The sequence below is a fragment of the Zalophus californianus genome, chromosome 5 (assembly GCF_009762305.2).
Source record: "Zalophus californianus isolate mZalCal1 chromosome 5, mZalCal1.pri.v2, whole genome shotgun sequence".
Lineage (NCBI taxonomy): Eukaryota > Metazoa > Chordata > Mammalia > Carnivora > Otariidae > Zalophus > Zalophus californianus.
In genome coordinates, this window is record NC_045599.1 from 115,127,626 (window position 1) to 115,271,804 (window position 144,179).

The following is a 144,179-nucleotide window of genomic DNA, read 5'->3' on the forward strand; positions in this document are numbered from 1 at the left end:
CTATTTTCAACTTTTTGAGGAGCCTCCATACTGTTTTCCAGAGTGGCTGCACCAGCTTGCATTCCCACCAACAGTGTAGGAGGGTTCCCCTTTCTCCATATCCTCACCAACATCTGTCGTTTCTTGACTTGTTAATTGTAGCCATTCTGACTGGTGTGAGGTAGTATCTCATTAAAGTTTTGATTTGGATTTCCCTGATGCCGAGCGATGCTGAGCACTTTTTCATGTGTCTGTTGGCCATTTGGATGTCTTCTTTGCAGAAATGTCTGTTCATGTCTTCTGCCCATTTCTTGATTGGATTATTTGTAATTTGGGTGTTGAGTTTGGTAAGTTCTTTATAGATTTTGGATACTAGCCCTTTATCTGTCATTTACAAATACCTTCTCCCATTCTGTCAGTTGTCTTTTGGTTTTGTTGACTGTTTCCTTTGCTGAGCAAAAGCGTTTTATCTTGATGAAGTCCCAATAGTTCATTTTTGCCCTTACTTCCCTTGCCTTTCGCGATGTTTCTAGAAAGAAGTTGCTGCGGCTGAGGTCACAGATGTTGCTGCCTGTGTTCCCCTCTAGGATTTTGATGGACTCCTGTCTCACATTTAGGTCTTTCATCCATTTTGAGTCTATTTTTGTGTGTGGTGTAAGGAAATGGTCCAGTTTCATTCTTCTGCATGTGGCTGTCCAATTTTCCCAACACCATTTGTTGAAGAGACTTTTTTCCATTGGACCTTCTTTCCTGCTTTGTCGAAGATGAGTTGACCATAGAGTTGAGGGTCCATTTCTGGGCTCTCTATTCTGTTCCATTGATCTATGTGTCTGTTTTTGTGCCAGTACCATACTGTCTTGATGATGACAGTTTTGTAATTAAGAGCTTCAAGTCAGGAATTGTAATGCCTCCAGCTTTGCTTTTCAACATTCCTCTGGCTATTCGGGGTCTTTTCTGGTTCCATACAAATTTTAGGATTATCTGTTCCATTTCTTTGAAAAAAGTTGATGGTATTTTGATAGGGATTGCACTGAATATGTAGATTGCTCTACGTAGCTTAGACATTTTCACAATATTTGTTCTTCCGATCCATGAGCATGGAACGTTTTTCCATTTCTTTGTGTCTTCCTCAATTTCTCTCATAAGTATTCTATAGTTTTCTGAGTACAGATTCTTTGCCTTTTTGGTTAGATTCATTCCTAGGTAGCTTATGGTTTGGGGTGCAATTATAAATGGGATCTACTCCTTAATTTCTCTTTCATCTGTCTTCTCATTGGTGTATAGAAATGCAACTGATTTCTGTGCATTGATTTTATATCCTGCCACTTTAGTGAATTCCTGGATGAGTGCTAGCAGTTTTGGGGTGGAGTCTTTTGGGTTTTCCACATAAAGTATCCTATCATCGGCAAAGAATGAGAGTTTGACTTCTTTGCCGATTCAGATGCCTTTTTTGTTGTCTGATTGCTGTGGCTAGGACTTCTAGTATTATGTTGAATAGCAGTGGTGATAGTGGACATTCCTGCTGTGTTCCTACCTTAGGGGAAAAGCTCTTAGTTTTTCCCCACTGAGAATGTTATTCGCTGTGGGTTTTTCATAGATGGCTTTTATGATATTGAGGTATGTACACTCTATCCCTACAGTGTGAAGAGTTTTAATCAGGAAAGGATGCTGTACTTTGCCAAATGCTTTTTCTGCATCTATTGAGAGGATCACATGGTTCTTGTTCTTTCCTTTAATAATGTATTGTATGACATTGATTGATTTGTGGATGTTGAACCAAACTTGCAGCCCAGGGATAAATCCCACTTGGTCGTGGTGAATGTATCTTTTAATGTACTGTTGGATCCTACTGGCTAGTATTTTGGTGAGAATTTTTGCATCTGTGTTCATCAGGTATATTGGTCTGTAATTCTCCTTTTTGATGGGGTCGTTTGGGGATTAAGGTAATGCTGGCCTCATAAAATGAGTTTGGAAGTTTTCCTTCCATTTTTATTCTTTGAAACAGCTTCAGAATAGGTATTAATTCTTCTTGAAATGTTTGGTAGAATTCCCCAGGGAAGCCGTCTGGCCCGGGGCTCTTGTTTGTTGGGAGATTTTTTATTACTGCTTCAGTTTCCTTACTGGTTATGGGTAGGTTCAGGTTTTTTATTTCTTCCTGGTTCAGTTTTGGTAGCTGATACATCTCTAGGAATGCATCCATTTCTTCCAGATTATCTAATTTGCTGGCATATAGTTGCTCATAGTATGTTCTTATAATTGTTTGTATTTCTTTGGTGTTGGTTGTGATCTCTCCTCTTTCATTCATGATTTTATTTGGGTCCTTTCTCTTTTCTTTTTGATGAGTCTGGCCGGGGTTTATCAATCTCATTCTTTCAAAGAACCAGCTCCTAGTTTCGTTGATCTGTTCTACTCTTCTTTTGGTTTCTAGTTCATTGATTTCTGCTCTGTCCTTTATTACTTCTCTTCTCCTGCTGGGTTTAGGCTTTATTTGTTGTTCTTTCTCCAGTTCCTTTAGGTGTACGGTTAGGTTGTGTATTTGAGACCTTTCTTGTTTCTTGAGAAAGGCTTGTATTGCTATATACTTTCCTCTTAGGACCACCTTTGCTGCATCCCAAAGGTTTTGAACAGTTGTGTTTTCATTTTCATTGGTCTCCATGAATTTTTTTAGTTCTTTAATTTCCTGGTTGACCCATTCATTCTTTAGTAGGATGCTCTTTAGCCTCCATGTATTTGAGTTCTTTCCAAATTTCCTCTTGTGATTGAGTTCTAGTTTCAAAGCATTGTGGTCTGAAAACATGCAGGGAATGATCCCAATCTTTTGGTAACGGTTGAGACCTGATTTGTGACCTAGGATGTGATCTATTCTGGAGAATGTTCCATGGGCACTAGAGAAGAATGTGTATTCTGTTGCTTTGGGATGGAATGTTCTGAATATATCTGTGAAGTCCATCTGGTACAGTGTGTCATTTAAAGCCTTTATTTCCTTGTTGATCTTTTGCTTAGATGATCTGTCCATTTCAGTGAGGGGGGGTGTTAAAGTCCCCTACTATTATTGTAGTCAATGCGTTTCTTTGCTTTTGTTATTAATTGGCTTATATAATTGGCTGCTCCCATATTAGGGGCATAGATATTTAAAATTGCTAAGTCTTCTTGTTGGAATAGACCCTTTAAGTAGGATGTAGTGTCCTTCCTCATCTCTTATTACAGTCTTTGGTTTAAAATCTAATTTGTCTGATATAAGGATTGCCAGCCCAGCTTTCTTTTGATGTCCATTAGCATGGTAAATGGTTTTCCACCCCCTCACTTTCAATCTGGAGGTGTCTTTGGGTCTAAAATGAGCCTCTTGCAGACAGCTATCGATGGGTCTTCTTTTTTTTATCCAATCTGATACCCTTGCCTTTTGACTGGGGCATTTAGCCCATTTACATTCAGGGTAACTATTGAAAGCTATGTATTTAGTGCCATTGTATTGCCTGTAAGGTGACTGTTACTGTATATTGTCTCTATTCCTTTCCGGTCTATGTTGCTTTTAGGCTCTTTGTTTAGAGGACCTCTTTCAATTTTTCTTGTAGGCTTGGGTGTTTGCAAATTCTTTTAGTTTGTTTGTCCTGGAAGCTTTTTTAGATCAAGTATTTTTGCAACACTTCTGTAATCACAGTACAAATATTTTATTAGAATTTATTTATTTATTTGAAAGAGAGAGAGAGAGGGAGAGCTGGGGGAGGAGCAGAGGGAGAGGAAGAATCTCAAGCAGACTCCACGCTGTACGTGGAGCCTCACTTGGGGCTTGATCTCACCACCCTGAGATCATAACCTGAGCCAAAACCAAGAGTTCGACACTCAACCAAATGAGCCATCCAGATGCCCCCAGAGTACAAATATTTTAAAGAATTCTAAAACATAGTTTAAAATACAATACAATATATGCTAAGCACCAAACTGTCCTGTCAGTGAGTTCTTTTAAGACATACAGAACTGGAGTACTCAAAGATGTCTTCCTACAAGAGGCAGAATTCCCACACAATGTGTTGCAGTTTCCTGGACATAACACAGTAAGTGCTCAGCAAGCAGTTACTCTGATTATATCATTTGATGTTCACTTATCCCATTAGGTAAATACCTCTGTTTGGGAGATGAGCAAACAGAGATTTAGAGAAATTTACTTTATAAGGATCACTGAGTTAGTAAGTGGTTGAACCAGAATTCAAGCCCAAGTAGCCTCAATCAATCTTTACTCATACAAAATGACTAGCAATTGCTGAACATAAGCTCCCACTTTAGGTCTAGAAGTAACATGAAAGTAGGGACCCTGTCAGTCTTGTTCCACTGTGACCCGAGGGTGTAATGTAGTATATAATGTAGTATATAGCACATAGTAGTTATCAAGTAAAAACTTACGTTAATGAACAGATCACCTTTTTGTCACTACAAAAGTTTTTGGTTGTTTTTACAACCAAAAACTAGGTAACTCAGGGGTTCAGATTCAGTCAATAAAGGCAATAGCTTGATATCCACAATCAAAATGACAGCACCAAAACTTTTAAGTTAAAATAGTGGGAAAAAGTAAGACAAATCTGTGTTGATAGTACACTTTAGGACTATTGATAGACTGTTTTTTGTAAATTTTCTTTTACATACAGGATCCCTAAGCATAAGACATAGACTATAAAAATGAGAGATGTCTAGGTTATTCTTTCTTTTCAGATTTGTCATACTTATCCCAAAAGGAAAAAAATCTCAAAAACAACAAATGGGGGGCCCTTTGATGCCAGTCTTACAGAAATAAAACAAATTACAAATTATACTAAATATGAACATAAAAGTCAATGCATCGACAGCACCTATGGAGTAATGAGGAAGATGGAAACAACCCAGAAACAAGGGTGCACTGATTTATTATGCAAATAAGGACCAGATATTATAAAAGAAAAGAACAATACTGAATTTTTTCAGCCAATGCACAAGGCTACCTAGAGGAAGCTCTACCAGAGTAACAGAAATAGAGTGCTATGTTATATTAAAAGCCAAAGTGAAGGTGGAATGCTAAATCTCTTGAAAGAAAACTTTCTTGTATTGCCTTACTGTGTGGGATACATACAGGTTTCTTTTAACTGAAATTTAAACTTACACTATTGAAGTATCTGTGGAATTTATTTTTTTTAAGATTTTATTTATTCGACAGAGAGCACAAGTAGGCAGAGTGGCAGGCAGAGGGAGAGGGGGAAGCAGGCTCTCCACTGGGCAGGGAGCCTGACATGGGGCTCAATCCCAGGACCCCAGGATCATGACCTGAGCCAAAGGCAGCCACTTAACCGACTGAGCCACCCAGGCACCCCCTCTGGAATTTCTTAATAGCTATATTTTAATATTTTTGCAGAGTTTACTTGAACTAAAAGTCTTTTTATTTTTCTTAAAGATTTTATTTATTTTTTTATAAAGAGCACAAGCAGGCAGAGAGGCAGGTAGAGGGAGAGAGAAAGAGAAGCAGGCTCCCTGCCAAGCAGGGAGCCCAATGTGGGGCTCGATCCCAGGACCTTGGAATCATGACCTGAGCCGAAGGCAGCCACTTAACTGAGCCACCCAGGCGCCCCTTGAACTAAAATTCTAATTAAAGTAGTAATTAAAGTAGTATGTATAATTTTCAAGCTTAAGATGGCAAGATATGAACTGTAGTGTATATTTATAGTTATGTATATTTGATTATATAAATAATACATCCTTTTAGTAATACATTCAAACACTGTATTAAAAGCTGAAAGACCCAGGGTGCCTGGGTGGCTTAGTTGGTTAAATGTCTGCTTTCCACTCGGGTCCTGATCCCAGGGTCCTGCGGTCCAGACCCACGTCAGACTCCCTGCTCAGTGGGGAGTCTGCTTCTTCCTCTCCCTCTGCCCCTCCCCCCTTCCCACCCACCCACTCCCATCCCCACGCACTCTCAAATAAATAAAATCTTAAAAAAAAAAAAAAAGGTTGAAAGGAGCACCTAGGTGGCTTAGGTAGTTGAGCATCTGCCTTCAACTCGGGTCATGATCCCAGGGTCCTAGGTTTGAGCCCCACATTGGGCTCCCTGCTGGTCGGGGAGCCTGCTTCTCCATCTTCCTGCCACCCCCCACCCCAAGCTTGTGTTCTCTGTGTCAAATGAATATTTAAAAATAAAAAATTAAAGTTGAAAGACCAAAGACTCTCCTCCCCCAGAATCAATGGTAAAATCATGTTACTAGTTTCTTACGTTATCTTGCCCAAAGTATTCTAGGTGCATATATCTGCAAGCACCTGCTGCTGTACCTCACCCCCAGATGTTATCTATTGCTATATTTTTCTAGTTAGCAATATATCTTGAACATCATTCCAAACTGCTTCTAGATATTTCTTGTTCTTTATAATAGCTGTGTAATACTCCATTTAATTAAAAAGATTTTATTTATTTGACAGAGCGAGAGCACAAGTAGGCAGAGCAGCAGGCAGAGGGAGAGGGAGAAGCAGACCCCCCACTGAGCAGGGAGCCCGGTGTGGGCCTTGATCCCAGGACCCCAGGATCAGGACCTGAGCCGAAGGCAGTTGCTTAACCAGCTGAGCCACCCAGGAGCCCCTACATTCCTCTTTTAATAAACATTTAGATTGTTTCAACTTATTAGCTATTAGAAACTATTCTGTAATACCTTTGTACATTCGCCTCTGTGTGTATCTATGGACTATTTGTCAGGATGAGGATTTCTAGAATTAAATGGAATACATAATGTTTTTGAAAAGAGATTGCTCTTCAAAACAATATACAAATTTACACTTTGATGGGTTTTTTTTGCTGGGCTAAGTCAATGTGCTATTAGTGTTTTTATGAAATGTAATTGTGAGGAAGTACATAATTAGTATATAACTTTTGTAACAAATAATTTATTAGTAATCCAAAGAAATAATCTGCCATTAATCCTACTTTTCTATAACTAAAGTAATTAAAAGTATGGGATGTTAAGACAGACATGGGTTCAAGTCCCAGCTTTGACACTTAGGATCTGTGTGATTTTGAGCAGGTTATTTAGTCCTTTTTAAGCCTTGATTTATGTCTTTGCAAAATGGGGGAAATAATAGTGCTCACCTAAGAGAATTATGATGAAGATTAGTGTACAGAATGATTACTGAAGAGACTGACAGGAGTATGTGCTTCATACCTCATACTGGATGACTGAAGTGATTAGAGACATAACAAGAACATGTATCCTATGTCTATTTTACAAAAACAACAGTGAATACAAAAAGTTCTCTAATAATGAACGGATTATTTTCTTGGAATCTTTCAATTCATAAGAATGTAAAAATCTTCATCTGAACCCTTCACAGTCATGAATTTGAATTTCTGAGCAGAGTTTAGTACAGAACAGTTCATTCAGATTCAGACTCAATCTTAGAGAATATAAAATTCTAATTAGAGAAGAGAACCTCAGAGGCACTTGGGTGGTTCAGTCAGTTAAATGTCTGACTCTTGCTTTCAGCTCAGGTCGTGATCTTAGGGTTGTGAGATCAAGCCCCACATTGGGCTGGGTGTGAAGCCTGCTTAGGATTCTCTCTCTCTTCCTCTCCTTCCCAACCCCAAAAAATTAAAAAGAAGAGAACCTCAATAATGAGATTTGGGTTGATTAGAATGCAATGTAATCTTGAATTTCTCTAACGTCAGATAACAAGAGAATTTCTAAGACAGCGTTATAATAATGATGGCTGGTAATTTATAAACACTATTAATTTGAGAATGGCTATAAAGAATCAAGTGTAAAACTTCAATGTTGCAGCTGATTTCAAGCATTTCTTTTAACAGATTTTAAGTACTGAAATTTCCTAGAGGTATGATCACCTCAAATCTCCTCTGTAAATAGGAAACTGAAACAATGAAACATGTTCACTTTGAGACATCAAAAAACATTTAAAACAGGCACCACAAAATGTATTTGTGGTTAAAGGTCAAATTTATTAGGAGATTAAGAGATGTATTATACATGGACTATAAATACCGCACAGCTGACTTTATTCACCGTCAAGCACAGAGATATAGTCAGTGCCAACCTATTTTGTGGATACTCTTGTTCTTTTGTTCCAAGAAAAATTTGCACCATAAGACTTGGACTTGGGTTTTGGAACCTTCCTCTCTTCAATGTCATAGCTCCACCCTAGAAAACAAAAACCCACAGAAACAGAATTAGGATACCTCAAGAGCACAGAAAGCAGAAGCTTTCATAAATTTAATGTTCATTTATCATTAAGGAGTAGTCAGCACATCTGAAATATACTAATATTTTCCCTTATAATCCTGTGTGACAAGGGGGTCCAAAATATTGCCTGAAGATGATTTACTATATCTCAAAAGCGTAACCCATAATGTGATTTCTCCTTGCTCAATATTCCTTATTCAATTACTGATGTTTACATATTCGTGTAAAATTTTCTATTTCTCTATGTGGTTTAATATGCATCTTCTTTGATAACTGCAGTGGGAACACTGAGCAATATAATCTGTCTCACTGTTTTCTAAAGGCTCATGCTAAAAGCAATACAGAAAAGCATACATGGTTATGTGTACATAGCTAGGTACAGTTACCTATATAAATGACAGAGTCAGAGTAGACCTAAAAGATTATTTGGTTCTGCTCTCTGGGCTTTGACAGGCTACTGATTAAATTCAAAAACTTTTTTCAGCAAGGCTATCTATTTAGAATCCCATGGAAGTACTTGATAACAATGCAAATTCTTTGGCCTGACCAAAGGCTCATTTGGTCTAACTTCTGGCAGGGGCTTGGGAATCTGTACGTTAACTATTGATCCTGAGAGATTTTTATGCATAGAAGCTTGAGACTACTGGCCTAAACTGTCTGCTTCTGGGAGTTTTTGTATCTTCTTTCCAAAGCCCTTCTCAGTGTTTTATAATTTTGAAAACTAGATTTATTCATGTCCATGTCTTCTGCTTTAAGTCCAGTTCCTCAGTTCTTCTAAGGTATGGAGAACAGTCCTTCAACATCCTCCTTCCTGAAGATATAATTAAGTCATCGTTCTATTCCCTAGTCCAAGCAACCTCTGTAACTTTTACTTTTCTTCATAAGATACATTTTCCATCCCTATAATTTATCATTCTATCTGAGGACTTTCTTCAAATAACTCATCTTGAAACATTTGATCCATGGCTGCTGAATCATGTAGTCATGTATAAAATGTCCGAACTATTACATGTCTCATTAAGTAAACTTCTTGATCTTGTGAATTGTTATGAGTTCTAATGCCTCTTGGTGGATATAGTATTTGCTGCCACAAAAGCTTATACTTCAATAGCCCCTTAGAATGCAATTTTGCCACAAAAGTGAAGCCTATAAAAATCAAGTCATCAAAGTATACTGCTACTACTGCTTATTTTAGTGTCCAAAAAGAGGAAATAATTCCATTGCTAGAACTCCATCTTCAAAGAAAGTCCATGTGCTATAAGGAAATTGAGAAGCAGGAAAGCAAATGAAACAAATGGTTTAAAAATACAAATGAAACATCAGAATCCAGGAGAGAAAATATTGATTCAATTTACTTGCTTAAACATAACCTTTAACAGAGTAAAGTTTTGAGTACTTTCTAATCCATTAAAACAGAAAAAAAAATCAGAAAGTTATGTCTTACTTAAAGGAGGACCTGAACCTATAAAATAACTACATTAACAAGTGGCTATTTGCATTTCAAAAACTTTACTAACAGGCCTAAGAATAGTACCTACTTCATAGGTTGTCATGAGGATTAAACAAGCTTATTCATGTGAATTGCTTAGAAAATACCTGGCACTTAACAATCACTTATTGAGTTCTATGAAAAAGGTACTTTTCTAAAACCTTTATATGAATTAATATTTCCTTTAACTGAGGAAACTGAGGCACAGAGTGGTTAGGTAACTAGCACAAGCTCACTCGGCTAGAAAGGGACAGAATCAGGATTTAAACAAAGAATCTGATTCTGGAGCTTTTGCCTTAATACTGTCTCTTGTGGTTTATAGCAAGCACTTGATAAATAAGCTATTCTTTCTGTCTCAAATTTGATTTGTAACTTTCTGGTAACACATCTTCTATATGAAGTGAAGCATTAAAGTAAATAAAATTTCCATCACACTGAAACCCCTAATTTTGAAATTAACTACAGAAAGGAATTTTGGTAAGCAAATTAATACTGTGACCTGAACATGATAACTTTAACATTATAGACTTCTCAAGCACTTCCTATATTGACCAGCAAATGCTGTTAATTATAAAAAATAATTCAATAAAGCAGGTATAGCAATATTTACTGAACATTTGCTATTCATTTAATAAATATTATTGAGAGGCACCTGGGTGGCTCAGTTGGTTAAGCGACTGCCTTCAGCTCAGGTCATGATCTCAGGGTCCTGGGATCAAGCCCCTCATCGGGCTCCCTGCTAGGCAGGAAGCCTGCTTCTCCCTCTCCCATTCCCCCTGCTTGTGTTCCCTCTCTCGTTGTCTCTCTGCCAAATAAATAAATAAAATCTTTAAAATAAATAAATAAATAAATATTATTGATTGCATACTCTGTGTCAAGGACTGTTGAGACACCAGAGGTAAAGCAGTGAATAAATTCCCAAACTTCTTCAAGTTAGCAGAAAAGAAATTGATAAGTAAATGCATGTTATACTAGGTGCTAATACGGCAATACCTATGATTAAAAATACATATTTTATGCTAATGAGCCCTAAAAAAAAATTCTAGAGAGGGTACACAAGGAAGCTCTCCCTCCTTGAGAAGGTCACACTTGACTGAAGATCTGAAGGAGATCAGAGTTAGCCATGTGGATGTCTGGGAAAAGAGCCTGAGGCATGTTCTAAGCCCTCTGCTAAGTGCTTTAAATGTATTTTTATAGAATTTTAAAACTGAGATCATAGGTTGCTTGGCTTATGAAAGTAGGCATTATATATGCCCCAATTTTATATTTAATTATTTAGGAAAAATAAAGCACAGAGAAGGTAAATAAGCAGCCTAAAGCCTCATGGCTAAGTGGCAAAGTCAGGGTTTTAACCAAGCTGACTTTAAAGCTATGTACCTAACCACCTCATAAATAAAACTGCATTTCTTTAAAAGCATCTTGTAATTTCAATTTTTATCTATTTCACCCATTTCTTTTCAATCTTTGTGATTTTGTAACTCCCCCCACCCCTAATTTTTATAAATGTGTTGAAAGGAACTGTTTCAAGAATGCCTAGAAAGTAAGTCTATGTCTGCCATTATGTCCATCCACCCCCACCCCGGTTGTGGAGAAAGGAAAAGGTTTCTAGTGTAGACTCTGTGTCTGGTTATAATGATTGTTGGTAAATTATCCAAGGCCTCCATGATCTCTTCTTGCCAAGTGATGGGTGAAAGAACCTATGCTCCCTCACCCCTGCTTCCCAACACACTCTCCAGCCCAATAAAAGACATTATAAGAGGAACAGAAGAAATGATAAAGTACTTGGACATATTTAGGAATTGGTATTATACATGAGCATATACCTGATAATCACTCTCTCATTTACATGGTTAATCTGTCTTTCAATCACCAGGGAGAAGAAAATTTTTTTACTGCATCAGAACGCAGACATAGCTCTATTATCTGTTTTGCTCATGGAGTCTCAAAATGCTGTCAGGGTCACTGCAATGTGAGAAGACTGGGATTTTGTACACATAATAAAAGAACAATGGTTTGGGTTTTCTCCTGGTAACAAAGGAGTGACCTGGCTCTTGGGAACTGTGAGCCAGATTACAGTTGCTGTTGATGGTGATAACAACAATAAATAGAATTATCATTATAGGGACTGGAATGTGGATGGGCAAAGCTTCTTGGGAAAACAAAAACATACATGGAAGAAACTAGCATTTGCTAACAGTATCCATCTCTACATTATTGCTCTACCACAGCCACCCATGATTATTAGGATATATGGGGGGGGGGATCTCTTTTCCTCACATTTTTCTGTGGGAAACAACTTTGCTCCCAAAGCTGCACAAGCAACTAATAACTTCTCTGATTAAGTAAAAGGAAAGAGGGGCATGAGGAGTTCTAATGAGAACTCACGAGAGACTGAAACTCAACTCAGAGTCTATATAATCTCCTTTTGGATTTTCTATCCATCACTGAGAAAACTTTTCTAGGTAGGACTGATGCTGGGATGAAAATTTGTTCTTTTGGGGGGAACTCTGTTAAGAATCTGACCACATTTCTAAGCATCCTTCTCCAAAGTGTTTACCTTACAATGTGTGGATAAACGATTTTATTGGTCCTAGTATACTTCATACGACAATCTTTCCCAAGTTATTTTTTGTAATATCGTGGCAATATAAAGGCTACTGGAGCAAGCAGTGAGCTTTAGCTAAAAAGACAAAATAACCATAAAAATAACAACACTTGAAAGGACATTAAACATTTGTACTTAATGGATGAGTTACATGAACTGTGCTCATCTTTTCTACTTCCTATGTGAAGGTTGCTCTTAAAAAGAAAGAACATAATGTAACTTGCAAGAAATAGAATGTAAAAATTTAAGAATGGAATTTTGTGAAATGTTAAGTTTCTGTAAGAATTTTCAACACTAAGCTTTTTTAAAAACTCAAACTCAAGTTTCTGAATGAGATCATGGAAGTGAAAACACTTGCATTCTCTGAAGAATGCTTATACAAAATCAAGGTGTAGTCTATGACAGTGGTCCCAATATGTTGTTCTATTAGGACACTGAAAACCAGCCTTCAGTCTTCCCAGCTGTGCACCAGGAGAAGATCAAAGCAACTGAGTCCAAAGCAGCTGCCCCAGGGATGGGGTAAGCTCCTAGGGCTGCCGTCACTTCCCACTGAGGAGAGCAGCCATATGGCACGGATTAACCACAAATCCAACCACCAGCACCTAAATGATGAGAAGCTGACTCCCTTTGCTGTTTCACACACTGGAATGCTTTCACAAAGATATTTTGATCTTTAAGCCCTAGTATCAGAGAAGTACCTCTGGCAAATACTGTAGTAAACTTAAAATGTGACCTGTAATATCTCGTGCTCAATTTTTTTGGAAAGACGCCCATTTATTTTGTTGATCTCCAGACTGTGGTTGAGATACTCTACTTCCTATGATATAAATGTTTGGTGTAATCTTTCAAATGCGCCCAAAAAAGCCTAAGGCCCAAAACCCAAAATTAAAGACCAAATACATCCACAAAAGGCCTCTGAACAAAACCAGATCATGACAATTAACTTGTGAATTCTATGTATGAGACAGAAAATTAATTCCATTCACTTTTATTTACAGAACCATTTTATTTATGGTTCAGTAAGGCAAAATACAGAGAAATGTTCATCAGTGCTTTTATTGCTTGTGAAATGTTACCTCTAGTAACCTTGGTCCAAGTCCTATAAAATGTCTTTCTCCTGTAATAATCTAATCTCAAACCCTGACATTAGTTCAGAAGTGAATAGTTTAATGGTTTTTCCTACTATCCATCTGTGTACAAATCGAGAAGCACTGTAATTTGGCACAAAATGGCATAACTGGCAGTCGCTGCTAACAGAGGCATGGGATCAGAATAGAAAAGGCTTTGGGAAGCCACAGCAAGGTATGTGGATACTTGGAAGGTTTCAAGGGTTTCCACCAGGCTATGTACCCAGATTATGCCTTGGTAAAAGCAAAGCATAAACTTTTAAAATATAATTTAAAGGGGGTTGAGGGCTGTGTTAGTCTTTGAGGAATTTCATTTTAGAAGTCCCTCTACTTTGAAATTCCCAAGTACCTAGTATTTGGCAGGGGGAGGAGGTTCAGATTAATTTGAAAGTATCTTAGATCTTCTTTTAGAAAATATTATGGAGACATAACAGGGGTTGGGATACATTGGCAAAGCAATTCTTTCCATGAAAATTATATAAAATTATTTAAAGAAGCAAATAAGGTGAAAATGTGAGGCACCTGAAAGATTAGTAACACCCTACACCTGCCACAGCTGCCAACACCTCAAAAAAAAAAAAAAAATCCCACCTTTGATGTGATAGTCAATGGCCTCCTTAAGTTTTATCTTTTCAAATAATATAGTTGCTATACAGTATTATTTTGATTTCCAAGGCAGTAATTGGAACCACATTATTCAGAATTTGCCACAAAATAAACTGGTTTGTGTTCCAAAAGTACATGTGAAAATCAGTCATTAGAAATTGAGAACACATTTTTTTCTAGAGAAAGAGACTATACAACAGTGGTAAAGTTCCAAAAATCACTCTCAGAGATTTTGATGTAATTGGTTTGGGTGTGGTCTGTGCATAGGGATTTCCAAATCCCATTTAACCCATAATACACTAGGAACCTCACTAAGCCACCATGTATAAGTTAATTTCAGACCTTCAACAGGGAATCTAAATTTCTCTCCCCACCCAGCATGTCTATCTGTCTCTCAGGAGTCTCAGCAGTTCAGGAGTCAGGCTGAACATTTCCCTGGCCACAAGACAGCCAGTACCTTGGACTGGGGATTGAGAAGAAAGAATGACGAAGAAAAAAATTGGGGCTCCAACAGAAAATTATGGTGTCTACGGCAAACCAGATCTCAGCCCTGACTATGGTCTTTGAGTTATTCTGAAACCCTGTAAGATGTAGGTGTGGATTCTGTATTTGTGAATTTGCCTGTTCACTAAAATTTACCTGTAACCCCCAAATCAATATTCACAATGCTTCCATGGTCATTAGTGACATGCACAGAGCAATGAAAATTTGAGTCACTCAACGTACATGTTCCCAGCTGAGGTCAAGCAAGGTAATGCTCTGTGCCTTCTTGTTTCAGATCGCATACTGTAAACAAGTGTCCTTTTCGTGATCTATTTACAGGGGCATTTTTGTGCTTCCTGTTGATGATTTTGCTGTTTAAAATGGCCCCACAAGTGTAGTGCTCTAGCACTTTCTAGTGTTCCTAAGGAAAAGAAGGCTCCAATGTACCAATGTATGTTAGATATGCTTCATTCAGGTGTAAGTTACAGTGCTGCTGGCTATGAGTTCAATGTTCATGAATCAACAATACACATTAAATAAGGTGTTTTTAAACATTTGAACAGAATCACATTTAGAAAAGGTTATGTATGTATTGATTGGTTGACAAAATTTTGTGATCAGAGTCTCAAAACAATCTAACTTTGTGTTTTTCTTAGGAGCAGTATTTCAGTACTCATTAATTTAAGTGTTTTTTGTGACTTTAGAGATCATAACTACCATGAGTAACAAGAACCAACCGTAACAGATATATAAATTCTGTCCTGCCTGGTGACTCTTCCCCACCCCCTTTGGAAAAACCAGTTTTGTCTCCACTTGTAATTCATCTCAACATTCCTTTACTCCATATAAATTTGTGCCTTACTGATTTTTCCTTTGAACTGGTTATAACATCCGCCTAGCTCCCTCATTTCATGGGTAAACTAAATTCTTAAAAATGTATTTATCTATATCTATATTAGAGTCATGATTTTATCTTTTTCAGGAAATATTCTTTTCACAATTTTGGAAGTCCCACTGAGACACCTAATAGATCCACCAGCCAAAGCCTGGCAAACTTCTTCACCAGAAGTGGTATACCTTATTTTAAGCTCAGGTATGTATTTTCTTGGCCCCAAGAGGCAAATACAAGAGAATTTTGCTGATTCAATGTTTTTCTATTTTTAACTTTGCTCTCTACTAAGTTTGGGAATTGGTTTTAGAGAGCTATTCTCTAAATAGGATAAAAAAAAAAAACAGAAAATCTGGTCTAGTTGGTCTTTGCAGTCTATCTGAGCTTAACCAAATGAAGAATTTGTACTCACTGAGAAGAGAACAGCTCTTTAGTATGGACATAATTCTGTGTTAACTGTTAACCCATGACTGAAATTTTAGAACTGAAGTTATAAACTGTGTGACTACTGGTCTTGTCTACATGTCTGTTAATTCAGAAGGGTCTTTACTTCTCATTATATATGTATGGGTAATGTTTTTCTACCTCTACATGTCATTAATGAATTAAAATTGTAAAATCTCTTAAAGAGGCTCTGTTTTGATTAGCTTATAGGGAAAAATAAGTGCTTGTATAAGAATTCCTACAGTTCTTAGAAAACAAGTAAATTCAACTTCTAAATAGTCTTAATGTGCCAGATTTAAAAGTATTCTTGGGGTGCCTGGGTGGCTCAGTCAGTTAGGCATCCGACTCTTGATTTCAGCTCAGGTCATGATCTCAGGGTCGTGAGACTGAGCCCCAGTGGGCTCTAGGCCCAGCGGGGAGTCTGCTTGAGATACTCTCCCTCTCCTTCTGCCTGCTCCCACCCCTACCCCTGCTGGGACTCCCACTCTTTCAAAAAAAAAAAAAAATTCTTAAAGACCTAAGGAACATTTAAGAATTCAAGTACAAATAACACAGGTGAATCTTGGAGCACCTGGCTGGCTTAGAAGAGCATGCAACTTTTGATCTCAGGGTGGTTGAGTTCGAGCCCCACATTGGGTATATAGATTACTTAAATGAATAAATAAAAACTTAAAATATATATATATGTATATATATATATATATAGGCAACCTATGGGGGTGCCTGGATGGCTCAGTCAGTTGAGCATCCAATTCTCGGTTTCGCCTCAGGTCGTAATCTCAGGGTTGTAGGATTGAGCCCTGCATCAGGATCTGTGCTCAGCACCACCCCCTCTGCTGGCATGTGCACGTGCATGCACACATGCACGCACACACACTCTCTCTCTCTCACATACATAAATCTTTAAAAAAATATATATAGGTGATCTTTGGCAAACAAATTTAATCATTTTTGTTTAATAAAAGCAGCTATATTTTCTTTAGTTTATTAGTGTTAAATATGCCAAGCACAGATCTTTATTCTATTTCAATATGTTCTTTCTAAACTTATGTAAGTTTACTGATCAAATAAGCTAGCATTACTTCTGTTTGTTTATAATCCTAAAAAATATAAATTTGTATTTATCCAAAATGATTCTTCATTCTGGTAATTTTAATAGTAACTAAGTTTTGTAGTATGTCACTTTGGAAATTAAATTCCAAGATCTTAGGTTAACTTAAAACCTTAGACGATGGGGGCGCCTGGGTGGCTCAGTCGTTAAGCGTCTGCCTTCTGCTCAGGTCATGATCCCAGGATCCTGGGATCAAGCCCCACGTCGGGCTCCCTGCTCTGTGGAAAGCCTGCTTCTCCCTCTCCCCCTGCCTCTCCCACTACATGTGCTCTCTCTATCTCAAATGAATAAACAAAAATCTTTAAAAACAAAAAACTTAGATGATGTTAATGGATATTTATTAGATATTTAGATCATTTCTAAGAGTACTGAACTGCTTACTAAGCAAAAATTTAAGTTTATATATTTTTCCTTCTTGTTTTTATATGGTACGGAGAGGTTGTATCTTTGGGTTTGTTAATGGACACATTTTTTTGCCACTTGGAGAAGTCCGACTATAAAGAGTCTTGCACGTGGTTGTAGAAAGTTGTTAGGTGAATTTTTAAGTTTTGCTAGTTTACTTAAATATCAGTGTGTAACAGTTTTCAACGATCTAGTTCTCTGTTTTCTCTATGAAATCAGAGCTAACTTTGATTAAAAGATATAATTAATATATATGAAATTCTCCTAGGAGCAATAGTGGCAAAGAGGTATAACTTCGTATGGAAGATAATGAGATATGTTTCTGTTTACCAAGGAAAAAGAGAATAGTTAGTATAGAGGCCTCTTTTAGGCAACCAACTTGAACAACAGAAACTTGATCAAGGCAAAGGGGCCCACAGTGACCACCAAGCTGAATGCAAACAGGCTCACTAAGCGACCTACCAGGAAATAGCCACAGGCCCTAACTGACCAATTACAACCAGGCACAGTTCCAAAGATGACCAAAAAAGGGAAAATTCCATACTCCCTTCACTCTACCCAATAACTGGTCCCTCACTAAGACCCTTGTCCCAGTCTCTCCTTTGCGATCTTGCCCACCGTTTGTTCTGCTTTGGGTGCATTCTTCACACCTCCCGCACTGCAGCGGCCACCCTATTGGGTCGGGGCACTCCACAGTTAGGTCCTAAAGTAAATGTCCAAAATGAGAAAGAGAATGATGAAAGACAAAACCTGAATGGATACTGAAAGTTATATAAGCTTTGCAAAAACAAATCTTTATTTGCCTTACAGTATGTCCAAAAAATCTGAAAAGCTCTGAAATGTATAAAATCTTACAAAGTTTGCTCAGTTTAGGTGGGCTTATTTCATTAGTTCACTATTTACTGCCTCTACTTACAACATGAAAGGTTATTCTTTTTGTCTAATCTGCCTAGATTTCAAAGTTTCTGCGGCTTACCAGAATAACCTTATATGCCGACTTTAAGTCCTTAATGACTTCCATAAGAGCTCAGGATCTTTACAGTCGTGTTACCTTTTATGTTGGTAAGTTTTATCATCCCTTTGAAATGAACAGTCAAGTACTGTTTGTCTAGTACCTACGATCCTATTCCTATCCTAAGTGTGCAAATCTACTGACATTTTTAAATTTTTGCCTCCCCAAAATAGCAGCCTAAATGTAAAATAAAAGATTCAGATTATCTTTGTACCTAAAACTATTTTCAAGATTCCCCAGAAGGCCTCTGGACTATCACAAGTATGTATTCTTTTAACCTCATGAAAAGAGAGATACTGAAAATAATTAGGTTTACTTGACACGATACTATTGATGAGTGGTACTATAAGAGCTATCAAGTCAGAAGAGATGCTTAGCCCTCCTGAGGTTAAATCTATATGGGTAAAATGTTACTAATATAATTATGCTATGTACTAAGTATACATTCTCAATGCCCTCACTGTCCATGTTTTATTTATCAGAGCCCCGGTACTGCTTTGTCCGATATTAGTATAGGTTATCAGACACAACTTCAGTTATCTTTAAAAACATCAACTTGGCTGCATCTTCTGTAGTTTGGATCTCGTATCTTCTAGGCCAGTATATGTAAACTGGGAATACATATCACTAATCAATGAAATTTTATTAATATACAAATGTTTAGGACCGTCCCCAGACTTACTGAATCTCTTTGATTTTCTTGACATATTTCTGGTATATTCTTACTATATATTTGGCACATTCAGGGTATATTACATCTCAGGATTATTATTATTTCTCTGTAAATATTATGTTCATCCATTTTTATAAGTTAGATGCACATTCACTGTCTTCTTTGAAACCAGGTTTTAATACTGATTACATGTATTTTGTATGTAACATTTTTGGTATAACTTTAAGTTGCATTATTCCTGTTATGACCGTTTATATTTCATTTCTGAAATTTACCAGTAATGTTAATTACAGCCATCTTAAATCTTTTATCACTTAGGGATAGATTTTTTTGTTTTACTCTGATGCTACCCTGAAAGCTCCTGAAAGCTCCTGAAATCAGTTACAGGCCAGAGTGCTTTGTCTTCAACAAAGACAGCCTGAGAGCTCTATGGAGAAGGACTGTTAGGTATTCTTGGGTATAGGCTTATGATGGCATAATAATTCTAAGACCATACCAGTGGACTGAGTCAGGACTTCCAGAACTCTAGTTGAGCTGCAGATAAATTTATGATCCAGTGAAACAAGAATTAATTATATAGGACTGAATGCACTAACGAGGGCTGAATGTAGTTTCTGTTTGGAGTATTTCTGATATTGTTTCAATGTTCTATTTTCTGGGCATTTAAGGACGTCCTTTCCCTTTTCTCCTAAGGTATCTACAATTTAGTAGACAGTGTTTTGTAAACTAAAATTTGTTATCATTTGTAAATGATTAGTCTCCCTGCATGACCCCTACAGAATTAGGAAACCCTTGTTGAATATTCTTTTTTTTTTTTTTTGAAGTTTATTTATTTTTTTTTTTTTAAAGATTTTATTTATTTATTAGAGAGAGAGAATGAGAGATAGAGAGCATGAGAGGGAAGAGGGTCAGAGGGAGAAGCAGACTCCCCGCCAAGCAGGGAGCCCGATGTGGGACTCGATCCCGGGACTCCAGGATCATGACCTGAGCCGAAGGCAGTCGCTTAACCAACTGAGCCACCCAGGCGCCCCCCTTGTTGAATATTCTTATATTCATGGCAATATAGTTATTTGTACATGTTCAGTATGTCCTCCTTTTTATTAGAAAATAAGTGTAAACAATGGTTATGCAGTGAGGGCCATACCTAGATTGACAGATTTGACAATGATACTCATTTAATCAGATATGACCAGACACTTTTAAGGAACTAAAGTTTACAAAATCTTTCCAGGAAAGTGGCATGGCTCCAGGCTAACAAATTACAAAGTTCCCCAAGGTGGTAAGGAACTTTTCTTTGAGGATCTTAGGATATTTTAGGCACCTTAAGAAGGGAGGAAAAATTTGCCCAATAGGCATCACATAAGAAATCTGGTGGCCAGTTATTTGTTGTGAAAAGTCTAATCTGAGATTCCTTATGAAAAATTTCAGCAAAGCAAACTTAAGAAAGCTTATGTGGTAAAGAGCAGAACTTCCGTCCCCCAAAAAACACGTTTTAGGCATAAGGATTTTGAGCTGGTTAGTTTCAAAAAGCAGTAAACACAGGGAAACCTCCGAAAATGAAGAAACTGCCCTTTTGTGAGGGAAATTAACATTTATAAGAGAAATCTCCATTTGTAAAGGTGTCTCCCACTCAGTACAAGGAAGAGGAGGATGACTAAAACTCTGGAAATTCAACCAATGGAAAAGCCTCGGAATTAAGTCTGCATAACAAACTATACCCTCGTTTATGGTGCTTTGCCTGATAACCTCCCAAGGCCGTCCCCAGCGCCCGCTCCCCAAATCTTTTATCTGGAGATGGTATTTAAGGTGGTGGCAAGGTCCATTTTGGAGTTATCAGTTTTCCCGGGTATATAGGAGGTATACATGTTATTAAACTTCTGTTGGTTTTTCTTGGTTACATCTTTTAATTATAGGGGGCAAGGGGTCTCAGTCAAGACCTATAAAGTTAAAGGGAAAATTATTTATCCTCTCCTACAGTTGCAAATTATTGATTCTTGCTATACCTAACTAAATACTCAGGCCAAATATTAGCCCAGTATTTTGTGATCATAAATAATCTGAGATTTTTTTTTTAATCATAAAAGGAGAAGAGTAGAAACGAATTCTGTTTCAGCAGAAAACTGCATTATCTATAGTATGCCCTTTCCCTTCCAGGTTATCAGATTTCAGTGTAATTCCTTGTCTTTCGGCTATTTTATCTCTTTTTAAGTTGTATGACTGATAGATATGCAAATTCTGTCCTGTGTCCTACTGGTAGTGATTTAATTAACTGCCCCTCCCCCACAAAACCTCCATCTGTCTCCATTTGCATTCCTTTTTTCCACATACATTTGTGCTGTTTTGACTTTTACTTTGAACTGGTTATAGCATCTACCTAGTTCTTTTCTATCACATGAATAAAATAAATCCTTTAACACAAATTTTTATATCTTAGGAGTCCTGATTCTTAGCTTTCGAAACAAAGGTGTCTTTTTAACAGATGATTGAATGTGAGGTTGAGGCCCTCATTAGAAGGTTTAAGTTAGGTGGAAATCCAGACTTTGCTGCTGGGTCTACTTCTGGAATAATTCTAAATCCTGGGCTGCAAACTCCAATTACCTCCTTACTTTCCTGAATCCAGGGCTCGACGAGTCGGCTTCCTCCCCTGCTTCTACCTTCTATTACCTCAGAGGCACACTCACTCCGGACAGAATGCAGTCCCACAGTCCACCCTGTCCTCCTACTCCTGAAAGAAACCCTCCCGTTTTGAGAATTTCAAAGAGTTTTTACAGCTAACAACAATGAGAAAAACAGAGGGGGTACAATGACCTACCAAAGGAAAGTCACAAAGTTTCAAATCAGATCAAACGGGGGAAGGCTATTTCTGGTTTTCATTAGCATGTAAATGGTAGTAGAGCCGAGCCTTCTACCATCGACATTTTTCCACAACTGTCTTACTCCTCCTCTCTCCGTGATGCAGCTTCCTTCTCCTCCCCGCCCTCAACCCTATCATGAAACACTAAGAAAGACAAAAGCCACAATGGGTGAGAAAGGTGGGTCTTTTCAGTACACAAAGAACTAAAGTGAGGTTCATCTACATTTCAGAAGAAACCTCAGATACTCTTTTCTCTTTTTACAAAGAAAGGTTATCTTTGAAGAGTTCCTCTGCAATATTTGCTGAGCTCAAACAGAGACCTTCAGGATGAGGCCCTGGGGTTAAAGCCAAAAGACACAGAGGTATTTATATTTTCTTTACTTCGTGTGTATGTTGCGGGAGGTTGAGAACTAAGACTTGGGGGAGTGGAAGGTAGGGAGCAGGCGGAAAAGCCATAGGGAGGGCATCCAATCTTCTTTCCCACTCCCTAGTTTCACAGAATCAGCCCTCTGAAGAACTGAGATATGGTGAGAAGAGAGACCTAAGCAAAACAGAAGCAGGGGGTAGTTACAGGAGTTATTAATAGCAGGAAGAACTTCTTTTAGTCTCAGAAATTATATATTCTTACATAAAATTCTTATATAAAGAGATGAACCTGCACAATACCTTATATGGTTAAGAAATGAAAAATGGGTGATTAATGGGATCTTGTGGTATAATATAGGTCTCTTTTAGCTATTTTATTTCAATATTATATTACATGTAACATAAGAGTTTCCACTTATCCTTGATTCATACCGGGTAAGAATAAAGAATAGAACTATGTTTCTCAAAAATATAAAATGTGAAGTTTTCAAAGATGGATAAGGTTTTCATATTTCTTTTTTTATGTTAATAACCATACATCATTAGTTTTTGATGTAGTGTTCCATGATTCATTGTTTGTGCATAACACCCAGTGCTCCACGCAGAATGTGCCCTCTTTAATACCCATCACCAGGCTAACCCATCCCCCCACCCCCCTCCCCTCTAGAACCCTCTGTTTTTCAAAGTCCACAGTCTCTCATGGTTCATCTCCCCCTCCGATTTCCCCCCCTTCATTCTTCCCCTCCTGCTATCATATTTCTTATATTCACTATACAATATATGTTAGTGAAATATTTAGAATATGTATAGAATGTATATTCTGTGCATTGCTAAGTACTATATAGATCAGTGCTGTCCAACAAAAACAATGTGAATCCCATATAACTTAACTTCTGTAAAGTTTTTTTTATCTATCTAAGTAATCTCTACACCCAACGTGGGGCTCAAACTCACAAGCCCAAGATCAAGAACTGCACACTCTTCTGACTGAACCAGCCAGGTGCCCCAGTATAATTTTAAATTTTCTAGTAGCTACTTTAAAAAATGACTAAAGAAGTATGTAACATCTATTTTAATCATATTTTCCTAGCCCAATATATATCCAAAATATTATCACTTAAATATGTAATCAATATAGAAACTTTAGATAATTTTTATACCAAGTCTTTGACATACAGTGTATATTTTACACTTACAGCACATTTCAATTTGAACTAGACACATTTCAAGTGCTATACAGTCACATGTGGGTACCATATTGGACAGTGCTGACCTAACTGATGTGGGAAACAAAGGCAAAAGAAAAAAATTAAATTTCCTTACTGCCTACAGTCCATTGACAAGTCCTTGAAACAGTGACCTTCCTTGCAGAGCTTAGCTGCCTCATGTTGACACTTTGCTAAAGGCAAATGGCACTCTTATCCCGACCCCCCAGGATCCTGTAAGTCTTCTTTAACATATAAAAATTCCCTTGAAAACTTCCTTTCCCTCTACCCCCCAAGATACTCAGCAATCACCCTCCAAGCATATGGCCCACTGATACACATCTGAAGGGTCTCAGGACTGAGTTTTTACCAAATAGTAATAAATGACCTTTTCCTACAATAGCTAGCCCCTCAGGATCCTGGAAACCTTGTTTCCAAAATTCCTTAGAGGCTTGCGCTGTCCCTAACCCCCTCCCAACTTGAAAGTATATAACAGTCACCCATCACAACCCCAGTGCAGCTCTTTCTGCCCAAGGGTCCCGTCCACATGCTTTAATAAAACCACCTTTTTACACCAAAGATGTCTCAAGAATTCTTTCTTGGCCATGGCTCTGAACCCCAACCATTTCCTACATCATAATGGTCATTTTTTAAGATCTACTAGCAGCACAGTATCATATAAAAAAATACTGAACTTAGAATCTAGGAACTTGGGCCTTATCAGTTAAGAGCTATGTGAGTGATCTTGGTCTTATTAATTTCTAGGCCTCTGTATCCTTAAAAAAGAGTTTAGAACAAATAACTTACACCTTGGAAAACAGCCCTAATGTTATGAAATAATCATCTTAAGTACACTGGAATATACTTAAGTTTATCTGTTAATAAACTTAGGATAAGCGCCACATTAGACAGAGAAGCATTGGTTGTATTTTACAAACACACTAAAATATAAGAAACTGCTAATCATTCTATAATTTTCTTTCTCCAGATTTCCAGTTAGAGGGAAGTAACAGTTCTTCTGAAAGACAGAACAAGTAACCAAAATAATTTGTGATTTTTAAAAAGTTTAAAACATGATTTGGAAAATAATTTATAACATCACTAAATGTACAGTTCAAACTCACCAAATATTTATTGAGCACATTAAAAGATGAGTGGGACTGGGTGTTTTTTTCAGTGTAGCTGCTTATAATCCAGTAGGAGGAATAAAATATTACAGTTTGAGTACAAGGACACGCCTTATTTAACTACTGATCCCCACCCAGTGCCAGCAACAATAGTATCTGATGGAATGCAATACAAAAAATACAAAACTGTACTATAAAAGCTGTAAGAAAGGAAAAAATTGTGTAAGTTAAAAGAAAGAGAAAGTACATCCAGTAAGGGGTGGGAGATGGAGGTGGGAAAGGGGAATAAGAAAAGGGAGCAGGAAAGAGTTAATGTTTAAACTGTATTCTAAAGGCTAGGTTGTAGTTCTTGGCAGGAATAAGGATGAGAAAGGGAACAACAGCATGAGTAAGGTTGTAGATGGAAAAAAATATACAAACCTGGGGATAAGAGCAGGACAAAGAGTTAGGACATAGTAAAATAAAGCTAGGTCAGTGCTTCAGTGATGTGTTTATACTGTGAAGAACTTTGTTTGTTGTTGTTTGTTTAGACTTTATTTTTAAGTAATCTCCACACTCAGCATGGGGCTTGAACTCACAACCCCAAGATCAAGAGTTGCATGCTCTACCAACTGAGCCACAACCAGGTGCCCCTGTGAAGAACTCTGAATATCAGTTGAGAAGTGTATCTCTTAAGCAGAGGCCCTTCAAGATGTTTGAATAAAGAGTATTTTGGATTTAGAAAAATGTCACAGAACAAAGGGTCTTGGTATTAAGACTGTGCATATGTATATTTCTATACAATGGTTTAGACCATGCGTTAATAAATATTTTCTGTAAATGGCCAAATAGAAAATAGACTCTGGGGGCCTTATGGTCTCCATTACAAATATTTAATTTTACTATTGCAGCTGAAGAGCAGTTACAGACGATACATAAATGAATGAATACAACTGTGTTCAAATAAAACGTGTTCATTCACTTACAGGTTTAATGACCTTGTAAGCTAATGTTACTTAATGTCTCTAAAACCTCAGTTTCTTTGATCTACAAAATGGGGATAATAATTGTTTCTGCTTCACAGAGTTTCAGTGAAGATTAAATGGGATGAATGAAAAGCACTTAGTAGAGTGACAAACTCATGCCTTAGTACTTATGAATGTTAACATTGTGATGATGATATGCATTACCTAAGTCTGGTAATAGAAGGCATTAAAAATTTCTAGGAAGCAAATGAATCTGAAAATCTTGTTCTTCATTGTACTGATTCTCTATAATACAATCTTTTATGTCAAGGGAAAGGATGGTCATGACTTTTTTTTTTTTTTTTTTTTTTAAATAATGGGTGCCTGGGTGGCTCAGCTGGTTAAGCAACTGCCTTCTGCTCAGGTCATGATTCTGGAGTCCCGGGATCGAGTCCCCACCATCCCACCAGGCTCCCTGCTCAGCGGGGAGTCTGCTTCTCCCTCTAACCCTACCCCTCTCTCATGCTCTCTCTCTCATCCTGTCTCCCAAATAAATAAATAAAAATAAATCATAAAAAGATAAAAATAAAACCATTTAAAAGTAAGGAAAACAAGAAACCTAAGGAGGGGATGAAAGGTTAAGTTGTTCCTTTTCAGAACAGTCCCTGAGTATACGAACTATCTTTTTTTTTGAGGCGGCTTTACCCTAACCTCCTGTTTCTTGACACTACCGAGAGGCAAACATTTAATACTCCCTAAATGGATAACTTTTGCCAGATTTTTTGTTTATTATCAACACAGAATCATCTATATCAACAAAAACATATTTTCCCTCTAGAGCATATAATAAATAAGTTACTGGGCTAGAAAGTAAAGAAGTAAAAATATACACGGGCCCATGAGCTTAATATCCTTAAGTCTATATTAACCAATCCAATTTCTCATTTCAAAGAGGAAGAAACATGTTTATCAAAGGTTAAGTATAGTGAAACGTGACTTGCTCAAGATCTATAAAGCAGACAGTTATGGAATGAGAATCCTAGTTACTAGTCTCTGAATCCAATAGCGGTTACATATTAGTAACAACTTCTAAACCATTTCTTTCTAATGCTTTCACTAACCAGAACATTGGTTCACCCAACCTTCAACAGCATTAGCTCACAACAAAATGTTAGGTGACGGGGGGAGAGGGAAACCTTTTGAATGTCCCCATCCTATCCACCTACCCAAAAGAGGCAAATCAGAATGGATAAGATGTGGGTAATCTGGAAAAGATCCTCCACCCCATGATTCTGTACCATTTCAATGATATGCTTAGCCTCACTGCCTCAGTAACTAAAGAAACAGGACTTTATACATGAAGTCTCTTTACATATAATGATCTATAATGCTGAATGTTAAATAAATGAGGCAGATCACAAGTATTATGTGAATTCAAGGGTGGAATAATCAGTGAGAACTCTCCCAGGAATGGGACTGGCTTCAAATTCTTGAGTAGAGGAATGTATTTTAGAAAGTAATTTTTACCACGTATCCCATGTCCATTATGTAGGTATTATGCTAGGTGCTGGGGACAAGGCAGTGACTAAGATGTAGGTTAAAATTCCTGATCCACTGTTAGCCTACAATATTGTAAGATACTATCCATTAAGCTTTTTCAAGTTATACTGTCTACTGACTTTGATAATGCTCCTCAGTTTTCTTTCCCAGGGAGGCAGAAATTTCAACAGCAGCAGTGGCTAGTTCACACCTGCAATTCACATAGCAACTGTAGTCATGCAGTCCTGGTGACCACTTAGACATTAACCAGAGATTTAACAATTTAATTAGATTTCCTGTTATTAAACTCTCATTGCAGACCTCAAATGAATAATTTTCAAGGTGTCAGACATGAAATATGGTAGGCTGCAAAGATGGAAAACATTAATAGAACTGTTTTTGATAAGCTATATTACAGTTTAATTAAAAAGCAATTTAATTTAAATCAAAATAATATTTTAAAGACTATGACCACTTTGAGAATAATTATGTAATTAAGAAATTTCGAAACTGCCAAGAACATGTTTTAATAAGGAGCTTCACTTACAAAATTTTTTTTTAGATTTTAAAGTCTAAAAAGAACAGGATAAACTTATCTACAATTATACTTAACTATGTTCTAAACACTTCTATTAACTAATTCAATCCTCATAACAATGCCCATTGTACATAGGAGAAAATGGAAGTACAAAGACATACAAATAGTAAGAGACCGACACGGATCCAAGCCCAGGCAGTTTGGCTTCACACTCTTAATCATAAGCTATAAAAAGTAAAATATTTAAAAAGCAAATATCTTAGATAATAACCTTTATGGATGTCAAATATGTTATATAACACTAATAATCTTTTACATATTGCCTTAAAGTAAAAATATACTTAAATAGACATTATCTCAAATAATTTAGATTCAAATTCAACTGACCATTTAGAACAGAAGAATGCATTAGGTACAAACATACAGCAATGCTTGTAAATCCATGAGGGAAAAATAGCAGAAGTATCAGACGGAGAGAGTAAAGGGTCAGAACAAACAGTTACTAAGTATCTATTCTGTATCAGGTACTAGACTAGGTACACTATGAGTTAAGTATCATGACTTCAACAATGAGAAAACATTAAGTCCATTATGAAATTAATCCAAAATCACATAGCTTCCAAGTGGCATAATAAGGATCAGAATTCAGACTGGACTGACTCCAAAGCCTCTCTTCACTACCATGTTGCATGGCTTAATAGAAAATGAGAAAAAAAAATTTGTAGTTTTGTTGATAGGAATATCAATATAAACAATAGTTTTAGGTGGCTATCTCAAAAACTAATACTCTCTTAGGCTGCATTAATCTAATTATAGTTTGGTACTATACCCACCATATCTAGAAAAGTGGCCCACAGACATTTAGGCTTACATGAATATTTTTTTTTAAGATTTTATTTATTTATTTGAGAGAGAGAGAGAATGAGAGATAGAAAGCACGAGAGGGAAGAGGATCAGAGGGAGAAGCAGACTCCCTGCTGAGCAGGAAGTCCGATGTGGGACTCGATCCCGGGACTCCAGGATCATGACCTGAGCCGAAGGCAGTCGCTTAACCAACTGAACCACCCAGGCACCCTAGGCTTACATGAAATTTTAAGGTACTTTAAGGAACTGTAAGGTAATTTAAGGAAAATTTAAGAATAAGGTAATGGTAATTATTTTCCAAATAAAGAGCTATTATGTAGAATTATAGATTCGAGATTTTGGATCAAAGTAAAAAGAATAAACAGAGGTCTCAAAACTGGAATAGGCTGCTTTATGAGATATTCAACTAGAGTTTAAAAACCAAATTTAGTGATTTTGCAGAGGGAGCCATGAACAAGGTAGGAGCAGAAGTAGTTTTACTCCCTGCCTCTACTTCTAATTAGAGCATTTTGGTTTTTACATGTTATGTGGGCATTCCATTTTAGATTTTTTTGGAGGGGGGAGGTGTTCTGATGGTATAAAAAAAAAAATCTAAAACCCACTGGATTAGACACACTACAAGATTTCTTTCAACTCAAATTCTATATTCCTGACTGGTTTTGATTAAGGTCAAGAATATAAAATCCTATCTTGATTTCATTTGTCAAAGCAAAACAAAAACAGACCAAACATACCATTTTTTTCTGCAAAGGCAGCTGCATCTTCTTTAGTACTGAAGGTTAGAACCATGTTGGACAAGGGATCAGCCCTGTAAGAAACGATTTTTTTCCAGGATTTAACATTAAGCTTTGGGTAAAAAAAAATAAAAGCATATTTAAATAAAGTAAAATGTTTAGAAAATAAGTAGCTGCTATAATATCAGATAAGTATACTACTGATGAAATACCTTATTTTAAAACTGTTAAATTTTTGAATATCTTTTCCTGTGTTAAACTGAGATCATTCTAACCTGTACTGTCAAATTAAAAAATTTGTAACTGCAAAGACATTCAGCAATTTTTAGTCCTTAATAAAATCATTTATTCAACTCTTAAAAAAAAAAAAGAAAAATTGAATTAAAAAAAAATCCCAACAGAATTCTCAAATGGACCTTACAAATTCAATATCAAGAAATTTACTGGTGAGTGCAATTGTCAGTACCATCATTACCCCAAAAAATAGATGGCAGTAACATCTAAATGAACCTTCCATCATTACAGACAGTAATTAAGCATAATGGCCCCATGAAAAAATTAAGCTCCAAGAATTAACATCTAATTGAGTTTTTCAATCTAGGATAGTGATAATGTTTACAAGTCTACACAGAACCTTCACAAAATGCACAAAATATCACATAATTTCAGAAACATCACTTTTACTAGTACATTTATAAAAAGGTAGAACACTGCTTGCTACATAGGTACATTCTGTGAAACATCGTTTAGAAATGTGGAAGTAAAAAAGTAAAGAAGATTTAGGAAGTAATATGGATAATGGAAAGATAGGAGATATACACAGGAGAGAATATACAGAAGTAGCCCTCACTGAAATGAAGATCCACAAATTACTGCTACTGAAGTTTTAGTCCTCTACTATGGTTACTGTTCTGGGGCTGCTATGAGATCCCTATAATGATATGTATTCTTACCATACTCCCTCCCCCACCTTGCAAGAAAAAGAGCTTCACATTGGTTAGCTGCATTAGTACCAATAACAAATAATTTTATATTGATCCCTCCTTTTCAAAGCACACATGATTTCTCAATTGATAGTTTATACTGAGAACAGAAATGTCAACATAAATACAATCCAGTAATTTTTTTTCATTTTTTTAAAATTTTATTTATTTGACAGCACAAGCAGGGAGAGCGGCAGGCAGAGGAAGAGGGAAAAGCAGGCTCCCCGCTGAGCAAGGAGCCTAAAGTGGGGCTCAGTCCCAGGACCCCGGGATCATGACCCAAGCCAAAGGTAGAGGCTTAACTGACTAAGCCACCCAGGTGCCCCCAGTATTCTTTTTTTAAAGATTTATTTATTTGAGAGAGGGAATGAACAGAAGGATCAGAGGGAGAGGGAGAGAGAATCTCTAGCAGACTCCCCACTGAACACAGAGCCCGACATAGGGCTGGATCCCACAACCCTGAGATCAGGAGGGAGCTGAAACTCAGAGTCAGATGATTAACTGTGCCACCCAGGAGCCCCTGATCGCGTAATTTGATGAGTGTTGATATTCATGTTAGCTTAGTTGAGAACAGGAAACAAAACAGAAAAACTGTAGGAAAAACTCAGGAGCCAAGAGCTCTATAATCTGCAAAGGTGGTACAGCCTTTATTATTCTCACTTTATTTAGGAAGAATTACATAGGTTGAACAGTAACAACCTGCATCAATAAGCCACCATTTTCCCAGCCACTTCATTTCTATCCTTATCATTCTTCATCTCCTATATTTTGAAGTTCTTTTCTAAGTATGTTGCCACAACCAGCTTTCACCCTTTCTTATCCTTCCCCCAAACTCTACTATACTTTCCTAACTAATCTTTCCTCCTCCTCGACTCCAATCTACCCTTCACCATGTTGCCAGATTAATTTTCCTAAAGTTCAACTCTCAAACTCACTGTCCAACTTTAAAACTTAAAATAGTTTCCATTGTCTACCAAATGAATTTCAAAATCTACACTTTAGCATTCAAGCACTTCTACAATATGATCAGAACCCACTTTCCAGTCTTCTTTTTAATTTTCCCCCTTGGAGGTAACCAACTAGTCAAAGAGATTGCTAAATGTTCCTCTAAATGTAGCCTATACGTTCCCACCAGCTCAATCTGTTCCTTCCACTAGGAATATAGAGAGAGGCCACTATATCAGCATATAGAAGTCCACCCCAACCATCTCTCATGGTTTACAATGAATACCAATCTTTGCCATGAAGTCTTTTACATCTTAACCTCCTCCAACTATAAATAATCTCTTTTCAAACTTTACTAAATATAATTCATACTTATATTTTTAAACTTTATTTGCTCAATTCCCAATTACTGAGGTTCCAATTTGGGTAATGGCAGATTTACCTACCATTAAAATCAGATTTATCGGGGCACCTGGGTGGCTCAGTCGTTAAGCGGCTGCCTTCGGCTCAGGTCATGATCTCAGGGTCCTGGGATTGAGCCCCGCATCGGGCTCCCTGCTCTGTGGGAAGCCTGCTTCTCCCTCTCCCACTCTCCCTGCTTGTGTTCCCTCTCTCGCTGTGTCTCTCTCTGTCAAATAAATAAATGAAATCTTTAAAAAAAAAAAAATCAGATTTATCTAACAACTATAGATAATAAAAAACAACTGTCTGAAGGGAACAGAGTGACCAAAAGCAGGAATGAAAATGGAGAGGAATCAACTTTTCAAAGAAGGGAACCACAATGGATTAGATCCAGTTGATAGTTTTTCCCCTAAAGGTAAGTTCTGGTCCAGACATTAGGACCATCAAGAACTCAAGCAGAAAGCCACAGTCTCATCAGCACAAGGAATCTGGAGATGGGAGTCTAGGATTGCCAGAGCAGCTGGGAAGTTAGGGGAGGAAACAGTGAAAAGGAGGAATCTGCAGAGGAGGGAACTTCTGAACTGCACACAAATGTGCAAAGGCTCTAAAACAATAGCTGAGAAGGCTGAAAGAACTAAGCAGAGATTTCAGCAGCTGTTTCCTTGCTACCGGGGAGACTGAGTTTGGAGTCCCACAGAATTAGAAGGACTTGGTAAGAACCTTGTGCTTTCCACTGAAACTTCGAAAGACCATGCCTTTTATTATTTTTTTTCTATTTTAAGTAGGCTCCACGCCCAGCATGGAGCCCAACCTGGGACTTGAACTCATGACCCTGAGATCAAGACCTGAGCTGATATCACAAGTGAGACACTCAAATGAGTCACCCAGGCGCCCCCATGCCTTGTTATCTTTTAACACTATGTTCTAGGACTAAAACCAGGGTAAAACTGAAACAGACCCACCCCAACAAAGCATAAAATAAATCCTCCACAAATTCAAGGTAATCTATTCATAATTTAACTGTCTTCTAGAACAAAACTCCTCACATTACCAGTGTCATTAAGTGGATAGGCAGAAGGATAGAGAATTAATGGAGTGATACTTTGTTCCTTCTCCTTTTTTTCAGAATGAAACTTCTTAATAGAAATTGGCTTGATCAGGGGTTAATTAGCATATTAATATGAAGTCATAGGTTCACCAGAAGATATGTACAAGAGTCTTCATTTTAGGGCGCCTGGGTGGCTCAGTCGTTGAGCATCTGCCTTCGGCTCAGGTCATGGTCCCTGGGTCCTGGTATCGAGCCCCACATCGGGCTCCCTGCTCAGCAGGAAGCCTGCTTCTCCCTCTCCCACTCCCCCTGCTTGTGTTCCCTCTCTCGCTGTGTCTGTCAAATAAAATCTTAAAAAAAAAAAAGAAAAGAAAAGAAAAGAAAAAGCTTCACTTCGGTATTATGCATAATAACCCCAACTGAAAACTGTTACAAAAGGACAACAGGCCCAAAATAGAGTCACTTGTACTTAGCCACACATCAGCAAATCAAGAGTTCACAAGACTTCACTTTAACCTAACTGCAATTTCAATTTCTCTCAGGAATGTAACCTTAAACTAGTCAATCTGGAACACCAGTCACAGAGGTGAGATAATCTGCTCTTTCTTTGTCCTTGCCCCCTTTTGCCTTTCATTTTGCACAGCATGTAGAAGCTTCTTTTTGTTTGCTAGATGGACTGCAGCCGGATTCATGAATCACTGAACGAAGCCAATTTGATCTTTAAATTTCTCAGGTGAATTTTGTTTTTAACCAATTTAGTGGCAGCAGTGGGATCTGAAGCAACTTTCTGATGGCATTCAGAGACAGTGAGCAACAGGTGTGGTACCCACAAACCCTTCTGAGTTCTTGGTCTTTTTCACCATTTCCAAGAGCCACGGATAAGTTCCTCTTGATTCTGAACCCACTCTTTGCAGCAATCCCAGTCTAATCGGCAGACCAGTCAGTCCCACATAGGGAGCTGCTGGTAGTTCACACCACAATTCTGGAATTCTGGTTTAACTGGTGGAAACCCCCAGTCCTTGATTCTGTCCCAAGACCCATGTGGGAACTGTTAGTGGCCGTTGCAGTTTCCCGCTGATGTGGAGCGTCCAGTCCCCGTCTGTTGGTGTTTGCTAGTTCAATCCTTTCCCCACTCCAAGGTACCATGATGGAAACTAGTGGTGGTCCACATAGGACTATCTCATGGCCAGGACACAGTAACATCTCTAGGTTATTGCCAATATATTAAGGTATACATGTTTGTCTTGTGTTGTGTAAAGGTTAATGCTAATGGGGATCCTGGAAGCCAAAAAGCTGCAAAAATTGGTGGGGATATGTTGAGCACTCAAAAGCTGCCAGAGCATTCACCACCTAACTCAAAGATTCCCATGTTAGTATAAGTTGGTTGCAGAATGGGTTAGATTGACACTATATCACTGCCAACCTCAAGAAAATTTCTATGCAATGAGGTACACTGCAAAATCCCCAATGTGGCAGCACATCCCTTTTAGGTATTAGTTTGGCTCTGAGAGACCCAAAGGCTTAGCTTGGGGGAAAAAAAAAAAAGAGATCCTTAAAGTCTAAAAAGTTAAGCATGCCACCTTCTGGCACACCTGCATATTTTGTCTAAGAACTATAGTCTCAGAAGCTATAAATAGCTACAAAAATGTCAAAATTTTATTAGAGATAACCTAGAATTACAATGTCCATTATGGGAAACATTCCAATTAGATGAGATCATTCATTTAAGAAATGCACTTGAAAACAAGGGTTCCTGAACTGAACAAACAGAATGGGATACGTGTTTTAACTGGTATTCAGAAGCTTGCAAAACGCACCAAATTGCTTCATTAAAAAATGAAGGAAAAGGCTAATGAAAAATTAAAGACACAAGAGGTACTTAAAAAAAGACAATAAAACTGACATGATTCCTATTGCTCCACTCTAATCTTCCTTCACCTGAGTATTCAACATTCTACTAATCCTATATCTGAACTGCCTTTCCACTCTGAAGAGACTATTAAAAGGTTACCTTTTATGATAAAATCACCCGAAGCTGTAGGATAACTCACTCCTTGGTCAAACACCAAGCTAAAAACCATAGTTAAAGAATTTCCTAAACCCAAGGAGGATCCCCAAAGTTTTCTGAAGAATTTATTAGAGTCATTATGAGGGCCTGTGCCCCCAGGCTGCCAGATCTTGTCAGTCTGTGCACATGCTGGTGAGACTTGGTGAAGCCCAAAAATGGATGCAGGAAGCAGGACTGTGTAACTCCAAGGACCATATCCAAGATCCTTAACCTTCAACCTCGACCCTTTGTGGACTAGAAAAGGTCTACAGAACAGCCAACTGATCTTTAAAGCCATTCCTAGAATCTTCCCTGTTCACACTGATTGGTAAATTATTCAAAGATGAATCTGCCACAGACTTTAAGCCCACTTGGAAGTTCTCTTCCTATAGCATTCCGGGACTCCATATAATAAACGAGGTCACACAATTTGGTCTAGCTGCCCTATTTGTAAATGGATTATTTCCTGAGATTAGTGGATTGATAAACAAGCAGAAAACAGGATGGGAGACCACTGACTGAATTTGTGGTCATAGCTGAGCACTTTGAAAGGACTTGGGAACACCACCACAAACAAAAGTCCGCCAAGCTACTGACCTTACAGCTACAATAGCTCCAAGGACAGGCACCTAAAATAATATCTTGGTCCCCCACATCACATCCTCCTAGGGGTACACAATCAAAACGTTGGCCCAAGGTTGATTCTTCATTTGTAATCATCAGCTTCACTGGAAAAAAAGTATCCTCAAAGGTCCTATGCAAATCTGTCAACATCAGTTTCCTCCAGAAATATTAGTAAAAAGCTTTAGCCAACTGAGCAGGTAACCTTAACTTATTCCATCTACTAGAAAAACAACTTAGATCCAACTTCTTTTATAACTAGTGGTTTGTGTATTACTGTGCCTGACTCATGGCAGTAACTTTAAAATAGAAGTTAGAAGTTCTCCGTTACATCTGTCTGTATGTCTACGTGTGTGTCTAAATATGTGTTGCAGATAGATTATTTTTTATCTCTAGATGGTATTGGTAAAATTAATTTGTAAAAGAGCTCTATTTAATTGGTTTAAAGAAAATTAAGCGCTTTTTTGCATCAAGGTATTCCTAAAATTCTCAGATATAAATAGAAACCCAAATGTTTTCATATTCATGTGATCTGGGAAAATATTCAACGTCAAAGCTAATCTAAGTTTGTTGGTTTAATTAAAATAGGTCTTTAGAGTTATCAATAGTGAATATAATGCAGACAACCAACTTTTATTCTACTTGGGTTTAGCAGTCAAATATGTTCACATTATCTCTGTTACAGAACTTGTCAGCAAGAAAAATAACCTAATATGATGAATTTTCATAAGTTATCTAAACATAATTATTGAGAATGAGTGAATTAAAGATTTATTTCAGAGCATGCACATGCACAAGGGGGGGAGGGGCAGAGGGAGAGACAAAAATCCCAAGCACACCCCTCACTGATTGTGAAGCCCTACTTGGGGCTCAATCTCATGATCCTAGGATCATGAATGGAGCCAAAACCAACAGTTGGACCTTTAACTTACTGAGTCACCCAGGTATCCCGAGAACAAATGAATTAAACAGATGTAAGCAGGATAAAAGTTTTTAGATGAATTTTGAAAATAGTTTCCCCAAATCTTTTTGTTAACCTGAATTTTTAAAGTTGTGCTAAATTAAGTGATGGAGGATCATTAAATATATAGATCATTAACAAATAAGATAAAAACTGAAACATTAATTACTGAATATAGGTTTATCTGCTTTTGGCTTCCTTTTACAGAGGAACTAAAAGTATTTGGATCTATTAGTAAACATGTTTTGTGCCTGAAAAATTTTAATTTACTATGAGAAAACATGCATTTCCAGAAATAGTAAAAAGTATTTATGAGTCTGCCAATCCACAGAGTGCTAGAGTAAAACACAATTTATAACTGTTCCACAGAGTGCTAGAGTAAAACACAATTTATAACTGTTTACTTCTTTATTTTCATTAAAAATTAAGATTTTTAGGGGCACTTGTCTGGCTCACTCGGTAGAGCATGCAACATCTTGATCATGACACGTTGGGCATGGAGCCTACTTTATTTTAAGGTTTCTAGAGTTAAAAATTCTAATATATGTAATTAAAGCCACTAAAGTTTGTGGAAAAGGAATCTTTGGACAGGAATATTAGGCATGGTCAAGACTGGCTAAGATCAGAATGAATTTAGGTGAACGTGTTTTATAGTAAGCTAGTATAGGGGCACGTGGGTGGCTCAGTTCATTATTAAGCATCTGACTCTTGATTCTGGCTCAGGTCATGATCTCAGAATCGTGAGATCTAGCCCTGTGTCAGGTTCCACGCTGAGGGTGAAGCCTGCTTAAGATTCTCTGCCTCTGCCCCTCCCCTACTCACACGCACGAAAGAAAAAGGGAGGGAGGGAGGGAGGAAGGAAGGAAGGAAGGAAAGAAAGAAGAAAGGAAGAAAGAGAAAGAAAAAGAGAAGGAAGGAAGGAAAAAAGAAAGAAATTAAGAAAGAAAAGAACGAGAAGGAAGGAAGGAAAGAGAGAGAGAAGAGAGAGGAGAAAGAAAGAAAGAAAGAAAGAAAGAAGAAAGAAAGAAAGAAAGAAAGAAAGAAAGAAAGAAAGAAAGAAAGAAAGAAAGAAAGAAGAAAGAAAGAAAGAAAGAAAGAAAGAAATAAAGAAAGAAAGAAAGAAAGAAGAAAGAAAGAAAGAAAGAAAGAAAGAAAGAAAGAAAGAAAGTAGTGCTAAATTAGAACGTGGTTTTCTCTCTGTTAAAAGGCCAAAGTTTTCTATACTATTGGTCTGCTTTTGATAAGACTAAAAAATTCTTTTTCCTTTACCTTTTACAGTAACCTGCCTAGAAAACAAAGATTTTATCTTCTCAAAATAATTTCCTATGTCTCATGTTGTTTTTATCAGGTCTCTGATTACTTAAGAACACTGAATCTTCCCTATTAAAACAGCTAAGGTTATTTTTTACAATGATTTAACTTTTTGTATTTGCCTTCCAAGTCTTTAATTGTCACTATGGTTAACTGGATAACGATTGTTTCACAGTAACCTATGATCCTACTTGACCCAGTGTTTTTTAACCTATGATATTTTTGATCAACTTCCCACAAATCAAACTCCAAATAAGTATTTTTGACCTTGAATTAAATTTAGGATTTTCTAGAGGGTCCCTGGAAAATTGGAAAAGATTTATACCCTCTCCTTATAAAAAGAGAGATGTTAAACTAATTAGGCTTATCTGGTATGTTAAATGACAGGAGAAGCATTGTCAAATAAAATAATATTAAGCCTTCTTTATGTTGTATTTATATAGGTATGTATTATAAGTGTTCTAAAAATTATATGAAATTCTTAGAAATCTGATGTCCTCGTATGTTATCATTCATAATTCCACTTATTATCTTAAAATGTTGTGTAACAAAAACAACGAAATTCCTTGTCAATTCCATTATAAGGGACTCATGTCAGATCTTTAACCAGACATTTTTAACTCTTTTGTCATTCAGAGAGATGTTTTACTCTGATACTTAAGTGTTACTGCAAAAGTGCTACATTTTCAAGGAGATTCATGGGAAGGATTTTGACAAGTACAGGTTTCTTTTTTTTAAGATTTTTATTTTTTTAAGTAATCTCTATACCCAACATGGGGCTCAAACTTAGAACCCCAAGATCATGAGCTGTATGCTCTACTGACTGAGCCAGCCAGGTGCCATGACTAGTAAAGGTTTCTGATAACTAAAATCATAAAACTGGGTAGGAATTTCCAGAACTATTAGAAAAAACTGGATTCAAGAATACATGACATGGTGGTTGGGGCACATGCGACTCTTAGGACTGTTGAGTTTGAGCCCCATGTTGGGCAAAGAGCCTACTTAAAATAAATAAAGATTTAATAACATGGGACTGAATGAGGAAATTTTAATTTTTATCATTTCTTGTTTGAAATATTGCTGGTTCTTTAATGTTTTGTTTTTCCAGATTTGGCAAAACTTTTTATCTTAAACTATTTATGACTTACAACAATTTGGTGAAGTATGCCTTTGTAAATATGAAATTCTTGAGTATTCTTTTTTTTTTTCAGTAGGCTCCATGCCCAATGTGCTGCCCAAAGCAGGACTTGAACAACCCTGACATCAATACCTGAGCTGAGATCATGAGTTGGCTGCTTAACCAACTGAGCCACCCAGGCACCCAACAGTATTCTTTTCATAGTAATATAGTTAATTATTTACATAACTTAAATAAAAATCTGTTTTCCTTATAACAAGACACAACTGGAAATACTGGCCATATCACCGAGGCTTTGACTGGAATGGTTTTGCAAGATCTGATGGCCAGTCCCTTAGGAGCTTTTGAGAGTTCAAAGATTCCTTATGAAAAATTCCAGCAAAGCAGTCTTCAAAAAGAGCTTATATGATCAGTCACTATTATCACTGCACTTACATAAACAATCAGGCAGTTTACTGCAAACAAGTTAGTTTTACTGTGATTATCTTTGGTTTAAAAAAAAAAGTGGAGTTCATTGTAGAGAGTAAGATAATGTTTGCACCTTTTAAATGTTAGATTCTCGTTCTATTAACTATTTTTGAGGTTTTGTTATATGCCTGTAAACTGGACTAGATCCTGAATTTTTCTAGTTTCCTCAAATATCTGGCTACAACTCTCCAAAGTAATATTTTCAATTTCCTCCCACCCTTGGAATCACTAAGAACAAAGACTGCCCTTGAATCTCCTTGGAAGGGGCTATACCAATTCCTCCTCACCACCTAGATGGCAAACTGCAAGGATTAGAACCTCAGGCATATATTTCACAGCTTAAAAAGGCTTTGCTTAACATCTAATCCTGTGAAAACACTGGAAACCTTCAAATCAAATTGAAGAAGAGAAGTGACATTAATGTATGCTATTTCCTCTCAAGACATCAAATCAAGACTTTATACTTTAGCCAAAGCCCTCTCTTTTTGTCATCAAAAACTAATCTATATACTAGAGACCCCTTGGTCCACTTCCCTGTCTTTTGTTAAAAACCTCAAAACTTGGGGAACTTTGCATCCAGGCTCTATATAAAGAAAGGGACACAGGCAAGGGTAACCAGAATAAAACTGCCTGTGTGGTCTACAGACCATTAAAATATTACTGGCTTCCACGTCTGTCACCTTTCCAGTCTGGAGCCACAGATTAAAATGGGAATTTTTGGGAGGCTCAGGATTCACTTCCTTTGGCAGGACTCTACTTCCCTGGTCACCACCACCTGCTATGGATTACCACTTCTGAGGAAGTTGAAACTCAGTTACGTAAGATCACTAAGAAAGCCAGTTGGTGTAAAAAGGTGACTCCTTCCATGGAGTTGTTCTTTGACTTAATTGATTTTGATTGGTTTGAGTCTTGGAGACCATGGTTTTAAAATCCAATCCAAACAATGGGAATTATCTAGCTTATTATAATCATACTAGTCTTCCCTAGCATGCCTTATTCTCTAAGGCTTTAAATGCATATTCGTAGCCTCTACCCACTGAAGCAAATGATCTCCCTAAGACTGAAACATCAAAAAGAATGACCAACTTAAAAATTATGAACCTGAAGCTGGGGTCTGTCAAAGAGATCAAGACCTATGAATACCACACAAAGGATCAACAAAAGCTGTGAGAACTTCAAAGTGCTAGCTGGGAGTAATGCTAATGCCTTAAATTTTAATCATATCTCTCAGTTAAGCTAAGAGTCTAATCCAAATGGGGCGGGGGAAGAATTGTTAAAAAAAAAAAATTAAAATTGGCCTAAAACGGAGTCACTTATGCTAAGCCTCTCATCAACAAAGCAAGACTTCATACCTAACCTAAGTGTAGTTTCAACCTCTCCCAGAAATGTAATCTTAAAACTAGTCAATCCTAGAATTTCCTAGTCAACAATAGTGAGGTAATCCACGCAATAGACCCCTTCTGTCCCCAAGAAAGATGATGTGATCTGTGCTTTCCTTTCTCTACCCCTTCTGCCAATAAAAGTCTTCCATTCTGGGGGTGCCTGGCTGGCTCCAGTCAGTAGAAATGTGACTGACTTTTGATCGTAGGGTTGTTGAGTTCAAATGCCATGCCAGGTGTAGAGACTACCTAAAAATAAAATTAAACAAACAAGCCTAAGTCTTCCATTTTGTATAGTTCTTTAGAGCTCCTTTCTATTAGCTAGATGGGATCCTGCCTGATTCATAAATTGCTGAATAAAGCCAATTTGATCATTAAATTTATTAACAAAACCACCCAAATGCCATCAATAAATAGTACAATGGATGAGTCTTGCATATAGAAGAAAACATTAAAATGTCATGTGACTGAAAGAGTAATTATGACATTTCACAGGCCCTGGGTGGCTCAGTCACTTAAGCATCTGCCTTCAGCTCAAGTCATGATCCCAGGTCCCGGAATCAAGACCTTCCCTACGTTGGGCTCCCTGCTCAGAGGGGAGTCTGCCTCTCCCTCTCCCTCCCCCCTGCTCATGCTCACTCTCTCTCTAATAAATAAAATTTAAAAAAAAAGTAATCATGACATTTCAAACACTGAGTATGGACACCTAAAAAACTGTGCCTATATTTTGCCAAATAAAATATAATTCTATTTATTTTTTTAAAGATTTATATTTATTTGAGAGAGACAGCACGTACAAGTAAGCATGAGTGGAGACAGAGGGAGAAGCAGACTCCCTGCTGAGCAGGGAGCCTAACATGGGGCTCAGTCCCAGGACTCTGGGACCATGACCAGAGCCAAAGGTGGGGGCTGAACCAACTAAGCCACCCAGGTGCCCCTGTAATTCTATTTAAATTGCAGCATGGCAGACGTTTTTAACAAAAACTCTCCCAGGTACTTTGATAAGAAAAGATGTTAAATATCATACTTTTCCAAAATTAGACATAATTAAAATGGATAACCACTTTCAACTGCAGACTGGACACAAAGTGTTCCAGGAGTCTCAACAAGACTGATAATTTTCTAGCTTATCTGGTTATTTTCTCTAGTAGCAGCAGCTTTTTTTTTTTTAAAGATTTTATTTATTTATTTGAGAGAGAGAGAGAGAGAGAGACAGCGAGAGAGGGAACACAAGCAGCGGGAGTGGGAGAGGGAGAAGCAGGCTTCCCGCCGAGCAGGGAGCCAGATGCGGGGCTCGATCCTAGGACCCTGGGATCATGACCTGAGCCGAAGGCAGATGCTTAACGACTGAGCCACCCAGGCGCCCCGCAGCAGCTTTTATTCAGCTAGAGGTAGTCCTGCTATTTGAGTTTTATTCCGCCACAGAGATTTAGGTCACTGACTTACTTCATTGGTGCCACAGGATTTAAAACCACTTTATTCCAATGCACTGTAAATTTGTTAATCACAAGATCTCAAGAACTTACAAGTTTCCCTCAAAATAGCTAATTTCTAAATTCTTGTCCTTACGACAAAAAAATAAAAGTGTTATTAAATTATTAACACTATTCACACATCATATCTTAAACTAATATACATCATTTGGGACCATGCTAACAGTGCTCAAACTGTCAACCATTTCATCCAATAAATAGTACTCTGAAAAGACTGTTTCTAGGATTTATTGTGCTGGGTCACACTTACATGAATACTAAATATATATACATGTAAATGTAATATATATGTCTGTCATTGAACATGATACCTACACAAATGCCCTCACAAAGTACTACCAAAGCATACTATACATGAAAAAATTTATACTTCAATATATTTATAAGGAAAATCTACAAAGAGCAGAAAACAATATTCAAATTAAACCAAAGTACTCACGTTGATGCCCAACCCATCAAAGGATTTTCCCATCGCTCCCTGGTATCAAACTCCATCTTCCATTTCTTTGTGTTATTTACTCCAGACTGCATGTTATTGCGAGCAGGAACAAAGATCCTGACTTTTCTAGTTTTGATATGCTCTTCTGGAACACCAGTTAAAGTAGTGATATCCTACAGAAAAACAAGCAAACACATTTCTAACAGCCCATATGCACTCTGATGTATTTTTGCTGCTTTTTATATCCGTGCAACTCTATTCAGATTTATAAACTGGGGTTTTTAGCTTTCTGACTTCACTACTCTTACTGTTTCACCCTATAAATTACTATTTTGATATCTGGAAAAGGTATACTGGGAGGAGTGTTAGGATACAGTGGGAAAGGGTTCATGAAAAAAAAAATTAGGTCCCTTCTGTCCAACAAAGCTTTGGTAATTTCTGAAGAGTTTGCTGACAGAAGAGCCTGTCATCAGTAGACTCTTATTTCATGAGCTGGTGTAACTAGTAAGCAGAGAAAAATGTGAATGGGTATTACAAGTAAGGAGATATAAAAAATTAGTAACTTTTAAGTAAAAAAGAATCTATTACCAGTTATTTCTGTGTCAAACTGCTTACAAGACATCTCCTTTAGAGGAAGGCCTAAGCCTTTTGGTAAACAAAATCAATTAAAACTTTAATTAGCATTTTATCTCCCTTTGGTGAAATCTACTGAAAAGAAAATGATACATCAAATCTGTTCTGAAAAAGTAAGCCAAAAAGTTACACAATTTTTGCAGAAATATGAAATGAAAACAATGGTAACTTTGACTCTTTTTTTTAAATAATTTTATCCAGTAACAAATGCTCAACTGATAAACGCATGTAATTTTGATGCCCCAGATTAGACCTATTTATCCAATATAGTAGCAATCAGGACACAAAATAGTAAAGTAATTCAGAGTTTAAATCTCTATTCAGTAATGGTAGAAATACTTTATTTGATCAAAGTAAGATTATTATAGCATCATGGTTCACTTACTAAAGTAAATTTTAAATAAATTGTGAAAAACAGAGTTAACATGAATATGATACCAAATTTGTGAAGACCAGAAAATTTTGTGAATTTCAATTTCATTGTAACATATCCACTAAAGAAGACTTAATGTTTATTTATAGTCCTACCCTAAACAGTGCTATGGACCAAATAATTAGTGTTAATACTTGGTGCTGCAGTATGTACTGGGAAAATACTAAGTGTATTTCTGACTGCACTAGTCTTCCTACTCACGGATTTTAAAAAATTGTTTAAAGTTATTTTAGCTGGCATTCAATCTTCTGCTTAACACAATACCTTTCTACCTGTACCAATAATTAATTAGGTGTGGTTATTTTGTCACAGCTTGTCTGGAGAAACTACCAAAATAAGCCATATAAATATTTATACAAATATGTACTTCTAGTATGTACCTTTTAAAAAGTTTCTTTGCATACAAGATAAAAGCAAAATAAGTACAACTGGTTCATAATTTTTAAACATATAAGTTTTATTTTTTTTAGATTGTATTTATTTATTTGACAGAGAGAGACACAGCGAGAGAGGGAACACAAGCAGGCGGAGAGGGAGAGAGAGAAGCAGGCTTCCCGCCGAGCATGGAGCCCGATGCGGGGCCCGATCCCAGGACCCGATCCCAGGACCCTGGGATCATGACCTGAGCTGAAGGCAGACTCTTAACAACTGAGCCACCCAGGCGCCCATGAATAATATAAGTTTTAACCAGTAAGTTTTAATTGTCAAGTTGAATTTCAAAGAAATTTCAAGTATGATGATATTTTATGACTTTCTGAAGCATATTTCTCTACTCAAGAGCTTAAAGAGACTCCTGGGAAGTCCAAAACAATCTGTCATATTACATTATTTAATATTATATATCTTTATATTAAATTCATATTTTCTCAGCGAGAGTTGAAGTGGGATATAAACAAACAATGTAAGTGTGTTACAAAATTACATGGTGAGGCAGCATGTCCAAATTCCATAGCAAACTCTCCACAGTAAGTTCATAAAAACTAAAGCTATCAGTTAGCTACTATTTAAGACTTACAGGAAAGGAAATCTATTAAACTCAACACTAATTAGCTCAGGAAGATGAAATTATAGGAAACATTTACTTTTCCTTTATAACCTCCTATACTGTGATGTATATATGCCAAAATAATTTTTAAAAACTTTTCAAAAAGGAAATCGCATTTCTTGATTTGTACTATTAACATAGAAAAGGACAATGGTTTTTTTTTAGGATGGAAAATCTCTCTTAAGTGGCTACAAAATGTTGCTAAGCTCTTTTTATTTTCAACAACTATCAGTGCTTCCAGGGCTTCTCAAAATATGGCATTTTTTTTTTATTGATATCACTCCCCAATTTAAAGCTGGCACTGGCACAAATAAGTTCCTGAATTTTGAAGCTTAAGTTGTCCTGACACAGAATCCCTGTTTTTGCCTGCAGAAGACATGTAAGGTACTGCAGCCTGAGTTGAGCCGCTGCCAAAGACTGAGGATGAAAAGGCTTGGCATCTCTCACATACTTGACACCTAAAGGGCACAGAAGCTCTAAAATTCCTAGTCCCTGTAGGCACACTCTTAGTCTAGACAAACTGATTTCTCACACTTTTAAAATGCATTACGACACTATTGTTATCATTTCATCCACACAGCTTCAGCTAGTGACAGAAGAACCTGTCCTTTAAGCGACATTTCAATGGGCTAAAAGCTCCCACTCCAAGATTCCATTAAAACAATGTAATACTTGAAAAAAAAATGTAATACTTAAAAAGAACTATGAGGCACTATGTTGAAATCCTTACTTGTGTTTTGAATTCTTTGCTCTCCCACAAAATAAATAAATAAAACATCAGCAAACTAAACTGTACTGAACCAAAGACATTATCTCTAGATTTCAACTTTGGTATTGCGATATGGATCACCTGTGGTTTTTTTTAAAAAACCCACTTATAAAAGATACAAATGCTTTGAAGATGTCAATATTGCCTTTTATAGATTTCTCATTTTATTGATAAAATATTTATAAGTAACAATTCATAATTTTCTATGACTACAAAAAAAGCTAAATCACATTGTATGAGTAAGAAGCCTTAAGTTTTTACCTAAAGAAACTTAAGACTCACTAGCTAATAATTACCTATGAATAATAATAAATCAAGTTACCCTTTGGATAATATACACTAATTTACTGAATTTTAAAACTTTTAATTTTTAAACAGATGAGTCAAGCATTAAACCTATATTCCAAATATTAAAGAATGTCACTATCTTAAAGTTTCACAAACACAATCTTAGGTACAATAATGCGTTTTTAAGAAACAATAACTAATGATTTGTAGACTGAAGGGCATTCAATTATTTGCTACTGAAAAGATGCATATCGTAATTCCAAAGTTCCATTCTTTCAGCACCATCTCTTCCACAATTTTAAATTCTGGAAGAGCTTACAGCTGACTTTCTCTTTCACAAGTCTAGTTAAATGGAAGAGGAATTTAAAAGATCATTAAGGGAGTATATGCCAGCACATGTAAATGAACTTTGTTCTTTCAAATACCAATTTCCATTATAAAATATTAGTTTTCCATATAAAAACTGTATGATTCGGTTATCAACTGTCCCCATTTATGTTGTGTGAATTCGACTTTTTTTTTTTTTTTTTTTTTTTTAAACAAAGGAAGCAGGGAACAAGCAATGGGAAGTTGGTGTCAAAATGCAGAAAAACCTCCCAGCAAGCTTCTTGCAACCACCCAGGATTTAGAGTCTTGCTGGTCGCTCTCTTTTCAATACCAGAATTTCACACATTTCAATGACTATTATGACTTCAAAGAATCAAATTTTCATCATTGTCCGTCATCTGCCGGTTGATTTGTATAAAGGAGTTCTTCTGCATGCACTCCAAACAAAAGCCTCCTTACTTTTGTGGCTATATATCAAGTTTAAAAGTTTTGTTTGTGACAGTTGTGTCTTTGGTAAATTAGGGTAACACTGAAGGAGTGCAGCTGCTCTGCAGGAACCTCCTTTTTGGCACCATTTCACTTAAATAAAAACTGAATAATTAGCTTCTGCCTTTATTAAACCACAAAAATGCCACTGGCCTTAGTAATTACTTCCAGTTGCCCCACCCACTTAACCTTAATAGTTTACACTTGTCATAAAGAGAAATAAATGAAAAAGGTTTTCACCACTTTGGGGAATTTTTGATAGATCTCCCAGTACATCCAGAAGAGCCAAAATTTTAACCAGGCTTTTTGGTAATAAATTCACTAAACTGCACGTATGGATCAATGTTGAAAAGTTTTAATAGAGCACATACTGGAACATTAAGTACAAATACTGTTACAGAAACTTGTTCTACTGCAAGCTTTTAGTTACCAATTATGTATTTAAAATTTAATCCAGGGCTAAAATTGATCTAAATTTGAAGATTGCGTTTATACTCTACTTCAACCATGAAAGATTTTAAAAAGAAAACAATTTTAGATCTGTAGTAAAAACTTCCTTTCAAGCACCCTACAGACACTTAGCACAAGAAACTCCTTAAATGGTCTCATAAATAATGAAGGACATTTTACAAAATAAATTTTACAGTTTGAAAATTTTAGAGTTGACAGCATAACCAAATGTATTTACTTATCACGGAAGAACTTTAAGCACTTCTAAAAAGTCAGTGGCCATAAAAATTCAGATACAAATAAAAATTGCAAAAATACACTGACGTGGGAATCCAACCAGGTGATGAAACAAGTGTTGGAACGTAACATTACATTTTTCATACTGGGCAAGGCTAGCATGAAACCAAAAGTAAAATGTTAAGATAGAAACAGTAACATGCAAATGACTGCAAATCATAAAACAAGTAAAAAACTAAGAATTAGAGACAGTTTCTCAATCTCAAACTATCTTCATTACTCCTAGATCCTTCTGAGCAGGAGCAATGGTTAAAAGCAAAGGGCTGAGTCAAACTGGGTTAGAAGAATCCCAACCCACAACTGTGGGCAAATTAATAAACTTTTCTTAATTCACCATCTATAAAATCAACTAAGCGAGGTAAAATGATGACTAATATATGTAGAGTGCTTATCTTAGACAATAAAAGAATGTATCCCATTTACTCAACATATTTTTCAGCATTAGGTACCGGACACAATGCTCAAAACAGTACAAATATCATCTCTATTTTCATGAAAATTAATACTGAACTTTTAAAAAGGACAGGGTGAATAAATAACAGGAAGCTGGTGTTAAGATGCAGAAAATCTATCTTCCCTGAAAACTGAGTTAGTAATCAAAATACAACAAAGGGTTTTGTAATTAGAGTCAGTAAGTTGCTTCAAGTCTGGAGAGAAAAACGTAGCTTTTTAAAAAGAGCTGAATGTCTCATTTGTTGTACACATCAAAAACACTGAGTAAAATATATCTTAAATTGGTTAAGTATTAAAACACACTGGTAAGCCTATGACATTCATGAAATTGAAAGAATAAGATATAATTTACCTTTATGTATTTCAACTCCAAATCAAAGATCCTACTGTGTCAAGTTAATTATGCCGGGGCTGCAGAGCATATAAAGACAAAACTTTATTCCTGAATAAGTAAGTTTACAATTTGTGCACCCATGGTGGAGGTGATGTGTGGGAGAAATAACTAAATAATCATACTGTGAAATACAATACTGATTAACAGCAAGGAAGTATAATTCAGATAAATCTGGAGGAACCCCAGCGACCATTTGCTACCTGTGCAGTACTGACAAACTGTTTAAACTCTCTGTATGTCAGTTTCCTAGTTGAAAAACTCTATCATAGAGCATGTGTTGTAGCACTGTTTGGAAGGATTAAATCAGGCTTTAAAGGTGAAAAATACCAGAAATACCTGACCAAAGAGAGACAGAGAAGATGATTCCTTCAGGATACTTACGATTTTAAAGATACTGGTACACTGTAACAATATTAAAGAGAAATTTATAAAAATATATCCGTATACTTAAAACCCTAGCAACTGTTTTCTTGTTTTACCTATCAATAATTATCTATATACATATCCATTTTACAGAGTTATAATACTTAGCACTGATTATTTTTAAGTATCACATCACTACCTTCTTAAACACGTAGTTACCCAGTGTTCATATCTGTTTTAATGGCCTCATTAAAAATCTGTTAAGTTGATATGTCACAATGTCTTAGCCAATTTTGTCAGTCAGCCCTCTTGCTAAATTATAGGCATCAATAGTTAACCAGAAAAAGACAAGACCACTTAACTCATTTTCTAACTAAAACCCACTGTGCTTATTTCTTATTGCACTTTTTTGAGGCATTGACAAAGACATTTTGTAATGACCGGTACATTCCAACCACCAGACCAGGAAAGCCCAGATAGCAAAAGGAATACCTAGAAGACCACACCCCACACATCCCCTCACAAGCCCATATAGGATCATGGGCTAAACACATACTGACTGCTACCCATGATCATACACTCTCTGCTTACTTTCTTGTAGGGAACCCCCACCCCCAAACTCTCCCTATAAAACTCTAGGTATCCATTTTGCCAGCAGAGAGGTAGGTGGTTAAGGCTTGGGCCTGACACTTCCAAAGGCTGCTGGCACCTGAATTAAATTTCTCCGTTTCTCTTTCCAAACCCTTGTCTCTTGAGTTATTGGCTTCTCTTGCAATGAGTTTGTTCAGTAATAGTGCTGGCAAACCCAGCCAGAAGCAATGCTTCTTCTGATTTGTCCAGCCCCCTCAGGAATCCCTGGGACAGAGCAGTTGGCTGAGGCAGTGCATCGGGACTCAACCATTTATTTCCTGAGTTAGTGGCTATGATAAATCGATCAGCAACAATTCCTCATTACTGAAAAATCAAACTGTTTCATTATTATTGCCTTTCAAGTATACTGCAATAAAATCCCAGTAAACTAATTTCTTTAATTGTCACTGAGGGTGGAATTGACAAAGTCGAAGGTTATATGAATTTTCATGGTCCCTGAAATGTTACCAAATTGCTTTCCAAACCTGTGGTCAAATTTTATATTGCCACCAACAAGGTAGGCCAACTTCCACTTATTCTCTCAAGCTACAGAAACACAGGTATATTTAATTGGCTTGAATTTATTTAGTGCGTGAAAACTATAAAGGAGAGGATGCGTTTGGTGTCTGACTCAGAAAAACATACCAAAAAAATTAGCAAAATTTCCTCAAAATTAACCCAAACGATGTTATGTTACCTTATAAGAGCAGCTACAAGAAACCAGAATGAGAAGGTAACACTCACCTAAAATCTAATTAACTGCCCCAAATATAACTCTGGAACATCATACAAATATACAATCTTTTTGTAATTGTAGTGACCAACGGCAGGCCCCCTCAAGATGGGCCAATTTGGCATAAACATTATTTTGAATTAAAAGCAATCAAAACTCAGCAGATTTAGGACAAGCTCTTTACCTCCCCCTTAACTGCCTGCCTGTACCAGAAAGAGAGCTATTAACAGATTCCTCTTTACCTAAGAAACTTATCTATATAATGAGGCAACTTTTGGGGGTTTTTTTAAACATCTCTTCTTACTTTCCCGCTAATAGTCTTTCTCCCCTTTGTATCCTCCGACTCCTACCCCTCTCCTTTGATCATATAAGCATCATATTGCTCAACTGTCTATGGAATTCCATGTCTATGTGAATTGCCATATACACCCTATTAAATTTGATTTTCTCCTGTTAATCTGTCTCATGTCAACTTGATTCTTAGTTCATCTAGAAGGACCTTGAAGGGCAGAATAAATTCTTCTTCCCCAACATAATAAGGATTTAGTAATCCTCTTTACCTAAGAAACTTATTTAGTGTAAGAATAAAAGTGAAAGTACCCAACAGAAGTCTCCTTTTTGACTTAGGAAATGACAGTCAACTGACAATATTAGTGACAATAGGGGACCCCTAAGTAAATACATACATGCACATGTACATGTGTGTGCCTTACATATACATTCACCCTTAAAGATTGTACTGCAACTCAAAAAGCATACATATACATTCTTTTAATAAACTGATAATAGGGCCAGTACTTTTGAGTATAGGTCCAGTGATTAAATTCCAAGTGTCATTTCTTCCACAAGCTACCAAGAAAATATGTCACCTACAATTTATAGTTCTGGTTTCTTAAATGTGAAGTTAGAATATAAAGACATTTGTGAAACACTCTGGGTCCAAAATCTGTTTAGAATTTTGTGATTTCCTTTTACATGACAATCATTTATAATTGTTTCACCTCCACCTAATTTGACAAATTGTTTATTAGAAATTCATCATTATTGTCTTTTCAAAGTATTCAACAGAACTTCTTTGTTCCCTATATAGCAATCAGATCATAATATTCAATTAAATTATGTAATTACAATTTCAAGTAAGACTGGCACAGAAACTTGTGGAAACAAACACAACTGAGTCTTGATAAGCATATGACTCAATTACTGAGAGCTGAAGTCTGGTAGTATATTAAAATGAAACCTAAATTAAGCCATGGTATGTAGTGTGTTGAGGTGTAAGTATGTTTTATACAAAGAATTGAGAGAATCAGTAACTGAACAAATTAAACGTAGGTTAAAAAAAAGGAAAAGACTCATTTACAAAGCCATTATTGTAAAAGAATTGTCACAAGGTAGTAAGTACATGGACTTTCACGCCATCCATGATGGAGTAATTGTTACCAGACTTGCTCTTGCCATATAAAACCGGGAAAGTTATTTTAAGCAACTATTTTCAGATATTGGACAACTGGATAGTAGGCAGAATCATACTGTAATCCCTGAAAGAAGAATTCATGATGTAATCCTTAACTGTCTCAGCGTTATGCCTGGAAGTGCACTGCAGACCACTGTGAAGCCCAAGCAGAACACAGTAGTCTCAAAGCAGAGAAGGTAATCAGAGTTCAGGGCTGGTGAGGTAACAAACATTTGTGAAGCAGAATTCTGAAGAGGAGCAATCGGGCAAGATAAAAGATATCCAAATTAGAAATGAAGTAAAATCATCTCTGTTCACAGATTTATAGGACTCCATAAACACCCACAAAATCTTTTAGTTCAGCAAAATGGCAGGATAAAAAAAAAAAATACACAAAACCTAGTTGTGTTTCTAAATGCTACCAATAAACAATATGAAAAGAAAATTAAAACGATTCCATTTACAATAGTATCAAAAAGAATAAAATACCTGGGAATAAACTTAACCAAGAAGGTGAAAGACATGTACACTGAAAAGTACAAAACACTGCTTAAAGAAATTAAAGAAGACAAAAATAAATGGAAAGACAAGCCATGTTCATGGATTAGAAGTCTTAATATTCAGATGATAGCATTACCCAAATCAGTCTACAGTTCAATGCAAATTCTATCAAAATCTCAGTGATGTTTTCTGCAGAAACAGAAAAATTCATCACAAAATTCATATGGAATTTCTGCTTCAAAACAATCTTGAAAAAAAAAGTTGGAGGATGAAAACGTTTTGTTTCAAAACATTACAAAGCTATAGTATTTGAAATAGTGTGGTACTAGTATAAGGACAGATACAGGCCAATGAAAGAGGATAGACAGCCCCCAAAATAAACTGTTGCATATATGGTCAACTGAGTTTCAACAAGAGTACCAAGATCAGTTTTACTTCAAGGTTTATTAATAGTGAAGAGAGAACATGAAAGCAGAAAGGGGACTTCGGGTACCTTCCAGAGTGTGAGACCCAGCGTCCCTCTCCTACTCCCTGCAGACTTTTCTCCCCTTTGACAAATACTGTATGCTTCTATTTGTAAGAGGAACCAATGATAGGCCAACTCATAGGGACAGATAGTATAATAAAGGTTACCAGAGACGTGGGGAAGTGGGTCACGGGGAGTTATTATTTAATGGGTCCAGAGTTTCTCTTCGGGATCATGAAAAGTTCTGGTAATAGATACTGGTGCCACTGAATTGTACACTTAAAAATGGCTAAAATGTTATGTATGTTTACCACAATTAAAAAAAAAAGGAAATGGAATGGCATCTTTAAAGTGTTAAAATAAAAACCTTCAACCTATATCCAATGAAAAGGTTGTTATGGACAGAATGTCCATAACATTCAGTGTCCCCTTGCCCCATAAATTCATGTATTAAAGGCTTAACCCCAAATATGATGGCATTTGGAGACATGATGGGCCTTTGGGAAGTAACTTGGGTTAGGTGAGTTATGATGTCGGGTCTTTATAATGAGATTAGTACCTATATAAGAAACCTGAGCACTTGTTTGCTCACGCCCACCCACATGCTCACATTCACTTGCATTCTCTCTCTTGTTCTCTCCCTGCCCCCGCCACGTGAGGACAAGGTGAGAAGGCAGCCATCTACAAGCTTTGGAAATTGTCCTAACCAGAAAGCAACCATGCTGGCATTTGGATGTTAGACTTCTAGCCTCCAGAACTATGAGAAAATAAATTTCTGTTATATATATACCACTCAGTCTACGCTATTTTGTTATGGCAGGCTGAGCAAGATTTTCCAAAAGCAGAGGCAAAATAAAGGCATTTCCAGATACACAGTGCTAAGAGATTTTGTCCCAACAGATCCGCACTACAAGAAGTGTTAAAATGAAGTTCTTCAGACTGAAAGAGATACCAGATGGAAATCTGTATCTATATGGAGTAATGAAGAACACCAAAATTAGTGGGTAAATATAAAAGATTTTTCTCCTTGGGGCACCCGGGTGGCTCAGTCTTTAAGCGTCTGCCTTTGGCTCAGGTCAGCCCCACATCGGGCTCCCTGCTCCATGGGAAGCCTGCTTCTCCCTCTCCCACTCCCCCTGCTTGTGTTCCCTCTCTCACTGTCTCTCTCTCTGTCAAATAAATAAATAAAATCTTCAAAAAAAAATTTTTTTTCTACTTGTTTCTTAGTTTCTTTTAAGATAACTGATTGTTGGGGCGCCTGGGTGGCTCAGCTGGTTAAGCAACTGCCTTCGGCTCCAGTCATGATCCTGGAGTCCCAGGATCAAGTCCCGCATCAGGCTCCCTGCTTAGCAGGGAGTCTGCTTCTCCCTCTGACCCTCACCCCTCTCATTCTCTCTCTCTCAGTCATTCTCTCTCTCTCAAAAATAAATAAATAAACTAAAAAAAAAGATAACTGATTGTTTAAAGCATATTAGTAATTTACTATGAATCCTGTAACATTATTTGGAAATAAGATGTATATCAACATTAACACAAAGGGCTAGTGTAACAGATGAAAGCAGTGTTTCAAGGTTATGTTACATGTACAGTGACATATTACTAGTTCATGCAGAATGTAAAAACTTAAGAATGCATACTGTGGGGCGCCTGGGTGGCTCAGATGGTTAAGTGACTGCTTTCAGCTCAGGTCATGATCCTGGAGTCCCGGGATCGAGTCCTACATCAGGCTCCCTGCTCAGCGGGGAGTCTGCTTCTCCCTCTGACCCTCTCCCAGCTCATGTTCTCCTTCACTCTCTCTCTAATAAATAAAATCTTAGAAAAAAAAAGAATGTCTACTGTAATTCCTAAAGGAACCACTAAAAAAAAAAGAGGTACAGATAAAACATTGATAGAGAAGATAAAATAGGTTTCTAAAAATGTATTCAATCTAAAATATAAAGGCAAAAGGGAAGAGGGGGAATCAGATGGGAATTAAAAGGCAGAGATTACACAGTGACAGAGATATACTACATTAACAAAATGAAGGATAAAAGTTATATGATCAACTCAATAGATGCAAAAAACAAAAAGCATTTAAAAACTCTCAACAAGTGAGTATTGAGAGAATGTATCTCAACATAATAAAAGCCATGTAACAAGCCCACAGCTAACATCATACTCAATGGTAGAAAGCTGAAAGCTTTTCCTTTAAGATCAGAAACAAGACAAGGATGCCCACTCTTGCCATTTCTGTTCAACATAGTATTGAAAGTCCTAGCCAGAGCAATTAGGCAAGAAAAAGATGTAAAAGGCATCCCAATAGGAAAGGAAGAAGTAAAATGGTCACTGGTGCTTGTCAGAGATGGGGACTGGAGAGAAAGAAATGGGTGAAGTTGCCCCCCTGCAAAAGAAAGAAAGAAAAGAGAAATCACATGAGAATTAAAAGGTAGAGATTATCAAGTTAGGTAAAATAAAAGCAAAGCCAAATATATACATATGCAAGTGACAAATTTTATCTGTATTTATTTTTAAAGATTTTATTTATTTATTTGAGAGAGAGAGAGCACAAGTGGTGGGGAGGAGCAGAGGGAGAAGCAGACTCCCCACTGAGCAGGGAACCCAACTCAGGGTTCAATCCAAGGACTCCAAGATCATGACTTGAGCCCAAGGCAGACGCTTAACCAACTGAGCCACCCTGGCATCCCTACATGTGCAAGACACAAACTTTAAGTATAAGCTCACAGGGGCACCTGGGTGGCTCAGTCATTAAGCGTCTGCCTTTGGCTCAAGTCATGATCCCAAGGTCCTGGGATTGAGCCCCGCATCGGGCTCCCTGCTCAGTGGGAAACCTGCTTCTCCCTCTCCCGCTCTGCTCTCCCTGCTTGTGTTCCCTCTCTCGTTGTGTCTGTCAAATAAATAAATAAAATCTTAAAAAAAAAATATAAGTTCACAAATAGGTTAAAAATAAAGGGGTAAAATATGATGCACCATGCAAAACTAAGAAAACAGGGGCAATTATATTAATATTATCAAAGCAGACTCCAGAATAAGGATTAGCACCAGAAAAAGAGGGACATTACATAAGGGATAAAAAACATCAATTCATCAAGCACACATGACACTCTTCAATGTTTATGCATCTAATAGTAGAGCTTCAAAATAAGTGAAGCAAAAAAATGACCAACATAAGAAACACAAATTATAGCCTGAAATGTTAACACTACTCTCAGTAACTGACAGAAGATAGAGACAAAATTATTAAGAAGGATGAAGAAAATCTGAACACTATTAGCCCAACTTAAAACTCAACTGAAATTTGAAATAGAATACCAAACCCCAAAACTAGAGAACATACATTCTTTCCAAGTACACATGGAACATTCATCAAAGTAAGCCACACTTTGAGCCATAAAAAAAAAAGTCTTGAGAAATTTCAAAACTGAATTCAGAGTGTGTTTTTGACTACAACAAAGTTAAATTAAATAAGAAATCAAATAATTTTTGTTATGTTTGAGCCATAAAAAAAAAAGTCTTGAGAAATTTCAAAACTGAATTCAGAGTGTGTTTTTGACTACAACAAAGTTAAATTAAATAAGAAATCAATAATAATGTAGTTCACCAAATAAATGACAAAAAGAAATACTATAGACATTTTTAAGGATGATTACCCTGCACTGTTCTGGAAAGGTGCTGGAACAAGAATGAGAAAGAATATAGACTGACATATAAGATACGGAGAATGCTTCATATATAACAACTCTGTTAAAATGTATTATAATAGTAATAGCAGTAGTACTAACTGCTATGCATTTTATATATATTTATGACAGAAATCTCATCAACCTGCATATCCAGAAACTGATAGTACAATGATAGCTAACTTCATAATGTTGATCCTCAGGATGTACTAAACTGAAGTATTTTCAATGCATTTAAATATTATGTGTTTTTATTGTTTTCTAATTCTTAGACATATTAGGTAGAATCTGTTATATCCATGTGCCAGAGTCTGAAAGGCACCCATAGAACTGGACCATGTATGCTAAGAAAACAGCACAGGCTATGAAGAGGTATAACCCTAAAATTATATAGAGTTAATTAATAAAAACCTCTAGAAGTATTCTGTATCAATTATCTTTAGGTATCAAAAAATATTTGAAATATTAATACTAACCCCTCTGATTTAGTAATCCCACTCAAAGAATCAATCCTAAAATAAAGATGTTATAAAAGATTAGACTTAGGTATGAAGTTGTTCATTCTAGCATTGTGTATAATTGTGAAAAATTTTAAATAATGGGAAGTATAACAATAGATGTAATTATGGTATAGCCATACAATGGGAGACTATATATCCATTTACAATTATGCCTTTGAATAATTTTAAAGATAGTCACAATATAATGTAAATAAAATGAAAAAACAGGATATCAAACTATAAAGCATGATTTGTGTTACATATAAATACACTGGATGTTGGTGTGTTTAAATATTCATATAAAAATGAAGTAATATCACCAAGACTGAAATTAAAGATGATTTTCATTTTCTTTGTACCTTTACATTTCCAGGTTAATATTTCTACAATGTGTATATTTTACTATTAAAATCAGTAAAGTTTTTAAACTACATACAGTTTAATGACTGAATATAATGTATAATAAAATGAATAAGACCTTCAGAAACTTCTTTGGAGTAATACAGTTTATTTTTTTTTAAAGATTTTATTTATTTGAGAGAGAGAGAGAATGAGAGATAGAGAGCATGAGAGGGAAGAGGGTCACAGGGAGAAGCAGACTCCCCACTGAGCAGGGAGACCGATGCAGGACTCGATCCCGGGACTCCAGGGTCATGACCTGAGCCGAAGGCAGTCGCTCAACCAACTGAGCCACCCAGGCGCCCTGGAGTAATACAGTTTAAAATTCCCATTAAAAATGGGTTATAAATGACTAAAGAAATTTCTCATTGAAACGATAATTATATATCAATACATCTACCCAACTGATTGTCAGAAACTATGTAATGAGACAGTAATATCAAAGATGATTTAGTAAAATGCCATAGGCTGTTAGAAAAAGGCAAGTTACATAACAAAAATTATTAAATACACACACACATACATAGACAAATGAACACAATTGATATATTAACCTAAGACCACTGTAACTGAGGTCAATATTTTGCTCCAAGATCCCCTAGCACTCAGTGTCTGACTTCAGATTCAGTTACGGAAAACAATCATAATTCGTTTGTTTCTCTCTTCACACAAATGACTCCACATAGGAGGGAAAAAAGGGAGGGAAAAGAGCTTTTATTGATTGATGAAATAAATAAGATATTGTATCTCCTCTTGTTTAATGTAGATATTCTCAATTAACTTCCAAAACAAATCTGAAAACGTGTTTTAATTTTGTAAGATGAGGACAAGGAAGTTAAATAACTTGCTCAAGTCTTACAGCTAAAAGAATGGATTTAAAGATCTAATGTTATATCTATAAATCAGTCCACAGTCTTTCCAGTGTCCCAAAGTCTCTCACTAGGGTGAAAATTTCAAATAATATAATAATATACACATCATGGTGTTTCTTTTTCCAGTTCATAAATGCCTTCAAAAGTCCATACATTCCCAAAGGGGGAATTAAGGCAATGAGAGAAGAAAAGCTATTTAGAGGGTAGGGCCATCTCTGTCTTTCCTCTCTAGGTCTGATTTAGCTCTCCAAGGATTTTAGAGGGAAAGAAGAAAGAAGAAGAAAAAGGACAAAAGTAACAGAAATGTGGAATAAAGGAGAGAAAGGGAGGAACAAGAAGAGTAGAAGAGACATAAAGGAGTGGAAAAAAGAAAAGAATGATAATGTCCAAAGCCATATTTCTTTATAGTCAGTTGGTGAAATGGGAAAATGACAGGGGTGAAGGGGAAACACAGTCAGAGAGATGACTGCCAGCTTCAGAGTCAGAAAAATGAACAGAGTCACAAAGACAGAGGGAAATCGCTATACAAACACTGGAGAGAGAGACAAATCTCAAAAAGCAGAGAGAAAGATGGAGAAAGGAATGGAAGAAAGAGACAGAAGTAGAGTCAAAGTTAAGATGAAGACAGACAACCATCACCACTGGCCCACACCACCAGCTGAAGCAAGCAAGGTACAGAAGCTTAAATGTATGTGGGGCTTTGTCAGCACCTACTTGGTGGACAGCAGCTCAGTTAATTTATCTTCCTTCACAGTGATGACAGATCTCTACTTTTTTCCCCCTTTTTCGGGGGGTTGGGGAAAGAGAGAGTGTGGGTGGGCCAGAGAGAGTGGAGAATTACAGGAAGGAGATAAATTTATTATTTCAGGTCCCAGTATGCTCTTTAACAAAAAACATTTTAAATTCAGAAGATTCTTTAATAGGAAGAATCACTGAATTGTTATACCGTATGTAAAAAAATCTAAAATGCAAAGACAAAAACCAGGATCTTTTAAAATGGCTGTTAAAAATTCAACCACTTGTAGAAAACTTCATGTAGGAAACTTTATGAAAACTCTAAAAATTATTTCATGAATGTAAAAAAAAAAGGCATAGGAGTAAATAAAAATGGCGATAAACGAACCACTTCCTTTGAGCTTCTTTGAAGTGATCTTTCTTTAACCATTAACAGCTAAGTAATTCTCATGCTTTTTTGATCAGTAAATCAGATCAAATCACTTTCCTACTTAGAACCCTAAAATGGCTTCCCATTATAATTAAGATAAAAATCAAACTTCTTACCACCAACCTAAAAATTGTACTGATCCAATCCCTGCCTACCTCTTTGACCTCGTTTTGTTTAATCTTCCCCTTTTCATTATGTCACAGCTTTCTCTCTTGACTACTACCAGCTGGTTTACACTTTGGAGCATGAGCTTCTTCCTCTGCCTGGTATGTTCTTCTTGGACTCTCACATAGCTAACTCCTTCTCATCATTCAGATCTTAGTTCAAATACCATACCTTCTCAAAGTGGCTTGCTTTGATTGCCCTATAAATAACCCCTATTCAACCCAAACCTCCCCAGTTACTCTCTATCCCATCACCTTGCTTTTTTTCTATAACATTCACTAATCTATGGAAGTATCTTAATTATTTAGAAAGTTGGCATATGCTTACACGTGAGAATATAAGCCTTAAGGGCAACAATGTTGTTCCATATTTATAGCTATATGCTCAAATAATATATATGGGTGCTCAATAATGGTACCATATACATACACACACACACACACACACACACGTTCAAAAAATGGAATAAACAAATGAAAAAGTATAGTTAAGATTTTATGCTAAAAATAAGAGACAAAAAAAAAATCCCTTGCAGGATCATCACAAACAACTATAGATTGTCATAGTTGAAAATTCCTGAAAAAAAAAAAGAAAAGAAAATTCCTAGCCCTAGGGGTGCCTGTATGGCTCAGTTGGTTAAGCGCCCAACTCTTGATTTCGGCTCAAGTCATGATCTCAGGGTTGTGAGATCAAGCCCCGCATGTGGCTCTGTGCTGGAGGTGTGGCCTACTTAAGATTCTCTCTCTCCCTCTCCCTGTGACCCTCCCCGTGCCTCCCTCTCAATCAATCAATCAATCAATAAAAACTCCTAGCCCTAGAATAGCTTTACTCTCTAAACACTCTAGGCACAGGCCACATCAGCCATTTAATACATTATGATGCTTACTAAATTAGGAACCTTATTTTAATATCTTGGATGTCAAATCTCAAACTGTTCAATTAAGTCTAAAAATCTTTTTAATTGACAGATTTTAATTATAACAATATATGCTTAGTAATCACTGCAATACATGCAAATCTGTACACTAATCAGATCCTCAGTTCTTGAAATTACATTAACGTTCTCAGCCCAACATATGTCCTATGTGTTGCCAAGATCATTTTTTATACCTATTTTAGTGGAAGCATTAAAATTTAAAAAACCTACTCAATAACTAATATGCAATATACTCAAAGCTGAAAGAAGTATTAAACATGAAACAGGAATGGAACAAAAAGCCTATTCATACACTTTTGAAAAGTATGCTTTATGAAGAAGCAGAGTTTTGTGAGGACAGTACACTGCATACAGTAAGGGTTCCATATCACCACCCTTTTTTAAACTTCCTCATCTTGTAAAACATGAATATTTGCAAGCTTGCAAGTGGTATTTTAAAGAGTTAGAATCAGCACAGACTAAGTCATATAAAATTAAAAAGCCTGAACACAGAAACAGAATAGTTTGCTAGTCTCAAATTCTGAGGTCTGCATTCTCCTTTGCTCTAATTCTATCCCCTGAGACACATGCGATAAAGAGAAAAAAGTAACTGCCACCAAAAGATGTTACTCCCATTTTCTTCACTTCCTCTCACCTCTGCATTCTTTAAGAACTTACTGTAGTATGATGAACATCAGGCTTTAAGAAGTTTGAAGCAGATATTTGGATGAATTCTTGAATTCTGAAATTATCCAAGTAAGCTGGACAATTAAAAAAGCAGTAACTCTAAAAACAAAATACTCTTTCTACTACCACACTTGATCTTAGCCAAAAGGCCGAGAAGCGATTCTTTCTACTACCAAATAAGCTAACAATCAAAAAAGCCACCTATATTCAAACACAGTATAAATCATGTATCTACATATTCTGATATAAACACTGATGATTCTTCCCAATTATATTCAGTTAAATGAATAAAACTAGACAAGCAATTTCCAAGGAGATAACATACAGCTTATGTACCTTGAATTCATTAAAGAAAAACAGATAATGTATTTTCATATATAAACTGTATAATCTCTAAAATATGACCAAAAAATCTTAATCAAAATCCAAACAAGTAAAATATTATCAATTCTACTTTATTGAGAGCCAAAGCGCCTACATAATAACATGCAAGAATTTTAAATTCGTGAAAGCAAGTGTCAAGTACTACACACAATTTCCATACACAGCAGGTAGTAAAGCAAGAAAAGAACTGACACAGTTACTCTCCTTAAAAGAGACATACAATGGAGAACTGTTACACAGCCCTAGCATACTACAGATCTATGCATTAAAGATGTTGTGGCTATTAACAGTTTAAACCTTTACTGTATTTTGCTAATTGGTACATAGAACTTTAAAGCTTTTGAAAGATAAAACAGTCCAGTCAGTTCAATTCTCCAGCATTGTTAAGTATTCCAAGTAGGAACAAAGAGGAAAATAAATCTGCTTTAATTGCTGAAGAATCACAGATAATAGAGATGGCTGAATAATGTAGAGGAAAGATCTTTTGTTCCTTAAACAATTTTAATATAGAAAGATCATTCTCTATTTTAAATTAAATGGTTCCTGTCCACATATAAAAACTACTATTAACGTCTATTTCCTCTGTAAGTACTTAATAAGTACAAGTTTTATATAATTTGATAATAACGTGAAAGTAACTTATTTTAATTGGGAGTGTGTTTCAGACAACAAAGTTATATACTTAATATAATTTTATTTAAAATAACTAAAAAATAAATGATCTGACTTGTTTTAATCAATAATAAATGTAAGAGTTAACTGAAGTTGTTTTAAAATCCATATGTTAATATGTTAATGAGTAGAAATATTTCTATTTTAAATGGTCAATTTACTCTATTTAGATAAATTTTCAGTAATTTAAGAGCATGTTTCATCTGTAAACATAAAAATAAGCTATTTTAATATTAGTCTATATGCTTAGGTATATATGTCATGCGATATGAATATTAAATGCAATTTAATAACCTTCTAAACATATAAGCAATCATTTATGTGATTAATATTATTGGTACAAAATACATTTACTGATTAACCTATCCCAAATGTGCAGGAAGAACATTTCTTCTAAGCCATACTGAATCTTTACATTTTTCATTACTTCACAGTTTTTTATATTTTCCAAAATCAGTATTTCTTCCCCTTCCCTCTTCTCTCTCTCCAACTCTCCCCCCCCCCAACACACACACACAAAACAGTGCCTGAAAAAAGGCCAATTAAATAATGGCCATTTCGTTATAAAATTTACACTTCCAAAATCATTAGTCATTACTTCTTTAGAATTTTAAGCAATAGTATCGCTACAATTTTAAAGGTTATTCAACAATTTTTTTCAGTACCTAAAGGGTAGTGTAAAACCAGAGAGAAGTACATTGTAAAAAAAAAAAAAAAACTATAGTTGTTTTTAAAACATAAAACTATATTGCAAACTAACATTTATAGTCAATGCTTTTTCTCTTTTTATTTTAATAGTCTTATCTAAATACAAGAATATAAGTAAGCATCTGTAGACTGAAAAACACGAAGAAACATTATTCCATATTTAGTGAAAGTCTTAAAGAAAAAAAATCCCAAATGCTAAACTGCCACCATGGAAGGTTCTCAAAGACTGCTATTCTTTGATGTAAAATGAAATACTACTTAGTGAATAAAACATAAAAAACTCCTGTCTACCCTTCAAAGAGACATATCCTTTGACCCAGTGCTCCAGACTAAAGCCTTGAAATTTTTGCACAAGAATGCTGCGTGAGGAAAGTCCAGACAAAACAGACACTTGAGATGCTAGAAGGCTGTATAACCCCAATTGCAGACACTAGTCCTTCCAATAATCTAGCAGAGATAGCGCTGCCATGCACCAAAAGTAATCTCACCAAAAGAAAACTGACCCCCCACCCCCACCAAAAAGCAAGCAGTCAAAGCAAATCTAAGCCTTTAACTTAGGTTTATCTTTTCCTGCTGGCCACCTCTTAATGACTGATTTTTACTTCAAGTTTGCAGACTTATAAAAGCTTTCAGCTATAAACTTTTAATAAGTTAGGAAGCAAAAACAAATAAAACAAATACTTGTGTAGCAAACAACTTTCGCTTCTGAAGGCTTGAAAACATCATTGATTTTCACAAATTTCTTAGAGCAAGTTCAAGCAATGAAAAATTTTAAACCTATTAAAGTGACAAAAAACATTCTATTAAATAACTTGTTGCTGCTGACATTCAAAAACAGCAATATCATCATCCAGTTGACTGACTGTGCTACTAATACCATGTACTTAATCAAACAGCAATTATATACAGCAAATCATCAGCAAGTAACAAAGCTTTAACTGTTGTGTTACTGTTCTTTGGAGGAAACACTCAAGTAGTAAAATAACAAACTGGTAACATTCAAAACACTGATTCTATTTTACATGCACACCTTATTTTTAAAGATATAAATACAGACTACATAAAATGTCCAAAATATATATTAGGATCTTATTACATTAATAGTGTATATTGCAATTTCTCAAGAAAAAGCTTAGAAACAATACTCATCCCTCCCCCTCAACCAACTTGAGTTGTATTACAGACTGCTAAATAAAGTTTCCTTTTTCACATGCATTTGTGCTGAGGATGCATGGATAACCATAATACTTTGGTAAGATTTAAAATAGGTGGTACTTAATAGGTTTTAAACAAAATAATAAGCACCTAAAAGGAAACAAGCCATTCAAATTTACATATATGCCTAGCACGCACAAGTGCCCAATATTTATTAAATAAATAAATGAAAAATGAAGAAAATATGGCAGCCAACATAATTTTACAGAATATACAAATGTACAAGCTATTAAAGCTCATTTCACATTTTTTATTAATTGAAAATTCTCATATATTATGAGGTTATTTTTCTACTTTTATATATAGTTAATAAAAGTAACTGTGACAAACAGGTATTTAAAAGAGGTAATAAAAATGATTAAAACAAACAAAAAAATCAAAAATATACCTATGGAGGTTTAATGTATGTTTTGGTTGTTTCGTGGGGGAGCACCTACACAAAATCTTTAAAGAGTACTGAAAATTTAACTTCTTTTTGTAGTCCAAGTGAATACAGAAAGATAACATGTTCATGGGACTTGGGTTTTCATCAAATGTACTGGAAGGAAATAAAGCTAAGGTGGCATAAAAGAAAAAAAGTTACTCTTTTGCACAAATGCAGACATTCTTCACCCAACCTCCATGACACAGCAACTCCAACAAAAACTAAGGGCCAAAAAAACATTTCTAAGCTTTACTTATTATTTTTAGGAAGTATCTCATATTTGGAAATAATACTGGTACAACCCACAAAAAGCTTTTTTCTTTTTAACACTGTGCTTCTACATAAATGGACAAGATTATTTTTAAAATACTGTCATCTACTCTTTTGATATTTAAAATTTTACTAGTTCATTTATTAGTAAATGAAAAAGACAGTTTATGCACAAGAGAAGACATTCTTAAGACTGACCGATTAGAAATCTACCATGTTCTCTGACAAAAAAATTATTATTAATGGTAATCCAGGGAATACCATTTTATTCTCTGAAGATTTGTTCTCTAGTATGTCAACACTGTATATAGTTCTAAAATTAGGGAACAGATTCTTTACATTAGAAAATGCCCGGCAGATTTACCACCTCTACATTCTATGTCTTTAAAAAAAACCAGAAAACATGTTGTCAATATACAACTGATGCCCAAAATAAAACATTTTATTAAATTTGGCCTGTCAGATGTGATAAAGCTTCATTTGATGAACATGCTGTTTGAGCTAATCTAAGAATAAGTTAAAAAATAAAAAGAGCACATATTTAAGATGAAAGAAATGAAACATGACTTGATAACAGTACAAATAAAAAAGGATCTGAGGTTTTAGCTCTCCATGAAATCCACACTAAGGAAGAAGTATGAGAACCTAAATTTTACGTTGCTTTACTAGAACTGCTGAGATTAAAAGGAATAGAGGTAATAATCTCTGCTATAACCTGCACCATACCTCTGGAGTATCATAAGAAATCCTGGCAACAACATTTAAAAGGGATTCGGTCAAATTGGAAGGTAATCAAGATGATGAATTAACTGGAACTCATGTGAAATGAGTCAAAGCCCTGGGGATGTTTAACCCAGAAAAGAGAAGACTTAGGATAATGATTATCAAACATTTTGGCCTCAGGACTCCTTTATATGCTTATAAATTATTGATACCCCAATGAGGTTTTATTTATATGAGATATATCTATAGATATTTACCATATAAGAAATTAAAATGGAGAAAAATGTAAATTATACTTAATTTAAAATAAACCGATTATGTATCTACATAAATAACAATGAAAAATAACTTTTCAAAAACTAAGAGTGGCAATGATTTGCATTTTTGAAAATCTCTAATATCTAGCTTAATAAAAGCTGAATTCTAACATCTGTTCCTGAATTCAAACTGTTGTGCTAAGTTGTCTTGGTTTCAATAAATGAAGAAAATCCATCCTCAGATATGTAATTAGAAAAGGGAGCAATATTTTAATAGCCTTAATATTTTCATACCCAGTTACATTAAATTCATTGTTCTTTCTTGCACTTTAAATGAAACTTTTACCCATGCATGATTTTATAATATCATACACTGGTCGTATGGAAAATACTATTTCAGAAACGTATGCACATCTTCCAATTGTTAGCATATTTCATAACACAATATTTTAAAAATCACATTCATTAATACCCCCACCAATCCTATTAGAACAGTCTTTAAGTATGGGAAAGATGCCAAGCTCAATCAGATTAGGTGATAGAATCAAGTTTTACAAAAACTCTAATTTTCACTTGAAATCTTCCAGTTTATCATTAGCAACACTTCCTTGAACTTAGTTTTTGAGAAAATGTCTGCCATGTACTGAAAACTGAATAACCATCATTTGTCTGTCATCTGTTACTGTTTTTTCACTTAAAAGATACTCCATGAAAAATGTGGCTAAATTTGGTTTGCAACAGCAACTCAACCATACAGGTGCTCTGCTTGAGACAACTGCGGTACTTCAGTATGCAGCAAAAGTGTTTTATGCATATAATTTCTGTTTTGTCACATGGAACATAAAAAGATGTTTATGCAGCACTGAAATTTTTTAAATTAATAATTTTTGCTGATTCATCAAGGACATTAAGTGAAACTGTATTTTTTTTAATCACGAATGCAAGAAGGTGAAGAATAAAATGACTAGTAGCACAGATGTACCAGAATTGCTTTTGGGGGCGCCTGGGTGGCTCAGTTGGTTAAGCGACTGCCTTCGGCTCAGGTCATGATCCCAGGGTCCTGGGATCGAGCCCCACATCAGGCTCCCTGCTCGGTGGGAAGCCTGCTTCTCCCTCTCCCACTCCCCCTACTTGTGTTCCCCCTCACGCTGTGTCTGTCAATTAAATAAAATCTTTTTTTTAAAAAAAACTGCTTTTGTAACTTAAATGTCAATGGCAACACATCTTTGTATAATTTTCTAAAATAGTTTGATTTATGGACTTTTACGAGGGTCTTGGGCCACCCTCCACCTCCACCCTGCCCAGACCACTCTTTGAGAACCACTGAGTTAGGATGACCAAAGAGCTGTTTTCAAATACACAGAAGGCTGTCATGTAGAAAATGTCATGTCCTCTATAACAGGGCAGACCTTGAACCAATGGATATTACTTATAAAGAAGATCAGCGGGGCACCTGGGTGGCTCAGTTGGTTAAGAGTTCGCCTTTGGCTCAGGTCATGATCCCAGGGTCCTGGGACCAAGCCCCATATCGGGCTCCTTGCTCAGCTAGGAGCCTGCTTCTCCGTCTCCCTCTACTACTCCCCTCCTGCTCACATGCGCACGCATTCTCTAGCTCTCTCTCTCGAAAGGAAAGAAAGAAAGAAAGAAAGAGAGAGAGAGAGAGAGAGAGAGAGAGAGAGAGAAAGAAAGAAAGAAAGAGAAAGAAAGAAAGAAAGAAAGAAAGAAAGAAAGAAAGAAAGAAAGAAAGAAAGAAAGAAAGAAAGAAAGAAAAAGAAAGAAAAGAAAAGAAAAGGAAAGAAAAGAAAGGGAAAGGGAAAGGGAAAGGAAAGAAAGAAGGAAGGAAGGAAAGAAAGAGAAAGAAAGAAAGAAAAGCAGATTCGGGGTGCCTGGGTGCCTCAGTCGGTTAAGCATCTGCCTTCAGCTCAGGTCAAGATCCCAGGGTCCTGGGATCCAGCCCTGCATCGGGATCCCTGCCTCTCTCTCTCCTCCCTGCTCGAGCTCTCTCTCCTCCCTGCTCGAGCTCTCTCTCTCCTCCCTGCTCAAGCTCTCTCTCACTCTCTCTCTCCCCCAAATAAATAAAATCTTAAAAAAAAAAAGGAAGCAGATTAACACCAAATTAAGGAACAATCTTTCCCCCTTTTAAAAAACTGAGATGTAATTCATAAAAAAAAAATTATCCTTTAAAGCTTACAGTTCTATGTTTTTTTTAAACAAATGAATACAAATAAGGGTTTTGTGGGGCACCTGGGTGGCTCAGTCAATAAAGCGTCTGCCTTCAGCTCAGGTCATGATCCCAGGGTCCTGGGATCAAGCCCCGTATCGGGCTCCCTGCTCAGCAGGAGGCTGCTTCTCCTTCTCCCTCTGTGTTTGCTCTCTCTCCCCCAAGTAAATAAAATCTCTAAAAAACAAAAATAAGGGTTTTGAAAAAAGAATCACACCATAATCAAGATACAGAACAGTACCCTCCCAAATTTCCTAATGCACTTTTTAGTATATTCTGCTTCCTACATCCAACCTTGACAGTGATCAATGCTCTGTCCCTAGAGTTTTGCCTATTCTAGAATGTCAAATAAATGGAATCACACAGTAGGTAGCCTGTGAGTCTGGTTTCTTTTACTTAATATATGCACTGGAGATTCATCCAGATTTGTTATTAACTGGTGAGTAAAAGTTTACTATATAGAGGTACTGAAGTATAGTTGGGGTGTTTTCAGTTATTGGAATTATGAATAAAGCTATTAAAAACACTTGCATGCAGGATTCAGTGTGAACATAAGACTTCATTTCACTTGAGTAAATATTGAGAAGTGAGACTGCTAGATTATATGGTAAGTGTATATTTAACTCTGTAATATACTACCACACTATATTCCAAAATGTCATTTTGCATTCCCACCAGCACTCTATGACAGTTCCAGTATATCTGCATCCTTGCTAGCACTTGGTATGGTCAATTTTTTTCAAGCCATTCAGATAAACGTGCAGTGGTATCTCAGTGTAGTTTTAATATTCATTTCCATAATCACTAATGATGTTGAGTATCTTTTCATATGCTCATTTGCCATATGAGTATTTTCTGGGTAAAGTGCTCATTTTTATATGAGTTAATATCTTATTATTTAGTTGTAAGTGTTGATTTTCTGGATACAACTCCTTTATCAGATAAGAGTTTTGCAAATATTTTCTCCTTATCTGTGCCGTCTTTTCATTCTCTTAACAATCTTTCAAAGAGCAGAAACTCTTGACTATAAGGAAACCCAACTTTATAATTTTTTTTTAAAGTAGGTTCCACACCCAGTGTGGAGCCCAATGTGGGGTTCGAACGCATGACCCTAACATCAAGACCTAAACGGAGATCGAGTCAGACACTTAACCAACTGAGACACCCAAGCACCCCCCAACTTTATAGTTTTTAAAAAAATGGATAACACTTTGGTTTGTATCTATAAAATATGTCTAAGGGGTGGCTTAGTCGGTTAAGTGTCTGCCTTTGACTCGGGTCATGATCCAGGGTTCCGGGATCAAGCCACATGCTGGGCTCCCTGCTCAGCGGGGTTTTGTGGGGCGCCTGGGTGGCGTCTGCTTCTCCCTCTCCCTCTGCCCCTCCCCCAGCTTGTGCTCTCTCTCACTCGCTCACTCTCAAATAAATAAAATCTTTAAAAAATAATAAAATAAAACACATGTCTAACCCAAAATTACAAAGTTTGTCCTACATTCTCTTCTAGAAGTTTTATAGTTTTTAGTTTTACATTTAGAACTATGAGTTTACATTTAGAACTTTCAGTTAATTTTTGCATATGGTACAAAGTATGGATGAAGGTTTTTGTTTTGTTTTACATTTGGAAATACAATTGTTCCATCTTCATTTGTTGAAAAGACTATTTTTTTCTCAGTAAGAAATAGCTTTCTAATAATTAGAGCTGATTAGTAATATATTTTTTTAAATATTTTTTGACTGTCATTTGACTTTTTTTTTTTTTTAAAGATTTTATTTATTTTTTTTGACAGAGAGAGAGGGAACACAAGCAAGGGGAGTGGGAGAAGGAGAAGCAGGCCTCCCACAGAGCAGGGAGCCCGATGCAGGGCTCGATCCCAGGACTCCAGGATCATGACCTGAGCCGAAGGCAGACACTCAACGACTGAGCCACCCAGGCACCCCCTGATTAGTAATATAAAAAGTAGCCTCAAAAGAAATGAGAACCAGTTAACTGGAAATATTTTAAACATAAGTTTGAGAACAAGTTGTTCAGTCTAATAAAAAGGACAGAAGATTAAATTATCTTTCTAACTCTTACTCTATAAAGTCCCCCAAGAAAACTGTCTTGGAGAAGGCTTACAAGTCTTCCTTCATGTTCCTAACCCTCACCCTCCAGCAGTTCATCTTTTATCTAGTTAATCACTTACTGGATTTCCCCATAAAATTTCTCTTGAATAAAAAGTTGAACAATCTTTTAAATGAAAAATAATTGGATTCAGTAAATATAACTATGAAACATCTAAAGTTATCCTCTGGTTTTACATTCCTAGGACCCATTTTCCAATAATAACAAAACTTTATCCCCAACTAAGTTTAGTCCACGTGCTTAAGCCCTGGGCTGTAAGAGGCATCACCTATATTAATTTTAATGCATTATGTAAGAATATCCAATACAAATTATGATAATGGCCAAATCCCTTACCTTACAATTAAGATACTAGCTTTTATCCAATTTCAGGTACAAATATAATAGTAATCTAGTCTTGAGTAGTTAATTAAAATGGTATTCTTAGCTAATAAGTTGGTTTACATTACATAATAATGATGTTAAAATGCTGCTTCCACATCTTCTACAATACTTATATTTACTTCACATTTTGAAATATTTTTATCATTAATGTTGATATATAGTAGATCCCCCACTCCTGCACCACCCCATCCACGGTTTCACTGTCTGCAGTTTCAGTTACCCATAGTCAACCACAGTCTGGAAGCTAATGATTCTCCTTCTAACATATCTATCTGATAATATATCTAACGCTACGTCCCAGTGCCTACGTAATTCCCCTGACTTCATCCCATCACGCAGGCATTTTCTCACCTCACAGCATCACAAGAAGGGTGGGTACAGGCCAATAAGATATTTTATTTATTTTTTTTAAGATTTATTGATTTATTTTGAGAGACTGAGAATGAGAGAGAGAGAGAGAGAGAGAGCACATGAGAGGGGGGAGGGTCAGAGGGCGAAGCAGACTCCCCGCCGAGCAGGGAGCCCGATGCGGGACCCAATCCCGGGACTCCAGGATCATGACCCGAGCCGAAGGCAGTCGCTTAACTGACTGAGCCACCCAGGCGCCCCAATAAGATATTTTAAAAGAGACCACATTCACATAACTTTTATTAGAGTATATTGTTATAATTATTCTTTTTTTTTTAAGATTTATTTATTTATTTGAGAGAGCAAGAATGAGAGAGAGAGAGCACATGAGAGGGGGGAGGGTCAGAGGGAGAAGCAGGCTCCTTGCTGAGCAGGGAGCCTGATATGGGACTCGATCCCGGGACTCCGGGATCATGACCTGAGCCAAAGGCAGTCGCTTAACCAACTGAGCCACCCAGGCGCCCTATAATTATTCTATCTTACTATTGTTGTTAATCTCTTACTGTGCTTAATTTGTAAATTAAAATTTATCATAAGTATGTATGTAGAGATGAAACATAGCATATATACGGTTTGGTACTATCCGTGGCTTCAGGCATCCACTGGGGGTCTTGGAACAAATCCCCTGTGGATAAGGGGCAGGGGGAGGGGGAGGTTACTATATATTTTTAGAATGATTCTTGTTCAAAATGCAAATATAATCAACTTCAATTGCTCAATATATCTGTAAGTACCCTTCAGCCACTTGTCTTGTCAATATGTTATCAACTGAACCTTTCATCCAGTAGGTAGTATGTGGGAGTAAGACCTGAAACCCCTATCAACATTATGTAACCTATTTGATTATCTAATATTTGCATTTAAATATAAACCTAAATGAATGGCTAAAACTCATGTTTGAAAATTACCTATGGGTTTCAGTACCTGTTTAAATATTTCTTCAGTAACTATGAATAATTTGTAAGTAAGACTTGAATTGATTTCAGCTGGAATAGACATTTTGACTAATACACTTCCAGAAAGACATAACAAAGCTGGGAAAAACCTATACAGGGCAACAAAATTCATTGAAAGTATGCAACTGATTTACTGACATAAAAAAAAAAACCTCAAAGCAGTCTGTATACCTCTCTGGTATGATTCACGGCACCTTGTTTAGAGAAATAGATTGCTACCTCACTTATTCTTCAAACTAGAAAGAACTTAGAAGCATTACTAATAAACTCTATAAAACCTGAAAATCTTGTAAAGAATAAACCCCACAATATTAGAACAAGAAGGCAATCTCTTGGGTGTAAAAACATGGGTCACTGGAAAAATTAAAATAGTACATTAATTAATGAACGCATGGCATGTGTAAGTCATCCTCCTCTTACACACATACTTGTCTCACTTTTATACTTGACTAAGCAAGTGGTGTTGATCAACATTTGAAGAGTAAGTAGAAGGTCCCTGGATAAGAGCTAGGGGATTGATGAAAACCATCTAGGCTGAGTGAACTGCAATGTGAATGCCCTGAAGCAGGGAAAGGAACAGCAAGTTCCAAGCTTGGTGTGGCTGGAGCACAGTGTATAAAACACAGTGGTACAAGATAAACCTAGAGAGGAAGGCAGGACTTTAATCATCCAAGACCTCAAAAACCATGTAAGGATTTTAATGTTTACTTTTAGGTCAGTAAGAAAACCAAAAAATCTTACACAAGAGGTGACAAAACCAGCGTTTAATGAGTATTCTGTTTATCCTTTGGAAAATGAATTAAAGGACAATTAAAGTATCTATAGAGATCAATTCAAAAACTACTGCAGCAATCTAGGTGAAAGATGATGGTAGCCTAGATTAGGATGATGGCAATGTCAGCAAGCAGATCTAAGAGACAGTTTAAAGATAAAACTAACCAGCTTTAAGCATAAGATCGGAGTTCTCCAAACTACATATCCATTGTCTGTCTGTTTACTTAACTATTAATATATCTGTTTATATCTTTAGTGGTATAAACAGTGTTTAGATCTTTAAGTGTGATCTATTCTTTAAATTATGCTTACAGAGTCAAAACTGAATGATAAAAGAATGTACAACTGGAAGAAGAGTAGTTAAGAAACACACCCATACATATGATAATGGTAAACCAGATAAAAAATGAAAAAGCACGCTTGTACTATTACACATTTTACAAGTCTTAGGACATTACAAAATTTATATGCTATTTTACAACATAAGCATAAATAATAAATTGCATCTAAAGTAACATCACATGTAGAAAAATTTTTTAAGTGATGGTTACCATAATTCTATCTGCTACTGATTAACAATATTATTTCTTTGTTGCTAGTTGTAATCTCCCATGCATAATGGAGAAATGTAATGTGTGTGTACACACACATACACACATACAGTAACAACAATAATTGGTTCCATAAAAACCCAATATACTTAAGTTTAGTGTCTTACAACTTAATTAAACAGGAGTGTAGTGAGAAAATAAAAAACTATACATATTCATTTATATTTATATTCATATTAATGTTCAATTCATATTCATTAATTTAAAATGTTCTGACTTATAAACACCACAAAAATGAAGCCTTTTATAATTTTAATCTCTTAATATCTGCTTATGACTTAATATTTGTGTATAATGCTTAACACAAATTATCTTTTTGTGATGAATATTTTCTCTTAAAATTTATATACAATCTAGAAATTCAAATTCAAATCACTCTCCTAGAAGAAGCCAAAATACCACTCTGAAAAGCTATTGTACAAAAAGAACCCTGAAGGCAGAATCATAGCAGTATATAATAGAAAATTCTTACCAATCTTTCATCAACTGTTACGAGTTGCGTGTCTTGAGCTTGGTCCTGTGCCAGCCTCCATGTGGAAGCGCTTAACGACCTGCAGTGCAAGACTTTAAGTTAAAAAATGATCCATGCGATGAGAAAAGAGAGGCAGACAAATCTTAAATAAATGAGCTACTTTAACAATATCTGTCTTATAAAACAAAAAAGAATAGAAAGAAAGAGAAGAGGGCACAAAAATCCTTTTTCTCCCCAATTAGTTCTGTCTGCTGAGTTTTTGGCAGACTCACTTAGGAGTTCACAACAGCTGCACTTTATGTCAGTCTATAGGCTCTCTGTCACAGAAAGGCCGTCAGTGACAAGTACCATACTCCATGAGTGTACAGTAGCTAGTTTGTCACTACTAGGATGAAAAATGCAAAGCTATATCAATCCTTCCAGAATGCTGATTCCTAAATGACCACCATCAGAAAGAAAAAAACCTCAATCATATACTTCATAGCCAAAAGTAAATATTAATAGAATTTAATTATATAATGTTAAGTTTCTTCACTCTAATTTCAAAACAAAACCAGTTGAAAATAGAAATGATTCTATGATCATTTTAACTAATGTTATTAGTTTAGTCCTGTATCTCATTCACAAAATTGAAGAAAGTCTAAATAGTTAAAATAGAAATATTAAGTCAGAAATAAAATGGGCACCAAATCTAGCTCCTTTATATTAGCATCACCGGACCCTCATCCCAAAGAAATTACTCAAAGCTAACAGGTTTTTTTGTTTGTTTGTTTGTTTTGCTTCAGATACACACTGTATACTAACAAATGTACTGTCACTGGTTGTTAAATTTAACATTTTACATTTTCCAAAATATTAAGACATCCTATGTAGATTTCTCTTTTTAAAGTCAGTTTATACAATCATGACTCAAATTTCAAAACCAACAGAATATACAGTATTAAGTTCTTTCTTCTTTATTTCTTTTAAAGATTTTATTTATTTATATGAGAGAAAGACAGTGTGAGCACGAGCTGGGGGAAACGGCAGAGGGAGAGCAATCCCAGGACCCTAGGATCAGGACCTGAGCCAAAGGCAGATGCTTAACCAACTGAGCCAACCAGATGCCCCAAGTCCTTTCTTCTTTAAATGAAGTAAAACCACCATCATAATTTTGACACAACATAAACACTAATACCTGATGCAAAACTTCATGTAATAGTTCAACTTTCAACAGCTATGGTGTATACAGCTTTATAGAAAATCTACTAATAGCATAGTTTAAAGATAACTGATAATTTAAAGGCTTTTTTGCTTTATGAATACATATTCTTTTTCAAGATTTTACTTATTTGAGAGACAGAGAACAAACAGGAGAGGGGGCAGAGGGAGAGGAGAAGCAGACTCCCCGCTGAGCAGTGGAGCCTGATGTGGGACTCGATCCCAGGACCCCTGGCATCATGACCTAAGCCAAAGGTCAGACACTTAACCGACTGAGCCACCCAGGCGCCCCCAAAAAATATCTGTCAGTTATTTCCCAGAATTAATATAATTCCTTATTACTTTAAATACCCTGCTCAGAAACATACACAAAATACATCTACATGGAAATTATTTTAAATTATTTATACAGTTAAAATATATGTGTTGGTTGTGACATTAAAGGAGTATAATCAGCACTTTTAAAAAATCTATTTACTCTGGAAATCATTAAGACCAATAACATGACAATAAAAACATTCTGAATACTCTTAACCAAATCCATATATTGTAAGAAAAAAATCAGGCAATGATAAGGGAACGCAGGAGAACTTGAAATATTGGAAATATTAGAAAATGTAGCTACATTTCAAGAAAATAAAGCTGCAGAGTTCCTCTAATTAAGAGAAGTACTAGAGCAAAACTGCAAATTATTCTACATAGATTAAAACTCTATAATCCATGAACTTTGCAACTTCAGATTACACACTGAATTTGATTTTAAACAATTTTCTCTTAAATTGTGTAATAAAATCTTATTGTATATTAGTCATAACCTAAAGCAAATTTTTAAAGCATATATAAAGATGTATTTTAAAAATTTTAAATTTAGGGCGCCTGGGTGGCTCAGTTGGTTGGGCGACTGCCTTCGGCTCAGGTCATGATCCTGGAGTCCCGGGATCGAGTCCCACATCGGGCTCCCTGCTCGGCAGGGAGTCTGCTGCTCCCTCTGAGCCTCTTCCCTCTCATGCTCTCTATCTCTCATTCTCTCTCTCTCAAATAAATAAAATCTTAAAAAAAAAAAAAAGAAACCTTTAAAAAAATTTTAAATTTATCTCCAACTAATCATAAGAATGAAACTACATATCAATTTCTGAAAACAGATAACTTTTATTAACAAATACACAGATGAAAAATCATCACATATTTTTATCAGGTTGTATATAAAAGACAACATAATAAAAAAGTGACAAAAGATGCTAAGTAAAACAATCCTACCAGAAAGAGTTAAAAATCACAATTAAAACTTTTTGTAAGAAAAAAACCTTAAAGATAGGCTAGATTGCAAAGAAATCATAAACAGAATTTTTAAAGAATTTTTATTATTTGAAAATATATATTCATATAATTTATTACGGAAAATTTTGCCTAAGCACAAATAGTATGTGCATATGTATACATGTATATGTGTGTGTAGGTTTTATTAGGTCATGTCCTAAGTAACTGCTCCCTAATCACAGAAACAGCAATTATTTTTTTTTCTTAAGATTTTTTATTTATTTGTCAGAGAGAGAAAGCACAAGCAGGGCAGAGGGGCAGGCAGAGGGAGAAGCAGGCTCCCTGCTGAGCAAGAAGCCTGACGTGGGGCTCGATCCCAGAACCCTGGGATCATGACCCAAGCCAAAGGCAGACACTCAACCCAATGAGCCACCCAGGCATCCGGAAACAGCAATTATTTTTTTTAAAAAATCAAATCTCAGATGTGCAGAAAAATTTTCCTCCGATTATAAATAGTTAAGGTAGCAACAGAGATGAGAATCAATTACAAACATAGCATCTAATTAATTATACCTACAAAATATAAGCCACAGTTAATTTTAGATTAAATGTAAATTATATAGCAAATATCTATTTGCTGATTAGCCTTTAAAGAATGTTACATCAGTAAATTGGTAGCAGTAAATAAAGTGCTTTTTAATAATATAAAAGTATAAAAACATTAAACAAGAAGTAAAACTTAGAAAGTATAAAGGAAAAAATGACAGAAAATATAAAAACTTCTAAACCAAAAATACTATAAAAGACAAAAGGTAACAAACAAGGAGAAAATATTTACAATATAAAACAATAAAGAATCAATATCCAAAATAGGTAAAAGAGCTCCTAGAAATTAGTAAATAGGAATAATCCTTTTTTTTTTTTTTTAAGTAATCTCTATGCTCCACGTGGGGCTAGAACTCTCAACCCCAAGATCAAGATTCACACTGCTCTACTGCCTAAATTAGCCAGGCACCCCAGTAGGGATACACCTTAAATTTCAAGAGGAAGTCACACAACCAAAAACCCAAACAGCCTAATTAAAACTGGGAAAAGGATGGAAAAGGACTTGAATGACATTTATCCAAAGATCTGTAAGTAGCCAATAGCACACAAAGAGATACTCAACATTACTAATCATTAGGGAAATGTAAATCAAAACCACAATGAGATACGATCTCATACCTATTTGGATGGTTATCAAAAAAATAAGTGTTGGTGGGATATAAACAACCAGAACACACTGCACTGCTGATGGGAATGTAAAATCATGCAGTCGCTATGGAAAGCAGTATGGCACTTCCTAAAAAAATTAAACAGAGAATCACCACATGATTCAGCAATTTCACTATATACCCAAAAGAACTAAAAACAGGGACTCAAATAGGTATTTGTATGCCCATGTTCTTAATAGCACAATTCCCAATAGCCAAAGGCATAAACTGCCAAAATATTAATAATCTTATGTATCGGGCAATGTATTTCAACACTTAAAAGTATACATGTAGAAATGATTAACATGTAATCACTAGTAAATAGGTAGCAATTTTAACTTTGCTATTTGGTACCTATTTTTGAGAAATTAGTAATTTTACTTGCCTCATGAACTTGCCTTTCTGTCCACCCACCTGTTGTCTTAACTGGCCTTTTCACATTTCCAGGTTTCTTAAAAGTCAACTTTAATTCTGAGCCCAAAGGATAAACTATGAGGCCTGTGATTATTATTATCAATTCCCGTTATTAAATTGAGCAAGCCATTTATTATACTTAGTTTTTCTGTACAAGTTTCCCATAAGAAAATGAGATATCCTGGAAATGGAAAACAAGAGATCTTATTTCTAACTCTTGTTTTAATACCTACTATTTCTGTCTATGAGCAAATCATTTAACCTTTCTGCACGTCAATTTCATTCTTTGTAAATTTGTAAAATGAGGACTTGTTGCTCTAAAGTTTCTTTTAGTGATAAATCTCTGTGATTCTGTGGCACCTGGGTGGTTCAGTTGGTTAAGTGTCTGCCTTTGGCTCAGGTCATGATCCCATGGTCCTGGGATCGAGCCCCACATCGGGCTCCCTGCTCCGCGGGAAGCCTGTTTCTCCCTCTCCCACTCCCCCTGCTTGTGTTCCCTCTCTCACTGAGTCTCTCTCTCTCTGTCAAATAAATAAAATCTTTAAAAAAAATGTTTTTTTAAAGTCTTAATGGTTTAAAGAAAAATAGTATCTGAATAAGAATAAACAGTACTGATTCAAAGTACTAACACTATTCTCCCTTTGAAGCAAACTAACTTTATCAACTAAGGAGAATGAAATTCCCATGTCCCTTGTAGCAGTTTGAAACACGGCTCCAAATTTTTTCAACACTCATCTCTCCAATCAAGAGCTGCAGGTCCCCTATTCCCAGAATCTGAGCCCTGTGACTGCCTGGTCAATATTATACAGAACTGAGGCTATCTGTATTTCCAGGCTCAGGCCTTAAAAAACTAGCCATTTCCATTTCCTGTCACTTAAAACATTGCTTCTTGGGATATTCACTCTTGGAACCCACCTACCATGTTGTGAGGAAGTCCAAGGTGCCCCAAAGAGAGACCCACATGAGGAGAAATCAATAACCAACATTACTTTGCCAGCCATGTGAATGATCCTCTAGCCCAAGATGAGCCATCCCAGCAGACACCACTTGGAACAGAGACAAACTTCCCTGACAAACGCTGCCCAAAATGCGTATTTGTGAGCAGAACAAATGACTGTTGTTGTTTTAAGCAACTGAGTATTGGGGTAGCTTGTGTCCAACTATAGATAATAAAAACATCCCTACAAATAATTGAAGATGATTTTATAAACATTAAAATTGAACCAGTAACTTCAAAAGACCAGAGATGAACTGACCAACTTCTAGACAAATTCCTAATCCTATAGAAATCATTAAGGAATCAATTAATCCTCAACCTTTTGATTAAAACCAATTATGTCTGTTGTCAATTTATTGGAAATTGAATTATAATCCAAATTCACATTAAATCAGAAAGTGTTTATTTCCACAGAGAAGTGTTAAACCACAAGAAAATATTACTAAGAGTTCTAACTGAAATATTTAAATAAAAACATATACGCATTCTCCTTGTCACAATTATCTCAGACTTAAAATATGGTGGCATTTGGGTCAATCACCTTCAAGTTAATGATCTTGAAACTTTTCAAGATCTTGAATCAATAGAGAAAACTTGAACTGTCATAATACTGTACTCACTAGACAGAAGCAAGAAATAAGTAATTGTTAATGGAAAAAATAAAAATGAGGGGACAAATGAACATTTTATTTACTATTTTTAAAGATTTTATTTATTTATTTGACAGAGAGAGAGAGAGAGAGCACAAGCAGAGGGAGCTCCAGGCAGAGGGAAAGGAAGAAGCAGGGAGCCTGATGCGGGGCTGAATCCCAGGACCCTGGTATCAGGACCCAAGCTGAAGGCAGACGCTCAACCGACTGAGCCGCCCAGGCGCCCCCAAGGGACCATTTTAATATTCTGTGAAAATATGTGGAGTGAAAAGAAAGGGAAGGATGTTACAAATACTCTTGTCTGATTAAGTTCAGTAGAAATAACAATGAAAATAACTTGTAATCTATTCACACATAAGTTCCTTGATTCTAATTCAGATTTATCACAAAATTTCTCATCTTTACCTACAGGACTTAGTATTATCTTAAAGTGTCCCACTGGCCAGGTGAGTAAAATGTAACAATCTCCTGCTCCAGGTATCCGTTTCCCCATTCTTCTGGGCCGGGTGGAACCTGCAGCACAGACCAACAGCAGTTGTGCCTTTGGACACAACTCAAGCCAAAACCTTAAATTAATCCTTTGAGTGTCATCCAAAAGATGAAGGAAAGATTTGTGCAAGAGGGATAAGGGTAACTATGCTTATATAACAGACTTTGGAATGAAACTGAGGAGTGAAAGATGGAGAATGTGGGCAAGGTTTTGGAAGGTGATAATGAAGAAACTGGAGGGCATGACAGAAAATGTAAAGGAAGGCAGAAACAAATCTACCCAAGTTTGTTAACAACAGGTTATCAAAATAAATAGAAATGAGGTGAAAATAAAGGGAATAAGAAATAGATGTCACCCTGATAGCAATTATATTACAAAACACAATGAACATATGAGAAGTTCACATTTACAAAAGTCAAATCATTGAGCTATACTAGCCAATAAAAAGTAACTACTGAAAAAAAAAAATAACTACTGGTTTGGAATGCCTTAAAGGAAGGAACTGAGTTACTGTATTTTAGAATGTCTGGTAAATAACTGGAAGCAAATTTACTGTAAAGATGTCAATTATTATGACCTCACTGATATGAGGAGTTCTTAATCTCAGGAAACAAACTGAGGGTTGCTGGAGTGGTAGGGGGTGGGAGGGATGGGGTGGCTGGGTGATAGACACTGGGGAGGGTATGTGCTGTGGTGAGCGCTGTGAATTGTGCAAGACTATTGAATCACAGATCTGTACTTTTGAAACAAATAATGCAACATATGTTAAGAAAAAAGAAAAAGAAGAAGATAGCAGGAGGGAAGAATGAAGGGGAGTAAGTCGGAGGGGGAGACAAACCATGAGAGACGATGGACTCTGAAAAACAAACCGAGGGTTCTAGAGGGGAGGGGCGTGGGGGGATGGGTTAGCCTGGTGATGGGTATTAAAGAGGGCACAGTCTGCGTGGAGCGCTGGGTGTTATGCACAAACAATGAATCATGGAACACTATATCAAGAACTAATGATGTAATGTATGGTGATTAACATAATAAAAATTTTAAAAAAAGATGTCAATTATTAATCTACAAGTTAAATATAATAATTCTAACAGAATTTTTATAAAATTAGATAATTCTCATTGGGAAGAAAAAATTCACAAAAATAACCAAGAATGTTTTGAAAAACAAGTAGAAGGCAGGATGTGCCTTGCCAGCTAATATGCTACAATAATTAAAATATGGTATTAACACAGGCATAGACACACAGATCAAATAAACAGTACAGATCAGAGTACAAAACCAGATAATGTGCATTTGTAAATCTATTATATAATAAAAGTACAATTTCACATTAGTGGTAAAAGGATGAACTATTTAATAAGTAATACTGAAACAACTGCTAGCCTTTCATGGAAGAAAAAAATGTTTGAATCCTGGGGCGCCTGGGTGGCTCAGTCGTTGTGTCTGCCTTCGGCTCAGGTCATGATCCCTGTGTCCTGGGATGGAGCCCCGCTTCCGGCTCCCTGCTCAGCAGGAAGCCTGCTTCTCCCTCTCCCCCTGCCTCTGCTTGTGTTTACTCTCTTGCTGTCTCTCTCTGTCAAATAAATAAATAAAATCTTAAAAAAAAAAATGTTTGAATCCTGTTATAAAATAGTTATATCATCTACCAAAGAATTCCAGATGGATTCACACACACACACACACACACACACACACACACACACACACACACACACACACACACACACACTGTGCTGTGTGTCAATTACTAAAATAAAATATAAGGGTTTTAAAATAACATTTGGATGGAAAAGTTTTCTTAACCAAGACACAAAGCACAATACCCACAAACTGTGAAAGAAAACTAACTTCTGAACAACAAAGGGTACTACAAACTAAAGGAAATATCAGAGATAATAAGTACAACGTACAAAGTGGTTAAAACACTAATACCTAGAATATATAAAGGACTTCCAGAAACCAAGGCAAAAATCACCTAAAAAGGGGAGAAAGAGAGCAGAGCATATACACATGGTACATATTAATACCAACTCTATCAATAATCATTTTAAGAAGAGTCTAAATACACCAATTGAAAGAGAGTATGTGTCAGAGTGGATTAAAAAAACCAAGACCCAACTATATGCTGCCTAAGAGAAACCCATTTTAAATATAGAGACACAGATAGATTAAAGGTGAAGAGATGGAGAAAGATATACCATACTAAAAGTAATCAAATCTTACTGAAATAGCAGTATTAATCTCAGACAAACTAAATTTCACAACAAGGAAAATTATCAGGAATGGAGCGCCTGGCTGGCTCAGTTGGTAGAGCAAATGACTCTTGATCTCAGGGTCATGATTTTGAGCCCCACGGTGGGTGTAGAGATCATTTTTAAAAAATTATCAGGAATAAAAAGGGGTATTACATTCTGAGAAAGGGGTCAATTCTCCAAGAAGACATTAACAACCCTTATGGTATATATGCCCAACAAGAGAATGTCAAAATATGTGAGGCAAAAATTGAAAGAGCTACAAGGAGAAATAGACAAATTCATTATTATAATTGGGAGACTTCAACACTCTTCTTCTTCTTCAAAAAAAATTTATTATCAGGTAATCTATACTAATAGTAAAGGACAGAGCCAGCCAACAGAACATCAGTGAGGATACAGTTGAAATGAAGAGCACCACCAATCAAGGAGATTTAATTGACATTTACAGAATACTTCACCCAACAACAGCAGCATACACATCCTTCTAAGCTCACATAAACACTCACCAAAACAGGTCACATTCTGAGCCATAAAACATACCTTAACAAATTTAAAAGAATAAAAATCACACAGTGTATGCTCTTAGTCAACAATGTAATTAAACTAGAAACCAATAACAGAAAACTGGAAAATCCCCAATTATTTGGAGATTAAACAACATACTTCTAAAGAAATTATCAAAAGAAGTCTCAGAGAAATTTTAAAATATTTTGAACTAAATGAAAATGAAAATACAGCTTTTCAAAATCTGTTGGATGCAGCAAATGCAATGTTTAGAAACTTAGCATTTAATACATACATCAGAAAAGAAAAAGTCTAAATTCAATAAACCAAGGTTCTACCAGAGGAAACTACAGAAAAGTACAATATAAAGCTAAGGCAAGCAGAAGAAAAAAATAATAAAAATTACAGCAGAAATCAATGAAACTATAAACAGGAAATTGGTAAAGAAAAATCAACAAAACCATAACCTGATCTTTAAGTGATAAATCTCCAGCCGGGCTAACCAAGAAAAAAGAGAGAAGACAAAAATTACCAATATCAAAAACAAAAGAAGTGTCATCACTATTGACACCAAAGGGGTAATAAAAAATATTATATAGTCTGTGCCCACAAATAACTTAGAGGAAATAAACTAATTATTTGAAAAACACAAACTACCAAAACTCATACAAGAAGAAATAATCTGACTATGCCCACAGCTATTAAAGAAATTGAATCAGTAATTAACAACCTTCCAAAAAAAAAGAAAGCACCAGGCCCAGACAGTGCTTCTGCCAAACATTTAAGAAGAAATGATACTAATTCTCCACAATCTCTTCCAGAAGGGTACATGTCTTAACTTATTTGATGAAACTAGCAGTATCTTAACCACCAACACCAAAAAAATAAAAGGGAAAACTACAGACCATTACCTCTTGTCAACACAGATGCAAAAATCCTCAACCAAAAAAAAAAAAAAAAAAATTTATACAACATGACCAAATGGGATTTATTCCAAGTATTCAAGGCTGGATCAATATTTGAAAATCAATTAATATAATCCAGTACATTAACAAGCTAAAAATATATATATATCACATGATCACATTGTCATATAAAAGGCATTTGACAAGATCCAATACCCATTCATACTAAAAACTGCCAGCAAACTAGGAATAGAGGGGAACTTCAAAACTGATAAAGAACATATACATGAAATCTACAACTAACATCCTTAATGGTAAGTAACTACTCCTAAGACTGGTAAATGCAGGATATCCCCTCTTGCTACTCCTATTTAACATTGTACTACAAGTCTTAGCTAATGGTAAAAAGTAATGAAATAATAAGTAAGCATGTTAGGAAAGAAGATATAACACTGTCCTAGTTTACAAAGGACAACATCGTCTACAAAGAAAAAACCTGGGTGACTGTCATTAAGCATCTGCCTTTGGCTCGGGTCGTGATCACAGGGTCCTAGGATAGGGCCCGGGTTACTCTGCTTCTCCCTCTCCTACTCCCCCTGCTTGGGTTCCCTCTCTCACGGTGTCTTTCTTTGTCAAATAAATAAATAAAAATCTTTAAAATTAAAAAAAAAAATCCCAAATAATTAACAAAAAAAACCTAGACTAAAAAGTAACTATAATAGCAATTTGTGAAATGTGTTAATATACAAAACCAATTGCTTTCTTATATCACCAGCAAGGACTAACTGGAATTTAATATTAAAAACACAATACCATTTGCATTAGCACCAAAAAATAAATATATGGAGGTAAATGTAACAAAATATATATAAGACCTATATAAAAAAAAACTAGAAAATTGATGAAAGAAATCACAAAACATCTAAATAAATGAAGGTACATTCCATGTTCGTGGATAGGAAGACTCAATATTAGTAAGATGTCAATTCTTTCCAACTTGATCTGCAGATCCAACACATAACAAAATTAGAAGATTAAACATTGATTTCAGTCTCACTACATGTATCAGTAACCAAGATACTGTGGAACTGGTGAAGAACAAACAGATCAATAGAACATAACCAAGAGCCCAGAAATAGACTACTCAAATACAGTCAACTGATCTTTGAGATAGGAGCAAAGGCAATCCAATGGAGAAAAGATAATCTTTCATTAAGTGCAAATGGAATACATCCACATGCAAAAAAACCGAATTTATACACTGACCTTACACCTTTCACAAAAGTTAACTCAAAATGGATCATAGACCTAAATGTAAGAAGCAAAACTATCCACCTTCCAGAAAATAACATAAAACTCCAGGTACCTTGATTTGCTTCTGAGGTTTTAGATACAACACCAAAAGCAAAATCCACGAAGGAAAAAACAGATCAGTTGGACTTTGTTAAAATTAAAAGCTTCTGCTCTGTGGAAGATGCTTTAGGACAATGGAAAGACAGCACAGACTGGAAGAAAATATTTGCAAAACAGGCACACCTAGGTGGCTCAGTCAGTTAAGTGTCTGCCTTCAGCTCAGGTCATGATCCCAAGATCCTGGGATTGAGTCCCACATTGGGCTCCCTGCTCAGTGGGGAGTCTGCTTCTCCCTCTGCCCCTCCCTCCCCGGCTCATGCTCTGTCTCTGTCTCTCTCTCTCTCTCAAATAAATAAAATCTTAAAAAAAAGAAAACATTTGCAAAATATATCTGATGAAGAACTGGTATCTACAATATACAAAGAACTCTTCATATTCAACAAGAAAACAACCCAGTTGAAAAATAGGCAAAAGATCTTAACAGACATCTCATCAAAGATGATATAAAGATGGCCAATAAGCATTTGAAAAGGTGTTTAACATCATATATCATCAGGGAATTGAAAACTCAAACAATGAGATGTCACTACACACCTATTAGAATGGCTAAAATCCAAAAAACCGACACCACCAAATACTGACAAGCATGTGGAGCAACAAGGAGTCTCATCCATGCTACGGGAACACAAATGGTACAGCCACTTTGGAATACAGTTTGGCGGTTTCTTACAAAGCTAAAATATGGTTTTAACAGCAATTGTGTTACTAGGTATTTATCCAATTGAACTAAAAGCATATGTCCACACAAAAATCTGTATAAGAATATTTATCACAGCATTATTCATAACTGCCAAAAACTGGAAGCAACCAAGATGTCCTTATATATGTGAATTGAAAAACTGTGGTAGAGCCATACAATGGAACATCATTCAGTAAGAAAAAGAAATTGGCTAGAGAAAGTATTTGCAAATTACATAATCTGACAAGGGGTATCCAGAATATATAGAGAACCACTAAAATTCAACAACAAAATAACAACTAACCCAATTCAAAAATGAGCAGAGGACTTGAACAGACGTTTCTGAAAGTGAGACACACGAATGTCCAATAAACACATGAACAGCTGTTCAACACAACACTAGTTATCAGGGAAATGCAAATCAAAACCAAAAGACACAACATGATACTCATTAGAATGATAAGGAAGGAAGGAAGGCAGGCAGGCAGGCGGGAGGGAAGGAAGGGGAAGGGAGCAAGTGCTAGCAAGGATGTGGAGAAAATGGAATCACTGGCGGGAAATGTAAAATGGTATAGATGCTATGGAAAATAGTATGGCAATTCATTAAAAAATTAACAATTACCATACGATCCAGCAAGTCTACTTCTAGATACATATGTTGAAGAACTGAGAGCAGGGACCTGACTAGATATTTGCTCACTAATGTTTATAGCAGCATTATTCACAGTAGCCAAAAGGGGGAAGAAACCCACAGATGGATGGATTAAAAATAATTCATTATATATATATATATATATATATATACAAAAAAATATTATTCAGCCTTAAAAAGGAAGGAAATTCTGACATATGCTGCAACACAGATGAACCTTAAAGAAACGATAGTTGATATAGGTCAGTCACAGAAAGACAGTGTATGATTCCACACTCATATGAAGTACCTAGACTAGTGAAATTCATAAAAACAAAAAGTACAATGGTGGTTGCCAGGGACTCGGGGGAGAGGAGAATAGAGAGTTATTGTTTAATGAGTAGAGAGTTTCAATTTTAAAGAAGATGAAAAAACAATCTGGAGATGTACGGTGGTGATGGCTGCACAACAATATGAATGTACTTAATGTCCCTGAACTACACTTAAAAATGGTTAAAATGGTAGGGCGCCTGGGTGGCTCAGTTGGTTGGGCGACTGCCTTCGGCTCAGGTCATGATCCTGGAGTCCCGGGATCGAGTCCCGCATCGGGCTCCCTGCTCGGCGGGGAGTCTGCTTCTCCCTCTGACCCTCTTCCCTCTCGTGCTATCTCTCATTCTCTCTCTCTCAAATAAATAAATAAAATCTTTAAAAAAAAAAAATGGTTAAAATGGTAAATTTTGCATTATGTGTATTTTACAATCTTTATTTATATTTTTTAAAGATTTTATTTATTTATTTATTTGAGAGAGAGAGAGCACAAGTGGGGTGAGGGGCAGAGGGAGAAGCAGACTCTCAGCCAAGCAGGGAGCCCGAAGTGGGGCCCGATCCCAAGTCCTGGGATCATGACCTAAGCCGAAGGCAGACGCCCACCCGACTGAGCCACCCAGGCGCCCCGTATTTTATAATCTTTGAAAAAGAATACGCCTTGTAAAGAAACTGTTGACCCTGTTTACAACCACTAATAAGGAGGAATACACACATACAAGTTTCTCAAAGCCAAAGCTTTATAGCTTTCCCTAGAAAAAGCTTCTTCATGTATGTATGTATATCTATAAATATAATCAATCATCTCTTCACAAATTTTTAGAAGATCAAACTGAGGCTGCTGAACTTTAATATAATCACTCTCTGTACTGCCTCAGGTGGCACATTTTCCAAAAAAATCTCTAGGGCATGTCTGTGTAACACAAAATAAGTGATACTTTACTAAAATACTTAATGCCAATTACCACCCTGGTGATTTTTCAGACCATAACACTTTAGCACCATTTTTCAACACGTTTTACATAATAATAGTTGACACTTTTTATGTTATCAGTAGTTGGTTAAAAGCAAAACTTCTAAAAATATATTTAAGAAGTTATAAAGAACAAAACACAAGGAAAAGCAAGCCCAGATGAACGAACTGACTGGTCAAATAAATATCTACTAGACATTTTCAGTTATCTACCTTTTTTACCTGCATCAAGATCCTTAATTCATCACATTAGTATTACTTCATAGGTACTATCTTAAAAAAAAAAAAAGATTCTACTAATCAACAACACAAAATTCTCTATGTTCGGGATGCCTGGGTGGCTCAGTCAGTTAAGCATCTGCCTTTGGCTCAGGTCATGATCCCAGGGTCCTAGGATCAAGTCGTGCATCAGGCTCCTTGCTCAGCGGGGAGGCTGCTTCTCCCTCTTCCACTGCCTGCGCTCCCCTAGCCTGTGTACTCGTGCGTGCTCTCTCTCTGTACCTCTGACAAATAAATAAAATCTTTAAAAAAAAAATTCTCTATGTTCCTCAAAAGACTTATGTATTAATCATTATAGTTGTGCCCAGTAATCTAGTTCTCATTCCAAGCATATGGTAAGATTACACTTCACTTTTATCGCTAAAGTTTGGTGTGGGCATGTGACTTATTTCAGCCAATGAAAGAAAAAGATGTGACATTATCTAGTAGCTTTAAGTCACTGCATAAATGCCTATCTCTTTACCCCTGTCAGAGAAACCAATAGTTTGGTTTAGTCTCAGTCCCCACGTGAGGACAAATAGTGGAGGAATAGAGCTTCTGGCTGTCCCACTAGGGACATGAAACATGAACAAGAAATAAATCTGTTAGTTTAAGCCACAGATATTTTTGGGTTTAGTATCTTGACTGATATAGCTTGACAAGCAATTCTCTACTCATGTACTTCTCTAGGGAATGCCATATGAGAATATTATATGATGTTTGTTTCACACTGACTGAGGTTGGGAGTATTACATATTGAGAGTTTACTATTTTCAAGTAAATCAAGATGTCACTTTTTAAAAAGCATGTTTTTGGTCTTTAAGGGCAACATGATTTATTTTCTTATAGCTCCAAAGCTTAGAGGGATGAGCTATGAGATGATTTGCTTCATATCAGCATTAATGCTACTGTTTCATCTTGGACAGCTTACCTAACTTAAAAAAAAAAAGCTATGTATTTTATCCTCATTTATCTTTACTTTGAAGTATTCCAACTTGTTGCTTATTTCCTTCGGTTTAGGAATCTTTTGGTCTAAAACTTTTAACTGCCATAAAAACCACTGGAATTATGTTTGTATCATAAATACATATTTAAACAATAATACACAATAAATTCAATCACAGAAAATGTGCTGAAATTACAAGACATGAAAACTGAACAGATTAGTATTCATCATCTAGCAATATTCCACCACAGGAAAGCTAGTTGGTAGGTGCTGCTTACTCTTCAATTCAAAGATAAAGTATCTGTCCCTTAGCAAACCTGGCACTCTTGGGCACACAATTTCTTAAAGGCTGATGATTACATGATTAAGAATAATTACAAATACATTCAGAAGAAAAAAATCACTAACATTAACTTTTTTTAAACTTCATGAAACGATTTGGAAAACAGTCCCGTAGTGACTTCAGAATCAGACCCATGTTAAAATTCCAGATCTGCGGCTTAAGAGCAATATGATCTTGAATAAATTACTTCACAACTCTGCACTTCAATTTCCTCATCTGCAAAAATAAGGATAATAATACCTCACAGAATGACTGGCAGAATTAAACAGCATGTTAAGTAATTGGCATGGAGTGCCTGCTGTAGAGAGAAATGTTCACTTCTTTCCCTATAGTAACATTACCAGCTCATTTAGGGGCAAAAGAGGAAAGGGAACCCTATAAAAGATGAACAAACACATCTTTTCCAGAGTTTCTCTAAAAAATGTAAACAGTTTTTTTCTTTTTCTGTCCAATTAACTACAAAGCACTACCAAATCCACTGATTTGATCCTTATTCCCTCCCACCTGAACTAATACAACAATCACTTAATTGGTCTCCCTGACTGTAGTCTTATCCTTGAAGGCATCTTCCACATCACCAATTACACCCAATCATTCCACTCCTTTGCTCTAAATCCTTCATTGGCTGGTGGTAATTTATCTTAAAATATGGAAGTATTTAGGGATGGAGTACCATAACTTTTATAATTTACTTTCAAATAACTTAGGTAGGAAGAATATATGTGTTTGTACATTTTGCTCATATATATATATAGATAGATAGATATAGACACAGATGCATTTTGCTTACCTATATACCTATGATACATAAAAGCAAAATGAGCAAAAAACACCAAAATCTTAACAATGGTAAATCTGGGTGGTGAGTTTATGGATTCATTGTAGTCTAACTTTTTTATATATGTGAAGATTTTAATAAAAAGTTGAAAAATTGAGAGGCACCTGGCTGACTCAGTTGGTAGAGCATGCAACTCTTGATCTCAGGGTTGTAGGTTTGAGCCCCACGTTGGTGTAGAGATTACTTAAAAAAAATAAATAAATAAAAACTTTTTAAAAAGTTGAAAAACTGAAAGGAGAATGAAAAATATTAGTAGTATGCTTTATTTATGGAAAAATGGAAAGAAGTAAAAATGCATTTACTTGAATATGCACAAACTCCAAGCATAAGAAACTAATAACAATGATTTCTTGGGGGGTGGGAGAACAGGGGTAAATGAGCAAACGAAAACAGATGAAAAAGACTCTTACAATTTACTTTATATATACAGAATTCTATAACTGCACTCTCTCTTCAAAATATTACATTAAAAAGTAACGTTGACCATATTTTTACTCACTGCATGCGGTTACTGTGAGGATTAAATGAGACAATGTACATAAAGCTTTAGTAAGTGCTTGGCATGTGCTCAAGACTCAATAAATGTTAGCTAGTCCAGCTGTTGAATAAGAAAAAATAAATCTTCAGTATTAATAGTATCATCTAATACGTACAAGTTAATTTTAATCTACACCCACAGATGATTAGTTGTGCTCTCCAGAAGTGGCTACCTATGTATGTGGCCTGAAGTGGTGAGGTTTGGAGCCAAGAAAGAATTCTTGAGACATCTTCAGTGCAAAAAGGTGTTTTGTTTTGTTTTTTAAGATTTTACTTATTTGAGAGAGAGAGAGTACAAGTGGGGGGTAGAGACAGACAAGCAGACTATCTACTGAGCCTGGAGCCGACGCAGGACTTGACTTCAAGACCCTGACAGGACATCATGACCTGAGCCCAAGTCAGGCGCCTCAAAAAGTGTTTTTTAATCTTCTCAGTAGCATGAGGACAGGATCCATGGGCAGAAAGAGCTGCACTGGAGTCATACGGAGTGGCCGATTATATACTTCCAAGTTGGGAGGGGGTCAGGGATAGCATAAGTCTCTAAGGAATTTTAGAAGCAAGGTTTTCAGTACCTTGAGTGGGCTAGCTATTGTTAGGAAAAGGTCATTTATTACTGTTTAGTAAAAACTCAGTTATGAGACCCTTCAGAAGTCTATCAGTGGGCGATATGCTTGGAGGGTGATTACCAATCTGTATCCTGAGGAATAGAGATAAAGGAAATTTCCAAAGGAATTTTTATATGTTAAAGGATTCTGGAGGGTCGGAGTAAGATTGTCTCTTGCCCTCAGCAAAGTATTAACATCGAGGCAGCTGAGTTCCCAGAGAAAGATCACTCTGCCTGTTTCAAGGACTTGTCAATGGGCTATAAGTAGTAAGGAAATTTAATTTTTCTTTTGCCTTTGTTTCCACATCACTTATGGACATGAATTCCAAATATCACTATCAAAATTTATATAAAAAGATTTTTGTGACTGGTATAAAGCAAGATTGAAATTATTCTTCTTTGGATGCCTGGGTGGCTCAGTTGGTTAGGCATCTGGCTTCAGCTCAGGTCATGATCCCAGGGTCCTAGGATCAAGTCCTGCATCAGGCTCCTTGCTCGGCAGGAAGCCTGCTTCTCCCTCTGCTGCTGCTCCCCCTGCTTGTGCTCTCTCTCTCTGACAAATAAAGAAAATCTTTAAAAAATCTATTTTTCTTTGATATAATGAGTGATATTTGAAATATATGATTGCTAGGAAAACTACATGGGCACCAGTGAAGAAAGCTTAACAATTTAGCAAGCTCAGCAACCTAGACTTTTAGAACACTTGAAAGTCCTATGGGCCAAGGATCTCTACTGCAAAGAATACACTCAGTCAGTTAAGGATTCGACTTCCGCTCAGGTCATGATCTCAGGGTCCTGGGATGGAGCCCACAGCCCTGCTTGTCCCTCTGCCCCTCCCCCTGCTCCTGCTTGTGCACTCTCTCTCTCTCTCCCCCTCTCTAATAAATAAATAAAATTTTTTAAAAAAGAGAATACATTGTTGTCTGACATAACCATTCCTGCTATCAGACTACTGCTACTGTTTATCTTTAGTGAACCAGGTCTCTCATCATAAGGCCTGTGACAAACCTCTTCATGGAGGACCCTGCTACCTGACTTGACAGCACACCATTCTGCTAACACACACACACACACACAGACACACACAGACACACACACAGACACACACACAGACACACACACACACACAGACACACACACACAGACACACACACACACACACACACACACGCCCAAAATGGAGTCCTTTATGCTGGGCCAAGTCACCAAACTGGGGCTTAATTTCCAACTAACTGCAGTTTCAACCTCCCCCAGAAATGTGGTTTTAAACGGTCAGTTTGGAATTTACTGGTTAGTACCAATGAAAGGAAGATGAGATAATCAACCTAATAAGACACCCCCTCCCCACCCAAAAGGTGACCTTACCCAAAAGAGCCCTTTGTAGTGTTTATAACCCCCTCGTACTGCTTTTAAAAACCTTTCCCTTTCTGTACCCTCTAGAGCATCTTTTTACTTGCTAGATGGCATGCTGCCTAAATCAGGAATCAATTAATAAAGCCAATTAGAACTTTAAAATTTACTTGGTTGTTTTGTCCTTTAACAATTCCTATCATCAGAAGTTGTTACCATCTACCCTTAGTAAGCTAAGGTATCACCTCCCAGAGCTACTGAGATTAAATCAGGTATAAATGATAACAAGCACTTGGCACAGTTCCTGATCTACTCCAAGTAACATTATAAACAATCATTATTATTTTCAAGACACTACATTTGTTAAATTAACAATTCCATTTAGAAGTTTTAAGTTTTGAGGACACCTGGGTGGCTGAGTCAGCTGAGTGACTCTTGATTTTGGTTCAGGTCATGATCTCTGGGTAGTGAGATCCAGCCTTACACTGGGCTCCCCACTCAGCATTGTCTGCTTGTCCCTTACCCTCTGCTCTTCCCCCTCCCCCCTGCTTGCACGTGTGCTCTCTATCAAATAAATGAATGAATAAGTTTTAAGTTTTTATTAGATTAACCTAAACTAAAAAGATTCACACCAATTCTAAGACACTGATTGAACTACAAAAAATTTTTAGATTAAAACTAACAATAATTCTTTTATTACCAAAATAGCTATAAATGTTTGCTACCTGTGTCCTGTTTTAGAGCAGTCATTTTTTTGAAATCAGGCACAAATCAAGCAAAGATTTAGTAATAAATTACTGTAACTAAAGATGAGTTGTTAATAAAAGAAAACCTGAAAATATTCTGTACTAGTTTAGCAAAGCAGTGCCACTTTGATATACAGTATTATTTTTTTAAATAATGCATGTTTGTGTAAAATTAACAGACCTATTAATTTGTTTAAATAAATTCAAATAAGGGCACCTGGGTGGCTGAGTCGGTTAAGCGTCTGCCTTTGGCCCAGGTCATGATCCCAGGGTCCTAGGATGGAGCCTTGCATAGGGCTCCCTGCTCAGTAGGGAGCCTGCTTCTCCCTCTCCCTCTGCCACTACCCCTGCTTATGCTCTCTTGCACTCTCTCTGTCCAATAAATAAAATCTTTAAAAACAAACTTTTTTAAGTAAAAAAAAAAAATTTCAAATAGAATCTAAAACAACCAGAGGAATTCTTAATCTCAGGAAACAAACTGAGGGTTGCTGGAGTGGTGGGGGGTGGGAGGGATGGGGTGGCTGGGTGATAGACATTGGGTAGGGTATGTGCTATGGTGAGCACTGTGAATTGTGCAAGACTGTTGAATCACAGATCTGTACTTCTGAAACAAATAATGCAAGATATGTTAAGAAAAAAGAAAAAGAAGAAGATAGCAGGAGGGGAAGAATGAAGGGGAGTAAGTCGGAGGGGGAGACGAACCATAAGAGACGATGGACTCTGAAAAACAAACTGAGGGTTCTAGAGGGGAGGGGGGGTGGGTGGATGGGTTAGCCTGGTGATGGATATTAAGGAGGGCACGTTCTGCGTGGAGCACTGGGTGTTATGCACAAACAATGAATCATGGAACACTGCATCAAGAACTAATGATGTAATGTATGGTGATTAACATAACAATAAAAATTTAAAAAAAATAATCTAAAACAACCAGAAGTGTAAAATACGATCTAGACTTACATCATTTCGTAAACATAACACAACAAAATATATATACACAAGAGCACAAAAGGCCACACAAATACAAAGACACACACACAAACTTCATAGTGGTTAGCTTAAGAAAGAAAATAGGCTACTTACTATTCAACTGATCATTTTAAAAGCCTTACCATTAAAAAAAAAAATCACTATAAAATTTATCCAAATCCAGTCAGTAAAACTGTAGACTGATAATCCTGAACAAAGATATTAAAAAACCCACTGACTTCCTTAAGAAAATTTAGCTAAACCTGAAACCACAGACCTAAGTCTATGATGTTTAAATAAATATTGTCTCCCATCCAAGTACTAACCAGGCCAGACCCTGCTTAGCTTCACGTGAATAGACAATCTGATTTCAATCACAAAACTAATATAATCAGTAAGAAAATGAGACATGAAACCATTACTTTTTACATTGACTTTTCAGAATTACATTCCATCTTTTAAAAATATTCACCTAGGGGCACCTGGCTGGTTCAATCAGTTAAGCTTCTGACTTCGGCTCAGGTCATGATCCCAGGGTCCTGGGATCGAGTCCTGCATAGGGCTCCTTGCTCAGCAGGGAGCCTGCTTCTCCCTCTGCCTGCCGCTCCCCCTGCTTGTGCTCTCTCTCTCTGACAAATTAGTCTTAAAAAAAAAAAAAAATCTCAGGATCCTGGGATCCGCCCTGTTAGGGCTTCCCTGCTTAGCAGGGAGTCTGCTTCTCTCTCTCCCTCTGTCCCTCTGCCTACCCCTGCTCCAGCGCTCTTGCATACTTTCTCAAATAAAATCTTTTCAAAAATAAATAAATAATAAAAATATTCAACTAAAGAGGATTTTGTTTTAATTGAAGTATAACTGACATAAACTGCGTATTAGTTTCAAGTGTACATGATTCAATATTTGTAAATATTGTGAAATGATGACCACAGTTAACATCTATCACCATACATAGTTATAAATTTTTTCTTGTGATGAGAACTTTCAAGACCCACTGTTGTAGCAACTTTCAAATATGCAATACAGTGTTAGTAACTGTAATCATTATGGTATACCTTAAAAAGATGCCTTAATTTTATTTTTTTAAGATTTTATTTATTTATTCATTCGAGACAGAGAGATACAGAGAGAGAGAGAGAGAATGAGCAGGGAGAGAGGCAGAGGGAGGGGGGAGGACACAGGGCTGGATCCCAGGACCCCGGGATCATGACCCGAGCTGAAGGCAGACGCCCAACCATCTGAGCCACGCAGGCACCCCAAGATGCCTTAATTTTAAAACATTTTTGCTTATGTTGATGAATATCCAGGCAATGAAATATTCTTTGAAGAAAAATCTAAAAGCTCTGGCAAGAGCTAGTAATACTTCAACTACAAAATAGTATATCTATGTTCAAAAAGCCCAGCTGAACTTTGTTGATCATATATATTTAAGAATGTATATCAAGATTCTAATTCCTACTCTCAATTAATCAAAAATCTAGCGACTGCCTTTGGCTCGGGTCATGATCCTGGAGTCCCGGGATCGAGTCCCACATCGGGCTCCCTGCTCGGCAGGGACTCTGCTTCTCCCTCTGACCCTCTTCCCTCTCGTGCTCTCTATCTCTCATTCTCTCTCTCTAAAAAAAAAAAAAAAAAAAATCTATTGAGGGTCACCTAGGTGGTGCAGTCGGTTGGGCATCTGACTCGTTGATTTCTGCTCGGGTGGTGGACTTGGGGTTGTGAAATCCAGCCTTGCCTCGGGCTCACGCTCAGCAGAGTCAGCTTGAGATTCTCTCTCCCTCTGCCTGCCCTCCTGCTTGTGCTCTCTCTAAAATAAATAAATCTTTTTTTAAAATCATTTTAAACATCTACTATGTCAGGACACCTGGCTGACTCAGTTGGTAGAGCATACAACTCCTGATCTTGGGGTTGTAAGTTCAAGTCCCATATTCAGTACAGAGATTACTTTAAAAAACTAAAATCTTAGGGCGCCTGGGTGGCTCAGTTGGTTAAGCGACTGCCTTCGGCTCAGGTCATGATCCCGGAGTCCCGGAATCGAGTCCCGCATCGGGCTCCCTGCTCGGCAAGGAGTCTGCTTCTCCCTCTGACCCTCTTCCCTCTCGTGCTCTCTATCTCTCATTCTCTCTCTCTCGAATAAATAAATAAAATCTTAAAAAAAAAAAACAAAACTAAAATCTTAAAAAAAAAAGGAAGGAAGGAAGAAACATCTACTATGTCTTATGCACAATGCTGGACTCAGTAGCTGGCTTTAAAGACTTTTATTGGAGAAACATAGACAAACACAATAATATCAATGTCACTACTTTGAATGCTACTAGTAATTTATATGATAACAGTATATTTAAGGTGCTTTTCTATTTATGGAAAAACAACTGTATTGGGGAGTGGGAAGTGTGGTAGGATATGGATGGACTGTCAAGAAAAACTTCCTTAACAATTTTGCCTGGACTGTTTTCACTGAGCAGTCAATGCTGCAAGATTAAGAAGAAAATTTAAAAATGTTTAGCATATTACTTTGATTCATTCACATTTGGTGCCTATTAATATGATATAGTCTTGGCAAACATGCTTATAATTTGTTTTAAAATTAGGTGTAGTACCACAAAACCAGTAGTCTAAATTTTAGTTGAAAAGTCATGAATTCTTTCCCCAAAAATGCTTATTTTTCCACCATTGCTTACTTTGCCTCCTCCCAACTCCCTCCCAGTAAATTAAATAAAAATTTAACAATATCTACAACATTCCAAAATACCTTAAACCCTACCACGGTCCATTTTTTAAAAAAGATTTTATTTATTTTAGAAAAAGAGAGAACACAAGCTTGGGGGGAGGGTAGCAGGAAGTCTGACATGGGGCTGGATCCCAGGACCCTAGAATCATGACCTGAGCTGAAAGCAGATGCCTAACCAATTGAGCCACCCGGGCACCCCTAGATTCCATTTTTTAACTGATTTTATTTCTAAAATAAATAGAACTGAACAAATTTAAGTAAAATCATGTGGTTTGCTTAATGTGGACTAAAGAGCAGAACATGTAATTCTCAACTTAGAAGCCAGGGTATATTCTGTATATCAAGCACTCTGCCATTCCAAAATCTGTCATATAATAGCTACACAACTATTTATTACAGAAAAAAATTACTACTGGCATTTACTTAAATTTACAATATATGTTTATCTTTTCCATTCTTTTTTTGATGAAAAATTTTGGAGTCCTAGTAAAACCCAAATCACAAAAAAATCTGTCTGACAGGGTGCCTGGGTGGCTCAGTCGTTGGGCGTCTGCCTTCGACTCAGGTCATGGTCCCAGGGTCCTGGGATCGAGCCCCGCATCGGGCTCCCTGCTCCACGGGAAGCCTGCTTCTCCCTCTGCCACTCCCCCTGCTTGTGTTCCCTCTCTCGCTGTGTCTTTCTGTCAAATGGATAAATAAAAATAAATATCTTAAAAATAAAAATCTGACAAAATTCCAATTACACATTTTAGTAAATGTTACTTTAAGATAAAGTCTACAATACTATTATTCAGTATTTGGAAGAAGCAGAATGTGTCATTAAACTCTAAGTCATCATTTTTCAGTAATCTATGACATCACTGCCCATGATAGTTACATTTAAAACCCTAGTTATTGGGGCGCCTGGGTGGCTCAGTCGTTAAGCGTCTGCCTTCGGCTCGGGTCATGATTCCAGGGTCCTGGGATCGAGCCCCACATCGGGCTCCCTGCTCAGTGGGGAGCCTGCTTCTCCCTCTCCCACTCCCCTGCTTGTGTTCCCTCTCTCGCTGTGTCTCTCTCTGTAAAATAAATAAATAAAATCTTTTAAAAAATAAAACCCTAGTTATTTCATAAGGAAAACAAAAATCTAAAATGCCATCCTGCTTAAGGAAATGCTGCTATGAAATATTTTTAAATGTTTATACTATTCCATAATGAAATGAGCCCACAGATATTAATTGAGTATCTGTTCTCTACTAAGGACTGTGTAACGCTGTGGAAACACAAAGGTGAAGAAGAAACAGTTGCTGCTCTCAAAGAACTTCAGTCTAGTGGGAAACAGGGACAAGGAAATAAGCAATCACAATGAAGCATAAGTACTAGAAAAGTTAAGAGTTAAGACCAGAGGATTCTAAAACACGTTAAGATTAGTATTATAGTCTAAGCTTGTAAATTCATATAATGCTCCTTACAGAAAGTGATGTTTAAAGTGCTACCTGACTTCAATAGGCAAAGGATGCTGAGGTAGGGTCAAGGCAGGGAGGACAGAGGGGAAAGAAGAAACAGTCTAGGCAGGCAGAACCTTAATTGTGGGGGGGGGGGAGAAAGGGAGGGAGAAAGGGGTGGGGAGAGACAGAGGGAGAGAGGGACAGAGTCGGGGTGGGGGGGACGCATGAGCAGTCAGGGAATTCAAGTGGTTTAGAATCACTAACATATAGTTCGTGTATGGCTGGAGATTGGGCCAGAGTGGAAATGAGAGGATGAATGCCAAGGAATGAAAATATTCGAGCAGGGGGACTCCTGGGTGGCTCAGTCGGTTAAGCAGCTACCTTCAGCCTGGGTCATGATCCTGGGATCCTGGGATAGAGTCCCACATCAGGCTCCCTGCTCGGCAGGGAGCCTGTTTCTCCCTCTCTCTCCCTCTGCTTGTGCTCTGTCAAATAAAATCTTTAAAAAAAAAAAAAAAAGATTCAAGCAGGAAATATGAAGGACTCTGTGTCATGCTGAGAAGTATGGACTTTATCCTATAAGCAACATGGAGAACACATTAAGACTGATGACATGGAGACCAGTTAGAAGGCAGGATGATATTAACTACAGCTGCAGTAAGGATGGAAACTAACTGAATGAGAGTTAGGAAAATGAATACTAGGATTGAAAGACTAATCGATAAGAGGCCTAGGAGAGGAAGGAGACAAGAATGATGCATAGGTTTCTGTCTAGGTAATGGGCAAGTTACTGGTAACAGTAAGGCAGAAAAAGAATGGAGTGGTAGAGGAGATGATGATCATCAAATTGTTTCACATATCCTGTGATTGAGAGGCCTGTGGAAAATCCAAGTAGGGACATCCTGACAAGATCTAAGGGTCTAGAATAGTCTAGAATTCCAGAAAAGGATGCAGAATCACATCTTAATAGAAAGTAGGTCCTAAAGTCAGTGTGTTAGGCAAAAACTACAAAGAGTATGGGGTGCCTGGGTGGCTCAGTCGGTTAAGCATCTGCCTTTGGCTCAGGTCATGATCCCAGGGTCCGGGATTGAACCCCAGGCAGGCTCCCTGCTCAGTGGGGAGCCTGCTTCTCCCTCTCCCTCTGCCTGCCGCTCCCCCTGCTTATGCTCTCTCTCTGTGTCAAATAAATAAAATCTTTAAAAAAAAAACTACAAAGAATAAAAATTATCTTTGGAAATCCTTTAGGAAGCCCCCACCAGTAAAGATATACCATCTTTTTTATTTCAAGTTTTTATTTAAATTCTAGTTAATTAACATATATGATAAAATTGTTTTCAGGTGTGGAATTGAGTGATTCATCACTTACATATAACACCCAGTGCTCATCATAAAGGATATACCATCTCTTCATAAGCCAGTCCTCTAGCACTGGAATAATTATGGTTTCTTGATTGAGTACTAAATAATAACTAAGTAGAATAATGAGAGAATTAAGTTGCATTTTTAAATGTTTTTAAAACATTTTCAGGATGCCTGGGTGGCTCAGTTGGTTAAGAATCTGCCTTCAGCTCAGGTCATGATCCCACAGTCCTGGGATGGAGTCCTGCATTGGGCTCCCTGCTCAGCGGGGAGCCTGCTTCTCCCTCTCCCACTCCCCCTGCTTATGCCTGTGCTCTCTCTCTCCCTGTCAAATAAATGAATCTAAAAAAAAAAGGGGGGGAACTTCAAAAAAATATATATGATACAAATGAACTGCATTCAGGCTTTAGTGCAAATAGATGGTAACTGAACTCATGGTAGATAATGAGATACAAGGAGATATTAGTTTTCTACTGCCAAATTACCACAAAGTTGGTGGATTAAAACATAAATTTATTCTCTTACAGTTCTGGAGGTCAGAAGTCCAAAACGAATCTCACAGATGAAGAATGTGTCAATCAAGACTGGTTCCTTCTGGAGACTCCAAAGAGAATCTGTTCCTTGTTTTTTTTAGCTTTTAGAGGCTAATGGCATTCCTTAGCGTATAGTCACATCACTCCAGTTTCTGCTTCCATGTCACATTTCCTTCTCCTCAGACTCATTCTGAGTCCTTCTTAAGAGAACCATTGTGATTACACTGGGCCCACCAGGATTATCTCCCATTTGAAGATCCTCAACTTAATCCTATCCGCAAAGTCCCTTTTGCCATCTAAGGCAATGTTCACAGGTTCTGAGGATTAGGAGATGGATATATTTGGGAAGAAGGGACAACTATTCAGCCTACCACAGAGAGCATGCAAAGAATAAAGGTATTAGTAATTCTCCAGTTCTTAAACTGGATGGTGGGCCCACATGAATTCACTGTGCCACATTATGCTTCCTAAAATATATATGTTACATATATTCAAGTGTATATAAAATATTATATAGTATAAAACATTTTTAAAAGAATAAAGAGCTATTAAATCAAATGAGAAATATTGACAGCTCAAGGAATGGGCAAAACATTATGGGACATTCAAAGGTAACTGAGGAGGAGGAAAGCCAAAGTCTAAGTTAAAGGAAGAATCTTTCAATAATCAGAAAGTCATCTGATTGCAAAGGTCACGTAAGATAAGGACTGAGAAGAGCTTATTAATTTAGCAACAGGGTCACTGTTGACCTTGATGAAAGCTATTTCAGTGGAATGGTGGATGCCAAAAATAGACTGCGTTGAGCTGAAGAGTGCATGGGAGGTCACAATCTGGAAAAAGCCAGGTGCAGATAATTCTTTTATATACTCATGAATAAAATACTGTAAATAAACAAACAAAATCCAGGTTGCTCTCATAATCCAGGAATAAGAACTAGAATCTAGGTAAGATTTATGAAAGGAAAAAAAGGAAGGTGAGGAAGGAAGAAAGGAACAAAAAGGAAAAGAAAAAAAGCCACAAAAGAATAATAATGATGATGTTGATGATAATGTTATTGTTATAATTTCAGGCACTTAGCATACACCAGGCACTGCCCTAAACTCTTTATATACTTTATGAAAGAGAGATTATGATGTCCATTTTAGAAAACAGAAAACAGGCACAAGGTAGGCAAAGAGCTAGAAAGTGGCATTAAGTAGGACTCAAATGTAGGTGGAGCGGACTCCAAAACATGCGCTCCTAACTGCTATGTTAGACTGAAATGTTTGACTGGACTGATAAATGAAATAAAGTAGAATAGTTCAAGTCTGAGACTAAGAATATAGCCTGGCAGCATGGTTAATATCAGGAATTAATGTGTCTATCTCTGGAAAGCAGTTTTTCCTGCAGTTTGGGTCAAGGGACACTAGTAAGAGTTTATTAAGGGGACTGGCCAAATTAACAGTTTGAATTTGAAGTCAAAAGATAAATTTGAGACCAAAATAAAAACATGAGCCCTAATGAGGAGTCACTTACAAGCAGTAACTAAGATGTACTTAAACCATGAACTTCATCAGCAACAGAATAACCATGTTTTAAGTCTCAAGGGACGAGGAAACTAGAATTTGTAAAATAACCTCAGATGCATGTTATATCCATTCCAGAACCAACTATGCACTAAAGTGGTAAGCTAAAACACATTAATAAGATGGAAGACAAAGCTACCACCATATTAACAATCAGAGATGACAGTGGTACAGGAGCAAGAGCTTAAAATACAGCTGTAGGAAAAAATTCTTAACTATCTTTGAATCATTCAGGCAGTATCAGTGAAAATATATGCTCAACCCAGAGAATGAGATCATGTAACTTTCCTGCCACTAGCCTTATCAGTTGACATTCTCAAATTCAAAAGAAAATCTGTAAATTGATCTTTGACTGTCAATCTTGGATGTCAACTACCTAGTACATAGTACAGCAGTATTCTGCCATCATGAATTCCTTAAACATGGTATTTTACAGAAGAAACCATCTCTTTCCTAGAGAACTTCTATTACTATTTAGTTAAGTGAGCTGTAAGACTTCAGTTTCCCAAACCTTTGTCATGTCCTTCAGAATAAAGCAAATTCCAATAATGTGAATTATTTACAATCCTAGGAATAAACTATAATTGTCAATAAATCATCTAAAATGAGATATTCATTTTCATGATATAAAATAACATAAAGCAATTACCTCAGTGCTTAAGTGCTCAATAAATAATAGCTACTAGAATTCTTATTATTAGCACTCTCCGCCAAAAAATCGGGTAGAGACCCTTGAGTTATAAGGAAACCTGTAACAAACCCCTTCAGTGCTCATGTCACACCCCCTTGGCCCATTTGTCATTTGCCACAGCTACAGAAGAAACTCAGACTCAGATTATCCACCAACCTTCCATGTCGAGTGAACCCATAAGCCTCAGGTCTTCAGGAGCACAAGTATAGCTCAAAGTACAGAAGAGTTAATACCTTCAACCACAGGTGCATGAAAACCAGTGGGTAACGTTCAAGCCTTCTTTCTACCTTTCAAATGGACAATACTGAGGGGCATTCTGTATGCTTCTCAGGAAGTTCCAGGGGGAACTGAGCCTCTATTACAACAGCAACAATCTCAGTATCATGCTTTTTTCTTCCTTCCCTGTCTCCCAAACTCCTCACTCTAGTTCCTAGGTCAACTCAAATAAATCACCTACACCCATACCCCTGCCTCAGACTCTACTTTAAGAAATGCCAGTCTAAGACAAAGCCCATCCACAAGACCCAGGAAATGACCATCTAGCCTGTGCTTGAATACTTCTATGCTACACATTCATCCTCAAAGCAAATGTTCCAAAAAACATCAAGGCAGATGTTCCTAGTAAAAGCCGATAGAAATGCAGTCTTTTGAGAGTAGAAAAAAAATATAAGTATTTGCTGAATGAGTGAATAAACTTTAGCAAACAAAATCCCAGAGTTCATTAAGAAAAAAGGTAAAGAGGGCACCTGGGTAGCTCAGTCAGTTAAGTGTCTGACCTCGGCTCAGATCCCATGGTCCAGGGATTGAGCCCCGTGTCAGGCTCCACACTCAGCAGGGAGTCTGCTTCTCCCTCTACGCTGCCCTGTGCTCTCTCTCTCATATAAATAAAAATTATTAAAAAAAAAAAAGGTAAGAAGTCAGCCCACATAATATATACACACATAATTTGTTCCCTAAAGATCCCTAACAATATCTCAATATAAAATATTCCTGTTCTTAATTTTTGTTCAGGGGGCATACCTTTCACTACACCTAATTTCCAGAGTTCTTATATATACATATGACATAAGTAGAATTATGAACAATGACATAATTATTACAGTAAACCCTTAGTCTGTTTAATCTATTCCCCAAGATTTTTAGTTTTTTTTTAAAGATTTTATTTATTTGAGAGAGAAAGCACAAAAGGGAGGGGCAGAGGGAGACAGAGAAGCAGATTTCCCACTGAGCAGGAAGCTGGACACAATGTGGAGCTCTGATCCCATCACCCTGGGATAATGACCTGAGCTGAAGGCAGACGCCTAACCAACTGAGCCACTAAGGTGCCTCTCCCCAAGATTTTTTAAAACTTGGTACCAAAGAAAAGTATTTTTAGTCCCTCCCTGGTAACAAAGATATGAGATACAAGCCTAAAAAACTTTCATCAGCTATGATATCTGCCACATAGGAAAAAAACAATCTGAAGTAGTAGCTGTCACTCAGAGAATGACAGAGACAAATAAGAAAGAGCCTGGTAGCTGTCTAGCTCTGGTCCTTGAGACCAGTTAGCTGTACCCTTGCCCTTTCCATTGCTTGGTAATATAAACCAATTCCCTCGTCTTGCATAAGCTGGTCATTTGAGTTTCTAGGTTTCTGTCACTTGTAACTGAGAAAGGTCTAACACAAGAGCTGGTATAAATAAAACATCATATAAGATCTAGTAGTCTCTATAGAAGAGCTACAAAGCATTGGATCCATGAATCCCTTAAAAAGAGAACTCTGGGGCGCCTGGGTGGCTCAGTTGGTTAAGCGACTGCCTTCAGCTCGGGTCATGATCCTTGAGTCCCGGGATCGAGTCCCACATTGGGCTCCCTGCTCAGCAGGGAGTCTGCTTCTCCCTCTGACCCTCTTCCCTCTCGTGCTATCTCTCATTCTCTCTCTCTCAAATAAATAAAATCTTAAAAAAAAAGAGAACTCTGATTTTATATATATAAGTCATACATTAAAGTTAATAAAACTGTCATCACTCAAAATAAATCTGACTACCATATCCTCCAAAGAAGTTAAGATTTACTGGTTGATGGTCTAAACCAGTGACTTAATGTATATCTTTGCGTATTTATAAACTTCCATCTTTTATTAAATACCACAGTTTTCAACTAAGGGCACATGTATTTTGAAACCCTTTCTCTGTCTCATTTCTAAGATTCTGGTATGTTAATTCATCCCTTCCTTCTACAACAGCTGAGAATCAGTGGTTTAGAATCTACATGAAGAACTTTTTTAAGAGGTGCCTGGGTGGCTCAGTTGGTTAAGCAACTGCCTTCAGCTCAGGTCATGATCCCAGGGTCCTGGGATTGAGCCCCACATCGGGCTCCCTGCTCAGCAGGAGCCTGCTTCTCCCACTCCCTCTACCTGCCACTCCGCCTGCTTGTGCTCTCTCTCTCTCTCTCTCTGTCAAATAAATAAATCCTAAAAAAAAAGAACTTTTTTGAATCATTTTTACATCTTTTAAATTTATTCAGATGTGCTAAAATACAAGAAATATTAGAATTTAGCTTTAAAAAAATTCATCCTAAAATGTCTGGTCCTGGTAAGGTGTAGTAAGCACACTCTACTCTGTCTCTCTCACTGACTGGCAACCATAAACTCAGGACAGAATACCCAGAACAGCTTTCTGAAGACTAAAAAGCAAACTGCAGGCAGATCAGGGAAGATCACCAGAATTTGAAGTACCACTCAACCAAAAGTGAGTTTACCATACTTTCCCTCCAGGATCACTTAGTGCAGCTAGAAATTAATGAACTTAATGCAGCTGGAAACCCAGGAGTGAGCACTTCTCCAGAAGAATCACTCTGACCCAAGGAGCTAGAAGGAGAACTAATGGAAATGAACAAGTGTGAAAATTGCCATGTTTTTCTTCTTTTTTCTCTTCTCTCATGCACCGCATGCACAAGCCACAGGCAATCCTGTGGCCACATGGAAACCTGCAAGAGCCAACATCTGAGGGAAAGAAACCTTCTTCCCCATTTACTAAAGCTGTGATTCTAAGAAGGTAGGACCAACATATACTGCTTTTTTTATTTTGTTTTGCTTTTTCTCTCCATCCCTTAGCCCCTGACTACGGAGCAGAGTAACAAGAGCCACAAATTTGTGGATGGAAACTGAAAAGGGAAAGCCAGGGAACTGGGTTTTTAGAATATAATGCAAATAAACTCAAAATGAGTTAACAAAAAAATGAGAGGAAAATCTCCAAATACTTGGAAATTAAACAAAACTTCTCTAAATAATTCATGCATCAAAGAGGAAGTCTCAAGAGAAATAAGAAAATATTTTAAACTAAATGAAAATAAAATACAACATATCAAAACTGTGGCATGAAACCAAAGCAATTCAAAAGAATACAGAAGATGAGGAAATACTTCCTAGCTCATTTTATGAGTCCAACATTACCCTAATACCAAATCTAAACAGTTCAAGGAAGAAAGAAAGAAAGAAAGAAAGAAAGAAAGAAAGAAAGAAAGAAAGAAAGAAAGAAAGAAAGAAAGAGAAAGAAAGAAAGAAAGAAAGAAAGAAAGAAAGAAAGAAAGAAAGAAAGAAAGAGAAAGAAAGAAAGAAAGAAAGAAAGAAAGAAAACAAACTATAGGCCAATATCCTTCATAAACATAAGGTAAAAATCCTCAACAAAATATCAACAAATCAAATACAGAAATATATAAAAAGGATAACAACAGGACCAATGGGGGTTTATCCTTAGAATGCAAGGCTAGTTCACTATTTGAAAATCAAGCAATACAATGCACAATTTTAACTATCTAAAGAAGAAAACCACAGAAATCTATCAATTGATGCAGAAAAGCCATTAGGCTAAACAGAACATCCATTCATGATAAAAACTATTAGCAAACTAGGAATAGAAGGAAACTTCCTCAATCTGATAAAAGGCATTAAAAAAATAAAAAACTTGGGGTGCCTGGGTGACTCAGATGTTTAAGCGTCTGCCTTCAGCTCAGGTCATGATCCCAGGGTCTGGGATCGAGCCCCACACAGGGCTCCTGGCTCAGCAGGGAGTCTGCTTCTCCCTCTCCCTCTGCCTCTCCCACTGCTCATGCTCGCTCTCTCTCTCTGTCTCTATCTCTGTGTCTCAAATGAATAAATAAAATCTTTAAAAATAATAATAATAAAAAATAAACTTTAGTTAACATTACACTTAATGGTGAAAAACTGAATGCTAAGATTGGTAAATGAAAAGAATGTCTATTGTCCTATTTAACATCTTCTGGGAAGATAAAAAAAAACAAAAGGCAAAGAGATTGGAACAGAAGAAATAAATCATTCCTATTCACAGACCACATGATTACCTACTTTCAAAAATCCCAAAGATCTACAAAATACTTACAGGACAAGTAAATTTAGCAAGGTTATAGGATACAAAGTCATTACACAAAAATCAATCCTATTTTTTTTTTTTTAAGTAAGCTCTATGCTCATTGTGGGGCTTGAAATCACAACCTCAAGATCAACAGTTGCATGCTCTACCCACTGAGCCAGCCAGGAGCCCTAGAATCTCTTACTTCTGCATACAGCAATGTACAATTAGAAACTGAAAATTTAAAAACAATGCAATAAATAAATATTATGCGATCTACCATAGCTCCCCAAAATTAAGATGCTTAGACATAGATCTAACAAAACATCTGTAGGATCTGAACATTCAAAACTGAAAAAAAAAAATTGATGAAAGAAATCAATAAATAAATGAAACACACCATGTTTATAAGACTGGGAGACTCAACATAGTAAAAATGACAATTCTTGTCAAATTAATCTATAAATTTAAAGCAATACCAATCAAAATCCCAGCTGGATTTCTCATAGATACTGGTAAGCTGATTCTAAAATTTAGAAAGAGGGGCGCCTGGGTGGCTCAGTCGTTAAGCATCTGCCTTTGGCTCAGGTCATGATCCCAGGGTCCTGGGATTGAGCCCTGCGCGGTGCTGCCTGCTCAGCGGGAAGCCTGCTTCTCCCTCTCCCATTCCCCCTGCTTGTGTTTCCTCTCTCGCTGTGTCTCTGTCAGATAAATAAAATCTTAAAAAAAAAATTTTTTTTTGAAAAATCACAATCACTCAATTATAATACACATTTACTATGAAGCTATAGTAATCAAGACTTTGTGATACGGGCAAAGGGATTTAGATCAATAGAACAGAATGGTGAATACAAAAACAGACACAGACAAATATAACCAAATGCTTGTGGATAAAGGTGCAAAAGCAATTCAATGGAAAAAGGATAGTCTTTAAGGGTGCCTGGCTGGCTCAGTCAGTACAGCATGCAACTCTTGATCTTGGGGTTGTAAATTTGAGCCCCATGTTGGATTAGAGATTACTTAAAAATAAAAACTTAAAAAAAAAAAGGTAGTCTTTACAATACATGGTGTTGGAATAAGTGTACATTTGTATGCCAAAAAATTAACCTCAAATTAAATCTCACACTTTATACAAAAATTCACTCAAAATGGATCATAGATCTGAATGTAAAACATTACACTTCAAAACTTTGAGAATACAAAAAAATCTTCCTGACCTGGGGTTGTTACTGAACATACAGCTACTAACTCAGGAAAGGCAAGGGTAAACCCTGACACTGCTACAGCCATCTGCTCCTCCTAGGGAATCCCAAGGGGGTTTGCCAACACTATTTCCAAACAAACTTAGATAAACTCATCTCAAGAAAAGCCAGTAACTCAAAAGACAAGGGTTTGCAAAAGAGAAACAGAAGTTACTTTGGGTGCCAGCAGCCGTGGGAGGTGGCCGGCTTGAGCCTTAATAACCAACGTCTCCACTAGCAAGATGGACACCTGGAATTTTATAGAAAGAGTTCAGGGGGATATGGGCGAGAGAGTGGGCAGAGAGTGTATGATGATTATGAGTGGGGTCAGTATGTGTTCAGCCCACGATCATGGGCTAGAGAGGGGATCGGTGGGGTGTGGTCTTCTGGCATTGTGTTGCTATCCAGGGTTTTCTGATCTGGTGGTTGGAATGTTTAGGTCTTCGCAAAATTTCTCTGTCAATGCCTCAAGAAAAGTGCAGTAAGAAATAACTGTCGGGGTCTATAGCTGAGCAAGAGAGTTCACTGACAAGGTTAGACAGAGTTCTTAGGACAACAAAAGTACAGTCCATAAAAGAAAAAAACTAGTAAAGTAAACTTTATCAAAACTAATAAATTTTACTCTATAAGATATTGTTTAAAGAATGAAAAGAAAAGGTACTGATTGGAAGAAAATATTTACAAACCACATACCTATCAAAAGGCTTATATCCAGAATATTTTAAGAACTCTCAAAGCTCAACAATAAGAAAACAAACAGGGTGGCGTGGGTGGCTGAGTCTGTTAAGCATCTGCCTTTGGCTCAGGTCACGATCCCAGAGTCCTGGGATCGAGTCCCACATCAGGCTCTCTGCGCAGCAGGGAGTCTGCTTCTCCCTCTGCCTCCCTCTCCCCTTGCTTGTTCTCTGTCTCTGTCAAATGGATGGATAAAATCTTAAAAAAAAAAAAAAGAAAGAAAGAAAGAAAAAGAAAACAAAGAGCCCAGGAGTGCCTCAGTGGTACAGTCAGTTGGGCGTCTGACTCTTGGTTTCCACTCTAGTCATGGGATCGAGCCCCACAAAGGGCTCAGTACAGAGTCTCCCTCTTCCTCTGCCCCTCCCTGCAGCATGTGTGCACTCTCTAAAATAAATAAATCTTTAATAACAAAAAGGAAAAAAAACAGCCCAATTAAAAAATGGGCAAAAGATATAAACACTTCTCCAAAATTCAACATAATTAGCCATTAGGGAAATAGATATAAACCACAATGAGTTAGCTATCACAGAAATACAAAGCAACACCACTGGATACTACTTCACATTCACTAGGATGGTTATAATAAAGAAAACAGTAACAAGTGTTAGCAAGATTGTGAAGACACTGGAACCCTCATTCACTGATAGTGGGAATATAAAATGATGTAGCCACTTTGGAAAGAGTCTGGCAGTTACTCAAAAGGCCAAAGAGTTATAACATTATCCAGCAATACAACTCTTCTGTATATCTCCAAAAGAATAAAAACATATGTCTACACAAAAACTTATATATGAATGTTTCATAGGTCATTATTCATAGTAGTCAAAAGTGGAAACAACCCCAATGCCCATCAACTAATGGATAAATAAAATGTGGTATGTCCACACAATAGAATCTTATTTATCAATAAAAAATGAATAAAGTACTGATACATGCTACAACTTGGATAAACCTTGAAAACATTACGCTAAGTAAAAGAAGCCAGTCACAAAAGATCACGTGATTCCATTTGTATGAAATGTCCAGAGTTGACAAATCTACAGAGACAGAAAGTAGATTAGTGGTTGCCTATGGCTGGGGAAAGGGAGAAACAGGAAGTAACAGCCAGTGGGCACAGACTTTCTTTTCGGGGTCGTAAGAATGTTCTAAATTGACAATGAATGGTTGCACAACTCTGTGAATATACTAAAAACCATCAATTTTTACTTTTTGTGAGTGAATTTTAGGGCCTATAAGTTGTATCTCAATAAATCTATTTAAAAACCACAATGAAGGGACACCTGAGTGGCTCAGTCAGTTAAGCATCTGACTTTGGCCCAGTTCATGATCTCAGGGTCCTGGGATCAAGCCGACGGCGGGCTCTGAACTCAGTGGGGAGTCTGCTTGTCCCTCTGCTGCCCCCTCCCGGCTCGTGCTCTCTCTTTCTCTCAAATAAATAAAATCTTAAAAAAAAAATGAAATAAAAACCACAATGAAGTATCATCATACATCTGCTAAAATGGCTAAATTAAAAAATACTGACAATATCAATGTTAATGAGGATGCAGAGCAACGAAATTTTCATACATCGCTGGTGGAAAAGCAAAATTACAACCACTCTGAAAAATGTTTTAGCAGTACCTTACAAAGTTAAACATATGTTACCAAGGATCCACGAATCTCCCTCCTGGGTAGCTACTCTAGAGAAATGAAATCATGTTCACATAAACTCCTGTACACAAATGTTTATTTATAGTGGCTCTATTTATAACTGTCAAAAACAAGAAATAATCCAAATTCCTTCAAGGGGTGAATGGATTAACTGTGGAGTACATCCACACAATAAAATATGTATTACTTGGCAATAAAAATAATAAGACTATTGATAAACACAACAACTTGGATGAATCTCATTATGCTGAGTGAAAGAAACCAATCTTTACAAGACAGTATACTGTATGGTTCCATTTATATTACAGTCTCAAAATTACCAAACTATGGAGATGAAGAAAAGATTAACTTGGGGCGCCTGGGTGACTCAGTCTGTTAAGTGTCTGCCTTCCGTTCAGGTCATGATCCCAAGGTCCTGGGATGGAGTCCTACATTGGACTCCCTGCTCAGCGGACAGTCTGCTTCTCCCTCTTCCCCTCCCCCCTGCTTCTGCTCTATTTTCAAATAAATAAATAACATCTTTAAAAAAAAAAAAAGGAAAGATAACTTACTGCCAGGGATTTTAAGAGTCGAGACGGATAACATAAGGGAGTCTTTTGGGGTGATGAAGTCTTTTGGTATCCTGTACCTTGACTATTGTGGTGATTACACACATCTATACATGTATTAAATTCTAAAACCTGTTCACCAAAAGGAAAAAGTAAATTTTTCTTTGTAATTTTATTTTTATTAAGATTTTATTAATTTATTTGACAGAGAAAGCTAGAGAGCACAAGCAGTGGGAGCAGCAGAGAGAGAGGGAGAAGCAGGTTCTCCACTGAGCAAGGAGACCAATGTAGGGCTCGATCCCAGGACCCTGGGATCATGACTCGAACTGAAGACAGACACTCAAATGACTGAGACACACAGGTGCCCCTTTTTAAAATAATTTTAAAAGATAAAATTTTATTTTATTTATTTTTTTAAAGATTTTGTTTATTTATTTGTCAGAGCGAGAGTAAGAGAGAGCACAAGCAGGGGGAGCAGCAGGCAGAGGGAGGAGAAGACTCTCCACCGAGCAAAAGCCTGATGAAGGACTCAATCCCTGGACCCTGGGATCATGACCTGAGCCGAAGGCAGATGCTTAACCAACTGAGCCACGCAGGCACCCCTGAAGATAAAAATTTTAAAATTCCAACTTAGTCAACTTTTTTCTTTAATTCAATTTTAACTCACTAAGTTATCACCTCTGATAATCTTATTTAGTTAAAAATACAGTATATAGCTAAAAGAAAGATACTAGCAAAATGGAATACATCCTAAGGAGTACCAAAAGGTAGTAAAGCATCAGGACATCTGGTAATAAACTAATAAAGGCTTAAAAAAAAATTGGATATGTTAAGCCAGGGGTATAGACGTAAAGGCGAGAATGAGTAATGACAAAGGTTTTCAATTATCTGAAAGTCTGACGTGCATGGGGGTTAGAATTTTTCTGTGTAGTATTAAAGGGAAACATCATTTACCAATGAATCCAAAAGTACAAAGGGTTTTCTAGGGCTACCAGAAATTCAGCATTTATTCCTCAATTGTTAGATAATCAAGAAGCAGGAAATTCTAGAAATTTCTGCATTAAACAAAAGGTCAGGCAGGATGATCCCACAGTTTTCTTCCAACTCAAACACTGTATGACTCTATGGACTGTAACTTCTAGAGTTAACCTAGCAAAGTAGAAGGCACTGAACATCTAAAAAAGGTAACTCTTCCTGTCAAAATATCACCTTTCATTGCATAAAGGTAAATATTACAGAGCACGTTGAGTTCCAAATTTTTAAAAAGACTAAATACAAAATCTTAACAAAAGCCATATTGAGACCTATTTTATTTTCCCAAATCTGATTTGTCCTAAGGATATTAAAATTAAACTCAAATTACTAATGCCTAATTAAATCTAATTTCATTAGGCTTAAAAGACAAAAGTTATAAATATGAATTTCATGCAAATTTCTATAAGTATAGTGAAGAAATCTCCTGAAAGAGAAGTGTTCCTTCCACACAAAAAGTGGTAGTCCTCAAAAGAGCCAAAACATCTGCATTCACTTTAAAGCTCATCAAGACAGACTGACATTTTTAGGAGAAGCATATGGCTTGCTGAACAGTCATCTAGAACAGGATCTTTTGTCTAGTAAACCCTATTCAAGGACCATTTACTTATGTATGGAGTGGCTGAATAAAGGAAAGAACATATTTTCGAGTCCTAGAAAACACAAAGAAATAAACTCTTCATCTAGCTTTGTTAAGGATATAGCAAAACATATTACAAAAGCAGCCAGATCTTTATTCTCAGAGTCTGTGCTCTCAACATCTGAAACAATTCTAAGAAAACACTGAAACAAAAGAACTCTAGAAAAGCATGCAACTTTCTTAGAGAACTACATCTAGCCAAAGACCACCTCCCCAAAAAAGGCATTTCCATTTTAAAGGATAAAACACTTTCTTCTTAAAACTTTGAAGGGCAGAGTTCAACAGCTGCGCTATATTAAACCTGAGCCCTTCCAAAAGGAAGAACAAGAGTCTCTAGAGAGCAAGTAACATGGCCTGCTTTCTCCAAAATTACCAAAATGCCTGCTCTGACTCAAAGGAAAATTTCTCCGAGAAAAAGCCTCCACACAGTGCATGGGTGAAAAGCATAAAACTTATAGATTAGAGAAATATGCAAAAATGGGAGAATTTTTGTTTGTTTCTGGAAATGTCCAACCTCTCCCCCAAGGAAAAATGCATTTTGAAGTCTTTCAAGATATAGCATGGAAACTATTTTAAAACACACAAACACAAACAGTAGCTTTCACCCCTAGCTTCCCATCAGAATCACCATAGAGCTAAGACTCAACCTAAACTTACTAAATGACTATATACTGGGGCCAAGGCATCCGAAATTTTTTATGCACACAACAGGTGACTTTGACGCACAGCAAGGGTTTAAAAACCATTAAACTGGAGCAAAATCCCATAAAGGAAAAAATTAAGTCTAATGAGTAAAGGCAAAAAAAAAAGGTCACATTTGACAACTAACTAGTTCTAAAGAACCTAAGGTTGTATTCACCTATCAAAATAAGACAACAGAAAGAAAATTTGAAACAGGAATTCTAAATCGCTCTCATGCCATTACTTAAAAGACAAGACTTAGAATTCTTAGTTTGCTAAAATATCCAAATATTTTAGATGAAAGTCATTGCGAAGAATCTGGCCACTCCATAATTCAGGTACAGTAAGGTTCCACAAGGGTCTTTGGATACTGCAAACTAAAAAAAAAAAAAAAAGTTATAATAAGAGCTCACGTATTATATGCAATTATCTGTCAACCTTGAGAAAGCTCAAGGTTTTAATCACAGCCAAAATAAATTTCAGCCATCATCAGAGCTTCATTAAGCCTACTTTGTTTTACACAAAATCCTAACAGGTTTACTTGCTTCGTATTCAAACTCATGATAAATGAAAAAGGGTAGTGAAACTGCTAAAGAGAAGCAGACCAGTCAAAGAAGGACACAAAAACACTATTAAAAAGCAGACAAAAGAACTCAGAAAGTATAGCAAACACTTGATAGTTTTTAAAGGAATCAGAATACAATAACTGTTTTTCCTAATGACTGGAATAAGAAAAAAAGAAAAATATGTTACCTTGTTTAATACATACATCACATGCACAAGAAAGTATAATAATCAAGTCACATATACAAAGTTTTTCACCAAAAATAATTACCAAACCTAAGGGAAAAAAAATCCTTACTACAAAAAAATAAAACAAAAAACCCTAATTTCTCAATTGGAGACTCTCACTGTACAAAAGGCAGAGTAGAGTGAAAATAAAGAGCATCAGATAGTTTCTCAAATAAAGACATCTTGCTAAAAGAAAAAGAGAAGACACTGAGGTTTTATTTTACTATTATCAGACCTATATTTCTCACTACTAAAGTCAACATGTTCCTTTAGACTGCTAAACTGGACATTTACTAACAATGCAAATTTTAAAATCTGTTTCCTCATCTGTATGTTTCATCTGAAAAATGAGAAAAATAAGAAGACTTACCTAAGTTATGGGATTACTGTGAGAAATACAAAAGATAATGCAGGTAAAGTATTGGCACAGTGACTAATACACAGTGAGAAATAAATGTCAGCTATTAGTAATTTGTGCTCAGAACAAATACCATAAAAATTATTCACCAAGGGATTTATTTTAGAAGCTTCTCCATTTGAAATTGTCTTATTCTGTATTTACCCTATACCCAAACAGAGAACAGGTATTACAAAGCAATCAAATTGCTCCTCCTTTCTCCACTAAGCCCAATGAAACATCAACTTTTAAGAACTTCAGGTAAGGGCGCCTGGGTGGCTCAGTTGGTTAAGCGACTGCCTTCGGCTCAGGTCATGATCCTGGAGTCCTGGGATCGAGTCCCGCATCGGGCTCCCTGCTCAGCGGGGAGTCTGCTTCTCCCTCTGACCCTCTTCCCTCTCATGCTCTCTATCTCTCATTCTCTGTCTCTCAAATAAATAAATAAAATCTTTAAAAAAAAAAGTTTTCATGTTCCATGAATACCCTTTCCCAAGTAAATTCATTTCTACCTTTTTTTTAAAAATTGAATACAAGAGTCAGGACACTTGTCAAGGAAATTTATGAGTACAAAAAAATCTGTAAGACAACTTCAATCCAGAAGTATAACACAGTTTTAGGTCAATATCCTAAACTCAGACCACCTCAAGTAATTAGAAAAGAGTATGTGTTATAGATATCTTATATTCACATTTATGTAGGTTAGTGCTTCCTTGGCTTTCATTGATGAGGCTACTAATAGAAATACTACCTATGGCTTCCTGCTTTTTCTCACAATCACACATCTCTAAATATGTATTTACTCACCTATGTGATAAACATTTACCTATTATTTGTGTGCCAGTACATGGGTGACAGGAAGTATACAAAAATAAGTAAAACTTTTGTCCAGCCCTCCAAAAAAGCCTGTGGCCTCACTACTGATATACCAGTCCACATCCTAAAAACTGCTTATTTACAAGTGTGTGTATATGTATGTGTGTAAAAAAGGGTCAGTATAGATTGTTATGTTGAGGAAACCAACAATCCAAACATCTTTGTAACTTACAACAAAGATTTATTTCTTAGTCACTTATTATTTTATGTAACCTGTAAGAATCAGCTTCTAGCTTTGCTTCATGTGATCTTCATTCCAGGATCTAAGCTAAAAGAAAAAAATCCCACGTAAAATGTCCATCTCATAGGCAGAGGGAAAAGAGACATGGCAAAACATGAGACAGCTCTTAAAGCTTCTGCTTGACATGACATATTATTGCCAGCAACATTTCATTGGCTCAAACAAATCACTTGGCTAATGAGGCAGTGATGTATAATCCTGTCACAGGGAACAGAGGCAAATATTCTAAACAATAACAGCATCTATCACAATATCTATCATGAAGATTAAAGAAAAGAAACATATTCAGATATTCAACCAATAATAAAAGTAGTGTTTATTTAGGTAAGGTTTACTATGTGCCAGACACTATTCTAATATTTATCAGTATTAAAATATTTAATTCTAAGAAGACTTCAACAAAGATGTCTACTACTGAAGAAAACAGACCAATTATGGGTATTCCTTAATGAGGAAAATAAGCAAAACAATGAAACCTATTAGAAGACATTTTAGGGGCGACTGGGTGGCTCAGTCGGTTAAGCGTCCAACTCTTGATCTCAGCTAAGATCTTATCTCAGGGTCAAGAGTTCAAGCCCTACCTTGAGCTCCACACTGGGGTGGAGACTACCTCAAAAAAAAAAAAAAAAAGACACTTTAGAGATATTTCAAGCTCACTAAACTTGGCTTTGACATGGTTCAAAGAAAGCGAAAGGAGCTGCACTTCAGAAAGGAATTTATCCAGCTTATCTAAAGTAGAAGCCAACAACTGGTTTTAAATGTCTTAGATGTTTCTCAAATTTGGGCTAAGACAGTTTCCCAGCAAGGTGTAATATACCCAGAACTCTTGTCAACCTTAGGACTGTCAACTTTAGCACATCTTACTCACTGGAGGTTCCTGGAGACTCATAATTTCATACTGGTTTATGTAATGCTGAAAAAGGAAATAAGGCAACACAACAGAGCCAGATACAGGAGCACAAAATAAGCCTCCCAAAAAAGATCCATACACTTAGTTCCCACCACATTATTAATACCCTGTGCAGACCCTAAGGTAATGAACTGTGTTTGAGGTAAACACAAGACTCAGTTCAAAATGAGAAGTGATAGGACACCTGGGTGGTTCAGTGGTTAAGCGTCTGCTCTCGGCTCAGGTCATGATCCCAGGGTCCTGGGATGGAGCCCGGGGCTCTCTGCTCAGTGAGGAGCCTGGTTCTCCCTCTCCCTCTGCCTGCAGCTCCCCCTGCTTGTGCCCTCTCTCTCATTCTCTCTCTGACAAATAAATAAATTAAATTAAATAAAAAACAAAATGAGAAATGATGAAACAAGGCTAGATAAGTATACATGAATAGGTTAAAGAAAACAAAAACCAAAACCACTGTATCAAGCATGGAGTCTAAACTATACTGCTATTTTGAGACAGAGTACCATTTTATCTAGCTTTTAGATTAAAATCCTAAGTAGTTAAACTTACCCTGGACAATTCCACAGATAAGTCGGGCAAAGTAAGAATAAATGTAGGCCACTGATCCAGGTTCCCCCCCCCAACTCAATCCAGGTAAATGAGAAGCACGTGGAAACTAAGACACTCTAGAGCATGAGCTCAGTAACTAGATCAACTGAATCATCTACACTGTTTAAATAATTTTTCACCTTTATGTATGTTGTTGGGTTTTTTGGTTTGCTCTTGTTTTTTACTGATATACTATAGTTAATTTCATACAAGCTAACGTAACTGCATCTTTCCTTCTACGGATCTTTCTTCAATATTTGTTCACTACTCCCCTTCTTACCAACTGCCTGATTTTACTCTCCCTCATTTTATTCAAGTGATCTGAAATGTTATATTATTTACAAATGTTTTACAAGCATTACAATAAAATGAATTTTAGATTTAGATTATCCAATTAATTGGTTCTCTTTCCACCTACAAACTTTTCAGATCCTCATTACCTCCCAATCATAATGGAAAGAGAAAATTTATGGCTGAAAAGCCAATACTATGTAAAAGAGAAGGGCTATAAATTTGCCTCAAGGTGAGTTGACCATAAGCTCTTCGGGTAAAAAAAGTGTTACAGAAAACAAATAGGGGCACTTGACTGGCTTAGTAGAGCATGTGACTCTCGATCTCAGGATTGTGAGTTCAACCCCTTACTGGGTGTAGAGGTTACTTAAAAATAAAATCTTCAGGGGGTGGCAAAGTTGGTTAAGTGTCTGACTCTGCCGTTCTGGCTCAGGTCGTGATCTCAGTAGTGATGGCAGGGCAGGATCGTGGGGCCAAGCCCCCCACGGGCTCCACGCCAAGACTCTTCCTCCCTCTCACTCTGCCCCTTCCCTCTCTAAAATAAATAAATAAATCTTTTTTTTAATTAAAAAATAGTATCTTTTTCAAAAAGGCAAATAAAGGGGCACCTGGGTGGCTCAGCCGTTAGGCGTCTGCCTTCAGCTCGGGTCATGATCCCAGCGTCCTGGGATGGAGCCCGGAATCGAGCTCCCTGCTCAGTGGGAGGCCTGCTTCTCCCTCTCCCACGCCCCCTGCTTGTGTTCCTGCTCTCGCTCTCTGTCAAATAAATAAAATCTTAAAAAAAAAAAAAAGGTCAAGTAAATGTGTCGTTTGACTTGTGCTTAAAATTTGTTTTCCTTGGCAAAGTTTTTTAATGTGTGAAACAAAGGTCACCCTTTATGATGTAATGTTTTATTTTCAAATCTCTTCAAACACATTTGCAAGCAGAAACTCTTCAAATTTGCTTAAGTAGTACTAATTATCATCAGTTTCCAAAATCCAGTATCTTACTTCAACTACAACAATAGCTGACAAAATGGCTGTGCTTAAATATACAGTCATATCTTAATTAGCCATGCACCAGTGGACCCTTCAAATTTGTTTTGAGTTCTAGGGCTACTATGAATACATTACTTGGGAATGCAAAATTAATCTCCATAATGTCTAGAACAAGAACTAACCTGATCACCTCTCTTACAGCCTAAGTCAATCAGTGGGGCATTTTACTTAAAGAAGCACTTTCCGGGGCGCCTGGGTGGCTCAGTTGGTTAAGCAACTGCCTTCGGCTCAGGTCATGATTCCAGGGTCCTGGGATCGAGCCCCGCATCGGGCTCCCTGCTTCTCCCTCTCCCACTCCCCCTGCTTGTGTTCCCTCCCTCTCTGTCTCTCTCTCTCTGTCAATTAAATAAATAAAATCTTTAAAAAAAAAAAAAAAAACCCTAAGTAAAGTTTAAAAAAAAAAAAAAAGAAGCACTTTCCATTCAAGTTCCCCATATGTAAAATAGTTAACAATAAACTTGTTTACATTTCCCCAATCTTAGCATCGTTATTTTTCAAGACCCGTACATTATGTATATATCCACTATTGCCTTCGAAGCTTTTCATAAGCCACTGACCCAACCCAGAACATCCTCTTCTCCCCACCCCTCAACACCCACTATTTAAAACCTTACTAAAACTTACCTCTAAAAATCCTTTCTAATTAACTATAGTTCTAACTTTCTGCATTCCCTCTATATTTTAATAACACTAAATGAATTAGCATTTGACTAGACCAATTTTTAACCACCCCCATCTGTCCATACAGTCATTCCATGTTACTCTAAGCACTTAGTGTAGTCTCCAGAGCATGCATAAAGATATTCAATATGTGCCCTGGTTTCTAATAAAAAGCGAAAATAGCGGTAAAACATAATTATTCACAGATAAAAATACTAGTGTGTATGTTGTGTTAGTAACAAAGTCAGGAAAATTCGGAAAAACAGGGAAATCGAAAGTTAATGCAGTCGGAAAAAATCACTATCACAAAAACGCTTCAAAGCAGAACAATAACAGCAACAATTTCTGAATTACTGTGACGCTTTAATAAAATTCTGGATAGGAAACTTGCCGACATTACCACCAGCCTTTTAAAAATTACCTTCCAGTATTACTCAAAGTGATATGTTCACTAACAATGAATTCCAACCAAGCAGTCTGATGAATAAAACAATCTTTCTGTACAGAAACCCACCACTTAAAGCCGTGTTAAGGGACAGAGGGATTTAACATTCCAACAAGGACTGGGAGTGATGGACAAACAGGTGAAAAATGGAGGAGTTCGGAAAGTGGGGAGAAAAATCAGACTCCTCCCCTTCTTTGGGGGCTAGAGCTCGGCTCGCAGACCCGGAGACAACCCCACCCCACGGACCCTCTCTCACAGCAACAGTCCAAAAGCTTCCAAGAAACCATACGTCCTCCTTCCCCATCCCGGCATTCACGCCCCCACTCGCCTGGCCAGCGCCCCTGAATCGCAGCTAGTCCCAAATCCGCCTGCCCTCTCTGGAGGAAGGGGTCAGCAGAGAAAGCTTTCCCCGAGGCCTTCTCCGGGACCCAGCCAGCAGAGACCTCCGCAAAAGTGGAGAGACCCCAGAAGCTTGAAGAAGAAGCCTGACAATCCTGTTACCTGATAGGAACCCTGGAAACGGAAATGGCAGCTACAGCCACTGCTCTTTTCCCCCACAACATTTGCCTCAGCGCCTCTGACATTGAGACCGCCGCCATCTTGCTTCAGGCAAACGCCAGGACGGATCCCCGGAAGGGACAAACTTCCTTCGTTCTCAAGGCTCTGTAACCAGAGTGTAATACAGTGGGTTTTTGTTTACTTCATTTTTGTTTGGCGTTTAGAAAAGAGGTGAAAGGTTTGATTGACAGATAAGAAGGAAAATGAATGGAAGAAAATGCAGCAGAGCATTAAGAGTTAATATTACCTCCATAAATTGTAATCTTTGTTTGTTGTTAGGACTGGTTATTTCATGAAAAGACACCCCCACCCCAAAAGAAAAAAAAAACTGGAAAATTTAAACACCTGCAACTCATAATTTTTTCAAAGGACTGAGTATATTTAGGGCCGAGCCCACCGGAAGAGCCATAGGGCTCTCTGGGTTTTTTAGAACCTAAAGTAGTACTTTTCCAAAGTGTTGCCAGATTCAGTACATAAGCCCTCTGGAAAGGACTGTATTCAGTTTGATGTTCTCTAGTTGTAACGATCATATTTTCCAATTTGGACACATGGCCTGGAAAAGGGTTATTTTTTTGACATGTGGATTTCAATGAAAAACTAATGGAACACAATATTTGATATCCTTGTCTTCCCAGTAGATTCTGAACTTGCAATCATAATCTAAACACCAAGAATGTTATTAATACTTCATACATATAAAACAAAAATTGTCTTCTGAGACCAGTGTTGGAAACATCTTTGTATTGTGGGTTACTTACCTTAAAAACGATTAACTGTGAATTATTTAAAATAAAAAGGTTAGTTGGGATGCTTGGGTGGATCAGTCTGTTAAGCATCTGCCTTAGGCTCAGGTCAGATCTTAGGGTCCTGGGATCAAGCCCCACTTTGGGCTCCTTGCTCAGCCGGGAATCTACTCCTCCCTCTTCCTCTGCCTCCGACCCCAACCACTGGCACTCACGCCTGTGCTCTCTCTCTCTCTCAAATAAATAAAATATTTTTTTTAAAAAAGTTTGTTAAAAAAAATCATAAGAGAAATGTACATGTACTATATTTATTGGGAAAAAACAATCCATATATGAGTGGACTTGCATAGTTCAAACCCATGTTGTTCAAGGTTCAACAGTACTGTTTCCATTCTTATAATTTTGACATTTCAAGAATGTTACCTAAATTGACTCATGCAGTGTATGATTTTTTGAGATTGGCTTCTTACACTCAGCATAATGCCCTTGAGAACCGTTCAAGTTAACGCGTGTATCAACAGTGCATTCCTTTTTATTGCTGAGTAGCATTCCTAGTGTATTAGGATCCTCCAGAAAAGCAAAGCCAACAAGATACACGTATGGACGTACCTATTTGTTTAACCATTCACCTACTGCAAAATGTTTTGGTTGTTTCCCGTTTTTGGCTATTACAAATAAAACTGCTATGAACATTCGTGGATTTGTGTGTGTGTGTGTGTGTGTGTGTGTGTGTGTGTGTGTGTGTGTGTGTAGACATAAATTTTCATTTCTCTGGGATGTGTTCAAAAGCACAATGTGATATATGTATGTTTGTTTTTAAAGAAACTGCTTAACTATTTTTCAAAGTAGCTATACCATCTTACATTCCTACCACCAATATATGAGTTACAGTTTCTCCTTATCCTCACCAGCAGTTGCTATTTCACTATTTTTTATTTTAGCTCAATCAACATTAATAATAGATGTGTCATGATAACTCATCATGGCCTTAATTTACATTCCCCTAATGGCTAATAATATCAAATATCTTTTCATGTGCTTATTTGCCATCTGTATATTCTATGTAGTTAAATATCTCATGTCTTTTGCTCATTGTCTAATTGCATTGTTTTTTACTGTTACATTTGGAGAGGTCTTTATATATCCCAGATATGAGTCCTTTATCAGATACGTGGTTCGCAAATATTTTCTCCTATCTGTAGCTTGTCTTTTCATCCTCTTAACAGGGTCTGTTGCTCAGTAAATGTATTAAATTTTGATGACATCTAGATTGGTCATTTTTGAGTTAATAGATTGTACTTTTAGTGTCATATCCAAGTACTATTCACCAATCCTATGTCCTAAACATTTTCACCTATGTTTACTTCTAAAGTTTTTTTAGCTTTACCTTTTACAGTTAAGTCTAAGGTCTTTTTTGAGTTAAGTTTTTAGTTAATAAGGTGTGAGGTTTATATCAAGATTAAATTTTTTATCTGTGGATATCCAGTTGCCTCAGCACTCTATTTAAAAAGACTATCTTTCGGGCGCCTTGGTGGCTCAGTTGGTTAAGCGACTGACTTCGGCTCAGGTCATGATCCTGGAGTCCCGCATCAGGCTCCCTGCTCAGCAGGGAGTCTGCTTCTCCCTCGGACCCTCCCCCCTTCTCATGCTCTCTCTCTCATTCTCTCTCTCAAATAAATAAAAAATAAAAAGACTATCTTTCTTCCGTTGAATTGCTTTTGTACCTTTATCAAAAAATCAATTTGGCCATACTATTTCTGGGTTCTCTATTTCAGAGGGAATTTTAAGCCCTAGGGTAGTATTGATGTTAGGTTAAATTTTAATAAAGGTTTTTGGGTTTTTTTTAAGATTTTATTTATTTCAGGGCACCTGGATGGCTCAGTTGGTTAAGCGGCTGCCTTCAGCTCAGGTCATGATCCCAGAGCCCCAGGCTCGAGCTCCACATTGGGTTCCCTGCTCAGCGGGGAGTCTGCTTCTCCCTTTGACCCTCCCCCCTCTTGTGCTCTCTCACCCTCTCTCTCTCAAATAAATGAATAAAATCTTTTTTAAAAAAATCTTTTTTAAAAAAGGATTTTATTTATTTCAGAGAGAGAGATAGTGAGAGCACAAGCAGGGAGGAGAGAGAGAGAGGCAGGCTCCCCACCAGCAGAGAACCCGATATAGGGCTCGATCCCAGGACCCTGAGATCATGACCTGAGCCGAAGGCAGATGCTTAACGGACTGAGTCACCCAGGGGCCCCTGGTATTTTATTTTTTAAGGAGTAACTTATGATCTGTCCCACTGTTCATCAGGTCAACTTACTGGAGCCTTGTTCCTGGTCCCATCGACCAAAACTCAACCTCTCCACCTACCACCTATTCTAGTCCCTCCTTTTTGTGAATTTGGAATCCAGAGGGAAGACTTCACTGGTCTGTTTCCCTTTCTACACAGCCTTTGATCCCAAATCAGAATTTGGGTATTGCTAACAATACACTCCCGTAGAATATCTGGGTCTCTTGACCTTCTGCTGGGTTCCCTCAGCTGTCCATAGCTGAAGTCCTTGCTGACCTCACATATAGGATATAGGCCTAAGAATGGAACAGAAATAACTTGCTATGTGCATTTATTTATTTAATTTTTTTACAATTTCAGCTAACTATAGACTCTATCACTGAGCTTAATAAAATGTCTAGGTCTAAATACCAGTTTGATATTTCAATAGGAGTATTAAAATTGACTTTACTGGGGCACCTGGGTGGCTCAGTCGTTAGGCGTCTGCCTTCAGCTCAAGTCACGATCCCAGGGTCCTGGAATCGAGCTCCGCATCAGGCTCCCTGCTTAGCGGGAGGCCTCCTTCTCCCTCTCCCACTCCCCCTGCTTGTGTTCCCTCTCTCACTGTGTCTCTCTCTGTCTAATAAATAAATAAAATCTTTAATAAAATAAAATAAAATAAAATAAAATTGACTTTACTTTTTGCTTGCATTTCATGTATGGTGACCAAAATCCTTCTGAGCAGCTCATCATTGCTAACAAAAACAGCAATTTTTTTTTAAGATTTTATTATTTATTTGAGAGAGAGAGAGAGCACTCACACAAGCAGGGAGAGGGGCAGCGGGAGAGAGAGAAGCAGACCCCCCACCGAGCAGGGAGCCCAACTCAGGGCTTGATCCGACCCAGGATCATGACCTAAGCAGAAGGCAGACGCTTAACAGACTGAGTCCCCTGGCTGCCCCAACAAAACGGCAATCTAAGACACTTGTTTTACTACTAATTAGTACTCACTATCTAACTTTATCTGACTCCTCAGTAGTTTGGCATAGCTTTTAATTCATTGAGTATTTTTTTTTAATTCACTGAGTATCTTTAATCTCATTTCCCAAATGATATTCTGGGGAACACTACTTGTGAGAGACATTAACAGGTGCTCCTAAAAATTGCTTCCATATTACTAATATTCTAGACTTGGATATTCACAATATCCTTGGAGTACTTTTTTTGTCCAGTTCTATTGAGATGTAATTGACATATAACATTTTGTAAATTCAAGGTGTAAAACATGAAGATTTTATATATGCACATATTGCAAAATGAGTACCACAATAAGGTTAGTTAACACATCCATCACCTCACATGGCATGGCTACCTTTGTGTGTATGTGTGTGTGGTGAGGATTTTTAAGATGTACTCTCAGCAACTTTCAAGTATACAATGCAGCAGTATTGTTAACGATAGTCAACATGCTATAAATTAGATCCCCAGAACTTATTTATATTATAACTGGAAGTTTGTACCCTTTTACTACCTTCACCCATTCCCTCCCCCAACTTCTCCCCACTTCTAATACCCCCACCTCACCCCTGGAAACCACCTATCTATTCTGTTTCTATGAGTTCAGTTTTTTAGATTCCACATATAAGTTAATAAGGCAGTTGTCCTTTTCTGTCTGACTTATTTCATTTAGCATAATGTCCTCCGGTTTCATCCATTTTGTCACAAATGGTAGGATTTCCAACTTTTTAGTATCTGAATAATATTCTTATATATGTATGTGTGTGTGTGTATATATACCACATTTTCTTTCCTTTTTTTAAAGATTTTTTTTAAATTTATTTATTTGATAGGGAGAGACACAGCTAGAGAGGGAACACAAGCAGGGGGAGTGGGAGAGGGAGAAGCAGGCTTCCCGCTGAGCAAGGAGCCTGATGCGGGGCTCGATCCCAGGACCCCGGGATCATGACCCGAGCCGAAGGCAGCCGCTTTAATGACTGAGCCACCCAGGCGCCCCTATACCACATCTTCTTGATCTACTCATCTGTCGGTGAACCCTTAGGTTGTCCTCATGTCTTGGCTATGGGAAATAATCCTGCAGAGCACATGAGGATACAGATATCTCTCAAAAACAATGATTTCATTTACTTCAGATATATGCCCACAAGCGGAATTTCTGAATCATATGGTAACCTTGAAGGCATTCTTTTTTTTTTTTAAGTCATGATCCCCTTTATTTATTTATTTTAAAGTAAGCTCTAGGGGCCCCTGGGTGGCTGAGTCAGTTAAGCATCTGCCTTCAGCTCAGATCATGATCCCAGTGTCCTGGGATCAATCCCACAGAAGCCCACTTCTCCCTCTGCCATTGCCCCTGCTTGCGCTTTCTCTCTCTCTCTCTCTGTCTCTCTCTGTCAAATAAATAAATAAAATCTTAATAAATAAATAAATAAAAGTAAGCTCAGGGCGCCTGGGTGGCTCACTTGGTTAAGCAGCTGCCTTCGGCTCAGGTCATGATCCCAGGGTCCTGGGATCGAGCCCCGCATCGGGCTCCCTGCTCGGCGGGAAGCCTGCTTCTCCCTCTCCCACTCCCCCTGCTTGCGTTCCCTCTCTCGCTGAGTCTCTCTGTCAAATAAATAAATAAAAATCTTTTAAAATTTTTTTTAAAAAGTAAGCTCTATGCCAACTCTTGGCTTGAGCTCACAACCCTGAGTTCAAGAGTCTGTGACTTCATTTCCTACTACTGTGGCTTTACTCATTGCATCCTAGACCCACTGGATGCTTCGATATTCCTGGAACATGCCAGGCCCACTTGTGCTTGCTTTTCCCTGTGTCTGGAATACGCCTCTGTCTCTCCCTCTGTCTGTCTGTCTGTCTCTCTCTCTCACCTCCTTCAGGTCTTTGCTCACATGTTACCTTATCAGTCAGGTCCTTCCTGACTACTTAATCTAAAATTTTGGCCCTAGCCCCTATACATCTTCCTTGCTTTATTTTTCATCCTTAGCACTTTTGTAAGTTTTTGTACTTTATGAACTTTCTTTGATAAATATGAATTATAAGGGGGAAAAAATCCCCCAGTAAATAAGGCCAATCTCCCTTCAGCTATGGACAGAAACTTTTGTTTTCACAGAAATGCTTCCAGGAACAATTGTTCTAATTCTGCCATAAATATTGATCAAATTAAGTAATTTTTATTTAACTTACAAAAATTAGTAAACTGTAATTTTTTTAGATTTATTTATTTATTTATTCATGAGAGACAGAGAGAGAGAGAGGTAGAGGCAGAGGGAGAAGCAGGCTCCCTGCAGAGCAGGGAGCCCAATGCGGGGCTCAATCCCAGGACCCTGGGATCATGACCTGAGCCGAAGGCAGATGCTTAACCGACTGAGCCATCCAGGCATCCCTAAATTGTGTAATTGTTAATATTATTTCTACCTGAAGATTTGCATTGGGTTCCTACCAGGTTACCACATTCATTCTGGCTTCCAATTTACACTCCCCCCGGAAATGAACACGTGATCATCTCACCTGTGAGAATCCCTCCAATGGCTTACCATTGCCCGTAGAATAAAATCTCTTCTCCTAACCTGACAGGCTCCACATGGTTTGTGCCCCACCTTCCTCTCTAGACCACTGACTGTCTTTCTGTCCTGCCCCAACGCCTTTTGCAAACCGTTGCCTACTGAAGGGCTCTTCCTTGCCTCTTCTCTAGTCATCCTCCTTGTTCAGATCATAGCTAGAGAGTCACTCCCTGTGAAAGAAACTGTAGGTATCTTATAGACGTTTCCCACCTTCTTCATCCTTGCTGACAGAGCCTGACTCCTACTATAGAGACTAAACAATGTAGGAGAGTTGATTTCCCATCAGCTCTTGCAGCCAGCACACTGGCATGCCAAGGCCAAGGGGATCTGAAATCCCTTGTGGGAAAAAAAAGCTTCTGATAAAAGGAGGCACACAAAGAGACATGCCTCCTTTCCTGTCTTTGGATGCAATTGTATGAGGACATAAAGCCTAGAGCTGTGGCATCCTCTCAGCATGAGGGAACAAGCATCAGAACCTACCCAAGGAGAAAGGATGGAACAGGGGCACCTGGGTGGCTCAGTCGTTGAGCATTTGCTTCAGCTCAGGTCATGATCCCAGGGTCCTGGGATCGAGCCCCGCATCGGGCTCCCTGCTCAACGGGAAGCCTGCTTCTCCCTCTCCCACTCCCCCTGCTTGTGTTCCGTCTCTTGCTGTCTTTCTCTCTCTGTCAAATAAATAAATAAAATCTTTAAAAAAAGAAAAGAAAAGAAAAGAAAGGATGGAACAGCAGAGGGAGGGAAAGAGTCTAGGTTTTTTTTTTTTAAGATTTTATTTATTTATTTGAGGGAGAGAGAGAAAATGAGAGATACAGAGCACGAGAAGGAAGAGGGTCAGAGGGAGAAGCAGACTCCCGGCTGAGCAGGGAGCCCAATGCGGGACTCGATCCCAGGACTCCAGGATCATGACCTGAGCTGAAGGCAGTCGCTTAACCAACTGAGCCACCCAGGCGCCCAAGAGTCTAGGGTTTTAATGGCATTATTGAGCTTCTGAATCAACCCTGATCAAAAAGCCTCCTCTTTCTTGTTATAAGAAGGAAGTGCCTTGAACTGTTTAAGCCTCCATCTGTTAGATATCCTGCAGCCAAGAACATCTTTATTGATCGTCTTACACAAGGAATATTTCTCTGACTTCCCTGACCACATCAACTCCTCTTTTTGTAGATCCACCGAGCACCATATCTTTCTCCTTTGAAGCACCTCCCATGCTAGAGTTTTAATGCAATGTAATTGTCACTCTCTCCAGAATGTAAAGTAATTTCTCTGTGGACAGGATCATATCCATTTTTGCTGTAGCTAGCCTAGGCCCTGACACATAATAGGCCCCAACGAAAGTATAGAATGAATGAATTAGTGAGTAAATGAATGAATGAATAAATGAAGATAACTGGAACTGTAAAAATGTGGAAAATGGGGGGTGCCTTTTATTTTTGTTATTTTTGTCTAAAATTTGTACAAATTATTATTTATTTTTTAAGAATTAATTTGTTTAGGGGCGCCTGGATGGCTCAGTCGGTTAAGCGGCTGCCTTCGGCTCAGGTCATAATCCCAGGGTCCTGGGATCGAGCCCCGCATCGGGCTCCCTGCTCGGCAGGAGCCTGCTTCTCCCTCTCCCTCTGCCTTGCCTTTCTGCCTACGTGCTCTCTCTCTGTATCTCTGTGCCAAATAAATAAATAAAATCTTTTTTAAAAAAAGAATTTATTTGTTTATTTGACAGAGAGAGACATAGCGAGAGAGGGAACACAAGCAGGCTTCTCACAGAGCAAGGAGCCCGATACAGGGCTTGATCCCAGGACCCTGGGATTATGACCCCAGCTGAAGGCAGACACTCAATGACTGAGCCATCCAGGTGCCCCTGTACAAATTATTTTTAATGTGGTTGTTCTCTCACAAATCTTACTGGTTTTTAACATTTCATCTTGGATCAAATGTTGTTCCTGAAGACTTGGTTGGGATGTTGGGGGGTAGAGGCCCAGTGTTGCTGGCAGGAGACCTGAAACCATAAATCTACCTTTTACTAGACTTGCATTAAAAAAAAAGTTTAATAACCCCTTTCATTTCCTTATTTCTCACATTTCAAATACAGGATATAGGCCTGAAATGAAACAGAAAAAATTTGCTGTGTGCATTTATTTTATTTTATTTTTTACAGTGTCACCAAAACTATAGATTCAACCACTGGGATTAATAGATGCCTAGGTCTAAATACCATTTTATTATTTAAAATAGGAGTATTAAAATGTGAATCAATTTTACTTTTTCCTTGCATATCAAGCATGGTGGCCAAAAGAAACATTTAGTTTAGACTTTTTGATGGCATGACTTTTTGATGAAATTTACAGTGGATCTGAAGTTGTCTGGTTTTAATTCTTTCCCCTTGCACATAGGTCTTCAATAAAGCATCCAGAAGAAAATAAATTAAAACCAGACATTTCTATCAGAAGTTTCACATGCAATCACTACAGACATGAAAAATTCCACCACCACTTATTGGCCACAAACTAATATTTTAAATCACATCTTATTTTTCAGTGCTAATTTAATTGAAAACCTTGAATTAATACCTTATCATCTTAGAAAATTATCATGATGTCTGGCAGGGCTGCTGAGGCTTTGGCAACTCTACCTAGAGTGAAGAACTGCCACTTGAAATTACTTTTGAAAAACCAAAGGGTACAAACAATCAAAATTCCTAAGAACTCAAGGAATTTTCCCACATAAATTTGATCACATGCCCCATCACAATCTGGAATTCCAAACCTATATTCTCAAACTTAACATGTAAAAAACCAAACTATTTAAACTCTTTCCCTTTCTCTTACCCAAGCATATCTGTTCCTCCCATCCAGTATTGTCTATCTTGGCCAAATACCACCATCTTTCTTCCAATATATGATGTTATCAACTGTAAAATGCATCATTATTTTCTGTACTATTAACCTCATAAAAATGGAGCAAGTAAGCCATGAACACTACCAACTATACTGATTTCAGAGAGGCAAAGTGTGGGGAAATACACATTGTAGAAGCAAAGAAATATAGTTCTTGCCTAACCCAATATATTTTCTCCTCTGTGTTCTAGTACTAGATGCCATTATTTATTGATCCCTATAATAAAGACTTTATTTTTCAGCTTTTGTATTGCTAGGAATAGCTATGTAACAAGTTCTGGCCAATGAAATGTAAGAGAAAAGTATCGCGTGACAACTTCTGAGAAAACTTTAAACATAGACAACAGTTGCACTTCCTTTCCTCCCCCTTTCTCTTTTTCTTTTTTTTTTAAAGATTTTATTTATTTATTTGAGAGAGAGAGAATGAGAGACAGAGAGCACGAGAGGGAAGAGGGTCAGAGGGAGAAGCAGACTCCCTGCTGAGCAGGGAGCCCGATGTGGGACTCGATCCCGGGACTCCGGGATCATGACCTGAGCTGAAGGCAGTCGCTTAACCAACTGAGCCACCCAGGTGCCCCCCTTTCTCTTTTTCTATCATCCTGCTACCTAGCCATAAATGTGAAGACTCAGATCCCAAAGTCAAGATCTCTATGATGAGCAAAGAATGAAGTAGAAGGAGCCTGGATACTCCAACCATCCTTCAATTCCATAAGAACTGCCAATCATTGATTCTACCACTATTTCCCTATTCTTCACTCCCTTATTGAAGACTCTCCCCGCTTCTCCAGATTAAATTCCCTGGCCAATTATCATGATCATTTTCTCACTTACACTCACAACTCCCTTGCCCTTCTCTCAGTTTTTTTGTACTCAGCAAAACTGCCATGTAAGTTAAGTCCAACTCTCTTTCTATCCTGGACCTGCACCCAGGCAGCTGACCATGACTGGAGAGCAGCAAACCATACTGAATTGTCTCACTTGACCACAAACCTCAAACTGGTCCTTAACATTATTTGGCAATCATATTAAATGTTCCTATATTCTACATTCATACATTCTTAACCTCATTCTTTTTCTCATTTTATTAAACTACTCTTTCATAACTTCTCTCTCCTCAAATGTCTGTTAAACTCTTCTCCTATCCTTATTTTTTTAATATTCTTGTTAGTTTAAAAAATTTTTAAAGATTTTGTTTATTTATTTGACAGAGAGAGAGCATAAGCAGGGGAAGAGGCAGAGGGAGAAGCAGACTCCCCACTGAGCAAGGAGCCCCATGTGGGACTCAATCCCAGGACCCTGGGATCATGACCTGAGCCTAAGGCAGATGCTTAACCAACTGAGCCACCCAGGTGCCCCTATTTTTTAATTTTGTTAAAGACTTATTTATTTATTGGGGGGGAGGGGCAGAGGAAGAGGGAGAGAGAGAGAATCCCAAGTAGACTCTGCTCTGAGTGCAGAACCCCAAGTGGGGCTCAATCTCACGATCCTGTGATCACAACCTGAGCCAAAATCAAGAGTTGGATGCTCAACCGACTAAGCTACCCAGGTGCCCCAATTTTTAATTTTTTTTAATACTCTTTATGCCCAAAGTGAGATTTGAACTCATGAACCCAAGATCAAGAGTCCATTCTCTACCAACTGAGCCTGCCAGGCGTTCCTAGCCTCATTTCTTGCTGATGACTTTCCTTCTTCACTGAGAAAATTGAATTAATCAGAAGAATGCTTCTTTGGACACTCACCACCATATCACTTACCAGCAGCTGCACTTACATACTCTGCTTTCCCCCAGCTACCACAGATGAACGATTCATGCCCTTATGTAAAGCAAATCCCCACTTATGCACCAGGTTCCATCCCATCCAGAACCATCTACCTGAGTACACTGTTCCAGTAATTTTGCCCCTTCTCTTTTATACCACAAATATTTTGTCATTCTTGAAACATTCTACTCAGTTTATAAGTATGCTGTCACTTCTCCCATTTTATTTTATTCTTTTTAAAAGTTTATTTATTTATTTGTTTGTTTGTTTGTTTATTTAGTAATCCCTACACCCAACGTGGACCTCTTCTGACTGTGCCAGGCACTCCCATTTCTCCCGTTTAAAAAAATAAAATTTATCTTGACTCAATTTAACCCACCAACTACTGCCCCATTTCTTTGCAGCAATAATCCTCTAAAGAGATGTCTATATACACTGTCTCAAATTTTCCCATTGTCTCTTAAACCCACACAGGCATGCTTTCTCTCCCACATCTCCACTGAAACTGCTCTTTCAAGGTCACTGATGTCCTCCATGTTGCTAAAGCCAATCATCAATTCTCAGACTTCACATTATTTGACTTATCATTTGATGCAATTGATTACTCACTTAATATACTCACTTCACTTGGTTTTCAGGACACTATACTGTCCTCCTACTTCATTTGTATGTTCCTTCTCAAATTCCAGTGCTGGTTCCTCCTTCTTTCCCTAACTTATTAATGTTGGAGTGTCCCAGGACTCAACCCTTGGTCTTCTTTTCATCAACCTTAACAATCTCATTCAGTCGCATGGCTTTTTTTTTCCTTAAAGATTTATTTATTTATTTATTTATTTATTTATTTATTTATTGACAGAGAGAGGTGGGGAACACAAGCAGGGGGGAGTGGGAGAGGGAGAAGCAGGCTTCCCGCAGAGCAGGGAGCCTGACTCAGGGCTCGATCCCAGGACCCCAGGATCATGACCTGAGCCGAAAGCAGATGCTTAACGACTGAGCCACCCAAGTGCCCCCAGTCTCATGGCTTTTAAATGTCATCTATTTACCAACAGCTCCCAAACATTTATCTCCAGCTCAGTGTTTTCTCATGAATTGAAGATTTGTATTTCCACTTATTTCTTAATTTCCTCACTTGGATATTTTACAGATATCACAAACTTTTTAACATGTCCAAAACCGAGTTCCTGATCTTCCCAAAATCTGTTCAACCCACAACCTTCTCCATCTTAATTTTATCATTTCAAAACCTTTAGACTCCCCACTCTCTCTTAGGAATGCTAGCTCTGAAACACGTTGGTATGTTTCTGAAAAATGATTCCATACTACGGAGTGGCCACAAAGTCCCTATACATAAGACTCAACAACAGTCAAAGACCTAAAAACAGCTACCAGAAACTGCTTTAATGACTTTCAGCCATCAGCACTGAAAGATGTCCAGACAAACATAAGGGAAAAAACTTTTGTGCAAGATATTAGAGGAACTCATGCAGGTTACTCCTCATTACCGTGCTTCAAGAGTTTTGGCCACTTTGCATATCCCTAGTTAGATATTCTCAACATCATTGGAGTCTTCCTTAACTCCTCTCTTTTTCTCTCACCCCCATACATTCGTTTGGCTCTACCTTCAAAGTATAACTGTAGTGTGACCACTTCTTGTAACCTCTATTGCTGGCTCACAGGTCCAAGCTACATCACCTCTTGCTTAGGATGCTGCTAGCTTCTTTTAATGTGTCTCCCTTCTTTTGTCTTTGTCCCCTATGCTATATTCTCAACACAGCTGACACAATGGCACTTTTAAAATATAAGGCAATTCCTGTCACCCCTCTGCTCAAAACCCTCCAATGGGTCGTCACATTAGAAATGATCTGGCTCTATTACCTCTCTTACATTATCTGCTCTTCTTTCCTTCCTCACTGTTTTCGTCAGCATGCCAGGCGTTTCCTCACCTTAGGGTCTTTGCATTGATTGTTTCCTTCTGCCTGGAATACACTTGCCCCCAGATATCAACGTGGTTAACTCTGTCCTCTCCTAGGTCTTTGATCAAATGTCACCTTTTCAATGAAGGCTTTTCCTGACATACGTATCAGTCAATGTCCTGCCAGGAAAACAGAAACTACTATTCCAAACAGAAGAAATGTAATTCAGGGAATTGTTTACACAGGTGATGGAACTAGAGAAGAGCCAAACAAGGGAGAGCATGAGGCAACTCAGATATCAGAGTCAGCAGGAGTTGCCGTCACCCCTGGGGCTGAGCATGGCAGGAAGTAAGTGGTGTTACCACAGCTCCAAAGCTGGGGCGATCCAGTGGGATCTGAAACCACAGCAAGGGATGCTGAGCAGGGGCTGAGACCAAGGAAGGAAAAGCAGTCAGGTCGGAATGGAAATAGAATCATGGAAGATGGGAGATGACACCCCAAGCTTGAGAGGGGGGCAGATAAATACCCCAACTTGCCCTCCAGTCTGCCAGTGTCTTCCGTTAACTGAACCTATTTAAAAGGCTGAAGTCAGGAGAACCTAGATGTTGTTTGTTTGTTATGAAATGGCAGGGCAGGGAAGTCAGGGAAGGAATCTAAGAGAAGCTGGCAAAAATTCAGCCTACCATCCTACCAAAATTGCAAGATCCCAAGCCCCATATCCATCACATACTATCAGGGCCCCTTACTCAGAATTCCTAGTTGTGGGGCACCTGGGTGGCTCAGTCGTTAAGCGTCTGCCTTTGGCTCAGGTCATGATCCCAGGGTCCTGGGATCGAGCCCCGCATCAGGCTCCCTGCTTGGCAGGAAGCCTGCTTCTCCCTCTCCCACTCCCCCTGCTTGTGTTCCCTCTCTCACTGTGTCTCTCTCTGTCAAAAAATAAATTAAAATCTTTATTAAAAAAAAAGAATTCCTAGTTGTAAGCAACAAAAATCTATGGTGATTGTAGAAGAGGAGGTTTTGAAATGAAAACATATTGAGTAGCAAATAGAATCATAGGAAGTCTGAAGAACTGAGCTCAATTAAAAAGGGGCAATAACATGGGAAGCTGGAGAGGAAGCAGGACCAAAGCTGAAGGATGCCACAGAAACTCGCTGTGTTAATACAGATCCATAGCTGCTTTGTGTGTCATGAACACAAGACTCTGCTGCTGGAACCAGGACCACTCTGTCCATGAAAACTGGGTATCACAGCTGTCACTACTGCCCCCTGTCTCCATAAGAGGTTCTCTGCTGCCAGGGCCCTCCAGATCAATCGCTCCCGATCCAAAATCCAGGGCAAATGCATCTAAATGCCTGAGTCTGGGTATGCACATGTGGGCTAGGAAAGGGTATATGTTATTTTCAGGTTTCCTGGTGAGAGGTGATCTACGCCTCTCATCAATAGTCTTTAGGTGGTAATTTCCAAACATACAAAGGGGATTCACATGCCAGGCAGCCAAAAAATTACAAATGTTCATGATATATTTGTATATATCCAAAATTCTATGACTTTTTTTCTCTTCGATACCCTTTACACTACCTTATCCTTTTAGAAAAGTCCAATGCAAGCTTTAAGATTCAGCTTACCAGTTTCTTCTTTCATTTAATGTCCTCCCTGCCCCCACCCCACCAGGGGTATCCATCCATCAGACTTTGCTTTGCACCACTACTGCATATTACACAAGTTTCTACCACACCACTATTAAAAATAAAAAAGTCAATCTTATATACCTACTATGTGCTGGATAATGTGCTAAGTGCTTTACATGTTTCACTGAATCTTTAATCATCCCTACAATGTAAGTACTAATGCTTTCTTTGTGTTGCATATGAGCGTATTGTACTTTACAGAAGACACAGTAACTTGCACAAGCTATATACCACTAGAAGGTGACAAGAACAAAATATGAAGCCCAGTCCATCATACCCCAGAATCTACATTTTTAAAAAGATTTTATTTATTTATTTGACAGAGACAGAGATGGCAAGAGCAGGAACACAAGCAGGGGGAGTGGGAGAGGGAGAAGCAGGCTCCCCGCCGAGCAGGGAGCCCGATGCGGGGCTCGATTCCAGGACCGTGGGATCATGACTTGAGCCGAAGGCAGAGGCTTAACAACTGAGCCACCCAGGCGCTCCTAGATATCCCAACTTTTGCCTAAGAGATATAGGTTTTATTTTTCTTCTGAACTCATAAAAGAAAATAAAAACTTTAAAATGTTTTTTGGTGATGAACATAATGGGTTTATTGATCATAAACAAGACTGACCCTATAGTTACTTGTAGATTAGATAACATTTATCTCTGGTACATTTAATTTCCTTGTATTAATTGAGATGATGCAAATGGCTTTAACAAATAAACCCTAAATTCTCAGTGGCTTAGCAAAATAAGAATTTATTTCTCACGTGTCACTAAAATAATCTGTTCCCAGTCAGGCCCAGTAAAGTACCCAGGCTATACCCTACTTGGAGAACTTTGCGTGCTCAGTAAGTAGGTAAGAAAAGATACCAGGCAGATGATGTGGCAAGTTTTTAACAGATCAGACTTGGAAGTGGCATACATCACTTCTATCCACATGCCACTGGCCATAATTTAGTCATATAGTCATATTTAACTGCAAGAAGAATTCTGGGGAAAGTAGTGTATCTATGTGCTTTGAAGGAAAAGAAAATAGATTTTGGTTAACACATAATAGTCTCTGCCACAGTCTACTCTCTGATTACTAAGTATCTCTTTTCTCTTTTCTCCTTGCATATAGAAGACACCCATTCCCCTCACAAGGAAACAAAACAAAACAAGTTTCATGCAGAGACTGCATCCAGATGAAGTTGATATTGACATACTAACTTGTAACTTACCAACATGAACCAAAAAGACAAGATTTATGTCCCCCACTGCCATCAACATATACATGCAAATTACAATGGTGGAATAGGGACAGATAACGGCAATAAACACTCCAATTCAGGAAAGGAAAAGATTAGAGATACACAGCTATCACTACTCTTGGCAACTTTGAGGTTTTGTTGCGCAGACATTATGAAGGTCCTTACCTTCATTAGACCTTGATTCCTCTCTCTAGTAGAAAGTCCCCTGTCCATTGTTCTCTGTGCTTTCTAGACCCTGCCCTCTGGGAGGTACTTCATATGCGCGGTAGATACAGCTCCTGTGTGCCCTTCTTGCGAGCTGCCGTTTTTACTGCAAGCTCCTGATGTGCAAGTTTGGGCTTATAACTGTGTTAATAGTTCAGTTCCTTCAAAATCACAGTATGTTTCTGATTTATGTGCTTTTCGGTCAGTTTCATGTGTGGGTAGCCTCACCTAAAGGTCCTTCCTAAGTATAACTCTCAAGCCTCATTTATTTTTTGCTTCCTTGCCTCTTCTAGTAAATAGTCTTCCAGTTAAATGCAGCTACTGAGTGACCCTCACTGATTTCTTGTGGAGCAGGGATGAGATGTCCCCAGTGAGCTATTTCCCAATTATACAAATTGTTAGCAGATAAATTGTTGTGTTTTAATCTACTAAATTGGAGGTTGTTTGTGACACAGCAATAGATAATATATTATGTTATGCCATTATATTTTCTTTTAACTGGCCACTTTCCTTCAGGGCACCTGGACTTTGAGTAGGAAGGCCATCCCTTATAATCCGATAATCTCAGAAGGAGTCATAGTAACACTATTAGTATTTAGGCAGAGACATGATTAACCTGAACAAACTAGAACATAACAGTAGTTTTGTTGCTCAAAACCTTTTCCCCCCTCAGTCTTTTTTCCTTTTCCGTAGGGTTTAGAAGTAGCTGACTTTTGCAATTTTTCCAGGAACTAAATTTCTGGACTTGAGCCTCTTTCATTTCTGTTTGCAAATGGGAATTCTTTTCTGAGCACAGGGGTTTCTTGTGATAGTTTGCTGAAGGTAGTCACTATTATCTTACCAGTCACTTCTACCAGTGCCACAGTTTCAGAGGTTATATGGTCTTCCTTCAAACTATCACTGGAGACAGTTTTGCCCTGTTTTACTTCTAGATAACATGATTCTCTGTTTCCAGCTTCTGATCAGTTTCCTCACTGCTTGATGCTCAACTACTAAGCCAATGTCACATATTTTCAATTGTTATTTTTGGCAGTATCCCACTTCCAAAAAGAAATGTTCAATAGTTCAAAAATAATCAAGGTTTATTTCTCACTCACATCAAGCCTAAAATAAGTTTTCCTGGTTGTGGGGGGGGATGGGCAGTTCTCCTCTAAGCTAGTTCTACCTTGTGCCTCTGTCCTTTTCATGGTAAGTTTTCAAAGTCACCGTGTTCTGAGTCAGGCTGGCAGATGGAGAAATGGCATAAAAGGTCATATGGAGGAGACTTTTATGGGCCAGCCCTGGCAATGAAGCACATCCTATTAGCTGAATACATTCTCTTAGCTGAAACTCAGTCACATAATTATACCTAACTACAAGGAAGGCAGGAAGGGTTGTATGATCTAGCTGTGTGCCGCGGAAAAAAAAGAAGAAACAAGTTTTCTGAAAAGCCAGCCAATCTCTGCTACACTAGGTCACAGAAGTAACAAGATATTCTCAGGTTTCAGTTATTCATTCATTAAGAATAAAGACAAATTTGTGGATAATATAAATGTCAGCAATCTAAAAAACACTGTGCATTGAACTTTGATAGGTATTTTCTCTCTACATTTGAATATGTATGTGACTGGTATTCTTAGAAGAGACCTTTCACCAAATAATATGCCCTATATAGATCTCATTCCTGTAAGGCTGAGCAACTCATTGGTTTCAGAATTTTGTCACCCCTCACCAGCTCTTCCTTTGGTAACACTGGCAGACTAAATGCATGACCTTTCGAATCTTCTTTGAAGCTAAATGTTCTATTCCAATAAATTTCCCTATGGGTTTGCAGGCTAAATGTAAAATAAAAATAAGACATAATAAAAAAAAGTAACTAATCAGTGTAGGATCAGAAATCATCTAGTCCACTTTAATTTTCAAAGGATTGTTTTGTGCTTATTCTACTATAATATGGGTGCTGGCAGTTAATAAACACAAAAAGAATATATTCAACATATGCAAAAGAAATCAGGGCTGCGTAATGAAGAGTTCACCATACCAAAAAAAAAAAAAAAAGAAGTACTATAAACGTTATTATAGTTAATTCAGTTTTGAAAACTTGCTTTCAAAGTGTGATTGTCCCTGTTCTATGTAGAATTTTTAAAAATGAAGAACATGATAAAAGCTGTCAACAGTTTTTTCCAAACAGATTAGACTTGTCTTTTTAAAATTCTTAAAACCTAATCATGAGAGAAGCTAGCAATTTTGTTTGCTGAGCCTTCTTTTTTCTCATTGCTCGGGAGTTTCACTAAGACTGTACCTCTTTTCAGCATTAAAGAATTGAGCAAGAGTCAATAGATTATATTACCAGAAGGAATATTAATTTCTGGAAGACATCAAGATTCCAAAGCTTGCCTTGAAATCATCAGTTAGTCACGTGGCCCAATTGCAACAATTGAGGAAAGCAGGATGGAGCTATCCCATGCCACTAAAAGGCTTAGCATACTAATAGCCCTTTGACACTACCAGCCATTCAGAAATCAGACTTTGTCATGCTGAAGAATAGACCACTCACCCCCAACAGGAAGCATTGGAGAGGCAAACGTGACAGTAATTCCCTGTCAGATGAAACTGAGGTATTGTTCTGGATTCCATCATATGTGAAAAGAATTACCCAGTCATAAATTTAAAATATTCTTTCTTTACCTGTTAGCCACTCCTTGTTAGAGTTAAGTATCTGTGACGGGTTAAGGTTAACAATTTTGAGACTCTAGGTGTTTTTGAGCAGGTTGTGAAAATTGAGATATGGCTACCTGCTATATTTTGATCATCTAAATATTGCTAAAGAATATTTAGTCTAGGAAAAACTGATCAGGATTCAAGTGTTTTCTACCTTTCCTCAGCGAATAGAAGACAGAAGATTGTGTGAGAAAATAAAGCAAAGTGGGAAATAATCTGCTTTAGGGTTGTTTTTCTCTGTATTTATGCAGCTTTAAATGACCTTGTATTAACATGCAACAAAACACCAGAAACAATTCAGTGGAAAGCCAGCATAAAAACCCAGTAATGGTCCATGGAAGCTTGGGGAGGTGGGGAACTCACACATTAACACATCAAAACTAATTTGAAGAGGATTTAATTGATCCGTGGGCTGTCAAAAGAAGACTTCAGCTCGTAAATTACAAGTGGTATCTGCTCATTACCTTTTTTCTTTTAAAAACAGAGAGATATAATCTAGTGTTTTATCTGTTTATATTTATTTATTATTTTCCACTTTGTGTTCAGTACCTTATTTTGTCCAATTATCTTGTGTTTGAATCATTTTTCAAAGGGGGAAATATTTATTTCAGGGAGATTATCTCTTGTTCCATGAAAGAGGAAAAAACAGGTTCAAATCAGTGAGACTTCATCAAAGAGAGTTGTAATCCCTATTGTGTCTGTGTATTCTTCCCATCGGTTTAGAGAATGTGATAAATATCTCTTTGAATCAAGCATTGGCATTTACTTTTTCAGGCTCCAACAATTTAAATGTGATGCAAAAATAGGATATTCAGATACAGTAATTTACTACATTGAGTTGCTTGCTTTTCAGTGTGAAACACTACTTGTAGTTCTTTTTAAAATGTCCCTTTTTGCTGGAAGTAGATTAACTTTTTTTCTATAATTTTGATTTTATAATTATGTTTTTTGGGGAAAGAAAAATAAAACAAGATCATTCTTTGTGATCCAATACATTTCACTGAACCCAAGAAATGAGTAATTGAAAAAGAAAAAGAAGCTTTTTAAAGTTTCATTTAGCACTGAAAACCCCCAAGATCCTCAGCTCCAGCTACATTCTCCCGCAAAAAAATATGTTATTTCAGAGTTTTTGAACAGTAACTGGTTTATAGCAATATAGAATTTATTTTTCTTCATTGCTCAGTTACCAAAAGGTTTTAAAAGATTAATTTTTAAATTGTAATTTGGTTGTCCTGATCCTCTTGCCAAGTTTCCAACGTGGTTTTAATTTAATGTTCCCCAATTGGTATCTTTATTACTCCATGATCCTCTTTTATTGAGGTATATGGGGTAATTATATTTTTCTTTTCTAAACAAAAAGAGTGATAAAAGTCACAAATAGATTTGAAATTATTAAATGCTTTATTGGAAGTTTTTCTTTTCTTAACTTCAAAGACTGTAAGGGCAGTTTTCTTAAGGGAGAAAAAAAATGTATATTTTAAAGGATAACATCATCCGGGAGGATAGATACATGTTATAAATTTTGTTTTGTTGTCCTGGAAGAGAAGAAAAAACACCTTATTTTAAAATTAAATTTGTTATTGCGAGTGATTTATGAAATCTGGGGCTTACTTGTTTTCTAGTAAGCATCTGTAAACATTTAAAATTTTACAAAATATTTGTAATAAAGGAAGAATGTTGTCAAAACACTCATTAGATTATGAGTTACATAGTCTTTTGGAATAAAAAATTTATTTCAGCTTTATCCTTGATTTTTCTTGATGTGCTGAAATGAGTTCTGAGTAACTATGTTTCGCTGACCTTACCAGTCCATAATTGACCTTTTAAAATACAACTTTCTTTTTAGGACTTGAACGTACAAAAGAACTGGTAAAATGAACAACATTGTAAAAACTACAATCGAATGCATTCTGTGACATTCTATCCCGTGTTTTCCTTCCCTGTTCTGTGATTTCCATCAGGTGCCCAGGCACCCTGGGCAAAGCTAGAACCTCATTTCACAAGAGTAACTGTTCTCAGTGACACCAATTCAGAGTACTGTGCTTTCAGTACTGATTGCTGGGATGATTTACTCCACCCCCTCAGCCCACCAGACCCACAAGAAAAAAATGCAGCCAGTCTCTTCTTGGAGCATCAATTTTTACTCTAGGATAAATACATTGAAGCCTCATTTGGCATTAAAATTATAGATATATGATGGAATATAATTCAAAACTCTCATCATGTTTTAGTTCCTACACAAGGCTTTAAGAAACTTCAAGACTGTGAGAGAGCCGGCCAGGTTCTTCGTTCTGCAGTTAGGGTGCTTAAGTGGAAAAGTGTGAGAAACACTGAATTAACACTCAGAAAGGTGCAATCCTTTTTTTTTTTTTCTTTCCCTGGCTTTACTTTATAGTAGTTTGTGTATACACCATTATCTTCAATGAGTTTTCCTTATCCAAATTCTTCTAACTCTAAAAAAACCCAGGGCTCTGAAGCCAGGACTTTTGAACAAGAGAAGACCTGGAGCAACAGAATGAATTCTATTGAAATCCAAACTGAATGATGAATGGGGTTTCAAGGATATTGCATTACTGAGTCACACAGAGGGAAGCGATATTGTTATTATTGTTTTTCCTTAAAAAAAAATGAAAATGTTTTCATAGTTCTCAGTTTACTTGTTTATTTAGAAAATAATAAACAATATCAAGAAAGAAAAGAAAGAACTAAAATTCACCCCAGGTCTAATCAACCTGAGATTAATGTTGTTCATTGAAAAAAATATTTCTTCAAAGCTCACTGTATGACAGAGACATCTTTCTAGACACACACACAGAATTTTACATAAATAAAGACATACCATACAAGCTGTTCTAGTACTTGCTTTTTTATAATAAAAGAATATGTCACAGACAACAAATATGCCTGTATCATCATTTTTAATAGTTGTCTAGTATTTCTTTCTGCAGTGCTATTTACTTAACCATTGTTGTTATCACGTTTCTTAATTTCTAACACCCACACCAATCTTTTGAGACTGAAGCTTTCTCAAGTTTACTCCAAAAATAAATATTTCTGTCATTTCATGATTTTTTGACTGAAGAATGCAAAAGATAGTCCTTGTACATATTTTCGAGTTTATATATTCATATATGAATGTATGTTTGCAATATGTATGTATGCTTGACATATGTATGTACTTATTTTTGCCATATTTACTTTTAAGTATCGAAAATTATCCTCTCCACGGGCTATGAAAAGAAAACAAGTATCTTTACCAATCCATCAAATAATAGGTTATTTGCAAACCAAGCCTACATAAGTTCTCGACTTTATAACACAGTTCTTTCCTTTGAAAGATGTGTTTCCGAACTGTAACCACTGTCTTGAGGATGAATCCACCTAACTGGATCTTAATTCTCAGAAAAAATGCACAACTTCACCATTGTCTTCCTTGGTTATTCTTGTCCCTTTCTTTGTGCTTCATCTTCTCATGGAGTTAGTCACCCAAACTGAATTTCCTCTGGGGAAACTGTATGCACATTTTCTGCATAATCTCTTGAGGTTAAAGGCTTTGAGGATCTTTGTACATAATGGAAGAGGAGAGTCCTTTGACTACAATTGTCTTAATCCTTAAGATGTTTTGTGTGTAGTGAATGGGGAAGCCATCATTTCTTCTAAGGCTTCCTGAGACAGAATCTGCAAGATATTTGCTTCTTGGTGATTTTATTGAGTAATGCACTGAATGGATGAAGTTAATAATTACTAAATAAGCACATGCTAAACAAGTTCTCTGTAACTATATTTTAAGGTTAATTGGTGCCCTCAAGTTATATCTAATTATATGTGATAACATTTCATAATGAGAAAGACATTTGTCTTGTTGAACTAAGTGATTTCTTTAGTTGATGATGCGGTTGAACACATTACTCCTGGCTGGATTTGGCACATTAAAAAAATTTCTTATTGTAGGGGGAATTTTAGTTTTTTTCACCATATTTTACATAGAGATAGCCTTTTGCTTAATAATTATTTTGTTCCCAATATCTTGATCTTAAGGATGAGTTCATACAGGAGTCTCTTATAAATAGAGTCATAAAATAATTTCATGCTGCATGTAGCTAGATTTAACATAGAGTCAAAGGAACAGTCTCTCCTTTGTTTCTTTAATTGTTTCCAAAAGAAAATTCATAGACTCACATCTCTCCTCCAGTTACTTAACCTGCAGAGCATTGTCAAATATAATTGGTATATTTAAGAATTTGGAAGCCCAATGGAGATATTGGATTTCTCTTTCTAAAATACTTTTTTTTTAAAGGCTTTTATATTTCTCTAGAGTGTAACTGCTTGCCTTTAGGTAATAAAATGAACAAGGTGACTCCTTGAGTCTGCTTTAGCCTCATAACAGGGTGATGCTAGCAGAGCATACCAGCTTTACTTACCTCTCTCTTATTTTTAATTTTCTCCAGAGATAGATGAACCCCCGCACATTAAACAGGGGATTATTCAAAAATCCCAGAAGTTTGACTTCCAGAGTCTATGTTTTTATTCTGTCTTCCTTTGGTTGTGGAGATATAGACAAATAGGATTTGAAATATTTTAGAAAGTAATTTGCAAATCTTCTATGGCTAGTCATGTATTCCTTCATTGTGACTCAAACTCCAATCTACATTTCCTAGGATTAAACTTGAAAATAAACTTAAATGACTATTAAACTAAGGCATGCTTATCATAAAATATTTTAAAGACATATAGAAGTATGAATAACTATGTCCATAACACTACCATCCAGAGATAACCATGATAGACATTTTTATGCATTTTTTCCTAGTCTTTTCTCCATATGCATATATATGTGACTCTTCTGTTTGTCCATATTTAAATATATTTTCTAAAACAGATTCCTAGGTGTGAGATTACTAGATAAGAGAATGATTTTTTTTTTTAAAGATTTTATTTTTAAGTAAACTCTCCACCCAACATGGGGCTCGAACTTATATCCCCAAGATCAAGAGTCACATGCTTCACTGACTGAGCCAGCCAGGCACCCACAGAATGAATATTTTTAGGGGTCTTAAGTCGTATCACATTGTTCTGAACAGATTTGTAACAACTGATAGTCTCACCAGCTGTGGATGTGTACGCCTCCTGTTGCTTACATTGAATATTCATTCTCACCAAAGCTAATCTGGTAGGTGTAGTGGGTTGAATGGTGCCCCCCCAAACATAAATCTACACCCTAATAATATCTGGAGTCTGTGAATATTAACTTATGTGGCAAAAGACAGGATTAAATTAAAGATTTTGAGAAGAGGGTTTATCCTGGATTATCCAGGTGGGCCTTAGGTGCAAGCACATGTGGTGTTGTTTTTTTTTTTTAAGATTTTATTTATTTGTTTTTTAAAGAATTTATTTATTTATTTGAGAGAGAAGGTGTGCATGAGCAGGGGGAGGGGCCGACGGAGAGGGAGAATCAGGCTCCCCACCGAGCAGGGAGCCTAACCCATCCCAGGACCCTGAGATCATGACCTGAGGGGAAGGCAGATGCTTAACATTGAGCCACCCAGGCGTTCCTAAATGCATTTTTATAAGGGACAGGCAGAGGAAATTTTGAGGCA

The 144,179-nt window shown here is 37.1% G+C and overlaps 1 protein-coding gene and 1 pseudogene across 1 annotated transcript; both read right to left on the reverse strand.

The window, feature by feature from the left end:
• Positions 1–7,915: 7,915 nt before the first annotated feature.
• On the reverse strand, positions 7,916–119,713 carry NDUFS4 (NADH:ubiquinone oxidoreductase subunit S4). The gene is made up of 5 exons (XM_027606467.1): positions 119,566–119,713; positions 73,128–73,206; positions 42,425–42,597; positions 29,190–29,263; positions 7,916–8,135 (listed from the first exon to the last, which is right to left on the reverse strand). Exons 1-5 carry the CDS (start codon positions 119,661–119,663, stop codon positions 8,032–8,034), a joined length of 528 nt encoding a protein of 175 aa, XP_027462268.1. The 5' UTR covers positions 119,664–119,713; the 3' UTR covers positions 7,916–8,031.
• Positions 60,543–60,687, reverse strand: LOC113930114 (annotated as a pseudogene).
• Positions 119,714–144,179: the final 24,466 nt, after the last annotated feature.

Coding starts and splice junctions, on each gene's coding strand:
- NDUFS4 (XM_027606467.1), bottom strand. CDS start 119,663: ATGGCGGCGGTCTCAATGTCAGAGGCGCTGAGGCAAATGTTGTGGGGG. Junction 73,207..119,565: donor GTTTCCAGGGTTCCTATCAG/GTAACAGGATTG, acceptor CTTGCACTGCAG/GTCGTTAAGCGCTTCCACAT. Junction 29,264..42,424: donor TTGATGGGTTGGGCATCAAC/GTGAGTACTTTG, acceptor CGTTTCTTACAG/GGCTGATCCCTTGTCCAACA.